Source organism: Chaetodon trifascialis, chromosome 19, assembly GCF_039877785.1.
Source record: "Chaetodon trifascialis isolate fChaTrf1 chromosome 19, fChaTrf1.hap1, whole genome shotgun sequence".
Lineage (NCBI taxonomy): Eukaryota > Metazoa > Chordata > Actinopteri > Chaetodontiformes > Chaetodontidae > Chaetodon > Chaetodon trifascialis.
This window is the reverse complement of record NC_092074.1, coordinates 11,549,005-11,687,695: the sequence shown is the minus strand read 5'-3', so window position 1 is coordinate 11,687,695 and position 138,691 is coordinate 11,549,005. Positions and strand designations below refer to the sequence as shown.

The 138,691-nt window shown below is 42.7% G+C and overlaps 9 protein-coding genes, 1 long non-coding RNA gene and 3 other non-coding genes across 15 annotated transcripts in view; 3 read left to right on the top strand and 10 right to left on the bottom strand.

The window, feature by feature from the left end:
• The window catches only part of eya4 (EYA transcriptional coactivator and phosphatase 4), a 38,099-nt gene extending 19,393 nt beyond the window's left edge, over positions 1–18,706 (top strand). Inside the window, exons 3-18 of the mRNA XM_070987429.1 lie at positions 538–659; positions 4,087–4,164; positions 4,845–4,911; positions 5,096–5,238; positions 5,940–6,083; positions 6,233–6,315; positions 7,497–7,671; positions 8,892–9,028; positions 9,264–9,347; positions 12,314–12,403; positions 12,934–12,992; positions 13,328–13,488; positions 14,051–14,165; positions 14,289–14,410; positions 16,530–16,630; positions 18,156–18,706. Coding sequence (XP_070843530.1) covers positions 538–659; positions 4,087–4,164; positions 4,845–4,911; positions 5,096–5,238; positions 5,940–6,083; positions 6,233–6,315; positions 7,497–7,671; positions 8,892–9,028; positions 9,264–9,347; positions 12,314–12,403; positions 12,934–12,992; positions 13,328–13,488; positions 14,051–14,165; positions 14,289–14,410; positions 16,530–16,630; positions 18,156–18,236 — 1,762 coding nt within the window. The 3' untranslated portion in view covers positions 18,237–18,706. The remainder of the gene's footprint in view (positions 1–537; positions 660–4,086; positions 4,165–4,844; positions 4,912–5,095; positions 5,239–5,939; positions 6,084–6,232; positions 6,316–7,496; positions 7,672–8,891; positions 9,029–9,263; positions 9,348–12,313; positions 12,404–12,933; positions 12,993–13,327; positions 13,489–14,050; positions 14,166–14,288; positions 14,411–16,529; positions 16,631–18,155) is intronic.
• A 690-nt stretch (positions 18,707–19,396) lies between these two features.
• On the bottom strand, positions 19,397–22,710 carry rps12 (ribosomal protein S12). The gene is made up of 6 exons (XM_070987430.1): positions 22,677–22,710; positions 22,508–22,554; positions 21,506–21,622; positions 21,204–21,306; positions 20,630–20,731; positions 19,397–19,484 (listed from the first exon to the last, which is right to left on the bottom strand). Exons 2-6 carry the CDS (start codon positions 22,519–22,521, stop codon positions 19,422–19,424), a joined length of 399 nt encoding a protein of 132 aa, XP_070843531.1. The 5' UTR covers positions 22,522–22,554; positions 22,677–22,710; the 3' UTR covers positions 19,397–19,421.
• LOC139348239 (small nucleolar RNA SNORD100) lies at positions 20,964–21,046 on the bottom strand. The gene has a single exon (XR_011603389.1). It is a non-coding gene; the product is annotated as a small nucleolar RNA SNORD100 (small nucleolar RNA).
• Positions 21,377–21,461, bottom strand: LOC139348240 (small nucleolar RNA SNORD100). Its single transcript, XR_011603390.1, has one exon. It is a non-coding gene; the product is annotated as a small nucleolar RNA SNORD100 (small nucleolar RNA).
• LOC139348236 (small nucleolar RNA SNORD101) lies at positions 21,719–21,795 on the bottom strand. The gene has a single exon (XR_011603386.1). It is a non-coding gene; the product is annotated as a small nucleolar RNA SNORD101 (small nucleolar RNA).
• A 1,313-nt stretch (positions 22,711–24,023) lies between the features above and the next one.
• On the bottom strand, positions 24,024–25,584 carry LOC139347903 (SH3 domain-binding glutamic acid-rich-like protein 3). Its single transcript, XM_070987753.1, has 3 exons — positions 25,403–25,584; positions 25,011–25,178; positions 24,024–24,246 (listed from the first exon to the last, which is right to left on the bottom strand). Exons 1-3 carry the CDS (start codon positions 25,445–25,447, stop codon positions 24,184–24,186), a joined length of 276 nt encoding a protein of 91 aa, XP_070843854.1. The 5' UTR covers positions 25,448–25,584; the 3' UTR covers positions 24,024–24,183.
• Positions 25,585–26,404: 820 nt separating this feature from the next.
• On the bottom strand, positions 26,405–37,507 carry LOC139348194 (scavenger receptor cysteine-rich type 1 protein M130-like). Its single transcript, XM_070988164.1, has 16 exons — positions 37,246–37,507; positions 36,917–36,943; positions 36,456–36,767; positions 34,765–35,058; positions 34,322–34,636; positions 33,753–34,043; positions 32,237–32,551; positions 31,818–32,111; positions 31,083–31,391; positions 30,369–30,683; positions 29,576–29,884; positions 29,172–29,465; positions 28,658–28,993; positions 28,451–28,558; positions 27,233–27,317; positions 26,405–27,113 (listed from the first exon to the last, which is right to left on the bottom strand). Exons 1-16 carry the CDS (start codon positions 37,292–37,294, stop codon positions 26,963–26,965), a joined length of 3,804 nt encoding a protein of 1,267 aa, XP_070844265.1. The 5' UTR covers positions 37,295–37,507; the 3' UTR covers positions 26,405–26,962.
• A 3,864-nt stretch (positions 37,508–41,371) lies between these two features.
• On the bottom strand, positions 41,372–49,089 carry sh3bgrl2 (SH3 domain binding glutamate-rich protein like 2). The gene is made up of 4 exons (XM_070988158.1): positions 48,835–49,089; positions 45,111–45,296; positions 44,560–44,640; positions 41,372–43,766 (listed from the first exon to the last, which is right to left on the bottom strand). Exons 1-4 carry the CDS (start codon positions 48,877–48,879, stop codon positions 43,752–43,754), a joined length of 327 nt encoding a protein of 108 aa, XP_070844259.1. The 5' UTR covers positions 48,880–49,089; the 3' UTR covers positions 41,372–43,751.
• A 1,277-nt stretch (positions 49,090–50,366) lies between these two features.
• lca5 (lebercilin LCA5) lies at positions 50,367–57,566 on the top strand. Of its 2 annotated transcripts, XM_070987995.1 has the most exons (10): positions 50,367–50,565; positions 51,167–51,273; positions 52,595–53,026; positions 53,397–53,638; positions 53,745–54,050; positions 54,340–54,477; positions 54,576–54,666; positions 54,807–54,943; positions 55,045–55,225; positions 55,298–57,566. In XM_070987995.1, the coding sequence occupies exons 3-10, from the start codon at positions 52,627–52,629 to the stop codon at positions 56,215–56,217; spliced, it is 2,415 nt and encodes an 804-aa protein (XP_070844096.1). In that variant the 5' UTR covers positions 50,367–50,565; positions 51,167–51,273; positions 52,595–52,626; the 3' UTR covers positions 56,218–57,566. The 2 variants fall into 2 exon arrangements, with proteins under 2 accessions (XP_070844096.1, XP_070844097.1); XM_070987996.1 differs by lacking the exons at positions 50,367–50,565; positions 51,167–51,273 and adding an exon at positions 52,417–52,455.
• Positions 57,567–57,712: 146 nt separating this feature from the next.
• fam167ab (family with sequence similarity 167 member Ab) lies at positions 57,713–65,711 on the top strand. Its single transcript, XM_070987401.1, has 3 exons — positions 57,713–57,919; positions 60,942–61,512; positions 62,502–65,711. Exons 2-3 carry the CDS (start codon positions 61,144–61,146, stop codon positions 62,763–62,765), a joined length of 633 nt encoding a protein of 210 aa, XP_070843502.1. The 5' UTR covers positions 57,713–57,919; positions 60,942–61,143; the 3' UTR covers positions 62,766–65,711.
• A 2,456-nt stretch (positions 65,712–68,167) lies between these two features.
• ccm2 (CCM2 scaffold protein) lies at positions 68,168–76,378 on the bottom strand. Of its 2 annotated transcripts, none has more exons than XM_070988186.1 (10): positions 75,963–76,378; positions 72,057–72,233; positions 71,835–71,918; positions 71,552–71,735; positions 71,154–71,290; positions 70,787–70,922; positions 70,493–70,550; positions 70,236–70,371; positions 69,988–70,126; positions 68,168–69,463 (listed from the first exon to the last, which is right to left on the bottom strand). In XM_070988186.1, the coding sequence occupies exons 1-10, from the start codon at positions 75,990–75,992 to the stop codon at positions 69,168–69,170; spliced, it is 1,377 nt and encodes a 458-aa protein (XP_070844287.1). In that variant the 5' UTR covers positions 75,993–76,378; the 3' UTR covers positions 68,168–69,167. The 2 variants fall into 2 exon arrangements, with proteins under 2 accessions (XP_070844287.1, XP_070844288.1); XM_070988187.1 differs by lacking the exon at positions 75,963–76,378 and adding an exon at positions 73,060–73,154.
• A 1,359-nt stretch (positions 76,379–77,737) lies between these two features.
• LOC139348040 (uncharacterized) lies at positions 77,738–80,708 on the bottom strand. The gene is made up of 2 exons (XR_011603365.1): positions 80,540–80,708; positions 77,738–80,482 (listed from the first exon to the last, which is right to left on the bottom strand). It is a non-coding gene; the product is annotated as an uncharacterized lncRNA (long non-coding RNA).
• Positions 80,709–80,717: 9 nt separating this feature from the next.
• xkr6b (XK, Kell blood group complex subunit-related family, member 6b) lies at positions 80,718–131,107 on the bottom strand. The gene is made up of 3 exons (XM_070987988.1): positions 130,149–131,107; positions 85,435–85,631; positions 80,718–84,712 (listed from the first exon to the last, which is right to left on the bottom strand). The coding sequence occupies exons 1-3, from the start codon at positions 130,715–130,717 to the stop codon at positions 83,742–83,744; spliced, it is 1,737 nt and encodes a 578-aa protein (XP_070844089.1). The 5' UTR covers positions 130,718–131,107; the 3' UTR covers positions 80,718–83,741.
• Between the last annotated feature and the right edge of the window lie 7,584 nt (positions 131,108–138,691).

Sequence of the window (138,691 nt, the reverse complement as noted above, 5' to 3'; positions counted from 1 at the left end):
TAAAGCATGCTGGCAGGCTGTGGGTTTGTATTGGAGCCCAGAAGTACACACACACACACACACATATATGCACACACACTCTATAAAAGGGCCAGCAGGCCCGCAGACAATGTCTAACGCCTCTGAACACATGCTCATGTAAGCTAACTGGTACGAAGGAGCATGAAGTTTATGGCTGCGCGCGCGTGTGTGTGTGCGTGTGTGTGTGTGTGTGTGTGTGTGTGTGTGTGTGTGTGTGTGTGTGTGTGTGTGTGTGTGTGTGTGTGTGTGTGTGTGTGTGTGTGTGTGTGTGTGTGTGTGTGTGTGTGTGTGTGTGTGTGTGTGTGTGGTTCCTGTGTGGACATACAGGCTGTCGTTGAACGTGTTCAGTGAGATCTTAACATAATATATAGAGGTGGGAGATTCCCAGCTGTGAGAGCATATTGCCGTGGATCTGTTATTCATTCAGAAATCGCAGTTCATCTCATTTTCTCCCCCTCCTCCTCCCTCCTCCCTCCTCCCTCCTCCCTCCTCCCTCCGCCCTCCGCCCTCCTGCAGGTCTATGGAAATGCAGGACCTAGCCAGTCCTCATAACCGTGTGGGAGGTGGAGATTCGACAGGCTCCAAGCTGGACAAGAACAACCTTGGCAGCCCCTCCATCACCACTAATGGAACAGGAGGTGAGAAGGCAGAACATGTTTGGGGCTGCAGTAGTGAATGGCCAGTTGTGTCTATGGTGGAAAGGTTAGATTTAGTGTTCAAAATATAGTCTTTGCCTTCATTATATTCAGTCATCAGTGAGACAAAATGTTCTGTACAACCACTCATAAGAAATGTCTGCATTCCACTTGAGAAGATTATTTTTGCCAAGAGTTAGACCAGAAGATCAATACCACTTTCATGTCTGTGTAATAAATGTGAAGCTCCAGAAAGCTGCCAATTAGGTTAGCTTAGCTCAAAGGGTGTCGCTTTTTCTATTGCACAGATTAAACAAACGAGATGCAACATGTTGAGCAGTGAGCCTTAAAGGGTGCTGGTGGCTGGATTTTGTTATGTTTGGGGGGAGCCAGGCTTGCTGTGTCCAAACTGTATGCTAAGCTAAGCTAACCGTCGGCTGGCTGCAGCTTCATATTTACCCCACAGACCTGAGAGTGGCATACATCTTCTCATCTAACTCTCAGCCAAAAACGCACATCAGCATATTTCCAAAAATGTCAAATTATTCTTTCAGGGGCTGCATCGATCAGTCAAAGAGTGGGTGGCCTCTTTGACGACAGGACACCAGAGTTACAGTGAAAACCTGCTGTTTCAGATCATGCCAGCACTTGCTGATGTCTCATTTCTGAATAAATGAATCACTAAATAAGAAAATGCATAAAGTCTAAGAGCCTCTCCTGCACACACCGTTCGATGTTTGCTTGGGAGAGATGCTCTTAACAGTTTTTTATGACGTCTCGCTCTCGCTCCAGCAGAGGTTGAACGAGCACACTGTAAATCGCTTCGAAACGTAATGAAATCTACAGCAAAATCATCAGTCATATAGATTTCCAACATGCAGAGATAAGTACTTTTTGAGGCATTTATAGAGACGGAAGGGGACGCGCGCATGCAAACGCACGCATACACACAACCCGCGCTGGCACGAGGGCTTGAGTAAACCACTGGAGAATGTGTGTAAACACACGGTGAAGCACTTCTACTCTCCGCTGCTAACCGCTCGGAAAAGTGTGTGTGTGTTTGTGTGTGTGCGTGCTTGAGTGTATATGTGCGAGTGCGAGCCGAAAAATCCCACTGGAAACTATTTCCTCTACAAGAGCATTAAAGCATCACTGCTCTCTGGGATGTCAACACCAGTGAGCCCTCTCCTCTCCTTTGTCCTCCTTTCTTCTTCTTCTTCCTTTTTTTGTCCTCTGTCTGTCTGTGTTTCTCTTCCCTCCTCCTCATCTTTTTCTTCTTTCACCCTTGATCTCTCCTCTCTCATTGTCTGTCCTCTGCAATAACATTTGACGGAGCGGGTTGATGTAATAGCACTGGATGTAAGTGCTTTTGTTGAGGGCCATCCTTTGATCTATTGCTGATTTAACAGGCAGTGGAAACCGCTTTTAATACGAATGTAATGGAAAAAGTGAGATAACTGCATTTCAGTCAACTTGATGTGTCAACACTGTCGCAGAAATAGCCGAGCTCAGAGTCAACTTAACGGTGAATTTAGACCATATTAGAGCACACTAAATCATTTTTGATGAGCTCACAGTTAATGGTTTGAGCAGACAGAGCCGGGACTACACGCTCACGGCCAAAACAAACTACATACCCAGCATTCCCCTCACCTGACATCAACCGGAGCTCGGGCCCACGGGCCATCTCCATAGCGACTCATTTGTCTTCATTAGGGCTCGTCCGATGGGTTATATTGCTACCCGAGGGGACTAATGAAGTTGTTCTGAATTAAATGGAGTTCTCAGATGGTCAGCGATGATGAGTTTTAATGGTGTTCAGACAGAAACTGACAACCTTCATGTAGGATTTAAACAGGTGTCCTCCCTTTTAAAATTTTGTAAATATGCTTTTGTACTATGTTGAGAATAAGATGAGAAAATTGATACCACTCACATATTCAAGTTAAAGCAGCTATAATCAATATTTTATGTATTTACAGTGACATCATCCGACTCTGCAGGTCCCCTGAGCTGTATGGAGCTTCTTTCGGCTCACTGTTTTGGTTTTATGGCCCACAAATTTCCTGTTTTGCTTCACCCCCGTCATCGTAGCTTCCAGCCTCAGCAGGCAGCTGTTTTCAGGATGAAAAGCTCTAAAAACCCACTGAATGCTGCCTGCTCAGCACCGAATGGCAGAGAGACGAAGTTGGCGACTGCCTGGTGAACATAGTCGAGCATTTTGCAGTTTAAGAGTCAGAAGAAAATAAAGCTAAAAGAAGAGTGAATATTGGACTTTATAGGTGATGAATGCTAATGTTCCTCACACCCGCTGGATGTGTCAATACCAAAATCAGTTATTGCATGTTTAAATATGAAGCTGCAGCTGAGAGACAGTTTGCTGTAGCTTAGTATAAAGACTGAAAACAAAACACAGGGCACCAGTCAGCCTGGCTCAGTCTGAAGGTAACAAAATCTACCAAAACTCACTAACAAGATGTGATTTTATGAGCTCTTCCTGTAGTCATTGTCTGTGGTGATGAGGTACTGGCAGGCACATGTTTTGCGTTTGGATAGAACCCTGCAGCATAGCAGTTTCCCTCTCTCCGGTTTTGATGCTAAGCTAAGCTAAACATCTCCTAGCCTCATATTTACCATACAGACATGAGAGTGGTATTGACCTTCTCATATGACTCTCAGTAAGAAAACCAATAAGCATATTTTCCAAAATGTTAAACTGTTTCTTTTAAAATACCTCTTAAAAATGCATCGTATCCTCACCACCTTCCCACCTTGCACCCTTTCAGGTGAAAACATGACAGTTCTAAACACGGCTGATTGGCTGTTGGGCTGCAGCAGCCCGCCCCCTGCCCCGAGCTCCAAGGACTATGGTACAGAGGTGCATGTGTGTGAATCCAAGGCCAAGAACTCATACAGTATTACCTTAAATGCATAAGGAATGGGTTTCCATAGCCTGGGCTGGTCCTAGATCTGATGTTTTTTGTGCCAGGATTGCAGTGAATTTCGTTTGCCGTGCAGTTTTCTCTGCTGTTTGGATCTCACTGTGAATTTATCACAGCGTGTCTGGAGTTGTTTTATAGTTGCAGGGTTCCTACCAGTCAGCAAATTTATGAAAAGCTGAGGGATTTGGTGAATTTGCTGCAAAAGTAAGCAAATATTAGGGGAATTTGCCAAATGGTCACCTCGCATGTTTATATTTTGGAAATTTAATAATTAGGAATGAGACCTTTAGATTAACCTTTGGTTATTGAAAGTCATTCAAAGCTTACAGTGGGAACCCTGCACACAGCATTTCCTCCCATACTGGAACTGCATGGTGGTTTCCCTCTCTTTTCTCAGTATGGTTTTCCTCCTTCCATGTGTGTGTGTGTGTGTGATGGCACTTCCCTCCTGGCCTCCCCTAACACTGATCTTTTCCATCTTCCTCAAGTGAAAACAGAGCCTATGAACAACAGCGATACAGTCACTACCACAGGCGACACAGTATTGGACACATACGCAGGCTCAGGTAACACACACGCACACACACGCACGCACACACACACACGCACACACACACACGCACACACATCAGCCCACAGACATGCATTCATGTACAGTTTTCTCATCTCGAGGAAAGAACAATGTCTCCGCACTCGACAGCTCAGACACACACAAACACCAACACCCATCTGAGCTCAGTGGTAGGCCTGCTGAAAGCTTTAATCCTGTGAAGTATTGCCTGTCCTCAGATTGCGTCATCAAAGGCTGGCAGAGGGATGAGAAAGACTTACACTTGCCCCTTTTTTTTTAAAGACTCACACACGACCCTGTGTTCCTTCACGTTGCAGAACACACACGCACACAGATGCACAAAACCATTAAGCAACTCACAGTGAGGGTTAAGAAGCAGCGGGGTGTTTGTCAGTATTGAGCTCTTGACATCTCAATGACCACAAACAGACATTGTGTTTTACTATGAGGCCCGCTATAAGGGCTCCACTGGCTGCAGCGCTCTCTAAAGGGGGAGAACTTGGCTCCTTTCCATTCAAAATGCTTCAAATTATGTTTACTCAAACAAGCCAGAGGCCTTGAATCGTGCTGTCCAGGAGTGGTTTTGTAAAATGTGAGAGGAAACAGATGATTTGAGTTGACACCATTCGTAACCCAGTGTTGCCTTGTTGTTTTTGATTATTGTGCTGTTTTTAGTAATCACCAGCAGCGGGTACAGCCCTCGTTCAGCCCACCAGTACTCCCCTCCCCTCTACCCATCAAAGTAAGTCTGAGTTTGCACACAGCAGAGTCTGCTTTCTAAGAATCCTTATCGGCACACCTTCTCCTACGCTTCTGCAACACAGCAAATTATACCACCCATCTACCTGCCAAGCCATCCTCATGTCATCCTTATTCTTCTAATCTGTCTTATATGTACCTCACCTGTCATTCCTCTCCTTTCCCAGGCCCTACCCTCACATTCTCTCCACACCAGCAGCCCCTCCCATGCCCACGTACGCCGGTCAACCCCAGTTCAGCAGCATGCAGCAGTCCACCGTCTACACTGCTTACTCCCAGACAGGACAGCCGTACGGACTGTCCACCTATGGTATCAATAAACATGCTTACGAAGACACACAGAGACACACAGCAGCTGCACTAACTCACACTTTTAAGAAGCTTATTTTGTAATCCACACTGAAAGAAATATCCAGCTGAAGTAGAGGAAGTGTTACTGGAAAGAGATTTGCTGAACTGGAACAATAGGTTCTGTGTCAAAGAATAAAAAACACATTTAAAATGTACTTGGATTGAACCTCAGTGGGATACTTTTAAGGGGGAGGACACCGCTGGATATTTTCTGTGTTATCATGAATGGACAAACTGTCATTGGGTAAAGACAAGAAGTGCACAAACACAATTTAAAATGATTTTTCTCTTGTTATTTGATTGGCTACATAATTAGCAAGCGAACAAAGCTTGTACTCAGAGGGCCTAAAATATGCCATTTAAAGTATAGTCAGATAAAATATGTAAGTAAAACCTAACTTTGAAAAATTGAGAAATACTTAGATAATACTTAGATAAATGGAAATTCAATATTTCCATATTTACAAGCTTGACATGGTCTTTAGAAGCCAAACTAAGACGGAACGCAATGCAAGTAAAGCCAGAACAACTCTATTACCGACGTTATTTAAACAGTGATGACTGCCTAAAATACGTTTTTTCAAGCAAACAAACTGTGTCAATGTTCTAGCCCGCAACATATACAAAATATTCTGTTGTTTTATTTCTTTCTCGTCGCAGACCTCGGTGTGATGCTTCCGGGCATTAAGACAGAAAGCGGCCTGGCTCAGAGTCAGTCTCCGCTGCAGACAGGCCTCAGCTACAGCCCCAGCTTCACCACACCTCAGCCCGGACAGACTGCATACTCGCCCTATCAGATGCCAGGTCGGTTCCAGACTTCCCTCAGTATTTTATATTCTTGATAAATAAAAAAGATCTTACCGTCCAATGTGCTACGACAACACGCGCAGTTTAAGAATATAAAATGTTTTCCGTCTACATGGTGTAAGTCGTCTTTGTTTTTGTGTCCCAAGGTTCCAGTTTCACTCCTTCTTCAGGCCTCTACGCCACCAACAACTCAGTGTCCAACCCCGCCAACTACACTGCCACACAGCAGGTACCTCAGTGTCTATATACTGCGTGCGTGTGTGTGTGTGAAGGCTTGTTCTGAAGTTTAAAGCTGGACCGCTTGTACAATCCAGCTAACTGAGAGTTGGCTTAAGAAAGCCCTTCTCCTAAGGGAGCTGATCAACCGTGCCACATGTTTGCTCTGAGTGGTCGAGTAAATGTCGTTTGCCTCATTACGCCGGCTCAAACCAAAGACGAGGACTTTGTACGGCGCAGTCACAATGATATTTGAGACCAAAACTGGTTTTACAGTCACGCTCCCACACAACTTTTCTCATTCAGAGCCGCTTCAAGAAATAAAGTCTAATTAGGGCTTGACCTTGCAACAGGGACAAACCTGGGAGAGAGACAGACAATTAGTCTTTGTGAAAGACTGTTTTGTTCTGAATATTTCTCTATGTCCATATGATGAATTGTACTGTGGTAGTGAAATGCTTAAAGGGGGATTTTAATGTCCCACTATGATAGATGTGGCTGTTTACAGGAAGAAAGTCAAGTTTTGGCTTGTGTGGGTGGATTAAGGGGAATATAGTGTGTGTGTGTGTGTGTGTGTGTGTGTGTGTGTGTGTGTGTGTGTGTGTGTGTGTGTGTGTGTGTCTGTGTGTGTGTGTGTGTGTGTGTGTGTGTGTGTGTGTATGAGTTTAGCAGAAAAAGCGAAAGCAGGCAAGAGATGGAAAGGGAGAAAAAGGCTGATAGAATTTGAATTTGAGTGCATATAGTATATGTCAATATGTATGCTTGCATACACACTTTGCTGACTACACACCAGAAGTGTGTGTGTGTGTGTGTGTGTGTGTGTGTGTGTGTGTGTGTGTGTGTGCGTGTGTGTGTGTGTGTGTGTGCGCATTCATGCGGTGGTGCTCCACTTTATAAGGACTTGCAGAGATGGATGTAGTGACAGGTTTAGAGAGCTGACTCATAAAAGCGTCCATCTCTGCTGGGTCAGTAAAAAGCAGCAACACAAGGCTTTAATTGTTTTGGACGTATGAAATGCAGATTTTGGGGAATAAAAGATGAGAGAAACGAGAGGGCGCACTTGTAAAAGCTCTCTTCAAAAGTCACTTTGAATCTTTCTAGAAAAGTGAAACATCTCAATTTTCCTGTTGTTTTTTTCTTCTTGTTTTCGCTCTTTTTGCCTCACTGTGTGCTCATGATTTCTGTTCTCTGCAGGATTATCCCTCATACACGACGTTTGGCCAAAACCAGTATGCCCAGTATTATTCCGCCTCCACTTACGGGACTTACATGACCTCCAACAGCGTGGACGGCACAGGCTCCACGGCAGCCTATCAGCTGCAAGATCCCACCCCTGCCATGACCGGACAGGCTGCTGAGCTTCACCCAGGTTCGTATGAAGACGAAACACACCCGGCAGAGTGAACCAGTCAGTCAGACGTTCATAAACGTCATAAATATGCAACCGAAATCCCAGCCTCTTCACCGTTCCTTCATACTGGCTCCGTAATCTTGTTTCCAGCCGAAAAAATACCACAGTTTGGGTAACTGAGTTCACAACTCTCTTTCAGCCATGATAAAGCACAGGAAGTAACTTCAGACTGTAGCCATGGTTACCTGGCATCGCACTCGCTAATTGGAGAATCGGCATTTGTTTACATTAGCCTCGGAGGCTTTGATTAGAGTGACGTGGTGTTAAGTATTGCACTTTTGTAGACAAGTGAGAGAAAAGAGAAAATAAAGCAAGTGCGTCGGCATGTATAGAAATAAAGCTTGGGATTGAGTTTTGTCTTGGGTTTATCTTGGCTGTAATTCAGGGAGCCTGATTAAAGGAGCTTATCATTCTTCCTGTCACTGGCACTTTCCCTCTCACTGTATTTCTCTTTTTGGTTACAGCTGGTATCTGTTCTTTGTGTGTGTGTGTGTGTGTGTGTGTGTGTGTGTGTGTGTGTGTGTGTGTGTGTGTGTCGCTCACATGCTCTTTGTGTCTCCCTGTGTCTTTATCCGCCCCTTCTCTCCCTCTCTCCCTGATTGAGACATAACAATATGAGAGCCGAAGCTTAGAGTCTGGTTTTAGTTACCACACAGCAGTGGGAGCATATGGCAATGAGAGGTTGTCTGTGCATGTGTGTGTGTATGTGTGTGTGTGCGTTCAAGAATGTGTGTGTGCTCGTGTGGGCTCCTGCAGAATTTTGCATCTTTGCGAGAAGCATCAGATTACCTAACTTTTGTAATTTATTGCACAGTTCCATCTTTCCCCCCTCCTCTGTTAAATCTTTACATCGCATGTTATCATGAATCAGTCAGGATATCAATGGTGCTTTTGTTTAGGCTTCTTGGTCGTCTTTAAGTTGATCTGTCGTGCCAATTACCTTGAATTATTAAACCTGACAAGATGGCTTATTACTGTACAGAGTCTAAGTTATTGCTTTCCCTGAAGCGGGTACAACTCCGCTACAGAACACCTGTGGGATCAGCTCAGACCACAGCATTGCTGTTACTTCAGCGCGTGAATATGGTTTGTGATTGCTTTGAGACAGACATTTGATCATCTGTACATTTTAAATGTTTCAAATTTTGAGCCCCGTCTGTGTTTGCATACACCCTCAGGGGATTTTGATACGGTGCAGAGCCCCTCCACGCCCATCAAAGAGCTGGATGACCGAGCCTGCCGGAGTGGGGGGTCCAAGTCCCGGGGCAGGGGCCGCAAGAACAACCCGTCCCCTCCCCCTGATAGTGACCTGGAGGTAAGAGGACCAAAAAACACCCACTGACAGAGCACTCAGGACTGAATATCCCGTCCAAATCTCAGTGGATATGTGGTATTCCCTTTGATCTTCATCCTCGCTGTTCGCTGAAGTCTCAGACTACAGCAGAGGAGAAGCTGACAGAGAGCGGGACCACCCATGTCATGCACATATGAAAAGAAGGACATGCCATTTTCTAAAAGAGTGTCTCCCATTGTCTCACTCTGCTCTCCAGAGGGTGTTTGTGTGGGATCTGGACGAGACTATCATCGTCTTCCACTCTCTGCTCACGGGCTCCTACGCACAGAAATATGGCAAGGTAAGATCATCACGCTGGCTGTCTGTTATTATTGTTTCATTGTTGTTGTCTGCCAAAGTGGAATCCCAGATTACAAGTCTCATTCTTATTAAATGAGGGGTGGTGAAATTCACACAAAAAAATGACCACAAATGGCCAAATAGTGGTAATAAGCTTACAAGTATTCCTCCATCTTTTTGTTTTATGCCCTGGGCTTTGACTCTCAGGCTATGCACAGGCTCCCATGCCCTGTGATTGGTGGAAGTTGCAGGCCTGAAAGAGAATGCAGAGCAGCAGACACTATTCAGCACTTGACCTTATGTTTGTTTGAGTAGAATGGATGAGTTAATATTCTTTTAAATGTTAATAATTTCCTAATAAGATGCCACAAATGAGAATCAGTCAAAGACGAGAAAGGAAAGGAAAAGGTTCTGTGTAGTACAGATGCGATTTAAGTGATTTTAAGCAGGGATGGTGAAATGGATACAGCAATTTACTTAGAATAGAATTTGTATTTGTTTGTTATTATGAAAGCACACATAATCATTGCGTCATCCCTCCTCTAAACCAAACTCATGCCATGACTTCGAGAGGGATTTGTCTCTAAATTTAACTTGAACGCAATCTTTTGTGAAATTAAATAATAAAACATGAAACTCGCAATGAGCACACCGTTCCAATGAGCTTCATTTGTCTTTGTATAAACATTACATCGAGTTCTTCAGGAATGCTTTGGTCAATTTATGATGATGACCACACACATAAAAATATGAATGAGTCTTTTAATGTACTGCATACTGAATGCATTTAAAACCCATTGATAATTGTAGTTTAATCATAATTTAGCATGCTAATTTCTCACTTGGACTGATGTTTATTCCGCTCTTCATTGCGAACTTATTTGGTGGTCTCGCCTTCTCATGTAACAGCTACACTGTTTATAGTTCCCTTTATTTTAATAGTTCTTGGCTCTGATCTGGGATCATCATATGTGGCCAAGGCTACAGATTTTTATTGGGTGATGTCGTTTCCTGTGGGTACCGGATTAGCCACCAGCCTGCTTGTACGGGCTTTGCATCCCTCTCTGCAGTCCACTCGGATACTTGTGTTTGGCAGTCAAACAAAAGCTGGCATAGCGCGCACACACATACACACACAGCATTTGGAGCCAGCCATAGGAGCCCAGGCGTTTTACAGATAGGGTTTGTGGGCACTGATGTACTTCCTAGTTGCTCTGCAGTTGTAGAATTTAATGTTTGGCAATTGGGACTTAATGGGTATAAGAAAGGCCCTGGTGAGTTGTAAATTGTGGTGCGTGTGTGTGCGTGTGAGAAAGAGAACACATGCAGCCTTGTGGTTAATTCAGCTTGGTTTGCATTGTTTTTATAGTAGAGGAGTACCAAAGGATAATATCACAATTTAAGCACTGGCTTGAGTAGAGAAAAGTTGTGCAAGCCTCCTGGCCTGCAGTCAAATCATGAATGAGATGTTGTGAATGGCTCAAATTAGTTCTCATGTGCTCCAATGATAATGTGTCTTGTGATAAAGCACAAAGAAAAAAAGGCACTGGTCTGCGTAAACTTACCGCAGCTAGCATTAGCGTGAAAAAAGAAAAGAATATTCGCCTTAAAATAATTGCGAGAGTATTTTTTTCACCTCATTTGCTGCCCTCAAGAAATATAGTGGCAGCTGTGTCTGTTCACACCTCGCCCAAAATAGTGTTTACACTGTTGACATAGCAACCGCAAGACCCCCGTACCCTCCTCACAGGGGCTTTGAGGATATATCTGCTCTAAATGAGGTTTCACTTTTTAATGACCGCACGCATCTCTTTCACGCAGATGCACACCCGCCACGTTTCTCAGCGCAGGAGTTATTATAACCAGGGATAATGTTCATGAAGTGTTGAGTTTCCAGTGCTCGGATGATAACAGCGGAGGTGGAGGCTGGAATTGTTTCAGGCTACTCCTGTCAGGCCAAAATAATATTTGCAGTTCTCTCTGATTGATTGAACTTGTCTGGCAAAATATATGTATGTGAAAAAAAAAAAAAAAAAAAAAGGGGGCCACCTAAGCCTTTCTGGAGCCCGGAGCGTGGCCAAATTTAACTGCTCATAGGGAATTTACACATTTCAGCTGCGGGTGTTTCAACACACACTGATGTCCGTGACTCTCCTTTGGAAGGCAACCAACATAATCATTATCTGGGAGACAAACTCAAGTGTCTCTTGTCCCTGTGATTGACAGGGAAGCAGGAAAAGCAATGCAGTATCACTATTAGCAGCTGTTCATTTTTGTGGGGCTCTACACACTTCACATCTTTCCAATTTATGGAGCACTCACTCTTTTTTTGCACATGGGAATGCCACACATCTCTCTCTCTCTCTCTCTTTCTATGTGTGTGCCTGTTTGCCTCGCTCGCTCACTTTCACTCTCCTTCCTGTTAGTTTTTTATTTCTATTCTGGTCGTCTGACGGCGTCAGCGAATCGCGCGGCAAGCTGTCGTCCCTTGCTGACCTATCACAGATGATGGTTTTTGCAGCTGAGCCCCAGGGCTGGCAGGGCAGGCTGCGTCCTCCCAAACGCTCTCACACACACACACACAAACCATTCACATACCACACACACACACACACACACACACACACACACACACACACAGCTTTGAGGGCAGCTACTCTCTGCAATACACACATGAAGACACACACTCTTCCTCTCACCCTCTCACCCTCTCACCCCCCCCCCAAGGATGAGGAATGTTGATGGGATGGAACAAGTGCAACCTGTCTGTCAGCATCTGCTGTGATGAGTGGCGCGTACCAGCTCTACAAGTGGGGGTGGGTTGGGGGGGAGTGTGAATTTGGGAAGAAGCAGGAGGTTGTAACATCTGAAATAGTTTTGGAGTTGGGGGGGTTTAACTCAGATTAAGGTAGTTGTTTTTTATGAAGATGACGTCATCATGATGATCTTACCTTGAACTTCCATTAGGACCCTCCTATGGCTGTGACGCTGGGTCTGAGGATGGAGGAGATGATCTTCAACTTGGCAGACACGCACTTATTCTTTAACGACCTGGAGGTGAGACACAGGTGTCAGACTGACACACACACACACACACACACACACACACACACACACACACACACACACACACACACACACACACACACACATCTTCAAAGGCATGTTAAAAGACTTTTTCTTGCACAGGATTCAAATTGTGCACAAAGCTGAACATAAAGCACAAGGCAGTCAATTAAGTACTGCTACTGCCCTCTAGTGGCGTACAGTGATATGAAACAACAAGTGCTGCACCATCATTGTCTTCCAATTTTAGTACATGTTGCTTTGTTGTAATTAATATTTGTTTTGTTATAAGTGTTTATGGTATATTGATTAATACATTCATGCATTGCCAACAAGAATGTCTCTGTGTTACTTTATTTAGACATTTCGGCTAAATACAGTTTATAGTATTATTAGACTACTGATGTTGCTGTATATATTAGAAAGTACCACAAAAAATGATGACTTATTTCCATGCTTGATTTGTGTGTAGTTAATCCTCATTGTAGTTAAACATAAATCTTATTTGTGTGTGTGTACAGGAGTGTGATCAGGTACATATTGATGATGTGTCATCAGACGATAATGGCCAGGACTTAAGGTGAGGCATTTCTGGAACAATGACAACGATGTAGACATTGTTGTTTTGAAGTTATTGTTTGTTTGTCATAGCTTAATAATTCACAGATTACAGTATTTGTTTTCTGTTGTTTGGCTTGTGAAGTATTTTTTTTAGGATGTAATATATGAATTTATAGAAAAATATTAAAGTGAATGCATGTTTGTTTGTTTGCACTTTAAAGGTGGTAATGAATTCTTAAAAATTACATACTGACAATTATGTTTCTAGTACCGAATAATAATAATAATAATAACCATTTGATTTGTTTTACCAGAGCAGATTTTTCAAATAAAACATATCATTATTATTGACAGTACTTACAGTTTTGCAACTGATGGCTTCCATGCAGCTGCAACCAGCGCCAACCTGTGCCTGGCTACGGGTGTCCGCGGCGGGGTCGACTGGATGAGGAAACTGGCCTTCCGCTACCGACGGGTCAAAGAGTTGTATAGCACGTACAAAAACAATGTGGGGGGTAAGCCAATCTGATGGGAGTGTGCTGGTCACCGGGGACGGTTAAGAGGGAGACAGTGAGAGGGACTTTTTTTGATTAGAATGACATGTTTTTGCTGCCTAAATGTACTAAAGGAACTATTAAATTATTATATTATTAGAATTATCAGGTTTCGTGTTTTTCCATATATTTACATAAGATTCCAGTCACTCTTTAGGCCTTTTTTGGATCAATATGGGTTTATTAAAGCCGAGATCAATAACAAAGCTGCTGTTGGCCAATATTTTTCCAATTCCTAATATAGTTTAATTTTAGTTTGAGCAATTTCATGCTGAAATTAAAAATATATTTAGCTCCCTCCTGATATTTAGTCACGGTCGAGTGGATTCCATTGAAGCTCCTGTGAATGAGGTTTAACAGTTCTGTACAATAATCAGCTGTTCATTAAAGGCCTCAAATGAAGGACTACATATTCGTCCAACCCTTGTGGACTTGGTCCATGGCTTCCATTTCTTTCTGCTTTTTTCCTGTGTGTGTGATTCCTGAGGCTTTGAGGGTCTCCTAAAGTCATTCTGTGTTGCAGGTCTGCTGGGTCCTGCTAAAAGAGACGCGTGGCTGCAGCTCAGAGCAGAGGTGGAGGCTCTGACTGACTCCTGGCTCACCCACGCACTCAAGTCCCTGTCCATCATCAGCTCCAGGTGCCACTATAGCCTGGGAACTAATCCATAATCAGCATCAAAGGACATTCATTCATGATCCACTCATTCGTCCTCTCCTCCGGCTTTACATAATAAGACCTGCCCTCTGTTTGTGTCCCACAGGAGTAACTGTGTAAATGTGTTGGTGACCACAACGCAGCTCATACCAGCGCTGGCTAAAGTTCTCTTGTACAGTCTGGGCTCCGTTTTCCCCATCGAGAACATTTACAGTGCAACAAAAATAGGTAAGACACAAACACTGGTGCACACACACACAGACACACACACTCCATAAATTCTAAATAATAATCTAATATTGATGGAAATAATATGCTGTAGAATGGTTTTAAATAGCAGTTGAATATATACTTGACACACAGCATTTTAACAGCTCATTATTTGGTGTTTTTTCATCTATTCTATATGCTGCTGATATCCCATTATGACATTAAACTTGTTGCTGTAGTTGGGCCCAGATTCACCGAGTGGTCGGCTGGAAATGTTTTATTTTATACTGTGTGTGTGTGTGTGTGTGTGTGTGTGTGTGTGTGTGTGTGTGTGTGTGTGTGTGTGTGTGTGTGTGTGTGTGTGTTTGAGAGAAGGCAAAAACAAAACTGAATCCAATTCACATTAAACCTCTATTAAAGGAAACTAAGTCACGCTGGTTTGGCCAAGTAACTGTTAGTATTAATTGCTTTGATTCAGGGTTACGTGATATTTTTTAGTGTCATTTTATACAACTTTGCCAGTATTTTTGTATTTTCATGTTAATTTCAACCTAAATTGATTCTACATTCATGATTTGAAACACTTGATGAATGGGAGCAATGCAAACTTGTACAGACAGCCTCTTTGCCACATTGCCTCATTGAAATGATTTACTACATTGGGTGTATTTATTACACTATTTCTTTATTTCAATCCAATAAGATGACCAGTCAGTTCTAGCACTTTTACTGTGTTATGTCTGAAGACTCTCCGTCATCCAGGTCATCCAGGAGGGTTGACTCGGGAAACTAGAAAATGTTTCCTCTCATCCAAGAGACTAACTCAGGTATCCTGACCCAGGTATTTAAGATCTGTGTGGTCGTTATCAAGGTCACTGATACCACTCGGGTCGTTTGTGCTGCTGGCTGCTGTAACAGCAGTCGTTAGAGACACTGGAGTCACCTGAGGCCAAGTGTAAATGACACGCATTGGCATTGTCGCAAGGCCAACTGTGAATGGCTGTAAAATCTCCAGCGGAGGGATGAAAGGGCAGCATTGTAGGTGGGAGATATGTGGCGTTGTAGACCTCCATGACTCCAATGACTCCAACGGTTCAAACAACTACCGTTATACAGCCTCCAATAACCTTGATAATGACCCCCTTGGAGGTTAAATACCTGGAACTCCCCAACAGTCACTTATAACTGAAGACGCCCCTTGGATGAGAGGTGTTCCCAAGTACCTACGACCAAGTCCTGACGCCCTTGATTCAACCCTCCTTTGATATCCCGATCCTGTTCAGCACGGAAGAAAAATAAGGGCTCATGTTATCGGAGCTCATGTTACACCCAGTTTAACCCCGCGGTGCCTTGATTCAAATGACAAGCGCCTGAGTTTCAGGACACAAGCTGACTGGGAAGGTGTTTCAGGTCAGACGCCACATCCCATAGACTCCTGGGTACATTACTTTACATGTGGAGTTCCTCTATATTGCAATTAGCATAAGGAGGAGGGCAAAGGTTAAAAGGTTAATATAAGGGGGTGTGGCGCCTGACATCACTCACAAGCACATCTGCTCTTTGGGTTTTCACGGCGATCAGATTGATTATGTTTCCCCTTGCGACGGGAATTTCCCCTTGTGGGACTAATAAAGGAATATTGAATTGAATTGAATTGAATTGAATTGAATTGAATTGAATTGAATTGAATTGAATTGAATTGAATTGAATTGAATTGAATGTGTATCTGAGGTGACGTACGTCTCAGGACGGCCACATGCAAGTCAGGATTAATCAGAGCGATCTGTTACGGAATAATGATATGTGTGTTTGTGTGTGTGTGTGTGTGTGTGTGTGTGGGCATGAATTACTGTTGTTGTGGGAACATAAATCTGTTTACATTATGGGGATTGTAGGCTCTCCTTATGGAGACTAAACACAAGTCTCTGTACGGTAAATCATTCAATTTTAGGGTGAAGATTTGGGTTAAGTTAGGTTAAAGGTCAGGTTTAGGTCCTGAAAAGTGATGACTGTGTGTGCGGGTGTGTGTGTGAGTGAAAGAGGAAGCCTCCTCTCCTTCACCTCACCCTCCTCATGTGTTTTATTTGTATCTAAGAACAAATGAAAAACCTGTGAAAGCCCATTTGTTTGTCTCCAGGCAAAGAGAGCTGTTTTGAGCGTATAGTCTCCCGCTTTGGCACTAACATTACATATGTTGTGATTGGCGATGGGAAGGATGAAGAGCATGCAGCCAGCCAGGTAAACAAACGACGTCTGAACTCTGACCCCTCTGACCTTGTGACCCTCCTTCCTCCCCCTTGTTTATTTGTTTTTTGCAGGAAAAGAGAGTTGCTTTGAGCGCATAATGCAAAGGTTTGGCAGGAAAGTAGTGTATGTTGTAATTGGGGACGGTGTGGAAGAGGAGCAGGCGGCCAAAAAGGTAATGGACCCGCAACCTCACCGTGACCCCGCCTTCTCCTCACAGTGTGAGCTCTGATTGGACCAAGCCTGCCTTTCTTTGCTGTAGAGGTTTTGTGTTGGTCGTCTACTTTTTCTGTTCCACTTGCTGTTGCTTTTTGTTTGTTTGTTTTTTAATGGAGGGACAGGGAGCTTTTGATTGCAGCTGTCAGCGTGGAAATTTGAGATTGAAGCTTGGCTAATGTACATTTTGCACCTACTTTTGAAAGTCAAAACAAATTTGTGTGCGCCCTGCAGCTGAATTATCAAAATGAAATGCATTGCTTTGGATCACATACTTGTAAACGCGACGTGATTTGTGTCACATTTGACAATGAAAATAAATGGCTGCCCAAAATGTACAGTGATTGAGCTTTAAGCAATCTCATTTGTTTAAATATATGCTGGGTTTTATCCAGGAGCGTGTGGAGTCTCGTTTTATATTGATGCTGTACTTTATGGGAGAGAAAAGTAGAGCTATATCACAACATTAAAAAAAAAGAAAAAAAAAAAGTGATATACTCTTATCCATAGAAGTAGGACATGTTTCCTTCAGTGTGAACCTAAATCCCATCTCTTCTCCAGTTTTGGGTTTCACTCTTAATGCTGGGTGCTGGGATTGCGAAAGGAATACTTTGACATTATGGGAAATGTGCGTATTCCCTCTCTTTCTGAGTTAGGTGAGAAGATTGATACCACTGTCTTATCGGTCTTAAACAAACGGCCTCAGCTGCAGTTAGCCTAGCTTCGCATAAAGACTGGAAGCAGAGGGAGACAGCTCGCCTGGTGCTCACCACCGTCTCTAAAGTTCACTTTAACTAGATGTTTTATGGGCTAGTGAAGATGTTCTGGTTGCCTGGGAACCACATGGTGAAAACAGGAGCTGCTTAACATTGCATAAAGTCTCACCATCCCCTTGTAAAAGCACATATCATTGTTTATACATTTTTGGACAGAATAAATTCAAATAAACCATGTTAGGTTATGAGCTTTTGAGGTGGATTTTTACAGAGCCAGACTGGCTTTTTTCCCCATTTCCACTCTTTATGTAAAGTTAAGCTAATTATTGATAGCTATAGCCTAATTGAGCTGGCAGTTTGATATTGATCTTCTCATCTAAATTAGCATAATCATATTATCTTAAGCACATTTCCCAAAATGCCGAGCTCTTCCTTTAAGCCTTAGGATTGCATGGACTTTGTTTGCAGTGCTTTTGCAAAGCAAGCAGCTACAAGCTACTGTAGAGTAGCTTGCATGTCTTTAGGTGGTGGTACACAGCTGTGAAACAGTTCTGCTGGATTTAATGATGTGTGTGTTCTCCCCGCAGCACAACATGCCTTTCTGGAGGATATCCAGTCACTCTGACCTGCTGGCACTACACCAAGCACTGGAGTTTGAGTACCTGTAACTATTTTAGCAATATGGACTCATGCAATGTTACCATGGACATGGTCAGCCAGGCAGCCCCCTTCTTTTGTATAACTATTTAAGAACAAACAATACACTGCAACTGTTTTTGTGATTTTATTTTTTTTGTCTTGTTTTTTGAACGTCTGGATTTACAAACTCTGAACGGTCTTAAGAAGCAAAAGGAGAAGTGAAAGGAGGTGAAAGAACAGTGGGGTTAAGACATGACTGAACTACCCAGCTAAGACGCCCCTGGCCTCAACGCTGGGAACCGACCGCTGTGAAAACCCTGTCTACTGTCCTTGCAGCTGTAGCAGACTGAAGGCCTGGAAAGGCTAAAACCCTCCCTTGGTCTGGAGGGGGTGTTTTTTTTGGGCAACTCCGTGATGTTTGGTTTGTTCTGGAGCACCTAGGCTCGCACCGGGCCAGTTGTGGGTCACCTGGGATGAACCATCTTCAAAAAAAAAAAAAATAAAATAAAGAGTGCTTCTCTGTACAGGCAGCGTTATGTGTGCGGGGAAAACAGCTGCTTTTTTTTTTTTTTTTTTTTTTTTAAATAATGTGTTTTTTTTGTCCCCCCCTGGTGGTATAATAATCACAACAATGCAGTCTGTGGCAGAAACTTGTGTAAATTATTTACAATAAACTTAAAAAAGGGCAATGGTGGATGTTTTTGTCAAGGAAATTAAGATTTGGGGGTTTCTTTTTTTCGCCTCTGGATTTTTGTAATTTTGGGGGGGAGGGAGGGTAGGGGGGGTTGGTTGAGGATGTGCGTCATGATGTGTTGTGCCTTAATGTGTTTGAATGTCTTTATTCAGAAATGTCTATGTATGTAGATATAAAGGAGAAAACCTATCCAAATGACCCATGCATCTTGTCTTCCCTGAACAGATTTATGACTTCAGATAACCAAATATAAAGAGTGCTGCATGTCACTGAAAGTACTTTCTCCTGTTAGTCATTGGCAATGCACAGATGTGTTTAAGTCAATAATACTCAATACTAGAATTATCATTGTAAGTTTTGCACACATGAAAAACTGTTTCATATCAGAATACACCATGATTTTAGAGTCATTGTCAATTTTTTTTTTAAATTCATAAATCACTGGTGGTCAGTTAAATATCCAAATGAGTAAAGGAAACACTTGAAGACTAGAGCTTAATTTCTCTTTTTTATTGACACCTTATTTCTTGCTTTTGAAGTATTCCTCAATCACATCCTTGGCTTGAGACTCCTTGCCATAATCCTGTAGACAGAAAAATACAGTTTGATATTAGCAGGTATCGATACTACAGGCTGATTCAGCTCATCACACATCTGTACGGCAGCCAAAAAGCAACAAGACACGTCAGTACAAATGTGTCTGAGGTCACTCAGAAACAGTAATTATAAAGTAGCCCTGTGCAGTTTTCTTGTCACACGAGTTTACATTCAGTGTTATTCAAGAAAACTGACAGTTTGTATCCTTGAGGTCTAATAAATGTAGAGAGCATTTACACATTTAACACAATTTTAAATGGCTGGCTTATGCCAACAGTCTACATCAGACTACTCACTAGTTTGGTGCATGAGATCAACTAAATGGATAAAAACAGGTCAATTGCTACTTCAGGTCAAAATCTCCTCAAGGAACCTTTAAGAAATACTGAAACAACTGGCACCAGTTTGCCGACCACAGGACTAACAAGTGTAATTTAACAGTACATATGACACAACTATACCACATCAGCTTGTTCCCACAATTTGCAGCGACTGTAAATGTATGCTGCTTTGAGTAAGTGAAATATTCTGACTAAAAACACATTTGTTGTCCCTGTCTCATTAAAATCCAGTGAATCCAGTGGAAAATTCAGCTCGACCACTTAATAGTTTAATAAACTACAGATGATTATCTGAACAAAGACTGCTCACTAGGGCTGTCATAATATTCTAATGCAAATATATAATCTAATTGAAAAAAAAAAAAAAATCCAAATATTCTATTGTGCAAATTATATTTGAACAAGGTTCCAACCTATACTTTTGTTTTAGAAGGAATAATCAAATGTCATTGTTGGCCAGTTTTGACAGCTCTATTGCACACTCAGAGTTTAAAAGATTAAGTACAGTGATGACCTGTCAATACTGTGTTTCTATATGTAGCCATTCTTAGGGACCCCAGACACCACAGATAGATGACGGGGCTCGTACCCTGGCGGTCATTTAGCCAAGATTTATCAACAACAGCTGCATGGCACGAGGCACACGCACCTGCACTTGCTTGGCAGATCTAGTTATAAGTCTTAAAGCCTAATGCAATTTGTTCCATCAACTTCCCATTGTAGTCTGACTAAACGAGTCAAGCAAAAACACTAAGGCACATGGATACCCCTGCAAAAGAGCATCATTTACCTTGACAACGACACAACTGCAGCCCACCACCTTGCGGGGTTTGCCCTCGCGGTCGATCTTGCACAGACCAACCCACTCCCCGAGCTTCTTGTTGTCATCAACCTGCAAAAAAACAGCATCTTTTAAACTTGTGCCTCACCTATCTCAAACACTTTTCCAAGATGCAGAGTGAACGTGACAACTTTGGAAAATAAACTTTTGAACATAACTACGATATTGCAAATTACTTGTGATAAACTACTAACTAATGTGCATTAAAGTGCAGAGACTGATGCCTACGCAGTTTTTGAACAATACTTGTGCAGTGAACTAAGCGGTAGCAAAGTGGGTACTCTGTATCTCAGACAGAAATTGGGTAACAATGGCGATCTCCTCACAGTATTCAGTAGAGGGAGCCAAATTATCATCAGTGATACAGCAGTACATGACACAACAAGCTACCTTTAACACATCTGTCAGTACACAAATCTGAAACAGATTTTACATGTGAATTTGGCAATAAAGCATTTCTTCTCCCCATATCCCCCACAGCTGAATCGATCCTAAATTGACTGGTCTTGAGCAGGGTCATTACCTTTATCAGGTTGATCTGATGCTCAGCGCAGAGAGCCTCCACCAGCTTGACGTACATGGGCTCGTCGCAGTTGGCGGCAAGGGCACAGAGATGGGCCTGACGCCTGAAAAAGAACAATAAATTAACTTTCAGCAAGGGGTTACGCACCATTTACACATTTCAAAGTCTGACAGCATATCTCAGACAGAAATTGGGTAACAATGGCAGGTCTCCACATAGAAGTTCAGTAGAGGGAGCCAAGATATCATCAACGATACACGTACTAAAGACAAACAAAATATTGAAGAAAAGTTTTTACGCACTTGTCCAGGGCCTTGGCAGCCTCACGGATACCACGGGCAAGGCCATCGTGGATCAGTGCGGTCTTGAGCACTTCAGGGAGAGCGGTGTTGACATCCATGACACCTCCAGCAGCAACGCTATCAAAAATGGGTGGACAAGAAAAAAAAAAAAAAAAGATTACGATTTGACCAAAATTAGTGATAACAAATCAGTGACTTCCAGTGGAGCTTCCAGCATGTCAGAATTGGGATCTCACTCATTGTTGAGTGAAGGGGTATCCGACAAAAGAATGTAAAGTCATCATTGAAGCACCAGAGAGCTCACTTAATGAGGAATGGCACATTTAAAAGTTGTATTACTTCACAACAGCTGACCCTTCAATACCAGTGACAAATGCAGCATTGCTCCAGACACGTTTTTCACATTTACCAAGAGATTTGCATGGAGGCTTTTAGTGATGAATGCCTTTTATGTTCAGTTCAGTTAAAAACAGTATTACTAACAATACTTGCTACACCTACTAATAAAAGTTTTTTTTTTTTACATCTGATGCTTGCTTCAATACATTTTGCATGCGCTATTAAACTGCAGCGTTTTAGGCTTTATGGTCTTTAAATTCATACAGAGATCGTTCAAAAATGCTACATTTCATCTTACACTAACGTTAATGCAGCCAAAGACCCCTCTAAGTTCTTGACTGGGTTTATCGAAAGCAGAGCAAGCTCACCATTCATTGATTTAACCATCGCTCCACTTGGTTGCTGTGCTCTTTATGCAGATATCAAATGTCCCCTAGACTGCCAACATGCAATTCGGCTAAGCTAGCCAGTTAGCTCACGTAAAGTAACAGCTTCCCAAAATCACCGCACCAGTCACTGTGGTCAACCGGTACCCAGAACAATTCAAAATTTCACCATCAACACAACTCTTCACAGAAAGTCGGTTCCTGTCAGCGACGTTTCGTTTGAATTATCCCTGCTAACACTGTGTGGGCTAACAGCACATATAAGCGTAATGCTCACCCTTCCTCGGCCATTGTTGACTTATGATGGATGCTTTACTTAAAGTTCTGCAATAAAGAACAGATATGAAAAGAAAGTTATCATCCATTGTAAAGAGATCATTGTGGTGAATTTATAAATTGCGATGTTTGATTAATCCAATAGATTGTGCCAGTTGCTGAAAACGCACCAAAGCCTCCTCTCGGACAGCGGGTAAAGAGGACGTCATAGGCCCGCGACATTGGTTTAATACCACCAGGCCCCATCCGCTCCATACAGTGGTGTCCAATGAGCTGCCTGTTTTAGTTACAGTTGTCAGCGTATATTATGTCTATGGTTGTCAGAGCTTTTTGTGTCAAGTCAAGTCAAAATTTTACTTTCATTGCTCCAAATTACAATTTACCGTTGTTCAATATTGCAGAAATGAAGAGAGCATTACGAAATAATCACATGAATAAAATAATGCCGAAAACGGGCAAAACATGTAATGTAACTGAAAGTGTAAAATAGTCCAACATTTAGATTTACTAGATTTACTGTCTTAAAACTCAACTCAGTTTTAGGAAATTATTGTTATTATTATTGTTTTCTTGTTTCTTTTTCACAACAGAAGAAACTGTAGGGTATAAATGCTAAAATCACTCCTTTTAAATATTCCACAGTCCTTGAATAGACCAGCTCAGTGTGACCTTTTTCATCAATGTAAAGTTTTCATTCTAACTGATAAAAGGTTGCCCCCCATTCTATATACAATTTCTTTATGGTTATTTCAGTCAGAAAAGAGACAAATGTGGTTAGACCATTTGAAAGTGTGGTTGTGTGTAGATTTGGTGACACTTTCAGATGTAAGTGTGAATATGTATTGCTGTGCTGGTTTCTCAGATCTGACAAGTTAATCAAATCAGCTGAAGTGGACACTTCGATTGGACACATTTTTCTCACTGAGCTCTTCTAACAGCAATACACTGGCTGCCCACAATGTTCGGTGTTACACACTAACAGTCTAACAGTTTCTTCACCTCACTGATGAATTTGCAGGTACATTTTTTTTGTACTAGCCATTCACAAAAACAAGAACTGACCAAATTCATGTCAATGAGTGCAACAGACAGAGCCCCAGCTTTATTTTACTTTCGCCTCACTGCCAAATTTAGATTTCTTATAGCTTTGCACATCATTCATCAAACAAAATAAGACATTTGTCATGAACAAATGAAAGGAAACAGAAATATTAATACAGTTTTTATTATTGATATTTTGTTTGCTTGCTAAACTAGATGTGAAGATGTCCGTGGAGTTTCATTTTCAATGACATCCAGCCTATAAACTGTTAACAAGATTTATCAAAACCACAGGATTATTAAAAAGAAACAATCAACAGTGTTGATCCAAACCATCATCAGTTGTAAAAAGTGACAGGAAGTAACTCTGGCAAGAAATACACACAAAGATCAGCATGTGACCAGAGATGTAAAAGTCGCATGACTACAGACGTGTGCTTGCCAGACATGGTTACATCTAAGGTCATGTGCTGATCATGTGACTTCTTTGTGTATATTTCTTACCAGGGTCACTTTCATGTCTTGGTTCTTTTTGATAGTCCAGAATTTTTCTTCAAACTTTTCATAGATGTGTAGATATTGCCGTGAACATGTGGCGATGCGGTTGAGTCATCCCACAGCTGGTCTCCTTTCCTTTCAGAGTTTGAGAAACAGCTCTAATTCCTCTGCCTCGACTGCCATTTCAAATGCTGCATAGTCCTGAAAGAAAGAAAATGCGTTGGAGGTCAGAGTCAGAAGTGCTTGGTGGATTTTCAAACAGTGTCTGAAACCCTCTCCTCCCTCTTCTTTCCAACATCGGGGGTCTTTGTCCAATAGTTTCTTCCCAAAACCGACCATCTGACGGCATCTGACGTAAAACATAACTCTGCTTTCACCTCTTCACAGGAAATCTGTGCAACATTTCTGTCACAGCAATGAATGAATGAATGCTGAAATGACTGTCAGTACCTCCAGAGGCAACCTGCTGTGTGTGTGTGTGTGTGTGTGTGTGTGTGTGTGTGTGTGTGTGTGTGTGTGTGTGTGTGTGTGTGTGTGTGTGTGTGTGTGTGTGTGTGTGTGTGTGTGTACATGTGTGTGTGTGTACATGTGTATGTGGGTGTGTTGGGGGAGTGATTAGGGTGTGTGCATACCTGTGTGTGCAACATACCTGTGCATGTAAAAAGAGTCAAACTGTGTGCACTTCTGCATGCATTTCTGATGTTTGTGTAAGTGTGTGTGTGTACATGTGTGTGTGTGTGTGTGTGCGCGTGCAAACCTGTGTGTGGTGGGTGGTTTAGCATAATGTAAATATTTATTTAATTCCTGCGTTTACGCCCCTTGACAACCAAGTGTACTTTTTTTCCTGGGAGAAATGCAGCAAGTGCGTAAATGATTAACATTCAGTCATAACTCCATTAGTTTTGAGGTGTTTCATCGTCATTGTGTCTTATTTTTACTTTTGCAGGTTGTTGTGTGAGACTTACCCCACAGTAGACGTCCTCATTGCATATCTGAGGGGGCAGGGCAGTCGGGTTCCCTGCTATCTTCCTCATTAAGTCCTTGTCATCAGAATTCTGAGAAATATCCACAAGTGTGTGGGGAATTTTCTTTGATTCCAGGATATCTATTATTTTTTGCTGGTGTTTCTTCACCTGGAGAGGACAGGACAATTCATATGTAGCCCTATGATTATATTTATTATTCCAAGTTCTATTTCACACCAAACTTCAAATTCACTGTCTACAAAGAACAGCTACTGTTTGTACAGAAATGAAATGTATATACTGCATATACAGACATGTATACAATATGTCAGTGTACTAACAATATGCCTATACAGGTAAAAGAATTTAGAAAGTAAGGCTGTATACTGTACCTCGATGTTGCCGCTCACGCTGGTATAAAAGACTATGACGGGCATATCTGCTATTTAAAAATTCAAACCTTGTTCTAGACGCACCTGCACGGAGACAGGCTGAGAGAGGTGCAGAGAGAAGTAGACAGAATGAGAGTGATCCCGTATCCTCAGTGCAGGTATGTGGAGCTGCTGCAACAGCAGACAAGGTGAGCAGGTTTGGACAGGACTTACCTTCCTGCATGGGCACACCCACGTCTACAGCCAGCAGTTCCAGTTGTAGCTTGCCTGCATCAATTGTGAAAGCACAGACACAAACACACACGCATGCGCACACACATATACACACACATTCATACCTCTGTTCTTGTGAGGACACTCAATGACATAATGCACTCCCAAGCCCCTTTACTCTAACTTTATCCATCAAAACGAAGTGTCTAACCTGAACCTGAACTTAATTCTAATCTCATCCTTAAAACCAGCTCTTAACCTGTGTGTAGATTATGATGAGGTTACTATTAATCATTACTATTGGTCATTACTTAAAGGATTTACACAAATGAAGAATTCATTGCTGTATTTGATGCATATCTCAGTTGATGTTTTGGTCGAGTAAAGGTCCCATATTGCAGAAAGTGAGATTCCCATTTCCAAAGTAGGTCTAGGTGTTACATAAATACTGTGAAGATATCAGAACACTCGGTTGACTGAGAAATGCATGCAGTCACCACCCTCAGTCACGCCCCCACCCAGCACAGCCCTGACTACAAAAACACCAACAGTGCCTGCTCAGGCCTGTGAGAGCTGACCAATCAGAGCAGACTGGACTTGTCAGGAGTGGGGCACTAAAACAAAGTGCTTCAGACAGAGGGTGAACACAGGTGCTGCAGCATAGCCAGTATGAGAACATTAAAGCACGTAAACTAGCAGACAACCACTGCGAAAGTATGAGCCTGAAAATGAGCATGATATGGACCCTTTTGGCATGTTTGCTCCCCAATCAGGAGGACAAAGAAATTTGGCAATACAATTTTATTGATGAGGACTCACATGCACCAAAAAAAAGAGCAAATTATCAAGCAATACAAAGACAATGTAATCAGTATCCTCCTACAGGTCAGTGGACTTCTCTAATGAAAATGAAAGGAATAAGTATGAAAATAAACGTTCCAAGCAATCTTTGGCCTGTTTATACAGGCATTACACAGTATGTCTTTCAAAATCACATTTTCAATTTCTGCAAAGTTTATTTTCTAAATCACACGGCATCTACTTGCAAATGCAAAATCGGTAGAATTCTGAGTAATCTGTTGACTTACAAAGAGGTGTAAAAACATACTTAAAACAGGTCCCTAATGTTCCTATGGTCTACCTTAAAGAGCAACTGGGCACCAGCTGAAAGTCGTGTTTTCTCCATGGTGCGTTACACTGTAACATCACTGTCGAGTGCAGCTACAGGTGTGACAGACTTCAAATGTTCATCGAGAGACAGCAGTAAAAGCCTGCTCTACAGCCCGGTGTTATGTTACTTTGTAACTTCAGTGAAATGGCATAGTTAATCCTTGAGTCATTTTGATTTCACGACACAACAAGTGGTTCAAGCTCATAACACACTCTCCCAGCCAGGTCTTCAGGCACCCTCTCAACGTTGTTGTCAGAATCAGCATCAGCCTTCTTGTCTTCTGGGCTGCGACTATACCCATGCTCATTGGTTTGGGCATTGTGGTCTCTGAGGGGGACAGGGAGTGACAGCTGCAATCACTGGGATGTTTTTCAAGTTATCTGATCTAAAATATAATGTGTCTATCTTGGCAAATAACATCAGCTTTGCTCGCTTTCTTTTACTACCTTCCATCAAATGTTCTATTGCTTCTGTCTTCAGTATCGTGTGTCACTGCTCCTCCAAACCTGTTGTTAAACTGAACCAAGGTACCTGAAAAGTGAGCATAAATTCACCATGAAAACAACTGTCATTCTTTTTTTTCTTTTTTTTTTTTAAAAAAAGGTTGTCAGCTGAATCAAATGGAGGCCAATATCAGTCAGAGCACTACGTGTGTGTAATTTTTGGCCACTTGGGGGCAGCATGAGAAGCTGTACACAGACACTGACACGGTATGCTGCAAATGTGTACCTTTGACTTTGGCACTGTTCACTGGGCTGAAAGATGCTACAACACTCCGTAGAGCTGAGGAGCGTTGGGTGATAATTACACGTGGGTTACTTTTTTTTCACATTGTAGTGTCCCTGAAAAGACTTCATTTGCACAAGTCATTAAAGCACATTGCGTGCTCTAAACCTGAGGTTACAATGAGAGAAATTACAAGTTCCCACTGTGCTTAAAAACCTGCATGTGTGTACTGAACAGTTAAATGCAGCAGGATAAAGGCTTAAAAATGATAGAACATGTAGATCATGATGTTCACGTGATAACAACATGGAGAGTCAGAGGACGTATTCAGAGGAGGGGCTCCAGAGGAAACGTTCTGCTGCATGAGAGATTGTGTTTGTTATGCAATATGGCCACAATTTGGCATCCCTGTCCTGTCCTCTAGTGACCCTAGTGAGAACCTTGATAACGAGCATATTATTGGTACATCCCACCAGAGCTCCTCCTTTGTTTCTCAGTAACATTTCGCTCTATGTAACTGAGCAAAGTGATCCTGAGGCCACATCAGGCCACTTGGAGTCAGCATAAATGAGCAGTAAACAAAACACAAGTTATCGTTATTGTTGCTAAATGCTCCACTATGTTCCCCAGCTATTCAGCTTAATCTGTAAGTGATGGACATGTAGTGTACAGTGGCTTTTTCCCCGAAGACAGTCAAAAATGATGTTATTAGAGCAATGAATGAATCAAAGTAAAGTTGTGGACCTTAAAATCAAAACAATGCCCTCAATGTTGCAAAATGCTTGTATCACGACAAGCTTCACCTTTCACTTCACAAATCATTTTCCTATTGTTAATATTAATGCGGCTTTAAACAACCTATACACATTATATGGCATTAAAATAAAGGGGCATTACTGTAGTTTTGTAATATGAAAAATGTGGATGTCATCACTTACCAGCACCCCAGCCTCTCCTTCTCCAGACAAAGTAAGCTATAACCAGTATGAGCAGCAACACGGCGAGCCCTCCCAGAACTCCTGGGACAGTTGAAGAGGATGAGGCGGCTGCAGGGATGAAACAATCACGTGGTAGAGTTAGCGAAGGAGAAAATGACCTATAATCACTGCAGAAAGACAAACTGTCAAGTGCGCTTTGGGTCTCACCAACTACATTGACTTGGAGTGACTTGGAGGGAATGGAGGAGAAGGACAAAGAGGAGATGTTGATGCCGTAGACACAGGTATAGTCTCCTTGGTGTTTAAATTCTATAGCAGGGAATTCAAAGACTGCCGTGTAGTAGGGAATGTGGGCAAACGGCGTCATTGGTTCAGTGACGGTCTTGTTTGACTTTGTGAGGTAGAAGAAACCTCCAGGATATCTAGAATAAATAGAGCAAGTGACGGAGAAGCTGCTGCCCTGGTTGACGGATATTTTGTCTGGGTTGTAGACCACCATGGCAAAAGGCGATGACAGGGAGATGCTGGGCTTCTCCAGTTTCACTGCAGAATACAGACAGACTTTTATAAACTCATATAGATTAAGATGAGACTTTATCTTGACTTGATCCCGCACCGGGGAAATTTAGTAATAAGTAATAAGAATAATGGTTGCAACCTAGTACAGTCACATTTCCAACAATTGTGTTCAAGTGGACAAACACAGCAAAAAGTTACTGACCTATGACTGACAGGTCTGCAGTGTTTCCTTGAGGATAATAGATGACTTGATTGGGCAGTTTCTTTTGATATTCACAGAAGTATGAGCCCTTATGGCTGAAGTCCACTGTAGGGAAGGTAAAGGTGGCAGCCTCATTTTCAGAGTACTTTTCCATTTTAAACGATCCTTGGGTCTTTCTCAGAACAAACGTCCCGCCCAGCTGTTCTGTTACTACAGCACAGGTGATTTCAACTTTTTCGCCCCAGTTTACCTCTGGACCAGGACTCAAAGTGAGTTGGGGCTTCTCAAGAGAACCTGAAAAAGATAAAAAGTTTGTTTTTCACAGCAGCCAATGCAGGCTCTTCTTAATGCCCCCTTGCAGGTAATGACTTCATTCACAGATTCAAATGAGCCAGTCTTCTTACCTAAACAGATAACACCAGCATCTTCACCATGCCCACAGTTATTTTCTCCAAAACCGGGGTGTGTGCAGTGTGTGAGAGCAGTTTCTTGGCCTGTACACTCCACATTATCCAGCCATATTGGACCGCTGCCTCTACCAAAGTGGGCACTCGTAGGAGCAGAAACTGCATGTCCACAGCCAAGCTGTCTGCATACCACATCGGCATTGGCCATTTCCCACTCATCATCACACACAGTTCCCCACTGGCCTTTATAGAGGAGCTCCACCCTTCCAGAGCACTGACCTGAGCCGCTGACCAACCGAAGTTGTGCTGCATATAAAGACAGAAATGAAGTTAGCGCACTTTTCTGTATGCCTGTAGGCCAGCAGCTGGATAACTTAAATTAGCATGGAAAGCCTCTAGCCTGGCTCGGCCTAAAGGGACAAAATCTGCCTACCAGCACCCCTAAAGCTGACTATCACATTATATCTGATTTATGATTCAGTTATGGTTGCTGTTTCACCATTATTCCAGTCTTTATGCTAAGCTAAGGAACCAGCTGCTGGCCCCAGCCACTTATTAACCTTACAGAAATGAGAGTGGCATCAATCTTCTCATCTAACTCTTGATAGCAAAGTAAATTAGCGTTTTTCCTCAGATGTGGAACAATTCCTTCAAGCGTGATTTTGACTTGATTGAGTAAATACAACCATTTCCCACTCCAATTCACAACCATGAAACAAAAGCTGATGCTATCATTATATTTGTCCAGCTGCATGTGAGAATTTTGAAAACACAATGCAAAAGGCTTTACCTGCACATAGGACACCAGCATCGTGGTCATGCCCACAACTCGAGCTCTGGAAACCTTTGAGGGAGCATTGCTGTAGAGTAGTCACATTGTCAAAGCATGAATCACTAGCCTCCACTACTGATCCACTGCCTTGGCCGAAATGGGCACCGCCAGGAACACTTAATGCATGTCCGCATTCCAGCTGCTCACACACCACCTCAGCTTTACTCAGGGTCCAGTCTGTGTCACACACCGTTTGCCACACATCGCCATGACGGACCTCTACTCTTCCAGAGCACTCATCCTTGCTACCAGCCAACCGGACTTCCAAACTTCCTGCGAAGTCAAGTGAACTAAAATGAATATATGGTATCAGACATTTCAAATTCATTTTAATGTAGTCAAAAATATGGCAGATAAATGATAATGAAAAAAAAGACTGGTGAGGAACTGCTCCCAACACACATTTCAGATGATAGATACCGGAATTATTCATAAAGTAGCTAAATTAATAATCAATTCATGCAAAAACTATATGTGTTGAGCTTGAGAGGTCAGGTTACATCCCTCCAACATATAACACAACAGAAAATCCATACTTAAGTCATGTGATAAGCAAATATCTGCGGAGAATGACCAGAAAACATGGTTGAAAGATTCAGGAATGTCGAGTAAGTGGACTTTGTCTGTGAAGCACGTGGAAACCTGTGTGTCATTCTTTTGTACGTTTCTTACCTGTGCAGGCCACGCCAGCAACCGAGGTGACATTGCAAGTTTTGTCAATAAATGGTCTTTGTGGGCACTGAGCCAGCGTTGACTCCCCTCCATGGCATTCAATTTGATCAATCCAGTTCTGTCCTATACCCATGCCATATTCAGACATGCTGGTGATCTTATGAGCTCTCCCGCAGTCCAGCTGTCTACACACCACCGATGCATCATTCATATCCCAGGTTTCACCACACACAGTCCTCCACTGGCCTTTGTCATAGTACTCCACTCTTCCAACACAGCGATTGGGCCCACCAGCCAACTTCACATTGCCTGGAAATGAAAGTTCTTCTGTGAATGTTCAGTGCATGCAGTCCAAATTTTGAGTTTTTGGTGCAGAATGTGTGTGCTGTAATTTGATTGCTGCGATAGCAGGTGTAGAATTTACTTTGTAATATTGCATAAAATTCCAAATGAAACATGGGCAGCGACATTGTTAGTCCCATCTGTGATTTGAGCATTCATTACATGATTCCGTGATTACATTAATTACTTTATGTCATGATTTGAATCCTGAGGTAAAGTTCAGAGTCATTATAGAACTAGACTACTCATTGCTTTGAGTCTGGTGATTCGTCCTATCATCACCATATCTTGACCCATAAAAGAGACGCTAACAGTGCTAACAGGTAGTGTTCAGATCGTTTACTGAAGTAAAAGAACTGATATTCAAATTTCCTTTCCGGCTTCACATCTTACCTGAACATTCCACAGCTGCCTCTTCAATACGTTCTTGGCTTGTATGTAGTCTCAGTGTGCACTGGCTGAGAGAGCTCTCTGTACCTCTGCAACTGATCTTATATCCTCTCAGGTCTCCGCCTTGACCAAATGATCCTGAGAACTTGACAGGATCTCCACAGTTCATCTCTCTGCAAACCACTGCAGCTTCATTCATTCCCCAGTTAACATTATATGCAGCTGCCCAGTGGTTGTCATGGTGGAACTCCACCCTGCCAGAGCACTGGTCAGTCCCATTAATGAGTCTAATGGTAGCTGGAAAGCAAAGGACAGAGAATCAGTATAAAATAGTTGGTGATCGGTCACGTTGGAAAGATCTCAGGTTTGTAAAGTTGAGTAAATAACATGCATGCAAAGAGTCAACATGACAGAGATGATACCTGAGCACACCACACCGGCATCTTCACCATGGCCACAGTTATTTTCTCCAAGGCTGGGATGTTGGCAGTGCAAAAGAGATGTCTCATTACCGACACAGCCGACATCATCCAGCCAAATGTCTCCTTGACCTTGACCAAAGAAGGCACTAGATTTGGCGGTCTGAGCTGTTCCACAGTCCATGGCTCTGCACACCACCTGAGCATCTCTGATGTCCCACTCATCATCACACACTGATCCCCACTGGCCATCATGCAGAATCTCCACTCTACCAGAACATCGGTCAGTGCCATTGACGAGCCTTAGCGGTGGAACACCTGAGGACAGGTCCACTCATGTTAAAAGTACTCACCAGTTTAAGGGTTAGCAGATATGCTAGCCATGAAGCTAGTATGGAAGCTGGCTAGCATTCCATACAGATGTTGACTTGGCTTCACTCAGTTTGACTTGGCGCACCGGCCCAGCATGGCAGGGATTTACATCTAAATTACAACAGGGCTTCCTGCTTGAAGGTCCATCTTTAGCTAATGGTGTGCTTGTCTTAAGTAAACAATGCTTTAAAGCAAGCCCTATTTAGTGCTGTTTGCTAGTGCTGCTAGTGCACAATACTCTCGGATTATCACCACTTGAGGTACAAAGTGTTTGTATGAGACCACACAGGCCACAGCTAGCTCGTTAGCATGCTAACTTCAGTAGATATCTCTGCTACACAATACATAGACGTCCTTGACATAAGGTCCGAACTGTTGCTGCTTCACATTCTGTTCAGAACATTAGTAGCTAACTTTTTAACGTTTTAAACAAACATTCTGGACACATCTTACACATTTTACCTTTAACTGTACAGCTGAATTGAAAATTGGACAGTTTAAATAAAGCCATGCAGTATCTAGCAACTAATGCTATATATTTTCCATTTATACTTGCTATACTTGCTTGCTATTTATACTTTGCTGCAGGTATTACACCTTTGCAGCAAAATAAAGAAATTCAGAAATATTTTTTTTCCAAAATGTAGGCTTACTCATGGTTCCTAAAGTCTCCAAAAAAAGGACTGGAGCCAGAGCATTATTATCAAGCTCATCTCTTGTGGAACCATCTTTCAGTCTTTGCCCGAGAAGCAGAAACAAAGACTAAATTTAAGAGTCAGCATAAAGTGTGTGATATAAATAAAACTGAATTGACTTGAAATCGATTTGAATTGTTGTTTATTTTGAGTTGATCCCACTTACATTATCCTGCTGCTATAAATAGCTTACCCAGAAATATCCCCAAGTCTTCAGTAGAAAACCACAAACAGGATACAGGTGGAAGACATACTTGTGACCCCACAGAGGAGCCATGGTTTTTATAACCCTTTGACCTTTAATTACACCATCTGGCCCAAATGTTCACAAGTCAATAATAATGACAAGATTTAATAAGCCAGGCATAAGCCAGTCTTGTTTTAATGACCACATGCCCTTTGTTATTATAGGTGAGGGGTGCAACAGTATATCCCCACCTTTTGTGTCTTACCTGCACATGAAAGAGAAACACCTTCACATCTCCCTATGTTTTCTTCAAGGGTGCACTGGGAGATGGAGCTCACATTGCCAGAGCATCTACTTATATATCCTTTCAGTTTACTGTCACCAAAATTGAAGCTTTCTTGAAATTTTCTTGGAGCTCCACAACCGAGTTCCTTACACACCAGTGAGGCCTGTGCATTGTCCCAGTGATTAGTACAAACTTTCCCCCATTGGCCACTTTGGAAGACCTCCACTATGCCAGAGCAGCGGTCAGTCCCGTTGTACAATCTGACTGAGTCTGGAAAGAAGGGAGTCAAAAAGAAGTCAAATGTTATTTCAGCAATGGCATGCAGTATTTTCCAATTCTTTTCAGGATGATAAAGTTTGTGAAAAGCAGAACAATTGTACAGCTTCTATATATGGGATATTGTACCGAAGAACACATCATACAAAACCTGCCAGGGGTGTGTAAAATTTATGAGCGCATCTGTAGATAAGGATTTTGTCCAACCTGACTCCCTTCAAGTACTTCAGCAAATGTGACGTTTTAGAGCAACAAACAGTAAAACGTGTTACCTGAGCATACAAGACCGGCATCTTCATTGTGGTCACAGTCATGCTCTCCAAAACCTCTGTGTGGACAGTCAGCGAGGGATTTCTCATGACCAGTACACTCAACGTCGTCCAACCAAACCTGATCCCGACCTCTACCGAAGAAGGCCTTGTACCTGACCGCAAGAGCAGTCCCACAGTTCATCTCTCGGCATGCAACAGTTGCTTCCTGCATGCCCCATCTGTCATCACAAATTGTCCCCCATTGTCCATCATGGTAGACTTCCACTCGGCCGGAGCACCGATTCGTCCCATTCACCAGCCGAATTGGTTTAGTGTCTGCCAGGTGGAAAAGAAAAAAGCAAAGGGCATATTCATTCAGAGGTCGTAAAACAACAGATAGTCTAACCATGTAGAGTTCACCTCAAAATCCTGATGTAGTTTTTCTGAAGGCACGGAGGACTTACTTGAACACACAATAGTAGCATCAATACAGCTTTCCTTGATATCTTGAAGTATGCAGTGCGCAATGGAGCTCTCGTTTCCAGAACAGTTGGTTTTGACTCCAGCCAGGTCACGAGCCTCTCCAAAATGTAGCACTTCGGTCTGAGTGACAGGGGTTCCACAGTTAATCTCTCGACACACCACATTAGCTTCTTCCTTGCCCCAGTCGCTGCTGCATATTCGTTTCCACTGGCCTGCATGGTAGACTTCAACTCTGCCATTACAACGATTGCTTCCGTTGACTACCCTCACATTTTCTGAAAACGATGGAGGTAGAAATTCAAATAAAGTCAACAAACATGCAATAAGTGAATCTATGTAAGAACATACAGTAAAAATAATTAATGTCTACAAGCTTTTCGTAAACTGTAAGTCCATGAAGAGTAATACTGTGAAATTTGGTGAAAACCTGCATAGCCAAAAATTGTTCAAACTCACAGAACTTTATTTTCATTTCTAGCAGAGACACCACATTATCGAGCCACACCAAATCTGTAAAACTCCTAATTGTACAGGGCATTATCACTTGTACTCTTTCTTGGGTTTGAGCAGTTGCCAGGCAACCAGCAGAAATTTTAGGGGGTTACTGTTCCCAACCAAGAATATAGATAGTCTGTACGATAATTTAGTTTAGTTAACATTAAGACTTAAAACAACTTGCTTGGCTCTGTCAGATAGTAACAAAGATCTCCATGTTATCCTGTTTGTTCAATCTGTTCTTAAATACAGTGCTACGATAAGCTAACAGTATACTGATGGAGTGTACGTGTTTATCAATCAGACTTCATGGTTGATAAGAAGAATACACTGACAGTTTTATTTATTAAGAGTCTAACAGTTTTAACTCTTCTCTGTTCATCTGCTTCAGCAGGACCACCTCACCTCAGCTACTTTGATTTTGACCACTGTTTTATTTTGTTTGTTTTTTAATCTGTCCTCCCAATTTATGGAAGTGCAAATCTAAATTTAGATTTTTTAATACCAGTCTATACTCAACACTCACTCTCGAAGCATTCATATTGCTTTGTTGTTGACATGAGGTCCATGTCCAGTGCATGATGGCTTTTTACCAAATATATCAAAATTTGGTCAGCTGGGGACTGTTTATTTGCCCTTTGCACTTGACATTTGCTGCAGCCGGTCATGTGTTGACCATGCTGTTGTGCTTCTGCCACAACAGGTAGCAATCATTTTGTTGTACACAACTGACAAGACAATCTCAAGGTTTTAGAACATAAGATGCAATAACATGATCAAGATAAATGCTGTGTTAGCTGCTTTTCTCTGCAGCTGTATTGCCCAATTTCTCTTGACAGTTCCACATTTCTGGTCTTGATATAAATTGAGGAAGGTACTTGCAATGCGGTGCTTGATTCAATGAGCTAAATCTGTGATTTTATGTGAATGCATGATTAATGTTTAAAGCAATAGCATGACATATTGGGAAATATGCTTGCTTACTGGTGAAAAATTAAATGAGGAGATCGATACCATTATCAGATAAAAATGAGGCTGCAGCCAAATAGCTTTGTTAAGCACAAAGAATAGAGACAGCAGGAAACAACAAGCTCGCCTTTAGAAAGAAGCCAAAATCTGTCTACCAACACCTCAAAAGTAAAGCAATCATCATTGAGATAAGTGAAATCAGTCTTACCTGAACAAATGACGCCAGCATCTTCACTATGGCCACAGTTATTTTCTCCAAGCGGTCTGTGTGCACACTTGAGGAGGGATGACTCATGACCAGTACACTGCACATCATCCAACCAGATCTCGTCCTTTCCCTCTCCAAAAAATGCTCCTTTTTTGGCCTCAAGAACTGTCCCGCACTTTAACTCTCGACACACCACGTCAGCGTTGGTAATGCTCCAATGATCATCACACACCGTTCCCCAGCTGTCCCTGTGGTAGAGCTCCACTCTACCGGAGCACCGCGAAGGCCCAACCACCCTAAATATGTCACATTCTGGAAATGTGAAAATGAAAGCACAATAGCTCCAGGTTAAGTTACCATGAAATATAAAAAAGACATTTTTCATTAGATCAGGGTGTAGAAAACTAAATAGATAATCTGCATGGGTTTTCAGGCATAAAACATAAATAGAACTTACTGACCTGTAAGCAGCGATAGACTCAGTAGACCTATAACAGAAACATATCGTAAACTGTCCTAATTAGGCCTGACAGATTTGTATGTCTTAACAAAATTGTCAATTGTCACCTTGAAATGTACAATTTAATTTCCATAAAGGTCACAAAATACATAACCCATAAATGTCCAACATCAGAACATTAAAAAAAAAAACTTCAATAATAAAGACATAGATTTTTGAACATTTCTGTTCACAGTATATTTCTTATAATTTTGAGCTATTTGCATGCATGTGTTTTGATCTAAAAAGTAGAAAGTTTGAAAAAATCAAATTCAAAAAACAAAAACTTACCTATTGACAAATACACAAACTGCTGTTTTTCAGCTGAAATGAAGATCATATTGTGTCTTCAGAGTGGGCCAAATGCTGTCAAGGTAGAGTAAAAAGAAGTATTGGTACTGTCTTCATGGCGGCGTCTGCCGTTAGCAGAGCAATTACACAAGTTTGATTCCTGCAAACAGTCGCCCTCTTACCTTCTAAATCCAACAATTATTAAAATAACTTCACAATTCAAAATAAAAAGTTGATCGCATCTGAAACATCCAGTGGATAGAAGCCCTATGTACAGATCCAGTAATTGCTACAAATAAAAGGGGCTGCCTGGACTTGGACTGCAACCTGGATGCATGTTGACACTTTGATCAATCATTAAAAGCAGAGGATGAGAGCAGATTTCATTTTGTTTTGCACAATATTTACATTACTATTTGAAAAGGGCCTCATATTCAACAGGAAACGCACCCACATGTAACATCATGCTGGGCAGCAGCTGTATGTGATGGCAACACCGACATGTGGGGCACGACAAATGATCATCTGCAGAAAATTTAAAGGGCAATGTAGATCAAAAAGAGAGTTGTTATGGCCAAATGTCAAGAGGTGAACTTGACAACTGACTCCCAAAGCTAAACCCAACCATCTGTCCCCTCCCACCTTTGGTTATCATTCACAGAAGTCCTTTTATGTTGAATTTGTACATAGCAAAGCTGCTGCTCTCCCTTTCTTTAATTTCAATGAGGTAGCGAGTGAACTATAGCCTACATAAGCCCAAGTGAAAGTGCTGTTTATGTGCTGCATTTTTAAGATAAGATCTTTAAGAAAGCCCCCACAGAGAATATGACTTGGCATGAGTGCCAATGTATGTCACTTGATGAAATTAGCTAAATAAAAGTGACATTGCATTGTAATTAGTTTGAGCTATTAACAAAATTATTGTCTTATACAGATGCAGGAACCTTTGCAGAATTTCATGTTTGTGTCTCGACTTCAGCAATGGCATCTTTAAAAATTTTCAAAAAAATTCAAATATGAATTGTATTTCTCAAAATTTTAATTAAAATTTTGATGTGTATCATGTATTTAAACTTAATAAGTCCAGGTTAACATTGTGGCATCTGTTTTACTCATAGTGTGATCATTTGGCTTCAGAAGATCTGGATTATCATGCAAAATATCCCTTTGTTGTCAGTTTTGTAATCCATGCCCATTATAGTTCAGAAGCATCCTCCTGTTATATGGACCAATCTTTAACAGGATATTTTTTTTATTTTATTTATTTATTTATTTATTTATTTATTTTTACTTCAAACCATCGAAATATATATTGCAAATGCATTTCTTACCTTACAGAAAGGGTTGATCCAGTTTTTTGTACATCAGAATAACCAGAATAATTAGGAACAGAAGATTTCACTGCACTGAATTATGCTCTTTCACAAACCCTTGACTTGCAGTCAGTTCTTGTCCCACAGCTTATTATTAACATGACTCATTAGGACTGGACATGTCAAACACTTCCCCTTGTGAAACTCTGAGCCTGTCATTTTCACATTTATTCAGTTCCTGTTATGCACCTCAAAATATTGCCCCTCTAGAGTGTCTTCCTATTAATTGTCACAGGAGCAACCACAAATTGTTAATAACACTAGTTCACCTTTGCAGCGACAGATCCTCAGCTGGATGCAAAATGAGCAATATCAGGGGATGTGTTCATATTTTAATAGAATTTATTGGCATTATTTGCCATAATTACACCCATTAACTAATGTTTGCCTGTTTTTTTCCACATTGGTTTGTTTAGGATTTTAGCTAATTACCATGTGTTATACTGCTGAATGTATTTTTTTTTTCTGGGGGTGGCATTTCTGAAATCATCACATTCTTAAAATAATTTTTTGTGGAAAAAAAAAAGAAAAAAAAAAAATCCCCCCCCCCCCTTAAATCAGCTCATGATGCTGCCCACCTCTGGTAGAAGTTTTCTGGAAAACTTGACAAAATGACTTTTAAGGAGGCAATGAAATGCTTTTCATTCGTCTGCTTCTGTAATGTTGTGCATTCACTTCTAATTTGTTTTCTGGAATGTGATTTTCACATTAAATTTTCCTGACATGTTGTTCCTTTAGCTCATAAAACATGCTGTTGGATTGCACAGAGGCTGGACGTGGCATTGCCTAACTGACTTGTCCATTCAGCGTTTTGAGTTACATGGTTCAGCCATCTGTTCTTCTGCCTCCGGTTACAGTTGAACGTTTCGCCATTGCACAGACAAATCCACACCTTCAACTTCCCCTTTATGCTGTCGCTGCGTGACGTATTGCATGAACATCCTCACATCAATCATTTCATCATTATTTTTCCTCATGGATTCATTCATGATTCCTTTTTGATTTGTACTAGTAGAAACAGCTCAGGCGCTACTAATGACATTAACAATGGCTCAGTTCAGTTAAATGTGCCACTGATGTCATGCCAGTGAGCCAGCATGAACAGTCGCAGGACCCTGAAACTGAAGCAGCTAAATGGAGCCATCATTCATGTTATTATATACACCACATTCTTTTTCATTCCAGTCTGAATTTTGTGCTCTGTCTTGTTTATATACTGATGTATATCTATGTGCAAGTATTTTCTACAGAAATAAAAGACACCATTATCACATACACCACCAGGGACATCTGCTCTAAATCCGTAACACTGAGGACGCAGTGCTCCAGTGTGAACGGGTAGCTATGTAGCTTGTACTGCACAGCCTGTCGTCTCTATTTCAACAAATTTACAGTCATGGTCCCAGTGTACCGGGAAATTCATTATTTTTCTTGCTGTACTTTTCTTGTATATTTTCCACTAGATGGAAGCAGACCATGCTTGGAAATTCATTGATATGACAGTGACAGGAATAAGGCCTCTACATTCAGAGTCGTTACCAACCCTAAATCCTGAAAAGTTTTCCCTCTTCAAGCCTCTAAAACTAATAAATGAAACAATCTTAGAAGTTTTGGCCAGTGTTTGGCTGGAGTGCTACCAGCACAGCCTGCACTGAGGGGTTGTGAGGAGGCTTTTTTTGAACTATAAAAGATCACAAGCCACAAACTGTAGGACCCAGTGTTCCAGACAATGAGTAGAGGTACAACTATTGGCTCTAAAAGTAGTGAAAAGACTAATAGACCCAGCAACCTCAGTCAGTATTCTCTAATGACAGAACTGAGGATACTGAGGTTTGGACAGCAGGTTAAGCACATATTGATGTCTGGGTAAATCATTACAGACGCAAAGATATGACACATTCTCTGATGGGAAGTGACACTACAACTCATTCACGGGAAGGGCCTTGAAAAGCACTTGTTCTGTTCACGTTTCACACAGAGGATCTACTTTTGGATTACACTGGAAACAGCCATACAGCTAGATCACGAACAGCTTCGACATGGAGTTCTGTGTGTGTGTGTGTGTGTGTGTGTGTGTGTGTGTGTGTGTGTGTGTGTGTGTGTGTGTGTGTGTGTGCAACCTTTATAAACAATTGCACAAACAATAAAGCAATCTAGCAATCTCTTAACATTCAAAATATCTTATCTTGCAGAGTAGCTAACACGGTTGCTTTAACACGGTTGCTCCTTTTAGGATAGAGCATGCATGTACTCAGTGTTTGTAATAATCAATAAAACTGTCAGGCCAATACATTCATCATTACATTCGTCTGTAATGCTGTTCCTCTTCAAACCATTCCTAGATTTTGTATTAGGGTACACTTTGAGTGTCGCAGTTGATCAACTTAAATAAAAGAATTGAATTTCGAGACTCAGCAGATGTCTGACTGCATCAGATTTGTTTGCTGTTCCCCCTCTTCTGTCCCTTCTCACCACGTTTAGCCTGTTTACATCTCTAACATCCCTTCGCCTTCCAGAGCTGTCATTCCTCATCTGTCCACAAGCTGCCACTGCAGAGCCCCTCACTCCTGAGCACCAACTAGCTCCACCACCTGGCTGATCAGCTGCTGACCATCACTGAGCCCCTGCATGTGCAGAGACCTCCTCATACTTCTTCTCTGCTTGACTGGCTTTGCTGTACCTTATGTTTCCACTCTTGTCTCTTGTCTGATGATGCCTGATTTGTAACCACTGAGCAAAGGTGGGGCCTAGAGGTGGTGACATTCGTCCACTGAGTTTATTCGAACTCTGTAGATATGATATGACTACAGGAAACCATGCTTTCAGTTGGCAACTTGGGTTTTCCACATCACAATAAACAAAATGATCACCGCTACAGAACAACTTCAGATTGATCCTCTCAAGACATCTTTTTTTTTCAGATCTCAGACTGTTATTTAGACTGATTTCAAATATATGCAAAGAAAAAAACAGTGTGTACCACTTTCAACGCTTTCTGAAGTTAACGTTCTTTGTACAACCCAGATTCCCAAAAAAAGCCGGAAGGCTGTGTAAAATGCAAATAAAAACAAAATGTAATCATTCGCAATAAAACTGTGTTCAACATACACAATAAAATTCTGACTTCAAATACTGTCATTTACTTTGTTGTGTGAAATACAAATACAGTTAAGTGTCGTTGTGTCTAATTGTCATGAGCCTGTTACAAACAGAAAAAAAACACTGCAACAGATTCACACAGGTGCAACAGAAAGTACATTTAGACAGTTTGTGGTCCAAACAGGCTCGTAAGCATCCATTCACAACAAAGTCAGCACATGATTTGACAATAAATGAGGACATGACTCTGCAAAAGAGGAATGTGGTTAGTGTTGACAATGACAGAAATGCATTGAGGGTGATGTTCCCACACGTGATTTGGAATAAGTGGAAATGACATGCCCCTTCCCGCGATGGCACTACGTTTAGGGAGCGATGGCTAACGAGGGCACTGGTGATCTGTTTGTGCGCGTCCTTCATGTGTAATCATAAAGGACTTAGTCAACCACCCACCCATGATAATTTAATAAGGAGGCTTAGTGTTGGTGTTTGGGAGGGAGAGTGTAGAATACACATTGGAGGACAGAACCAAGAGTTGGCCATGATGTCAATCTATGCTCATTTCATAATACGTACAACACACAGAGGGCAGTCTGCTCACGTTTCAGCATCTGTTCACTCAGTCATGTGGAAATATATAGAGAGAAGGGGCGGCAGAGCAGAGTCAGTGCACAGCTTTGCCTCTCCATTATCTCTGAGCACTAAACTATCATTCTTATCTCCCCTTATCAGCCAGATAAGACCTGGAGTAATAATCTTTGAAGTGCGCTCTTTTAACTCATGTGACCCTGGCTGTAGCCATGCTTTGTCTACAGCGGCCTTGATTAAAGGATAAAGCCGCTGATGATCTATATTTTCCATGCTGTCAACAAGCCCCATGAAAAGACCAAAACCAACAATGAATGTATATCTTATTCTGCTGTGCCACAGCTTCACTGTGGTCCAAAGAAAACACGAATGAGCCACACTGTCACCCAGTGCGTGACTCATTCATTATACTGAATCTGGGCACTATAGTTTATTTGAGGTCAGCCACATACACACTATCCTGCTGCTGTAAATACTCATTAGTGGTTAAAGTTAAATACACTGAAAACCTGTTTTTTAAGTGTTCAGTAGGATTGAATGGGCTCAGGTGAGCTGAAAACCACTCGCAGGGCAGGGAAGTCAGAAGGTTCTGAGAGACAGACTAAAACATTGTTAGTTCGAGTCGTTTTATTGGATTTGTGGACAGTAATAACATATATCAAATAAAGCTAACCTTGTTCCCCAATCAAATTAGTCTGGCAGTGGAAAGATAGAAGAACAAGGTTTGTTTTATTTGCTGGCAGGCACAGCAAACTTAACATGAATGCTGGCAATGATATTATATGTTGTTTTTATCCCTCATATGTTTCAGGATTCTTCGCATTTGCTTTCATTCGCACTGTGGTAAACTGCAGTGTCACCAATCGTCACTCTCTCTCACACAAACACACGCATTCACACAGCCAGAGGCGACGGCTAGGCCTTGTGTTGTTTCAGGTTGCAGTGAGGGCTGTCTCTCAGGTCCCCTCGCTTCACGCAGCCTTCATTAACAGCTGCTGATTGAGACAGATACACACTCACTAAGGCATGCACACACACAGTACAGGTGTGTATTCAGGTGACTTGTGCCTGATCCACTGCATTGTAGATTAAAGCGAATGGTCCACTGATGCAAAAGCTGCTACATAGTGTTCTAGTTTGCACCGAATTTATGCTACGGACAGTGTTTCTCACAGTGTGTTAAACATAAAAAGGAAACTCATCATGAAGTTAATCCCCTTGGTCTCTGATTACTTCTTTGTGGCCTCTTGAGACTCTTGGACATGATGTTGGAATGTTGTTTGAAGAGTTTTTACAGTCAGGAGAGGTCGTTCAGGGTGAGATCCCTGGGATATGATGTTCGGCAACATGCTGGCATCGTGGCAGAAGGAACACAGGAAGTGATGCAGTTTTTGTCCTTATATTTTAAGGCTCCCTGGACGTCACATATCAGCAGTCTGATCTAGGCTACGACTCAGAATCCTAGAGATCGGGGAGAAAGGGTTAGGGTTAGATTTAGCTTTACTGGACCACACATTAAACAGTATGTGACTATATAGCCAGACATCTCCGCTAAACGTGAGCATTTTCAAACTGAATGCATCTGCAATATCCTGCTGGCCAACATGTAATCAAATCACTTTTAACTTAGTTATCCAATCAGTGTCAAGAGGAGAGACAGAAAAAGAATGCGACCAGGAGGAAAATCAAATAAATACTCTTTAGAGATGAGTGGAAATAAGCTCATTTGATGATCAACAATTAGATCATTGGGTGTTCCCTGTACTTGTTGTATCCTTTCAAGAGTCTAGATCCAATATAGACATGAGAGATACTCTACTGGGTATTGTATTTGTTTTTCTGAACAAATTTGTTTGACATGGGGAATGCGGGATCTTATATATACATTCGAAGAGGATCTTTGGGAAACGCAGCACATAAATGTTGATATTTGCAAAATAGATTGAGGGAAAAAGGCAAGAATCTAGCTATATGGGATTTAAACTGATTTCTCTTTTTCTCTGCCAAAAAATAAAAGCTGATGTGCATGAAATACCAATACGTTATAAATCCAAAGTTTCACAGGCAGCCTGCAGACACCGGCGGTGCTGATCCAGCACTGTGGAGAGATGGTGCAGTGTGTACTGTTTGAGGAAGTAGGAGGTGACAGCAAACCTTGTTGGCTGTGTGATTTATACCACAGAGACAGCAGTTTGTTTCTGTGTCTTCAGCTGTGCATGCATCAGTTAGTGTCTGAAAAGGTCTTCTCCCTTACTTTCACTGAGGGTTGGGAGCTGAGCCCAAGGAATGCAAACACAGTGTTGTTCTCCTTTGACTGGAAGAAGTCTTCATAGTCCTGAGGGGAAAGACAAAAAATAAGGATGTAGAGTGTTGCATAATCTCTGCGCATTTGAAAGATGGCTGTAAACATCCCTGCCAAACAGTCCTTCCACTGCTGCTTTTAATATAATGCAATGACCGTGGCATGGCAGAGTAATGTTGGATTACCTTGGCCAGTGAGAGTGACGGCAGGCAGAGCACATAATCTGCCCCCTCCATGACACTGGATTACGACAGGATTACAGAGTAGCGTGCAAAGCGAAGGACGTAAACTGGCAAGCACTGACTGATCGAACTCATTCTCCAGCATAGTTAGTTCTCCACCCTGTACAGCCTTACATAGATGTGAACTATTGTCTGTCTTCAACATACTGTTCATCCATGAGAAGACATGCGATGCATTTGAGAATCAGTGAAAGCTACCTGCAGAGCTACCTAAAGTATGGTTGTTCAGTAGAAACATTAGAAACAAATATCCATCTTTACCCCACAGTAGCGATCCTCGTTGAAGATCTGCGGAGGCAGCGGGTTGCCTTTCTCCGGCTGCTTGTCTCTGGGGATGTTACGGTACATCCAGAGCCTCTGCTCCTCCAGCATGGTGATGTCTACTTCCTGGAAGCTGATTCGATTGGCCTCCAGGAAACCCACCACTGCCTGCTGATGCTTCTTTACCTGGAGAGGTTGAAAATGAATAAAAGAAAGAAAGAAGGGTGAAGGAGAGTTGTTTTGGTTAAAAAAAAAAGTACATATTCTACAAAGCCATTGTCTCACATTGCCTTCATATACGTCCATGTGTACGTGACGTGCAGCTGGACACTGTGCTGTATGTGTGACATTTGCCCTGTATCCAAACACTCCTCCTCTAATAACAAACAGTAAGATGACACCAATCGAACCAGAGCCCTGGTTCTTTCTCACATTCACACACATGTCCAGTGTACTGTATGCATTCACTGAATCATGGCTCTATTGGTAATGGGGACCATTAAGAAGGATTATTGATTAGTGGAAGAGCTTATGTTCGATCTTGGAAAGCTGACATACTTATTCTATACAGTATGCAATGTCATGATCAGGACAGTTCAAATAATAACGAACAATTATCATCTATTGATGAATTTATCATTTGCTATTGTCATTATTACATGCCACAAAGCAAAGAATTAGGACGCTTCATGTTTTCTTTCCCATCTGTGGTCTATGGGATGGATGGACAGCTCCCTGTGGTAATGTGCCGTATGCTCTGGGACGCTTTGTGTGTTAGTGAAACTGTGTGACAGTGTTTGTGAATACTGAGAGGAAAAAAAAACCTCAAGGATAATTTTAGAAGACAGAAAACTCCCACGGACGGGAAGGTCATAAACACACATTAGACACGGCCCATATAAGAGAAGCAGCTATCTCATCTAATTTTGGCAATCAACTCGGATGCAAAAACACGCTTACTTTCACAAATTTCAGTTTTGTTCTGTGCCATTTTTCACTTTCTTTTTCACTCACATCTATGTATGTACTAAGCATTCATTAACATAAGAAAAGGGCTGATTATACAAAACAAGTTGAGGGTAAGAATGTGAACTGATACAAACAGAGGCTTTTATTTTACAGATGAATGCTATCATTTATTATCCAGTACCCTGAAAACATTTTTCTGCATTTGATAGAGAAGACAAAAAGAAAAAAAATGTAATTAAATGATGAAAATTTAACGGCATCTGCCCTGTGTGCTTGCGTGAGTAAACACGCCATGTGTGCCCATTATATTAATGATGCTAAGGGCCACAATGGAGCTATTGTTTTACCTTAAAGACAAGTAAGGGATTGTTCTGGACAGTCTGCTTTAGACATACACCCAAACAAGATGGCAAATAATCTGTTGAGTCTTTTTTAAAGTCATTATCTGTGTGTGGCCATAAAACAGCTTTATCTGGACTCTCACTAGAAAGTAAATGAGCCGCCAGGATACTGATAGTCTTAAAATGGTAATGCGCCCGTTTGCTCTGGTCAAAGGTTAAAACTCCATGAAGGGTCACGGTTAGTTCCTGCTCTGAGTTTATACAACATGTCACATTGCTGGTCTCCAGCATAGTATAAATGATACGACCTTCCTCTGAGCAGAAAGCCAGGCAGCATGAGTCTAAATAATGAAAGAGGTGCCCCCAGTGAGGGTGAGTGAGAGTGTGTGTCAGGGGATGGGTGAGATTGTGTGTGTGCATAGAATTAAAGATACAAATAGTCCTTACAGTATATGAGCATGCATGCATTGGTGAAAGCATTTTTTTCTGAAATGTAGGGATTAACTGGTGGTTCAAACTAATCCTTTAGGACAGAGAGAGACAAAGGGAAAGACGGCAGCAACACGATTCAAACAAATTAGGACAGCAGCAGCAAAAGACTGGGAAAGAGTGCTCCAAAAACACCTGTTTGGATCATTCCACAGGTAAACAGGTTCATTGGTAACAGGTGATAGCATCATGATTGGGCATGAAAGGAGCATCCTGGAAAGGCTCAGTCATTCATAAGCAAGGATGGACTAAGGTTCACCACTTTGTGGACACATGACTGTAGAAAGGATATCACTACCTGGGCTCTGGAAATCAGGAAATGTAAAATCTGATGAGACTGAGGCTGATACATGTCCTCTGAGGAGTGGGACACAACCTAATTTGCTCTTCATTCATTCTGTGGTGATGATTTCCGCCCCACTAAGCTGCTGTTGTTAAGCTGTGAACTGTTCATTTTTAAGGGGCATGGCAGGGTTTTGATTATTACTTTCCCCTTGAGTCTGTCATTTACTGCTCACATACAGTATTCCTGACTCCTTTCCAGATTTCACCCTCTGACCATCACTGTGTTTCTCAGTATGTTTTCCTCCATCTCTGCCTCACACTCGTACAGTCTCTCTCTTTTTCTTTGACTTGAACACATCCATTTCACTTTAAACCAGCTGAGGGGTTCCAGCCTCACATTACCTCTTTATTCAATCACTTATAACTCAGTTCAAAAGCATTCAGAGCGAATTACATTCACATGAGCTCCACACTCGCACAACTGACCCGAATTGGTGAACCTATTCAAGCGTGCATGACTGTGCTTTGTGTATGTGTGAGAGAGAGCGATAGAGTCTGTGTGTTTTGAATGTATGTGTCATAGGATTAAAAATAACTCCTTTGTAAACGCTCAGAGATTGCACTGCCCTCTTCTGCAGACAGGGCATGATAAAATAAATATATTACTCATTTGTCCCATTACCTAAGACTTGAAGCATTCGTGGAGGAGTGTTGTTTGATGATTTTCTGCTCATTCTCAATTTCAGCTGGACCTTCTCAATAACATGCGCCAGTTGTTTCCCAAGAGGCACAACAGGACTGGGCTGACACTAACCAATAAATCCATTGTGGGTTAATCTGTTATGCTTTCGATGAATCCCTTAATTGTTAAGTCTGTCAAATTTCAGAAAACAGCAACAATTTTGCAAATGCTCTTTTTCTTGTCTATCAAACAGTCCAATTCAATACACAGTAAAAAAAAAAAAAAAAAAGGAAAAAATCCTCACGTGAGCTGAAAGTTTCTGTTCATCAACAAGTCAATTCATCATTTGAGCGCTAAACAAGACCCACAGTTAATGGCCTTCTAATGAAGCATGCTGACATAAATCTGTCTTGTGTATTTGGAGTAAGTCTTTCTGCATAACACAGCTGCTTAGTGGTAGGAACCCCTCCCTAGAATGAACATCTCACAACACAAATAAAGCTAAGAGCCCTTCAAAACAAGGGCCAGGAGCGTCATAAGTGGCCTCAAAGTAAAACTGAAAGCCACAATCACCCTGGGGGTCAAACTAGACCTTAATCTACCTAAAGGAAGGAGAATTTGTTATTGATTAAGCTTCTACACAGTGAAGGCAGGTCAGCTGCTGTGCAATGCAACAAACAGACTAAATGAACATTTAAGAAATCTACGTTGCCAATTAAAAATGTGCATCTCAGTCAGTGAGTGGCCGTCTGTTTGTCTGAATGACGCTCATTACTTTCCCTGCTTGTCACCAATAGACGGGCGCAAACAGGCGCACTCACAGTTCTCTTACATAATGCCAATAAACACTACTCGGTGAATTTGCGAGCATCAATATTTCCTCACGCCTTTAAAATATGACTGCGTTTCTTACATGCAACTATCGGCAAAGGTCGAAAACACATTTGCAAACACTCACCGCGATGGAGCCGGTTGAAGAGGCGATGTAAACCTTGATGACCATTTTAATCTGGAATAAATATCAGGCAGTCGACAAACTGTTTGGTGGCAGCGACTGTCGTTTATTCCCAAACTAACGAGCAGAGAGTTTAAAGCTCAGGTTGTGTTTCAGATGACAGAAGACACGCGTCTCCAGTATTTAAACTGAGGCATGATAATAAAACAGCGTGCGTCTCTGCTGACTGTGGCGCTCAGCGGTCCTCACTGCACTGACATCATGTAAACACTGAACTTCCGGATATAATTTTCAAAATAAAAAAAAAAGCAAAGACGTTAAACAACGGGATGGGTCCACGAGCAGATTATGGGCCATCAATATGCTTCAAATTAGAATAGATGAAAGTTATCCGCATGCACTTTTCAGTCACTTTTCCGTTGTCCACATATTTAGTAAGAGCAATTATATATCATTTAATCAAATGTAGGGATATTTTACTAATGGTCTGGTTCCAGTGAGTTTCTATAGCCAAAGATTTCCTTTCATGTTGATCACAAACACATAATTTTCGGTTTATTTTGAAAGAAAAACTTCTATTGCTACTTCGGCTTGACTTAAGTCCGACAACTTGACGCAGGTAACCTCCCCAGCCAGTTTCACTTAATTGGCCTCAGTGGCTGTTGTGAAGAGGGAAATATAGTTGTGCAGATTCTGGCAGCACCTCTACGGAGCAAGATTGTCCAGTTACTATGTTTGTCACTCAGCAGCATATCTCAGAATAAAATCGCATTTGGTGTATTTAAGCTTGGCTAAATCAGCCTGTGATGTGGATTCAGATTCAGGGAGATTTAGGCGTACGCTAATACAATCTGTCAATATCCATTGACCGTTTATCACTATGTGTACGTTCATGTAGATGTATATCCAAATGAAGCTGTGAATCCAGAATTTTCTAAGATTATGCAAAATAAGATTACATGCAGTTTTGTGGAAATATGTATTCCCATGTGCTTTTGTTTTGCAGTATTCACTGCTGCCAATTTAAGAACTGATAGACTTTGTATATGCACACATCAGCTGCCTTAAAAACATCTGCACAACTCCGATGTACATTGCACAGCCCTGGGAAGAAACCATATCAGCAGCTGTAAATACTGCAAGTTTTGTGACTCGATGCTACAGATAGCATGCTTTCTATGTGCACATATGTTTCATGACATTAATCTCAAACACCAAGCAAATTGTGGTTTAAGACATCCATGTGCTGCTGCTGAAGTGCCGCCAAAGACTTCGGCACAACTAAAACACGCATTGATCAGCATGAGTGAGAACTGAAATCATATCAGCAGCTGTGAATGACACAAGTATAATATCTATAAAGCTTATTTACAGCATAAGCACTGAGCTGATATGGGGTTGATACCACGGTATTCCATATATTCTCCTTTATTTACATAAGGCTACTGTAAATCTACTGCTATTGTCTATCACAACACGTACTACAGCGCCACGCTGGTGGGAGAGTGGTATTGCATGGAGATCTGCGGTTGCCATGGTACGGCGTCATCGTTTGTGCTGGAGCCATACTCTGCACTAAAAACATTGTACCTGAACGCCGCTGACTGCCAAGATTAACGCTACACTGTCTTGCAGTTTTGTCGTGGACGATAATTGCAGTGCGTCGGATTTTAAACCGATAGTCAAGATTTGTTATTTCCAGAAAGGGCGGACGACACCTTCTTATAGCTAACGGTAGCTAAAGTTCTCTCTAGCTTGCTAGCACTTGAAGCTATGTAGCTTGCTAACATTAGCCGATTGAGTGTAAACCAGAGGCTCTTAACTGCGATAAAAGGTCAAACGTAAAACAGACAAAGCAGCAAGATTTAAACGAGTAAACGCGGAAAACGGCGAGGCTGGCGCTAGCAGACACTGAGTGGTGACGTTAAAACACATACCACCTGTTGATGGTAGTTTTTTGTTGATGTGCTAGCATAACAAGCTATCGTCAGTAAGGCAGTTAGCCTTAGTCTCAGTTAGCTTTCGACAACCCTTTACAGGCTAACGTGTGCTCATCTCGGCGATCTGAAATGCTGTTTGGAACATCACTCATTTTTCTCTCTGTTGATCACCTCTATTTGACAATGTCGCATGGGAGTAAAGTTAAAGGGCCTTCTGACGTGTGGTTGGCACTACTATTTTGTTGCTTTTACTTGCCAAGCAATGCACAATGCACCTGTCAACAACAGACGGTCCGTTTTAATCCAATCTGTTCATGTCACGGAGGGCCGGGAAAGCTAGTACCACCTCTATAGTAAGGTCTTGTTAACACGCATCTGATCTTTGCTTTCACTAGGGATCCTGTGAGCTGACTGCATTTGTTTTCTTCCTCCGGAGTATGATGGAGCAGGAGATCTGAATGATGATGACAAGATATGATGGCTCTATAATGTAATATATGTGGTAAGTGTGGAGACTGAAACTTAATCCTAACACCAACTAATCTGTTTCTGAGACGTTTAACCTGACCCCGACCTTCCCCTAACCAGTTAACTCTGGTATGCCATATCATAACTTAAGCCATATCTCTAACCACAACACTGTGTGGAACACATAGATGGGTAACAGACATTAGATTTGGTATGATGATCATTACTTTAATTATGTATTTAATGTGTGTAACGATCACATAATGATCATTTCTATAGTTAAATTATCAGGCTCGAAAAGCATTTGACAATAATGACACTGAAATTGTGAAGTAAATCACTTTAAATGAACTGCCCTTATTACATTTTATTCTTGCCGATGTTTAGAGAGGAGAAACACATAACATGAGAGCCAATTTTACTGTTAAAGACTAAAGTCTGCATGCAATGAATTGGGTCTCATTCAGCACAGCTATTTAACACCTGAAACACTGTCTTCCAAAACAGGTTTGTGTTCAGGTGAAAAACCTTTCTGTCCTGCTTGACCCACAATTATGCAGTTTTCTGTTTATGGTGACGCTGCTGTGTGCGCTGGTGTTGCCATAGATACATACCCATCAAGTGATTCTGTTATTGTCAGGGCTAATGAAAGGGCCAGATGACTGCACGACCTCTCCATGCCATTAACACAAATATTGCAGAGCGTACACGCTCCTCAGTATTAGTGTTGAACTCTTTGTTTAATCTACATGCTACTCAAGGTTGTTAGGCTTGCAACATAGAAGACCAACGTTATAAGAGATACAAATACAGTTTCTTGCAAAATAATGTCAGAAGAATTCTACATTTCCTACAGTATGTGATAAAACTGTATCTACAAGCAGCGGAATAAAAATATCGGGTGAGAACATAAACATTTTAATGTGTGTGCACATGTGCACCTTAGTGCTTTTAGAAAGGATACTGTGGCTGTTTAATAAGTCACCAGGGCAGACGGGGGCAGTGTAGTATTTTCTATGTAGCAGCAGTGGTGTGGAATAGTGATATCATTCATCATTCAGCCTCATGGAAAATCCTACCTCATGCGTGTTGTCGCTTGGTGACCAACACACACAATACGGAAAACCACAGAGAAACCAGCTGCCCTTGCTTTCTTATTACAGTTTTGGATGAATTTTGAGAATTTTCGTTTGGCTTGCACAGTAGAAATGTTGAGGTCAGTGTATTGGGACTTTTAATGTAGGTCTGTTAAATCAGGTCATTTACATCCTGTTCAAGTAAGCCATTATTATTGTTAAACTGTAACTCCTTATGTAATTCAGAATCTGATATGTTTCCCACCTTTTGTGTTTAAGGTCAACGCAGCGTTTGTTCTCCAAGTGACAGCATGGAATCTGAAAACATAACTGACCCATACGAAGACAACCGGGATGCCGATCAGAGTCGCCAGTCACGCCGGAGTACAAAGAAAGAATCCTGCGGATCGTCTTTCCAAAAACACAAAAAGAACTTCCGTGACAAGATGCAGGATGAGGATGAGGATGAAAAAGACAGCTGCATTGAGAGTAGATCGAAAACCCGAACCTGGCATTCAGACCCAGATCGGGACCAGGTATCAGACGGAGAGGATCGGAGAAGCTGTCGGTCGTTTTACTCAGAGGACTATGAGAATGAGTCTCGTTCAGAGGGCTCCATCTCGCCATACTCCCGCTCCCGGACTCCATCCCCTACTCCTCAGAGAGGGGTGCGGGCTAAGAGGATTTCTAGCAGCCCCCTCTACAAGACAGGTACGGACAGAAAGGATGTATGTACGGACAGAAGAAGAAATGAAACCCTTAAATTTGCTGTACTGTCCAGATGATGGCAGTGTAGGGCAGATTTTAACATTGTGATTTCTGCAGAAGAACAAAAATGGATTAAGATTTTAAGAGCATTTCTCACCCTGAACTTTGACTCACAGCTCGTTTGTTATGCACAGCAACTTTTTCCTACTTAAGTTCTAATTGAATAATATAAAAGTTCTTAACAACATGCTAATTATGTTGTTAAAGTTTGAGCCTTTAGCTTCACTTGTTCATGTGTTTCAGCAATGTAGAAGTGTTAACTGTCAGTACCTTTAGGTTAGCTCTATCTAATGTGCGTTTCTGTGCCTTGCAGGTGGTGTGGGGCGTCGGGGCGTGTCTCGTCCACAGCGTCCAGGCGGCCAACCCCTGATCCAGCAACATCGAAGGGGAGTGCGTTCACAAAGCAAGGAGCCCACATCCCCTAAAGACCTGGACCTGGTCACCAAGAGGATGCTTTCAGCCCGCCTGCTAAAGATCAATGAATTGCGTAATGCACTAGCTGAGCTGCAACAGCGCACTGATGAGCTGCAGAAGGAGAATCGGATTCTCAGACAGGTAGACCAAACCCTCTAGATAAGTTTAAAGTCAATCACAACCTTCAAATTCTTTTTCTTCCATGTCATCTATCCCAAAATTGAATTTCCTCTTTTCCACGCTGCAGCTTCAGGTGCGTCAAGAGAAAGCCCTGCAGCGCTACGATGACACAGAAAGCGAGATTTCCCAGCTGCTGTCGCGCCACACCAACGAGACCCAGGTGCTGCGCGAGCGGCTCAGGCGTACCCAAGAACGGGAACGGGTGGCCGAGCGGCGGTTGAAGGACAGCGAGGATCAGCTGCAGCGGAGCCAAGTGACCATCAACCGGCTGAAGAAGCTGGTCGACCAGCGCGACTTAGGAGCCAGAGACGAGCTAAGCCGCAGGTTAGAGGAAGAGAAGGCTCGGGCCCAGGAGGCAGAACGAAAGATTAAGGTAAATTTATTTTATATATCATGTATTATCATGCATATGATCTTACCCATGTCTTTTTGAAATGTAGCTTTTAGATTTGACTCCATGTTAACAAATGATTGGTGTCCGGGTTACAAGACTATGCTATAGCTAGATAGACAACCAAATGCAGCAAATAAGTAATTTGAACGCTCATTTGCACCAAATTTGTATGTATGGACATCTGTAAAACAGATTGTATCATCAGACTTGAGTTTCTTTTTGTGACACCGCAGTTCCAGAGTGTATTTTTTTCTGTGTGTATTTGAAGGAGCTGGAGCGCAGCATGGAGCTGAGCAGCAGCAGTTACCAGAGGCAGCTGGCTGCAGAGAAGAAGAAGACCATCAGTGCCCAGGAGGAGATCAGGACCCTGCAGGAGGAGCTGGAGCGACTGACCAACAAACTCAAGGTCTGTACTATATACACAATAATATGCTTAAAGGTAGCAACTGTAAGAAGCTGTGCTGTTCTGTGCATTCAGTGTATGAAATTTTAATTTCTCGTCAGGAGAAGGAGAGAGAACTAGATGCCAAGAACATCTATGCCAACCGCATGATGAAACCCTCAGTAAGAAAAGAAACTGACGCGAAGAGGAAAGGTAAGGCCAAACCACTGCTTTCTGCGCATTATTGTTGTGCTTTTGTCAACTTGAAACTAGCGCTCTGCATCAAGGCACGGTTTGGAATAGGATTAGCAAAATGAACTCAAATGTATAATCTGCTTTTGTTTCACGCATAGTCCCCAGCAGGAGCAGCAGCAAGGCAGTGCAGACTAAAGACAGGATGTCCAGTCTGGATTTCCCGACACCTCCCCCTGCCATCAGCGATACCAACGAGTACAGCGAACAGGCACCTGATGAATACTTATCTCTCAAGGTACAAAGAAGTGACTCCTCTTCACTTTACCCCAACGTCCACTCTTCCTCCTCTGTCACTGTCACTCATGCCTCTGTCTCTCCATCACTTTATACCAACAGGAGCTTGACACAGTGGACAGACAGGCAGAGACCGAAGACAGGCATCAAACTTGGGAGCAGCAGAAGATGAGAGACAGAGAGAAAGGAAGAGACAAGGAGAAGGAGTTGGTGAAGGAGAAAGAGGAGGAGCTCAACCGGGAGCTAAATGTGCTTGAGGAGAAGGCAAAGAGACAACGAGATGGTAAGATAAGCAGAGAGCAGACATATGCATTGAGAGTGCAGTAAAGCAACAGTCTTTGTCTTATGTCCACAGGCTGGGAGAAAGAAAAGGAGGAAGACGACAGAAAGATGACAAGTTTCCTGTCAAACCAGGAGGAAGGGAACAACGCAAAGCGCGGCCACGTCCAGGAAGAGGTGAAGAAGTGGAACCAGGATGCTTTGGCCAACCAGCACGCAGTAGAGGAAGTGCGTCGTAAAAAAGAACTGCTGCTGGCTAAGATGCGTGAAATAGACCGTCACAACCAGGGAGCCCAGGACGCCATGTTCGCTGAGTCTAGTCCTTCTGAGTCCAGTAAGGGTGCCAGTAACCATTCCTCTCCACGTCTTCCTGAGCAGAGGAACCACAGCACTTCAATTTTCAACCTCACAGAATCAGAGGAGTCGGCCAGTTTGCGCGCTGGTGCTGGAAGCAGGGAAGGTGGAAGGAGAAGATCAGGCGCAGAGGGTGGAGCTGTTACAGCGGGAATCGGGAGGAGAGCGCTACGGTCCCAAATCTCCGGTGACGACTTGGCATTCGGAAGCTACGCGCCTTCTTTTGGAAATTCAGCTTCCCGAGGTTCCTTGGGCTTCCCGCCACCTCCACCCACAGAGGACAGGGACTCTGCGTTAGAAGCGATAGGTGTTTTCAGTCTCAGAGGGGTGGAGACAGAGAAAGAAAAGGAGATGGAAAGAGGAGTGGGGAAGGACAGGAAGTCTGGCCTTATGCAGCAGCTGTTTGGTTCCCCGGCAGCAGCTGCTGGTGACAGCGTGAGCACCTCCAATAAAATGGAGGTCCTCAACAGTCCCCCATCGACCAATGGACTACGCTCAAGACGGGAAGGACTGCTCAGCTTCAGCTTAGTGTCGTCCACTCCTCCGGCATCCTCCCTGAACACCCTACAGGTCGCAGATAGCAGACCTGCCATCCGTGCCATCGCCTCATTCGACGATGACATAGAGGAACTTACTTTATGAAATTAGATCCGAAGCCGGTCGTCTATCAGTTCAGTCTGAACACTATTGATTTCCCAGTAAAAAGCAACTTTAATCAACAGAAGCAAACATAGAAAAGAGGTTTCTAGAATATCACATGACTGTAAATTGTGTTACTGTCTTTTTAATGTTTCAGCATATAGAAAATGAATTGAATGTGACCTTTGAGCATTCCGGTGCGTGCGTGCGTGCGTGCGTGCGTGCGTGCGTGCGTGTGTGGACACATGGATGGCAGAGATAGATGTCACAGTGTTGCTGAAACCAGTAATGTAGGATTTCTGACCCTGTGATCTGTTTTAAGGCTAGTTGGACTCTGTGTGTAGGCTGTGGCGTTAACTGGTTGCACTTGTTAGATCTGAAACGGCTCCCCAGGTTGAGTTCTTGTTTTTCTAGTAGTTTATCAGATCAAAAGAAGGACAGTACATCTAAGACTTTGAATATTAATCCAGTAAACAAATGCGAACCAAAGTGGGAGCAATACAGTCACTTATTGCATTTAACATTTTAGCGCTTTGCCATATTTTTTTTAGAAATTATAGTTTGGGATTGCTGTTATTATTGGTTGATTTGGATTCTTACCTGTCTTTGTATTTGGACACATTTCATTCCACAGTTTGAGCACAGTGAGTTGTTTTAGAGTCCATGCCATAAGGGTGTGCCACTTAGCAATATGACAATCAAAGAATATTTAAACGACTTGCTGAATGTCTGACAATTATATAAACGGGTTTATTTTTAATACATTTATTCTAAAGATTCATAACATTTTCTGCAGGTTTATAACAGCCAATATCATATTGATACTGATCAAATACTCCATTACAAGGAAAATGTTGTAGAAACATGTAGTCAAATGATACTAAATTATCCTATAAGCTCAGTGAAACACTAAGTTGTATGTGTGTTATATTCCTTGTCACCTGCACTGATATGACTCATAGCAGACAATCGGCACTAAAACACCACCAGTGGCTGTCGGAGAAGCTACAGCTGCATGGAAGTGAACAGACAAAACGCCCTGTCTTTATTTATTATTATTTACAGTTCTTACAGACTGACTCCATGATGGAGACTCACCACAGATTCTCACAGCATCAGTAAAACTGATGCCTTCATCTTTTCTTTGAGCTCTTGTATTTATTCTGGCAGAATTTATTATTGTAACTTTGGGAAGGGATTAAATGTGTAGCCAGTGAAAACTTTGTGGTCAATCAGTCTGTGTTGGTGTTTTAAAATTTTCACATTTTGTACTTATTGTATTAATAATAATAAAAAAAAAGTTTAATGTGCCGTTTTTATGCTGATTGGAAATAAATGCTAATGAATGTGAAGCTGTTGCCTTGTTATCAGTCTGTGGCGCGCCCTCATTAATATTCATGCGGCGGGAAGTCTGATAGGGATTCCTGGGACGTCTCCAAGCAACCAGAACCTGACGCAGCCGTCCCGCCCCTCCTCCGGTAGCTCCCTGCTCAAAAACAAGTGGCCCGCGGAGCTGCTGGGGGATACTGGGAAAGACAGACCGGACTGGTGGAGGTGTTCACTGATGCGGCTGCTCGGGCTCGCTGTGTCCGCCACAAAGTTGGACCGCAGCGGCTGAATTCTCACCAAACGAGCCACGCGCGGGTTGAATGGGGTTGATGGTGGTGTCTCACCTTGCAGCCCGGCGTCAGGAAAGCAAGAGGAGGTGAGGATGGACGCCTGCTCACATGGACGCGCTCTCTGCGGATTTATACGTGCGTGGCGCTGAGTGGCATTTCAGCCTTGACGTGGTTCATTTTTGTGCAGAGATCACGTCAGGCTGTTTCCTGAAGACGCGAACGACGTGTTGCGTCCATGCTCAGAAACCTGCATGGCAACGTGAACAAAATGAGAAAGGGTGTTAAATCAGTAAACTTGAGCACAACTTTATATTGCGCCATCAATCCTATTATGGGTCAGGCTCAGGTTGAAGAAAGGTCAGGTGGAGAGGGAAATAGTTATGTTCTTATTGTGGTATTGCCTTGTGTTGGTGTTTTTTCACCCATAAAAAGGGATTAAAGAGACAATAATGCTTTGAATTCTTGTTAATTTAATGTTGACTTGGCAGTTTACCAGTGGTGGAGAGTACAACCACATTAACTCAAGTACTGTGCTTTAGTATGACTTTGAGGTACTTCACCTGAGTGTCTTCATTTTACTTGCAGTACTTTTTCGCTCAATTCTATTAATTTGATACCTTTAGTAACTATGGCTACTTAGCAGATTCATATTAATAATACAAAACCCAATCAGCAAATGAATTGTGATGCATTGTTATGGAGCCTGTGCTGAAATTCATAAGCTACCCTGTTGTATGTACCAGCTGTTTACCAGCTGCAACAGTGAAGTGATGAGCACATTAATGCATAAATAATTATGACTCAGTAATATAATAAACAGCATTCTGAAATGGGCCGTTCTGTATAATGAGGACTTTTGCTCTTGGTACTCTAAGTTTAACGCTAACTTTTACTTAAGCAGCTTTTATTAATGCAGGACTTTTTAAAGTAATTTACGCTTAAGTAAGTATTTCCACACTGTGGTATTGCTACTCAAGGAAAACATCTAAGTACTTGTTCCACCACTGTACTGTGTGTATTTATTTTATTATTATTATTTGTTTAAAGTGTCATAGCCTCTGCAAGAGCTCTTAAATTTAACCCTCTTCCTGAACATAAACAACCACAAAAGAACACCTGTTGGTACTGATAGCCATTATGGGATTTTCTCTTTATTTGTCATAGGCTTAGGCCTTATGGCAGATTTTGAAGCACAGACTGTTATATTAAGTTTCTGTTGCCATCGCAAAGGAATCCAATACACCACAGTAATTGGGTGTTCACCCTCTGAATACCTTTTGTGTTAGGCTGCTCCTTGTGATCCTGCTGATGGATAATCACGCTCATATTCTGTGATGCTGCAGATTGGCGAGATACACGCTAAAGCCTGATTAGTTGCTGTGCAGTCATGTTTGTTATGTAGACATGCCTGCAAGTTCCAGAGAGCCAGACTTCATAAGCCAGACCAGGTTTTGGCATCTTAGAGTCCAGCACTGCAAAATAAATTTTACTGGTGTGGCAACGATGCAACTGGATGTTGCTGAGCAATCAAATTCTGCTGCGTTGAAGCCAGAGGCGTGTATGGGGTGATGCTCGGCAATTTGGATGATGCAGATGAATGGTCTTTTCCCCCCCCCTCAGCGTTTGTGCATTTGATATTCAGAATGTAAATTTTGGCTTCCTTAAGAGAGAAATTTCCATGCTGGTCTATTCAAAAGTGGCTGGCTCCACCAAAAGTACTCCTTATATAATCAAGCAGCCAACAAGGAGCTGGTTTGTGGTTTTTCTGTTGTAATGATTTTAAACCCTTTATTTCTTCATAACTGTGATCACAGCTCATTTAATTTAATTTAATATAACGTTTGCACAGACACACGCACACTTTCTCCCATCTTGTAAACCTCTTGGCTCCGCAGTACCTATTCACAATTAAAATCACCACTCCACCCACGGGGACTTTATAGACAAAAATGCATGTGCTATGGATTTTCATCCTCCTTCATTGGTCTCCTGTAACAATGTGGTCCCCAGACACACGCTGAGTCCTTCAGAGAATTAGGAGAGGATCGATTCTCAGGCATTCACAAGTCAGCTCCTCTGCACAGTGAGAGGTCTATTTTACCTTGCAAAACAGCCAAGCCTATCATTACACACAGTGACTTCACTGCTGGTCTGCTGTGCCCATTATGGAATAACTGAGCACTAACCACTTACTGAGTGCTTGAAGACTTTGTAAGAGGACACTGGGCAGAGAGTCTGCCGCTATTATGAGTGTGTGTTTGTTATATCATTTAAGAGGCTGCATTGAAGATTTAGTTTGTGACTTTACTGCGTTTCTTTTGGGCCTCCGGACTCCCACTGACAGCCCACTGTTTCTAAACTGGGTGGATTGAAAGGTGCTGATGTTTTGGATGGTGTCGCTGTGACATTTTTTACAGACATTCATCATCAGGTCAAAATTTTAGAAAAATGCTAAAAAGAAAAAAAAAAAAAGCCTAATGACATTCCCATCAGCCTCAGCTGCACTTTGTTTCGTGCTAATTATCAGATGTTAGCATGCTAAAACACGAAAATAGGATGCAGCATGTTAGCGTTGTCATTGCAAGCCTGTTAGAATTCAGCTCAAAATGCTCATTGTTGAATAGTGTTTAAAAAAAAAGGTGTAAATAAGGTGTTTTATTGTATTAGCTGTAAATAGAAGGGCTGCTGTAAAAGAGCGAGGCTCTCAGCCCCTCTCGCTGCCACTCGTCTGTCTGTCACCTCAGGTTAGTTAAAGCAACACACCCCGAGGACCGGCGCTGGAAAATTGCTGACTCATTTACAGTCCCTGTGTCGTTGCTATGGAAACAATTTGTTCCTGTTAAATTAAACTCCTGCACATGTGTTCCCTCGGCGTGCTGATCATTTATTATTTGATATGCGAGGAGCCAAATGCTCAATCTAAATCGGATTGCAGGATGACGGAGAGAAAAGTTTAATTACACTCAGCGTTCAGCCTGCTTGAGATATGATCCATCCCATTAGACAGCTGAAGCGTAACCTTTTTGTCAGATGCCACGTTAGTTTGGTCTCTTGTCATTTGGTTGAGTCAGCGAATGTTTCGTAACTTGCTTCTTCTCTTCTCTACAGTTTTAAAGATCATCTGCCTCTAAAACGACAATGGATCCATTAGAAATCCTTTGAGGATCCACTTCCCTAAAGAGCAGAGAACGTGGAGCGTAAACCCACGACTATGGTCATTTATAACAAAGGAAGAGCACATCAATGAAGAACACATATCATTTTTTACTTTGACTCACTTTCTAGGGAGCTTTTTGTATTTACCAGACTGATGACGGACACACCCTCAGCTCCTCACATAATGGTGGACCGGGCTTGTGTCCTGGAGGAAGCAGACTGTGGGGAAGACGTGGATTTGCCGACGGATGACCATCTCATGAACTTGAAAGCCTTGACGGAGAAGCTAAGACTGGAGACCAGGAGGCCGTCTTACTTGGAGTGGAAGGCCCGACTCGAGGCGGAAAGCTTCAGAGAGCCCGGAAATGGAAAAGTCCAAGTGAAATTTGAGCCTGAAGAGAAAGTTGTCGCGCCCAAAGAGGCTGCGGGGAAATCTGATGTGTTTCAGTCCAAGCTGCCGTCAGGTGTTCTGAAGGGGTTTGGGAACATCGACGAAGCTCTCAGTTGGCTGAGGAGAGAACTGGTGAGACAATTATTTACAGCACACATGTTTATCAGCTGTCTTTGGATTATGGAGCATTTTGCGTCTCTAAAATATTTAATTTTGTTTCAGCTGGATCCTTGAGGTTCAAGTACACGCTTTCACTCAGATTTTTAATTTGAAGAGCTGTGTAATTTTGTAGTTAACGGCCTGAATAGAAAATAACTTCTTGCTACTTAACTAATTAGAATTTAACAATGGACACAATGTCCAATTACCGGCCAGAAGAATCCCATTCACAGTGCTGAGTGAGATTGATTGGGACTCAGGCATCAGATGTTTGCAACAGGCAGTTTCTGCAAGTGTAATCGTTTTTACTCTGCTCAATTACTCTGCACATCCACCCACGGCTCATCAGCCTGGGCTGAGCACGCAAAGGGACGCCGTCAGAGGCAGCATCGTCCTCACAAAGACAGTGGACAAGAGGGATGATTATGATGTTTGCACGGACTTTTGCACACGGGCGGTGGACACAAAGAGATCAAAATTGAGAGAGCTTATGATGAGAAACTTGTTTGCGGATGTCCCACTGTGAGTTTGCTTTTTAGATTTTGCTACCTATTAAAGACTGAATGCTCAGACCTCCCATCAGTCCGTATCATGGGAGCCGTGTGTAAACTGTTGATGCAATCACACTTTGAAGTGAAACGCGGGCTAGATGAGAAGATTGACATCACACTCGTGTCTGTACGGTAAACATGGAGCCACAGCCAGGAAGCAATTAGCTTAGCTTAGCATAAAGAATGGAAACAGAGGGTAACAGCTAGCCTTATAGGTGGTGGGGGTTTTTTTTACCTTTGAACAGAGCTAGGCTAGTTGTTTCCCCCTGTTTGCAGTCTTTGTGCTAAGCTAAGCTAACAGGCTGATGGGTGTAGATTCATATTTATCGTGAAGGCATGAGAGTGGTATTGATCTTCTCAGCTTCATCATCAGCAGGTTGTTTGAGCGCCACTGTTTTCTCTCTCCATCAGACAGACATGCGCTTGCAGGACCAGCAGCTGGCGAGGCAGCTCATGCGGCTCCGCAGCGACATCAACAAGCTGAAGATCGAGCAGACGTGCCACCTGCATCGCCGGATGCTCAACGACGCCACCTTTGGCCTCGAGGAGCGGGACGAGCTGGCGGACCTGCTGTGCGAGTGCCCGGTGACCCCCGGGCTCGGCCTCTCGGCCCCGCTGAGGCTCATCGGCGTCACCAAGATGAACATTAACTCTCGCCGTTTCTCGCTCTGCTAGCGGCAGCGCTTCAGGCAGGAAATCCCCAAAACAAAACAGCTTGTCTAATACTGCCTTTGCTCCAGTGCAACATGCCAGCCATGGCCACGTGTTAGATAGTGATCAAATCCTTTATGCATTTAGGGTTTGACCACAAAGTTGTGAGGACGAACCTCGATGCAGACTCTGTTTTACGGCCCCTGTAATCAAAGACAGAGGTTTAGGTAATGTATATCATTTAAGAAGAAGAATTTGAGTCGAGTAGGTACATAGAAGTATCTTTGCCACTAAACTATACATGGCAGCTATATACAGAAAGCTCTCTGTCTCACAAACCGCAGCAGATTTTAGACCTGTTGACCATCATGACGTGCTGTTTTTAAAGTGAAGCTGTTTGCTGCAACTTTCATGCTTTCTATCAACAAGCAGAGATGAAACATTTAAATACATTTTTACTGCATACAGACTTCTGTATGATGCTTTCAGTGACAGTCGGGATTTTTTTGTCCTTTGTTCCACGTTCTGGATCTTAACCTAAATGTTTTGTGCTTTTAAAAAAAATGCCTTAATATTGATATAAATTGTACTTTAGCCAATGCATATTTGAGTTAGCGAGTAGTGCTGTATCAATTTAGCAAGAATTGTTTTTTTTGTAGAATATGACGAAAATGATTTATTCTTTCTGATGATCGTCAAGGAGCACTACTGAACTTTGCTTCGTATAAGTAAGGATGTGTTTAACTCTTGGTTGGAGCATTTTATGCTCTAGTTGTTCAGTTCCAGCCATTTAAGATGGCATTGTCTGTTTGAAACAAAGACATGGTTCAGTTTCTTGGATAAACATTGAATTATAACTCATCTAGATCTCTGCGTTTACCAAATGACATGATTATGTGGGTCTTATTATGCGCCCCCTGTTATGTCAGCAGTTATGATGGGATGTATCATTAGAGGTAACCTTTCCTTTCTCATTTTCTTTTGAGTTTTGGGGGTTTTTCATTTGAAAGTATAGTCTGAATGCACAGACCGTGCAACAGGAAAAAGGAGTTTCAGCGTTTAAGGTGCCCCTCCTTGTGGCCCAGATATACTATCACACAATCTGAACATAATCACAACTTAAAAGGTCTCACACACACCATCTAATTTGTTGGCCACAACAGAGCAGATTACGTCCCCCTGAAAGACAAGGTTAACATCTGTGTCTGCCACTGCTCAGGCAGTTCCAACATTATGATTAGCCTGTTGTACAAACACAATACTTGGCCGTTGCGTCCCCAAACACTGAGGCTCAGTGCCACCTGGCAAGAAAACAGCTGCTATGTCGACGTGATCTTGTGTTACTAAGCCGATAATCCCTGGAACGTACAGTACTTTCAAACCGGTTCGCTAAATTTTCATACCTTAAATGCCGCCTTGTTAATGCTAGCATGTTTTCACAAATGTGCTGGAAATAAATAACCCATCAAGAAGTTGGAAGCGTTACTTTCCCAGCCTTTAATTTGCTGTCGTCATGTCAAACTATCACCAGTGGCCTCTCATGTTTTCTTGCGGTGAGACTTGTCATTCGAACGCAGCATGAGCAGGGAGTCTTTCGTCAGCACACTGTTTATTAAAGCGCTCAGTGAACCGTGGAGGGATCTGGGAGATGAAGCATATGCAATAAAGATACACTGAACCAGCAATCTTTTTGCACGTGGATGCAGTGTACGTCACTGTGGGCCACTTAAACACAGAAGTTACTCATAACTAAGTTTTCAGGAATGGGATATCCTGCCATGTCCCCAAAATTGTACCTGTGCTTATTTTTTCTAACTACTGTCATGCACTGGGTAGGAGTTAGATGAGAAGATTAATACTGCTCTTGTTTCTGTCTATTAATTGCAGAGCCAGCAGTGGATTCGTTTATTTTAGCGTAAGGACTGCAGTTGGGAGTAAAGTAGTTTGGCTTGAAAGAAAGCAAAATCCACCTCTAAGCTTACTAATGAACTCTTTATACAGTATTTGTTTTGTTTAATCTGTACCAAAAGTGTAAAAGTCTCCATTTTTACAGCCTGGCACATAATCCCCCATAAAACGGCAAACAGTTTTTGTATGCTGTATTTGTTTCCAATCTTCCTGCTAAGCTAGGCTAACGGGCTGCTGGCTGCAATAATAATAGTAATAAACTTTACTTGTATAGCACCTTTCATGCAAAAGAAACCACATGCACCAGACAATGAATGTAAAATTAGAAAGGAGAACAAAACCCACTTGATAATAATAAGATAAAAGCAAGGATGAAAATAGAAGCTCTCCAAACTCTCTTATTCCTTTAAAACAGTGGCAGACCGCCAGATTTTGCCTTGTGTGCACGCTCTACCAATCAGCACCTCTGAGGCAAACAAACCAGCTTCATATTTAACAGATATGAGAGTGGCAGCGATGTTCTCATCAAACTCTCAACCCGAACATGAACGTTTCCCAAAAATTATTCCTTTAAGCTTTTAGAAAACGAATCTGGCCTCCTCTCTTCGAACGAGCCTCTGTCATTTCTACTGCTTTTGTTCTGCTAATAGCTGTAATCTGTGCACGCTGCACCAGAACTTGTGTAAACAGTTGGGAACCGCCCGGGCTCCCACAGTTCTGGGTATGTGTGAAGACGGCGGGGGTCATGAGGTTTTGCATGTGAGAGTCAGTGGAGCCCACTCACTGATCCCTGTGTCCCTCTCCATCTGGAGGGCCTGAGGTGGCACGTCATGAATGACTTTGCTGAGCCTGAGATTTTCATGCATGAGCTCCAGCTTTATGTGAGTTTATCGCTGCTGAAAGCCACCAGCTCCTTTTGACCGAGAGGCTGCCAAAGGGGCCATCACATGCTTTTTCTAACACGCTGCAGGCGATCAAGGTGGTTTCTTTTTTTTCTGCATCAACAGAATACTTTTTATTATTTTTGCGCTATTATAATGAAATAAATACAGTTGTTCCAAATGCTGCTGCCCAACAGCTTTCCCTGGAGTTTGTCATTAATTTCATGCCTAAACCATCTCATTTGCATGACAAAATGACTTGACAGGCATAAAATCTGGCGCTATCTCTGCCGCTAAAGCATGAAGACAGACACTTTATAAAAAGATGAAAAAATTCGGCGTCATGTCGAGAGCTGAAATAAGCAGTTGATCTAGATTTGGACAAACAGTATGATGTGAAACTGAATTGTGAGAACTTTCTCCAGTTAGATCTTAAAGAGGGACGCAGTCAGCTATTTGCTATCTTTACCTTTTGTCAGTTTTTTTTTTTTTTTTGGATGTTCACGGCTGAGAACGAAGCTGCCTTCCTGTTCCAGGAACTTAACAGATGTGACACCAGAGAGGTGGCGTGCTCACCATGACTGAGCTGCAAACTCAGGCATGAATGGCTGAGAGAAACCTCACCAAGGTGAACCACAGGGTGAGGCTGGCGAGAATCCCAGACTGCATCTCACGCCGAGCCTCTGTGTGCGAGTGTGTCAGCACATCTTTTCTCAGATTTACTGTAAGGACGAGACATTTAAGAGCAGCACATCCCAGACAAACTGCAGCACTCTAATGATGGGTTATTCCCCATTTTGGCTGTTTCGTGGATGCTGTCATGGAGGATGTGATGATAAATTTTCCTATTTTCTCATTTGTACACATTGCAAAGCTTTCACCGCTCTGTCTTTTAACCAGCAGTAACACTCTTAATTCTAATGGTGTGGAAATAAGAGCTGGGTCAGACTGTTTTTGTTGGAGCAACAAGGCACGTTGTGGACTCGTGAGGCTTTAAGCTTGACCAATTGAACCCCTGGAGTGTCGAGACACCGATTCTGACCATGTTGGATGTTGGAAAATAGATTTATGAGGTCAGAGGAACACTTGGACCAGGTCCTGGACACATATTAAAACATGTCCAGAAGCCAAAAATAGCTTTTAAAGCATAGCTTGCTATGTGGGATATTAATTTAGGAGAAAGTTTTGCTTGCAGGGTCCTTTTCATTCGATATGTCTTCTCTGTCTTTAGAGGCTAGTGGGCAACAGGGTCTTGAATGTGATTCATAGACGAGTGGGTGTTATAGATTTAAAGATATACAGTATTATTTGAATACCCAAATGTTTTCCAAGCCACTTGGGGGCACCAGAAACAAGCTGTAAACACACCATTTTTGACATATTGTGACCTTTAATGTTGATATGGTGAACTTGTTGGCAAACAGTTGCCCATTAGCACATCCAGCACCAACAACTCCACCAAATATCTGACTCCTTAGCTGCCAAATGCTCCAAAATGCTCAGCAAGTCACAGCTTATCCAGCCGGTTGCAGACTTCATCTGCTGTTTGGTGCTGGGCGGGTAGTACGGCGGGTGTATCAGTGAAAATCAAACCGATTAGTTGAAAGATGCTAAGATGCCCCGCAGAACTGAGGAAAGCTGCAGTTAGGTGGCAAATCTACAAGCAACCATTTTCACATAAAAGTAGTTGTTATCTTGCTTTCATTCCTGATAATGAAGCTTTCAGTGCAAGTAAACCCATCTGATTCTTATTAAGGTGATGAAGTCACTACAGAAGCTGCAGTAAAGATGCTAAACTCTTTCACTGTTTATAAAACAGCATGGGATCCTTTAATGACTTAATTAAACCAACTGATCTATTTAATAATTACTTTACTTTGAATGAGGCACTTCAATGAGTCATTCTGCTCGGTCTAAAATTGGATTAAGAGGAGAATTTACAGGAGGCCAATTAGGCTTCTGCCAAGTACTGTGAGAAAGCAGACGCGTCAAAAACAATCATTTACTCTCCCTCTGTACCCAAACAATGAAGCAGCATTGTTGCAAATGGGTACATCTGACCAAGAATAGCTCGTCTGTGTGATGAGAAAGAATCTGTTTGCTCGGTGAGATCAGAGGCTTCTTGGTTAGCTCATCCCTTTGTTGGAGGCAGACAGCGTCTCAAGCCAAAGCGGCGATCTGAACCCAGGTGTCGTGTTCCAGTCTGGACATGCACTCCTACACCTCTGCTCCACAACAGACATCCAGACGGCAGACAAACACCTGCTGATTCCTGCTTGTTTTGTACTCTTAAAACTTCGAGAGGAAAATCATATCAAAGGAGATCTGTAGAGGACAGAGAGGAATGCGCTCGACTCAGACTGTCCTGCCAATTTCTCGTCCCTCACACTCACAAAGCTAATCCCTCACTGTGAGGGCGACGTCCAGCATGACTGCTTTGATGAAACTCAGGCAAGTTCCACAGCAGCTTAGGTGCATCCAAGCAGATGATCGGTCAGGGAGGATCATAATCACATTACAAAACCTTCACCTCACCTGTCAGTTTTGGTGCATGAAAGTCAAATTAAACGAGGAGGTTAGTCTCACTTTAACCACGTGTTTTAAAAGACATCACAATGTTTGGAGCTTCACACCAATCCATTTAAAGTAGCTGTTATTTAATAACCATGATTTGCTCAACAACTGTAGTTACAGTTCATAATTAGCTGTCTGTGTGTGACAGACAGTTGGCAGCAGTACTGCAGTGTAAAGGCACAATGACAGATACATGTAATGTGTCAAGACATAACAAGATGACCTGCAGGAGAAGAACAAAACTCTTAAATCATAAATTTACATCGGCCATAACTGGCTTTGTCAAATACAGTCCCCACTCAGTCGCTTGAACTGGATGAGAATTTTTGTTTTTACAGCATTTCCTTGGTCAGTTTGAATAAGACAAATTTATATAAATGAGTAAACACTGGTAAGAAATGATAGTGTAAAAACAAAGTGGTACACAAATCTTACTGGAAAACAAAATTATATATAGCAAAATGTTACACTCTCACAGCAACATGCACATGTGACATAAATGAGGAAAACCAAAGTTCTCCTTGTGGATGAAGCTGATTGACCTATAATAATACAAAAAAGCACAAACCAGCACATCCTGTCTTCACCTTCTAAAAACATGTAGACAGCCCTCTGATGGACCCTCCAGAGTCTTTGAGGCGATTCAAACGGACTGGAGAATTCTCAAAGACTCTGGAGATTAGCGCTACAATGCTGACAGCAGTGGCAGATACTGCCAATAAATGAGTACAAAAATCTAAAGGAACTTCAAAAATATATCAGAGGCCATGAATCCAAAAATAGGGAACTGACTGCGTGTCACCTACAGGGTCTGCATAAGTGCATCTGCTGACTTCATGTTTTTGTGGTAACAGGTTGAGGTTTTTCGCAAGTGCGCGGGGACTACGGAACGTCCTCTTGACAATTAGAGGAAAAAACAATTAACCGGTTCTCAGGTCAGTGCTAAGGACCACCTTCATCTGATCCGTTCAGCTCATGCCCACTGTTCGTTTGAGGATTGGCTGCCATTCTGTGTCAGCTCTTGCAAAAAAAAACAACAAAAAACCTCCCGTTGCTCGCCTTGTCAGGGCGTCACTCCCTCCTGGTCCATGCTGCAGCCGAGAGCTTCGATGTCATTGCTGATGTCAGTGATCATGCGGTCCCACTCGTCTCCCTCAGAGGCGTCCTGGCCCTCGTCCGAGGCAGCGCTCCCTCCGGCTGCCCCGTTACCATTGGTGGTAGAATCGGAGGCGGAGCTGGCCGTGCGTCGGTAACGGCCAAAGCTGTCTGTAATGATGCCTCGGCCGTCCTTCACACCAATGGTCTCGAGGAAATTCTCAAAGTGCTGGCTGTCCTTCTCTGGTATGAAGGGACGCAGGCCTGCAGGGACACATAATGCACATGGTCACGGACTGTGTTTGACGTGACATCTGTCCTTTTAGCAAAGGTGTACAACAAATGCGTTTGTGCTACATTTCTATTCAAAAGCAGGTGGATTTATATTATTGAGGAGACGCCAATGCAGATGGAACATCTTGGTTTGAATAATGTCTGACATTTTCATGTAGACATGAAAGTGGGTCTGAAACTGCTGAAACTGGCAAGAAAACCGGAAGCGACCGTGAGGCGTGGCTCTACCGGTATAACAATAATGTGACACAAATGTCTTTTTTGCATGTTTGTTGTGCTCTTCTATGAACAGTTTTAATTAGATTGCTGATAGAACAGCTTCCAGTTGATTCCAACATATTTTCCAGTTGTAACTGTGTAACAGCCAAATGTTAGTCTGCTTTTCAAACCAACTTCGTGCTTGAACTTCTCCAGACTGCACTGAGCTTGATGATGGAGGTCTAGTTACAGAAATCTGCTGCATCTTAACTAATGGGGAAACAGTGTGGTCGTACCAAGTAGAAGGAACTTCCTGCTGTCCCCATAGAGCTGTCGCAGGTTAATGCAGAACTCATGGATGGAGGCACCGTTACGGTATTCATGGAGCAGGGTAGCAAACTGCTGGATCTCCTGTGATGACAGTTTGGTCCGCAGCTAGTAGGGGGAGAGATTGAAAAGTCAGAATAAGAATTAGTACAGCTTGAAAAAAATGTCTTACTACTCTGGAAAACAGACAAAGGAAGAGAAGGTGAAATCGTCGTACTGTGGTCATGTAGTCCTGCAGCAGCTCTGCAGCTGTGGTGCTGAGCTCCCCTTCACTTGCCGTCTTCGTCTGAGGGGATGCTGGGGTGGAAGCAGATGGAGAGTTCTCTTCTGCCTCCATAGAGCCCTGGAAAGGACTGAGAGAAGACGGCACCCCTCGTAAGTGACAAGCAAGAGTGAACCACTTTACGCTTCTTGAGCACTGTGACTAAAATGGAGGCCTGTCATTAAGGCAGAACTCTTCACCTGTGTACTTACAATGTGTTGGCTTCCTCTTCATAGGCCTCTTTAACATCCACTTTACTTGAAGAGTCATCTTCAAAATAAAAGTACATATTTACATCGACTTACTAGCTTGAGAGGGAGGTAAAACCAAAGACACCCAAAGAAGAAAACAGCATTACACTGACGCATGTTACATCAAATCACATTTACAAAGCAAACATAATTGTGAAGCTTGTTTAGAGAAATAAAATCAATATCTGTGAAATTGGTCTCATTCAGTTAGGGTTAGGGTTTTTCTCGAGCGAGCAAGTCTGTTTTTCCCCTCACCACTGTATAGAGAAAGGTGCCTGGTAGGTGTAGTTGCTCCATCAAAAATGGCTCTGTCCAAGAAGTCGATGGTTGATTCAGTGTAAACGATCTGAAAGACCTGGCTGAGCAGAAGACACAGCTCCTCTGCTGCTGCCTAAAAGACAAAAAAAAGGGGACACCATTAACAATGCACTCTTCTGCAGAGATTAATTGATGACAGTACGTAATACGTTTTTGTCATGTCAGCATTATCTTGACATCCTGTAACTTCATTTGAAATTATCCCTGTGTGAGACTGATGTCAAGTGCATCATCGCTTAGCTGCAATCTACCATTTGTGGTCTTTATACCACTAGGAAACATCGCTGCAGATGCAAAAGAATACCTTATTATCAACGGCCAGCACAAGCAGGCAGCAGACTTCTACAAGCACGGCCCCACTCTCTGATAAGGAGCTCAGGGTCTGGGACTTGTTGAGATCAGGACACGAGCTGGGACAAGGAGAGCCTCCTGACTCCTGGGCTGAAACGCATCCAAAATACATTATATACACATAGAAATACAAACAATTTGATAACTCAAATGTTGAATTTTTGTCAACAGACACTATTTTGGCCATTTTTGAAATATGTGAATCCAAATTTTTTTTCATTATTGGGACACATTATTTGAGTTACCAATTAATTTAATTTCATTTTTCATTGCTGGTTCCTCTCCCAGAAAGATGCTGATTAAGCACTTGTTTCAAATCTGATTTCACAGGACTTTTTTTTTTTCTTTTACCTGTTTTGATCACCACGAGGTGCAAAGAGTCGTCCCTGATGTAAGAGACAGCAGCAATATCATGGATGGGCACTCTAAGGATGATGTCTTCTCCATCGCGCCACACAAGCTTTATGTTGTATGCCGACAGGCTCACCACTGCGTCCTGTTCTGATGTCAGCTGGCCAGCCAACTGATGAGACTTCTGAGGATCACAGAGGCACACAATGTGGGTAATTACACCAGATATGATAGATATTAGACAGCACATCATCACGTTAAATGCTCTCACTCAGATACTCACCCTTGCAGTGTCAATGAGCTGCAGCACTTCTGTGCGACTTGATGGGTTCAAGTATCCTGGAACTGATGTCAGCTGCCCCAAATACTGGACAGAACACAAACTATTCACTGAGAGTAGTACGAAAATCCAAAAAACGTAGTGTAACTAATAGCCTATAAATCATTATTTCCTCTGAACTGAACAACATTACAACATTTTAAATATAGTAGTAGTCACACTCACTTTGACTTCCTTCTCAATGTAGTCATTGAGCAGGATGTCCGGGTCGATGCGGTGGTCGGGCTGAGAGAGTGAGAAGGTGTGGAGGGCCCTGCGCTCAGTGGCTTTCTCCTGAGCCTTCTTGTCTCTGCCCTTCTCTCCTTTCAGGAAGACTCGCTTGAACGGAGACACGATGCCAGGCTGGCGAATAAAGACAAAGAGAGTACGTTTACTAGTTTACAGTAGAGTAGATAAGATAAGATAAGATAGACTTTATTTATCCCAAAATGGGGGAAAATCATGCGTTACAGCAGCAATAAGACGGAGTGCAATATGTGTGGATATGTAGCATTTCAAACTCTTTCAGTTATAAACCGGTGGCATTGTATGTTTCAATGCAACAATACATTACTAATAGTACAGGACCATTCATATTCACCATGTACATAAAGTTGAAATGAGTAAAGCAATTGCAAATGCAGTGCAAGTTCAATGCCCCACCCCCAAAAACACAAGCAGAAACTATATGAAACTTCTGTTGACTGTGGTACACAGTCGTTGTCGTTTCTGCTGACGCTGCCTGTCCTCGCTGTGCTGGTAGCTGCAGATGGACTCTTTGAGAGTCCTCTGTGTTACCCAATATGTGTTGCTCAAATGTCAACAGTAGCATGTGCAAAGGAAACTCTGCGTTTTGTAATACTGGAGTGGTTTGCAATTGGAGTCAGTGTAAAAATGATGGAGAATCACATTTTAACATATAAATCATGAAAAATGGAACTCAAATCATCAACGAACTGCTGCCACGTGGAAAAAAATTAATTCTCTTTCTTTTCTCAAAAGAGTTTCTGTATTTACTTTTGAGCCTCTTCACTGCTTTGCTCTCAAATGACCCATAAAAAAACATGCAATTATATCATTCTGTAGCTCTTGAATCAACAGGTAAAATGTCAACACCGTAGCCTTGACAGGTGTAAGCCTATGCATAATGCATAATACAAATAATTTCAAAAACTTTTAAAAAGCCTACCTCGTTCTCCATGAACCCACTCACTACAAGAGTCTCCTATTCAACAGCAAGCACACAGCCTGGCAGCTACGCTCGCACTGTCTGCACAAGTCACCTGCTACCTCCACTCACACACAGTGACAGCTGCCGAGTGGTGACATACAGGATCAAACGCAGCGTGACTGTGTACGTGAGGGGTGTGACCCCCCCCCCCCCCACAGAGGAAGGGAAGTGCATCTGTCGCTGTACTCAGGCACAAGTACAGGAAGGGGACTAACCACAACTTCCTGTGATGACACGCGCACTGATGCTTTGAATTTTGACGCTGCAGAAGGCCGTTTCTTAAACGTTCTGGGTAGTTTTGAAAACCGCTTCACAGATGTTGAAGAGTGTGTGGTGATAATCACTTTTACTCCAGATCTTCAAATTTTATTGTGATGTGACGACTGCTGCCTTTAATCAGTCGCTCTCAGGACACAACTCTGCAGATCAAAATCCATACATATCACTCTTAAACCACATGTTGCATCTGCATCACTGTTCATGCTGCAGATTCAACAGGGCAAAAAGTGCAGATAATGACGTAGCTCTATAGGACTTATTTCCCTTTTTCAATCACTTCTCAAAAGGTCACTGAAACAAACTTCATAATTAAAGTTGAGCATCCCATATAAAACTGCTGAAATCAAATGATGAATTCAGCTACCATAATTTGGTTGCTTGATGTGTTGACATTTGATGACAGACTTTAGTCTTCATAGAACAGCACAACCTGTGACCAGTGCATTATTTAACAGTTTGGAGCTTGTGAAGACAAGTGCATTAACATTTTATGGTTTCTCCTTGTGAAATGTGAGACTAGAGCTACCATTGTTGACCCCCCTTTTTTTGGGTGAAAGTCAGTTTACAAAGAAATATAAGTGAGGACAGAGAATGGTGTCTTTATGCTGTGATGGCCAGGAGGCCAACAAGTGCAGGTGGACTTTCAAACTGTCTCACACATGAGAACAATGCAGGAAAACTTACAGCAGATCAAGAAAAACACCGCTGCTTTTCTCTAACCTGCAGCACTTTCATTCAATAAACATGCTCTTCATTCTTGATTTGATCAGAGTTTGTAAGACATTCCCATCTGGCCTTGAAGCAAGCAAATACATTGGTTGTGTAAGGGAAGACAGCATTCCCTCTGCAGTGTTCCTGTAAGGTAATTGAATTGTGCAATTCTCTAACTTTTCCAGACACCTCTGACAGACAAATCCCAGTCGAAGTTACATGCTGTCCCAGAGATTCCTTGACATGGAGGATGCTTTTGTAAATGAGTTTATACAAATCGGTAAGCAAAGTGAAAAGTAACATATGAAGGGGTCTGAGCTTTCACTTGAACCTGTGTAATGATGTCTGTAAGATGAATATAAAATACATCTAGAGCAAATGCTGTTCACTATCACCGCCAAGTGGCACAAACAAGAACTGTACATATTGGTAACACTGATCCCTATTACAGATCATCGACTCTGAACAGTAGGTGCTAAGCCTTGTTGGAAGAAGTACACATTTTCAGTTTGTTTCTGGCAATAAAATGACAAAAATCATAATCACTTTCATGAAGCTGAAACATTAATTGGTGCTGAGATTAAAAAGAATATTTCCACCTGAGGATATCAAGAGATTCCAAAAAGCTAAAAGACTACAAGGCAAGTGTAAATAATTTACTATCTTTTTGTGGTCACAATAATAAGGCAACTTATGATCAGCAATAGGTTTTTTGAGATCAGGCATTGGGTTTGTTAACACTGCTGACAAAAACATTTCCTTGCCCCAACAAACCGTCTTAACACTAGGATATCACTTCATTTCCGTGCAAATTCCCCTTCATATCAGGAGGAGGTGGAATTTGATGGGAAGTAACTGCAGTGTTATTGTCACGGAAAAATGATGGAAGGCGGAGCAAAACCATTGCTAAGATGTTCACCTCAGACATATCACTGCTCATTAGGCTGCCCAGGCTGTGGGAGCTGGTCAGTGTCCTGCCCTGTGCCAGCCAGAGGAACAGAGGGGAAAATGTCCCTTGTGTCTGCTCTAACACGCAGATCCGTGTCCATTTCAAACGGGATCATAAGGTAATATGTATGTCCCGTACGTGTCAGACGAGGTAGGGTGGCTGGCACAAGCAGGGAGTGCTGCTTCCCTCAGGCATGACACTGATAGCCGCTGCCTGTGACAGCCTGTGTTGACCACACAGATCATCCATGACCCACGCCAACACGGCACAACGAGGGTGATGACTCTGGGAAACCTGGCTGTGTGTACATAAGCTTCGTCACGATACTGACACTGCGGTTTATGACCGTTTGTATCACCCTCACGGTTTATAACACCACAACTGTTAATACATTAGCCAAACGGTCATTAATACAGCAACGGCCGCTAATATCCTTTTAAGTTAGCGTTACCACATTTACCACAACGACCGCACACTACACCTGAACACATTTTAATGCAGTACAAAGCGAACAAGGCAAACGAAGTTGAAGTTGATATTTTTTGAAATATGAGAAATAAAAACTTCGTGAAGCTCATGGTAATCTTGAACTGAGACGGTGACGTTTTAACCTTAACTTCTAACACTTCACTCTCCTCTAGACTCAATCTGTTGCGCCTTAACTTACCTTTATTTAATGTCTATTCGATGAATTAAGTTACACATTTCTCCTCTTTAAAGCAACGCTGGTTGATAGAAAAAACAACATATATTTCAGCGTGTATCGTGAGTTCTTTCCCCCTGTCTGTTCATATTTACTTGATAGTTAGCTGAACTTTAGCCATTTAACAGCTGAACTCCCCCGGTCTCACTAGCTAGTAAGTTAGCATGCTAGCTAATCAACTTGCAGTACAAAGTAGCCTATGTCAACTGCCCGACTTACCTTTTTCACTTTTTTCACATCATCCTCCATGTCTATGTAAAGGTCCTCTTCTTCATATTCAGCTCAGCGTGGAGATCCAGGTGAGACAAGACATAACCACTGAAGCTTTTAACCAGCACTCATCTGACAGTAGTTAGATTACTAGCCTATCTTAGCTTAGCCTAGCCTAGCCTAGCGTTGATAAAGCGATGCCCGGATTTGAGCCGATAGCGAAATGCCATCCTCAGTTTTGCCTTATCCGTCAACCATTAGTTGAAACGCCGGCGTTCCAGCAGCTTGAAAATGATATGCTTAAGTGGTGCTAAAACAGCTAAAGAAATAGTCTGTAAACAAGACAAACTCGGATAAAACAGGCAAAACTTTTCAATCGTGCCGCCATTTTGGGCGTTGAACTGTGGTCCAGCATGCTTTGCATTGCACAAACCAAAACAGCTGCTCCTGAGTGGCACAGTGATAATACCGCGTTCGACCGCGCGGAACTGCGGAGTCACTTCACCTTTGTTACCTTAACTTAAGAAGATTATTAATGAATTCATTGACAGAGACTCACATCAGACCAAAGAATTACGGCCATACAGACTGCTTTAGTTATTTTTTGTTTGCTTGCTACAGCCCCCTTTGCTAACTACTTTATGTCTCCTTAGAAGAGGTTGAAGTTTTGACACTTCTGTCCAGTCTTCTTCAGGAATGGCCCCAAATCACAATTACTGTCAATCACTTAATTATGCACAAGATCTGTAAATAACAGCTGATATATGTGACCTAAACCCTTTCTGTTCAAATGTCCCTCTGAGCCCCAACCGTTCACCTGGCACACTTAAATGTACTGCAGCTGTGATTGATGTTACACCTGCATTCCTGCAAATGTTTCTAAATTTCTTTCCCTGAGAAGAGTTCTATCAATAATCTATAAACAACAGTGGCACCTTGAGGCTGATAAATTGCAAATGTTTCACCTGTGACATTTTTGAGGGCAGTAAGAGACAATGTCTTAGTTTTTCTCGGACAGGAATGACAGCGAGAGCAGACGAGACGGGTAGAGAGAGACAGAAACATGAGGCAAGACGATGTGGAAGTGAAAAAGGATCTCTCTCAAGGTTTGCTGCAGCAGTGCCGACAAAAGACGGGTAAGATCTGCACATGTCCAGTCAGCATTCACTTGGTAATCATATATTAATCCGTCCTGGTTTTCTTAAAGCTGAGGGGGCCTTTGTTTGAAGTATATGAGATTGTTAGAAAATGTGACTTTGATGGCCTCTTTCTGGATTGTGAGATGTCTTCATGTAAACTGTAAGAATTAAAGGCACCAGTTCTGATTTTGTTGTGCTAAAATGTGAAAATACATGTGGGCATCAATGTGGGAATACAGCAGAGTAAGATCTGCCAAAGTATTAAATTCAGTAACCTTGTGTTCAGGTCTGCCGGGGCCTGATTTGGCTTCTGGTTTATGTGCGGTATAAAAATAGAGTTCTCAGCAGATGGAAACTCTCAGTATACTATATATTTTCAAGTGAATCATATTGCATTTGCAAAATTTGCCCATCGAAGGATGACTTCAGACTCATCCTCCAGATATCCACTCACCATGGAAATGCAAATGCAAGCTTTGCCCACGTCTCCACATCTATATCTCCACTACTGTTGCAAAAGAAATTCCTCCATGTTCATTAAACTTCCCCCAGTTGGTCACATCTTACCCCTTTGCAGGCCATATACTGCAGCTGCTTTCCTCTGTTGAAATGTGTCACATGCATGTGAATACAGTACTGATATAGTGCACTTTCAAATACTATATTTATTTTTCTCTTCTGGGATGAACAGTCTGATATATGAATCTACAGTAAGGCTTAACATTACATTTTCAGCATAATATTTCTCTTTTCATCTAAAAACCAAAACATACAAAAAGAACTTTAGCACCATATGTTATTAATAATATTCATATTGTTCCCAAAAATAGGACATCAGTTTTGCTTTTTTAAAGAACGGGGATTCCATGAAACAATTTACTTACATTTTATATTTAACAACAACAAAGAAATCATTCCTTATATGTTCTCAGTCACAACATAGGTTGTATGAGTACACTTTCATGAAGATGCTACACATTGTAGCGAATTTGCTTACTGACATTGTGCCAACTTTTGGAATACCCCGGATAAATCGTGTAGTCTAGGGAGCATCCTGATAGATTTGTGAAATACACCAACAAGCTAACACAATCTAGAAATTGATTGAATATAAACAAAGCAATATTTCCCAACACCTTTGATAACAATTTCCAAAAATCAGCAGCAATTAATATGACAACCATAGTTGCTTCATTGGAATATCAAATCCATTTTAAACAAAATATTACAGCCAATTCTACAATAACAACAAAAATAGATACACACAGATTAAGGACATATAGATGACAGGAATTTACAACACAGCAATCACGTTCTATATATATATTTTTTTTACCCAGATCCCAGTAGCAGAAGTACATTTGTGCTCCTGTGCATTTGCCAGAAAGACGCAGTTTGTCATCTGCCGGTTTCATTCTCTCAGAGAAAAGAAAGAAAAAAAGTCCTAGTGCAGATTGAATCATTGTAAAATAAAAAAAACATACTGTATGCTGAAACCAGTATAATAAACAGTATATGAAAAGTAGAGTAACTGTTGTTTTTTTGTGCAGTTTGGAAAATCAAAATGGCACCATTGAGAGTTGAGTTCTGCTGTAAACTGTGTGGTTTTGAGGTGCTAGTTCTGGAGCATTTTCAGACTGCAAGTATGTTAGGCACAGGCCCGTCAGTCACCCGGAAGGCTATGCTCACAGAAAGCCAAAATGTGGACTGCAGTCCACAGTGGTAGCACCTTTTTAAATGCATTTATTCAGCACCAGGTTCTAAACAAAAAATCAGAGAAGGAAAGTAAAGTAAGAAAATGCACCGTTTTATCATCTGAACATACTGTGCCATTGGTCAAACAGATGGTCCTGACACAAAGGTACAGACTTAAACCAAGTCAAACACTACAGTGACCTGCTGCTACACATTAATGCAGAAATCAGAGGGTTTGATGTGCAGTCGAGAGCACTTACATGCTAAATGTTGAGGGTCACCTCACAATGAGTTCTAAAGGCATGCTGGGAGGTGGTGGGAAAACCAGGAAATGAGGTTATTCAAAAGTGAATCCGTGACCGGGCCTGTTTCTTCATTCCATTGTAAGAAAATGCAACGTAAGTGATTTTTTTTGCGCATTTCGTCATCGTTGACTTCTTCCTGCGTTATATTCTAACTGCAGGCATTATTGTTTTGGCTAGAAGATGTATTGTTCACACGAGACATACGACACAGAAAGTTTACGTCTTGGCACCACAAATCATTCATCATTGCAAGACAGAAGAAGATGTAAAGGCATAGACAAAAGTACAAAACAATCATTGACCAAATCGTTCGGTATCGTGGCTGGCATCTGTTAAGACTATCCATCAAACAGCCCAAAAACTAACGCTTGTGAGCTCAGTCCAGACTGCTAATTGTAACTTACCGAATCAACTTGGGGATGCTGCGATTCAGCTTACTCAAATGTAATAAACATGTGGAACCCTACGTTCAAGTACGGAAGATGTTCAGTATTGCCTTACTTTTTCTCCTATGTCTTTGACAGAACCAGTAACTGGGTTTCACACGGCACCCAGCGCTTGGTTCTGTCACAGTGTGAAGTTCAGCTGTAACACTCTAACGAGGAAACAGTACGGTCCTGTAGATGACAGCTTGGATGGAACTGTAAGACTGAGAGGCGTTGTGGACTGAGGTGCGAGCTGACAGGATTGAGAACAGGGAGAATACTGTTTGGTGTCGTCATCGCATTGGTGAGTGTGCTGGCACATGAAACAGGAAAAGAAAGACATTGGCATTGTTGTTTTGCGGACCTGGCTGCCACGGCTGGATTGAAGCACCCAAAGTAACAAGGCACAACAAGGACTGAGGAGAACAAGCTTGCTGTTCAAACGCTCTTGCTGTGTGTTGTGGCTGTCGAGGGATGTTGAGCTGGGCAGGTAACCTGACAAAAACAATTCTCTGCAGGGGATTTCTCTGCGACCTTGTATATGGTTTAGTGTGGCAGCCTGAATACTACACTGTACGGTATAGAAACAGCTTCCACTTGCACTCTTGTGTAGCTTAGCTCTTGAAACCCGTGTACAACTTAAACAACAGAATTATATATAACTACAAAAAACCCACTCATTAACCAGCTTCAAGCTAATCCTTTTCACTAAATACAGAATGTGGCAAAATGGTGATTGTTCTGTAGAAATACGGAAAATATACTGTATGTTTCATAAAAATCCAGACTTGTACATATAGACTCTTAGTAGACTTGATTAAAATCAATTAGTTTAATTAACTGCCATAACTATAATTTTAATGACACAATTAAGCAAGCATAAATACTTTTACGACATGAAGCACCGCTAGATGAAATGTAGCCCAGTTGTACATAATCTTGTCCGAGATGCAATATAATACTTCCTCACACACGCACACACACACACACACACACACACACACACACACACACACACACACACACACACACACACACACACACACACACACACACCTACAAATGAATGAATCACAGTGTATTTGCACCTGATTTGGACATGTGTCCATGTCTGGAAAAGGTCAGCAGTGTTTGGAAAGGATGCACCATGCGCCAGGCAGCCAACTACCACAAAAAACTGCCCCCCCCCCCCAAAAAAGGAATGAGTAATCACCCCCCCCCCCCCAAAAAAAAATGAATAAAATAAATAAATAAAAAAAAATGAGCAAACTATAATTTAGTGGTACTATCCCAGCCGTGGAGTGGTCCAGGATGCAGTATGTTAAGGAAAAAATGGAGACCCTTGAGGACATGCCTGGTGATGAGAACTGCATTGAGACACCCCTGAGTCAGCTGGTTCAGTGGTCTTGTTTGTTGGTCCTGAGGAACCCCTGTATTGGCTGTTTTGCTTAGGTTTTTTTTTTTTTTTTTTCAGTTTTATATTTATTTTTTTATCTTAACAATACTTATTGTTCATTATTTATTCACTGACTAACTATTAACATGGCTGTTCATTCACTACAACAGAGAGGAACTACTCTGGCTATATGGTAAACAATGAACAAGTTGGTTGTTTGCATACTCATGTATTATCTATACATATGGTGACTTGGATGTTTGCTCCACCCTAGCTGACCCAACAGTTCTCAATTACTCAGGGCTGAACATCACTTTTAAGCTGACGGGTGGCAGACCCTGGATGTTGAAGCTCTTGGTTATGGCAGTGTACCTCATTGCATGTTCTCATGTCAGGATCTCCAGTTGTTCAGCCTCAACCCCGTCGTTCAGTTACCAGAGAGTGTGAGAGTGTTTCACAGGAGGGTACCAAGGCCCAACACGGCAGAGATGGAGAAGAGGGCGCAGCAGCAACCAAGGATGGAGCCGAACAATCGGCGAGAGAACAGAACGGTGGGAAAGGGCTGAGGACACACACTGACAAGCATGCGCACGCACCACCATGCAAGCACACTTCCATCCCCGAATACACACTGTAGGTTGTACAGCATGTGAGGGAGAGGTAGACACTCACCTTTCTCACACAGGCACACAAGGAATTATCCACCATACTCCAGTCAAGCCCTTTATCACGATCTGTCCTCATGTTCTTTTCCAACCCCGGCAAAAAACCCCTCTCGCCTTTGGCCGGGACTCACATGGCATCTGCCTTTTACAGTACGATGTTAGCAGGCACCCGTGGCCACAGCTAAGCAGAAAGCCAGTGAGCCAGGACAAAGGAATCTCTGCTTGGTGTCGGGCTCTTGGGCATCCCTTGTTGGGTGCATTCATACTAATGCCTGATACTAAACTCATGCCAAACACTGCAATGTAAAAAACGCACATTATATATTCAGATGAATCACTGACTAAATAGATTAAACTGGAGTATGAAATGCATTCAGTTTTCGTATGGATTGTTCAGTAGCCCTCGCTGGAAATTTTAGTCAAGTTCTTTTGACTTAGAAGGCATTTTTTTTAATTTTCTTGTATTTTTGTCATGTGGTCATCCTGTGGCTGTCTGTGGTGATGAACTCCCGCAGGTTCAGCTGGCAGATGTAGATCAGTGTATAATTGCTTCATGGCAGGCCTATAGATGGCACACATTTTGACTCATTCTACTGGTTCAAGGGGCAGATAAATTGGAAAGACAGTACTTTAAGATGCGATTTGGCTTTGTTTCAACTGCGCTAGCAGGTGCCAGAACAGTTGCCCTGTACACCCATATAAGAGCACAGCCTCTTTGAGGGCACACTGATGTTGAGGAATATTCCTTTTTTAACACTGCACCGCACAACATTTTTTGTTATGTAAAAAAGTGTGTGTTCTGGCAAAATATAGTTATGTTAATGACTATAAATGTGGACACAAATACGCACTGAAGTATAATAGCATAGAAATATCTTCTCAGATTTGTCATCTTTTTTTTTTTAAAGAACTTATTACAAGTCTTTGCACCCAATAAGCGTATATTAATCAACCTAAAACAATTGTTGATAAGAAAACAAAACAGGGAGGTTGGATAAGGGAGTACTTTCTAGGAATCCGAAGGGAATGGTGGAGGATTCCTTGAAGGCTGTCTTTGCACTTTAAAAAAAAGTGCGTTTTAACACACATTTGTACCCTTCTACCCTTTACCTACAATCTTTTTAAAAAAAGTCTTTGGAATGTTTTTTACTTTACTCTTCTACCCACCAATTTAGACAACGTTGTGCTCATTTCAACTACATTCTACATTCCTTCCATTGTGTTTTTTCAACTCTTAACATTTTGTGCTGTCACAACTACAGGCAGAAATTACCAAGTAAGGCGTGCTGTTACAGCTTGCCTCCACTGGAGGGCAGTCTGCACCGTAACGATTGAGTGTGTGGGTGGAACTGATTGAAGGTCAGTGTGCTTCTTTTTTCTTCCATACATGATGCGATTACGATTTAGGATTTTGAACAAAAATAGGACAGCCAGGATACACTTGCGCCACGTGAGCTCACAGAGAAAAAAAAAATCCATTTTGAATTAGAGTAATTGCAGAAACGACACATCTTTGACTGTGTCCTCTCTGTAAGGGTATCATAGTAGAAATTTCAGTGCCTTTTGATTCATGGGCTAAGGACTTGGTAAACATTATCATACATTTCAATAATTTACATAAAGAATGGCAGTAAATGTTGGGATGTGCAAAGACCTGCCTCTTCTGAGACTCTCCTCCATCATTCCCATCAGGCTTTGCGCCAGTCCCATGTCACAGGGACATACAATATGCCCTTCACAAGTATTCACAGGTTGAATCACCAATACAGTATAATGCATTAAACATATTTCATAATGAAACATTCATATGTTATCTACACACTCATACAGAACCCCCCTCTATCAATGTAGAGGGATTTATATGAGACTTCTGTATATATCACATAAGATACTGTAGGTTCATAATTTTCTCTCTGTGCTGTATGTTTTTTTTTTTTCCAAAAATAAACCATGACTGTGTGTGTTAAGACTGTCTTGACAGATTTTCAGTTGAGAAAACACACATCTCCTGCAGAAAAATTGAATGATCAGAGAGAAGGAGAGAGCCGAGTGTCAAATGGAAAAAAATAATATCTGGAGAGGAAGAAGAGCAGAATGAAAGAAAGGAAGGCATGTGCATTGTTGTGTGTAAGAGGAGGTGACAGAGCCGTGGAGAAGATGCCTTCAGAGGGAGGATTCGTACTGCAGGAGTTCATAAAGAAGCGGACCGTCCCTATACCTGATGCCCACCGCATTAGGGCTAATGTACTGCAGTACATTTATGGTCCTGCGCAGGCGCCGATCCACAAAGTGGGCATCCCAGGCTGGGTAGCGTTTTCTGGGCATGTCTATCTTGATGAGAGGACCCTCAGGCCGGATGGGCCTGCCAGCTGCATCAACAGGCTCTGTGGACCTCACCTGGAAAACCGGAAGGCAGGTGTCCGTGGCTGTTTCATCTGACTCCAAATATTCCCCTGCCAGACCCCGTGTGGGGGTGGCCTGAGAGCCACGGGGGCCTGGAGTGGGAGCCATGGGCTCGGCCTCAGGGGGTAACGGAAGGCCCCACAGCAGCTCAGCACAGCAGGAGCTGGCCAGCACCCTAAGCCGGGGGCCCATGGGGTGTAGAACCCCATAATAGAGAACCATACAGGCCACACCTGAGGCAAAGCACAGGAAGACGCCACAGAGGGCAAAAGAGGCATAGGCGTCAGTGGTGGCTGGGTCGCGGTACGCATACCAAAGGGAGCTGAGAATGGCATTCTCTAGCAGTACTACTGTATAATAGGCCACCATCCTGTACCGCGTCCGACCCTCACGTACATTGAACCAACAGAAGACATAGACCACGCCCACCACCATGTTGAACAGTACCTCCTCCCACTTGGACATGCAGAAGTCGGTGCCGCCATGGATGACCCAGAAAGCCATGGCACACCAGTGGAGCACCACAAAAATGCCAAAATAGATGTGGAAAACAGAGGCAAATAGGGCAAGGGAGAGCACCCGTGAGGAGATGGTAAAAAGGCGCCAGAACAGATGCACCAGAGCACCTCGGTAACTCATGCTCTTCTTGTCATCACGTGAATCACGCAGCAGTTTGTGGTAAGAGGCTAGCACCCAGGCCAGGGACAAGAGGGAGGACATGGCAGAAACACCTGTGAATGTGGACAGAGAGAGAGAAAGAGTGAAAAAAAACAAAACAAAACATTTTTAAGTATGAAGCACAACCCAAAGAATTATAGTTTTATCTTGACTTGGTTGTGCGTCCACTCACTGTACACAGTATGTTTTATTTCAACCAAAGCCATACATCACATTTTGGAAAGCAATATTATTGCCATGATCATCATGGGTCGGTCAGTCAACACTGTCTCCATTTAGTGCGCCAATTCAATTTCCTTAAGACTTGTATAATAGTAGAGACAGCAGATATGTCAGAGCAGTAACCTGCTGCATAAATGATAGAGGGAGAGAGAGAGAGATTTTCTGCAGAGTACCACCAGCAGCATGGTGCCTCTCAGCAAATGTAGTGATGGCATTTCTATAGACACGCAGACAGGGAAGGGTATCACTTGCCATGATTGAATTGCCTTCCTTGGGGAGCTGTATCGCATGAGCAAACTGTAAATGTAAAAGAGCTTTCAATAACAAATGTGATGAATGCAGGAGATTGGATACAGTGGTGGAGCATACTGCACACTGTAAATAAAGCGATGTGTGAACTTTACAGAAAATGTATTTGTCAGGTGTAAAATATGGAAGCATCTCAGCATCATGTGATAACCACAGTATGACATCCAGTGTGATGCAAGAAAGACACAAAAGGCAGATGTCTTGGAAATTTGACTCTAGTATAGAGCCTTAGGGAGCCCCTTACACTGCAGCCACTCAGCCTTGTTGCTCTGGATCATGATGCAGAGCTGCAGCACCAGCTGAGGGGCGCTTTCTAAGAAGGTCTCCAGCAGTCGCAGCATGTTGACATCGGCATACTCGTACATCATAGCCCAGTAAAAACGCCGCTGGTTCTCCTTCTGCCGGTGACTTTGTATCCCGAGGTACATTGTGCGGATATACCTGCAGGGAGAGAGAGGATGGACAGTTTGACAATGTCAGCGTTCAGGTGTGCATCTAATTCTACTTATTTCACCGTACTGGGAGAAAAGGAACAAGAACACTCGTTGACACCAGTCTTTGCTGCTCAGAGAAATGCATAAATTCACTGTTCAGCACACCTGCACACGGTTGAGTTTTGACAACACTAGAGGGCATACTTAGCTACTTTTTTAAACAGTAAAATGTATCAATCTGCATTTATGAGGAGTTTATCATTGGGTTCTGAGTTAGTTAAAGGGACTTTTCAGATGTTTACCAATGAATAAAGTTGATATCAGTGGTACAAACACTTAAAGGAGATTTTAAAAGCTTTACTGTCTGATGTTATTTATGATTCTTGTGACTGTTTTTATTAATTCCATGTTTATTGTGCGGTTGTGTTCTTGTGAATGTTTCTTGCTCTCAGGTCTCTCTCGGAGAAGAGATTTTAATCTCAATGAAGCTGGCTGATTGAATTAAGATTACATAAAACACATAAATCAAGGATTTGCCCATAATGTGTGGATTTTGATTGCCACATAAACTGTGAGCACAACACCTTGCTCTAAAAGCAAGCAGGTGTAGTGATAAAACAGACAAGAACATCAGTGTAAGTGTGACTGAGAAAAAGACGGAAACATCACTGGTACATACATGTTACAATCCTCTCTTTGGCCTCTGAAGGTGTGCTTATTGAACTTGTTATAGGAGGCATATAATAAGCAAGGCAATAATCATTCTCATAAGTGCACCACATGATCCGTGTTGCCAGCAGCTGGACTGGCTGTTTTCATGACTGATGGGGTTTCATAATGGTGAAGTGACTCTGGTGAAGCCGGGGAGATGGTCGGTAATGCAGCTGAGAAGTGGCAGCTAATTGAATCAAGCTCCTATTGCAATCAAAGCTGTAGCACTGCTTTTTTGAAAGGGCGAGACACCGGGAGTCATTGTGTGCTGCTGAGCAAAAATGTAATATGCTCAGGGCTGTGATATAGCTAATTAAGATCGTAATCGTCTTTGGGTATGGATTTTGAAATGGAGCGGAGCATTTGGAGCCGCCAATTAACGTGCGCAGAGGAAGACGAGCAAACAACGATGAGGGAAAACGTTTAGCAGATCGAAGCTTTGGACAGGAACGTCACAGCGTGTGATAGAAAATGCACGGTGAAACACATCAATCCATCCAACAAAGGAAGGAAAACAGAACATGTTAACCCACACCTGGCTGTAGAGAAAACAATCACTGAAACCAGTTATAGTGGTTTATAGTTATCTTAACAGTGGCTTCAGCCATTGCATATTGGGTGGTAGCTGCAGGGCCTATCTGCCTGAGCTGGCAGAGTGGCCAAATAAATCCAGCACTTGATATGAAGGCAGTCAACCGAGGACAATAGTGTAGCAAGGACAGAAATAGACTAGACAGTAGCACTCCTCAAAACAAATTGAGAGGCCATGGATCTAAATTCCGTTCCTAAAAGTGAGACACTGAAATTCACTGCAGAATAACAAACAAAAGAGGAAAATGCTTATGAGTGGTTTTTCAACGTAATTAGCTTCTGCATTAGCTATTGGAGACGAGATAACTGTTTAATTTGAAATGAGGTTGACAGCAGTGCGGTGTAAAGAATGCATCGTCTAGTGGGGTCTAATTGCTCTTGGTTATTGTTTTGGCGAAGACTTAAGCATTAACCACTTCCTGCTCTCCATACATACAATACAACTCTGAACGGCTCACTAGACCTTCAGTAAATGTGACAATGGGAACATGGAGTGTCTGGCACATGGGGAAGGCCTGAGAGGGAACCGTGTCTCACTTTTTCTTCACTTGTGCTCACAAAATAATTAATGATCTCGACATATGCTTTGTTTTCCTCCGCTCATAAAATGTGATCTTGAAAAAATTGATACAAGGTTGCTGTTTTTGCAGAATTACTGTTCCTGTGATCACTAAATCATTATTTAATGATAAACAAATTAAGCATGCGCTGGTGAGAGATCACAAAAAGACCTAGAAATGTGGCACCCGTAAGGAAATAAGTCACATCTAAGCACAAACTAGGAAACTAAATTCGATTGGTCTTGTTTTTCAGCCTTCAACAAAGCTCCCTCTGCTTCCCTCCTCTTTTTCTAACGAAGTTGGCAAACCTCTCTGGTCCAGTCTGTCAGTCTGAGAGTCAATTAGCTAACCTGAGAAGACAGCCAGAGTTTCCCAAAAGCTGGAAAAGAAACTGAAAAAGTGAAACAATGAAGCAAAATGCCCGCACACAACCACCGTAGCTACAGTATGAGGGTGGAGCCTTGAGAGACGAGCTACGGGATTAGATAGAGTTTAGCAGCTGTGTTACAGTAGCTATCATGGAAAAAGAAAGCTCATATACAAACATGCAGTGAATCATTATAACCAACATTTATGTGTTTTTCCACACAATGTAGATTACACATTATTACACACAGCCAAGGCTGCTACTGCATGGAGGAATCAAAAGAAGAGAAAAGTCTGGCTGGGCAAGGAAATTCAGGGATGGCGGTCTTTCTCGGGACAGCGGACAGGGGGAACCACAGAGGTTCAACATGGACAAAAGTTTTTTGGGATCAATAGCTCTGGGCTGTAAGAGGCACCATTATATCCAGAGGTAAAGGCTGGCATTCCGTGACATTTTCAGTTGGACTGGTAAATGTCAGATGGAACAAGTCAACCCCTCTCCCTCACTAATGACATGCCACAGAGACCTACACAGGCCCTTTGTCTCCATCTCCCAATTTCCATTAGTCTGTGTGTTCCACTGATACGTCTCACTGGTCTGTAGAGCCTCCGTCAGAAGCAGTAATCTTCATGGCCTCCATAGCCGTCGTGCCTTGGAAAAGCAGGACTCTGCAGCCATGCTAGCAGCTCTGTGAGGCTGTACTTATGCAGCAGTGCTTTTGGTAGCATGCTGCAATGCTCGCAATGTCCAAGGTAGCATGCTAAAGTTTAGCAGGTGTGATGCTCACCATGCACAGCTTCTTGTTTTAGCATTTGCTAATTAGCACCAAACACAAAGTTCAGATCTGTTCTGAATTTCATGGCAATCTATGCAATAGTTGTTGAGATTTTAGTAGTAGATGTTGAATAGTTGTTGATTTCACTAAAACCAAAAATGCGGTAATGGTTTATTTTACTCAGTTGGATACTTGTTTTTCCCAAAATGTTTTTTTGTCACTAATTATTGAGGAAAAGAGACAATGTTCAAAGGGTACATTTGCAATTAATTCATTTGAATTAATTGTTAGTGTAAGTCCTTTAGTCAACTGAACATGCAAGAAAGTGCAATTTATTGACAGGCAATATACAATAAACATTTTCAATAATAAATGAGAAATGAATTTATATTTACTTATATTGAGCCTTTTTTTATTCATTTCAATATCCCTGTATATTATTTCCCAATTAAAATGAGATAATCCTTTATTAATCCCACAGCAGGGACATCTGCTGTGTTAACTACAACATCAAAGGGGATTGTGTAATAGTAAGAAGCATCAGTGAAAAAAGCAAGATATGATAAATAAGTAAACAATATAATAAGTGAAACAGACGATGGTTGAATTCACATATGAAATATTGATAACGCACAGTTCAGTATACACTGATGTTGTACATGAGTGAATTTGTCAGTCTGGGTGTGTGTGGTCTACTGGCACACGAACAGCAGCAGGAAGGAAGGAGCTGCAGTATCTCTCCTTCACACACCGTGGATGAAGCAGTCACTGAAGGATCTGCCCACTGCTGTCAGGGTGTCCTGCATGGGGTGGGAGATGTTCTTCATCAGGGAGGATAGCTTAGCCTTCACCCTCCTTTCTCCCACCACCTCCACTGGGTCGAAGGGGCATCCGAGGACAGAATCACGAAGGACAATATAACAGGGTGTCTCTCTCACCACTGGCTTAGTATCGGCAGCTGTGCTCGCTTGTATTTTCTTTCGCTTCAGCTCTATCGCCCATAATCTATTTTAAACTGACAGCCTACTGTATGTGCAGTAATTCAAACTTCAGCTCTGATATTCAAGCACAAAAAGCCAAATGAGAGCTCTCGCTGTGCACATTCACTTCCAGCCCTTTTCCCGTCTGAAAACACACTTTGTTAGTTCATATTCCCTCGATTTCAGCAAAAAAAAAAAAAAAAAACTTGTACAGTAGAACACTTTGGGTTTCGCGGCTGTCAGAAAAATCTGAACTCACTCCATCACGTCTCCAACACACACATAGTGCATGCCTTCGCAAGACTCACACACATCCCGCGATTGTGATGCACACTGTTAACACTCCCACTGTGCCTTTTTCAGATGTAGTAACACAAATGGCTCTCTAAAAATAAGCACACACAAATGCACACACGTGCGTGCGCAGGCTTGCTTGTCAGTGCTGTAGGTAATAGGGGATTTCCTTTCTATTCCAGACACATTTGTCAGATCTCTCTGTCTTCCTCCCCTCGCCTCCCGCCCTCACTCACTCCACTTAGGCTGTGGTCCACTCCTTGATGCTTTCCTCTCCCCCTTCCCTTTCAGCTCCATAGCTCCTCTACAGGGCTCCTCATGAATTATTTGTGGCAAGATCATAGCGATCGCTCATGGCTCGTTAGGCAGCGTACGCATGGCCTAACAGCTCGACGCTGTGCCGGGGTCATGTTCCAAGCTCAGCCGTCTGCCATTGCTGTCGAGACACAGGCAACCATTAAACCCCCCCGACACACACACACACACACACACACACACACACACTACACTACTCATATGCACAATCACAAACACTCCATCAGAAATCTGACTAACCAAAGGGAGACGTCTGCTTTAAAGCCCAGATACAGATATGAAACTTTAATTACAAGGTTTGCATGAGTAGAGATTTTGAGATCTGAGCATGGGCTGCAGTGAGGGACAGGTGGAACGGCAAACACACACACACACACACACACACACACACACACACACACACACACACACACACACCATGTGGACAACTTGGCCATGTTGTTCCTCCCTCTCCTCCAAAGTCATTGACCGATGAGTCATCCAACCACCCTTACACTAATCCCTCGAGTGGGTGGTTAGAAGGATCACACACAGACACACACACACACACACCTAGCCAAGTTTCACAGCATCTGTCTCTGAAGTCATGCTCGTGGGAAGGCTCAGCAGCTCAGACTGTATTCATATCTTGTCATAAGCTGATTCACAAGAAGATCACAAGGACTATTACCGCAGCATGAAGCAGAGCTTATGCATCAGCTGCAAACAGGTGGAAAGCGGCAGAACGCTAAGCATGGGGGACACATAACATACGAAAGGCCTGAGGGTTTTTGAGGACGTGAGTGTGTGTAAGGTGGAGGCAATGCTAGCTGCAATGAGTCACACCCTGAGTCACTCCGAGGGGCCGCACATCGACTCTCAATGAGGTTTAAACCTCCTTTATCAGGGAGATTGAAATTCTCCTCCTTTATTTGGGTATCTTCACTTCCCTATGTCTTTTTCTCTGTTTCGCAGCCCGAACACGACACCTCGCTTCCAAAACAGAATTCAATTTCTGTGTGGAAATTTTTCTTCTTTTTCCAATGCAGATTTGTTTTGGGGGGGGGGTTACAGCAAGTACTGCTGGTCTGTTTCCTCCCTTTCTGTACTGTTTGTCTCCGTCTGCGCCTTTGTGGTGCTTTTTCTTCTCCATCTTCATTGGCTAGTGACATCTTATCCACCATTCCTCATGACATCCTCTTTATGTTGTTTAAGAATATTATTTCAAAATGACAGCCCTTGACTGGACGGTGACATGAAAGTGCACATCCGCTAAAAGGAGTACCAATTGCTGTGAGAACTACAACCTTGAAAAGAGTTGCAAGGAATTATAAATCTTTTGACGAAACAATTCAATATCACTACAAACTCAGTTACCCTTTTAATCTGAAATTCCTCAGTTTGATCTTTCCTTATCGACTGGTTTCTGCCCCTACAACCTTCTAGGATGCTCATGTATAACTAACAAAGTGTAAAAACATGATTAAGATGTGTTCATTTCTCAGTTCCTCCCTCCAGGTCTGCACAGCCCCCTGCCTACCTGAAGGAGTCAGCATGCTTCACACAAAGTGTTTTTCGGATGGCCAAACAGCATCTAAAACCTTCGCCCTGACAGCTTTCCGACGGTGAACCTGGGGAGGCTGCATTCAGCAATTTTTGTCTTTCCCACACTGACAATCTGTCAAGCTCGCCCACTTCATGCAGCGATTGGTCATCTGCACAAAGGTGAGAACGTTTGCGGGATTCAAACTTCTCTCAAGTTCTTTTATTGTTTCATTCGTCTCACAGAACTCAGTCTCTGTGGCTTTGAAGAGAGACTGCCTGAATGCGTGCACCATAGTTCCCATTAGAATGATTATTGCATGGAAACATGTTGTATGAACTTCTTCATTTCACGTATACCCAGCCCTTAACTCATGATCATATCGTCTTCCTTTGATTTAAATACTGTGTCTTAGCCGCTCTAATTTTAAGGTCTCCTTCTTTTAGTCTAAATTACCAGAGTTATGACGTATCAATCACAATAATATCCTCTTTCATGGTCCTGCAGCCTTGATAAACTGCATGCGTGTGAAGCAAACATTCCTGTTGTGGCTTTCCATCAAAGCATATAAGGGACAGATTTTCCTCTCTCCTGGTTTTACCTCACTGGAATGGAGACAGCTCTCTATGTATGAATGGCTAATAGCATTTCTAGTGGTACTGATTTTCAAAGGAGAAAGTCATCTTTTCACTCAGGCCTAGTAAGGTCAACAGCACAGGTCAGCGATAGAAAAACTGGCAGGGATTCAGTCTCGTGCTCAAGGACACCTCAGATGGCCTTCTCACAAATCTGCCATCCCTTTGCCCTTTACAGAGAATGAAAGTATCACAGCTCCGACGGGAGCTTAACAGTGATGTCAGTGTTGTGTTATTCATCATTTGCCAATTTGTAAAGTGCCAAAGGAAACTGCTACAGCACACATCTCTTCAACTCAGCATCTTATCCTCTATGGGAAAGGAATAGGAAATGAAAATATAACATTATCAAAAAATGTTTATGTATGTCAAGACAAGGGATTCTTGCACTCAGTGTGGCTCAATGGGCAACCCTTCCAAGAGCGTACGATAATGTCTTTATCCTCCTTATGGCGGTGAACAGCCAGCGATGAAAGGCTGGCTGAGCTGAGATCTGAGTCCCACAGGCGAGTCAGATACACTCACATACAAACACACAACGATCTGTGACCAGTGCCTTTGGGCGATTCCTACACCGAGCTGCTGGAATGTTGAATGGAGACCGGGCTGACGTGATGCCAGCTGAAAGTGATGGGGAGTGGCAAGCTGAGATGAGAGATGCTGTGTCAACTCTGCTCCACCCTGTCAGTTCTTGGAGTGTGCACTAGTTAAGCACCTCTGACGTCTTGACTAAATATTATCACTGTAATTATAACACTTCATACATATGCATCATTCATGTGGTCTGTTCGGAGACAAGATTTATGATTTGGTTTTTCAAAGGTTGCTAAAGCCAGTAAGAATCTCACCAGTTAACGCCTAATTTGGCCTACTGTAGTTTGGCGTGTCACTGGAAATAAAGGGCATTTTTCAAAGGAAACATTTGAGCATGTCACAATAGGCATAGCACAGGTGAAACAATACAATTAATGATGACTGAATTCAATTTTTAGCTGCTTATAAAAGGAACACACTTTTGCAAGCAGTTACTGAATGAAAACAATTTTACGACTAATACGATTGCTTCAGCTCATTTACGGCTAGCAATAGCCAACACTGTCTTGTTTCTAATTTCACTTATTAATTCCAAAATATACGACAAAAGTGGCTACTTTAGGCTATTTTACATTTGACTACATGACCAGCCCTCTGGGTAACCATCTTGGAAAAATATGTTATCACTCCCAAATCAAAATAACAGACGATTTTGGTTTTTCCCATTTTGCCTATATTATGTGTGATAAAGCACTTAACCTGTTGCGTGTAGTGTGTGAGAAAACAAATATTGGACAGGTAATCGGAAACATGTTCCCACTATTACCTTTTACTGCAAAGAATGTGTTTGAGTGCCAAAAACTTAGCTTAGCTTGCTGACAACTAGCTAACGTTACTAGCTCAGGTAACCTAATGTTACTCGTAGAGCTGACATTTTTGCAACCATTGTGGTAGCTAATAACGTTATCTTTTTTATCGTGAAAGCAGAACAGGTACTGTTATTGAAATTAGTCTGCCTGTTGTCCAGTTAATTGCTGTAACAGCAGAGCAAAATAGTTGGCTAACTACAAGCACTTGCATTGCCACTTAGCCCTGCAGCAGGCATATGCTTATTTGCTTTCTTCACAAAAGAACAATGCCACTTATGATGTGTATATTGTTAAATATGAAGCTACAGTTAGCAACAGTTAGCTTACCTTAGCGGTAAGAATCTACCTGCACCTCTAAAGTGAAAAGTTCGATACACATTGTGGTTTTGCTTGGGTCTTCATGCTAAGATAAGCTAACGGTCCCCCCGGATGTAGATCTTTTCACGAACACAATGAACACTAAGCATATTTCCTGAAATGCCAAAGTACCCCCTTAACTGTCCCCTTAACACAGATTCAGATGTGGAAGAAAATGGATATTGTTTCACATTTCATGTGTTCTTTATCTGTCTCACAGAGCACAAACACTGACCCCCAGCATGAATAGCAGCTCTCCTCTGCTGTTCTCTTTCTTCTTTTCCTCTCTGCACAGCCAGTCATTTGTCACCATTAGCAACGGTCCTCAGGTACCCCAACTCATTGCACTGTGATCACGTGACATTGTGCAACCACTAAGACGAGTGGAAAGCAGAGAGAGGAGAGAAAACAAGAAATGGGAGGGAAGGATGTAAGATGTGGACGAGGGAGAAGAGAGGAAAGGAATAGAAATGATAAGAGAAAGTGAAGAGGAGTAGATGTCACAGATCACATGATCACGGCCTCTCTGGCTTTACATGGCCAGCAGCCAGAGATTCAGGCTGATCTAAGATAATGTGCGGTCATTCTCCAATAATGGACCAAAGCACGATGTGGATAAGGAGGAGCAGATTCTGTATCAGTGCTAAAGAGCGGGAATGTTGCCTTGCCTTTCAGATACAAAATACTATCGATCACCTCAGCTGGACATCAGCAGCTATCAACAGCAATGGGGATGCACTATCCAATATCCAGATGGGTAATCAAATAAAGGCCAGGCTTAATTAGATGATTGATTTCATTTAACTGTTAAAATTAAAGCTACATAATGCAGCTCTGACCAGGGTTATCAAATGGAGATTACATAGAGACTGAAAGTACACACCAAACCTGCAGTCACCTCAGCCTGAACTCTAAAGCTAAGACGTAGATCTTTTCCCCAGAACATTCTTCCATTCAAAACATCCTTTTCCCCCAAAAGCAATGTTTACAGCAATGTTTTCTCCTTTATTGAATGCGAAATCCCATCCAACGGCAGTATTTGCTTGTTTTTGCCTTTTGTTTTTTCTCAAGCAGCCATGGTGTAGAAACTGGTTTTGCTTATCAACCTGATGTCTCTGTTATTCACCTGGTTTTGAACGTCTAAATCTATTATTTTCAATGAGAGACAAACAGAAAGTCCAGGTCTGAAAGGTATTATATTTGGTCTAAAAAGTGGCGGAAAGATAGTGAAAAATACCCATCACAGTTTCCTCTTCAAATGTCTGATTTTGTCTCAGAATCAGCCCCAAACCAAAAGGAATTCGGTTTAATATCAAGTCAAAGTCATGCAGTAAATCCTCACAACTGAGAAGCTGAAGAGAAAGAATCTTTAGCATTTTGCTTATTAATTTACTGATTGCTTATCAAAGTAGCTGCAGATTAATTGACTCACTGTTTCAGTGTCAAAACGCAAAAAAAGGTTAATGTTGGTTGATGTAAAATGAACAATTTAAGAAGTGCAGCACCCTGCAGGCCCTGCTCTCCATATTCGTTCTTCTTGATCTGAGTTTTTTGAGGACGTGGCAGGCAAAAGCTTTTGGATTTGTTGTTTGTTTTTTAAAGGTGAAAGTGTCAGTTGCAGCCATATTTCTGAATTACCTTCTCAAACACACGGCACGTTACAGCTGGTTTCACAGCTCTTTATTTCAAATGTTCTGTAGAATTTTCACCCGAGGCACGCACACACACACACACACACACACACACACACACACACACACACACGCACACACACACCTTCCTCTGCCACCACTGAGACAAATTTGACAGCAAGAGCTTAAATATTAGGATAGACGGTTATTACAGTAACAGCAATTTGTTACTCTGTGGCCTTCTGCTACCTCAAAATGCTTTCTTTGGAGAGAAATAACACGCCAGCCCAGAGTGAAATCCTCTTTCTCTTTCACTTTCCCGCCGTCTGTCTATCACTGTCCGTCTCCCCACCCCTCCTGCGCTGTTTTTGTGGCTGCTCTTCAACCAGAGGAAGGGCCAGATTATGTACGGATTAAGACGAAAAGGCTTGACCCACTTGCTTTTCAAAGAGCACCAAACCAAAAAGGGCCGTGTGGAGGCTGGCATCCATTCAATGTCAGCACTTCTGTTGTACTGCGCAAGACACTTGAAGCTCATGTTTATTGCTCTTAAGACTATAATTAGCAGGGCTGGCTTATGGTGTTAAAATGCTTCCCTGAGTTACCAACTGATTGAAAGTTCTCTGTGTAAATCTCCCTTTGTGCCCGTGAGTTTTTACCGCTGCAATCACATAACCAAAAATCTATAATAATAATATGCTTTGTTTTTTATTTGTTTATTCCTCAAGGTTTGATGGGCTTGCTTGCAGGTTAGGTGGCATTATGCATTCTTCAAGCCCTGAGGATAACACAAGAATGAAGGCGAGAGCCAAGTCAGCACACAAGGAGGAAGAGAGGAGGAGGGGGGGGAGAGATAGAGAGGAGAGGCAGTGGAGATAACCGCCAAGAAAGTGGAGGATAGCCGGCAAGAGGAGGAGAGAATAGAGAGAAGTGACAGTGTGATGTAGTGACAGAGGAAGTGGAAGGAGGTGAGAGGCGGCGAAAGTGGCGAGACAAAGACACAAGGAAAAGCTACAAGAGGTAGAAGAGAACCTGGGGAGTGAGAGGAGAGTGAGAGGAGGGGAGTGAGAGAGAATGAGACCCAGGAGGTAAACTAATCACTGAGCACGCAATGCAATTTTCTGGCTCTGTGCCTCCACTCCACCATACTCCTCCCTCCTTCGCTCTCGCTCCCTTCCTCCCACCACGCACACACACACCCCCTCCCCTCCTCGTCTCGGGGGCTCTTTTTACTATTCCACTCACACACGCTGTCTCTTGCTCCTCTATCTATCAGGCTGTACCATTCCAGTGTTCCCCTCCTCTCTTTAGTACTGCCCGGTAAATCCCCTCTGGCGCCCAAAAATGGATTGAGCCACTCTGGCCATCAGCTTTCAAAAAATATGCTGCATGGAGGGAAAGAGCTTTTTTTTTTATGAGGAGGATGTTGTGTCTTTTAAATAACTATTATTTAGAGCTGGAGGATATTTCCTTGGGTGTGCTTATACCTCATCATAAAGATGGGGTTTGTGAGTGATAAGGTGAATGATGGGAAAATACATCTGCAGTCTGCAAGAGCAAAGAAAAAAAAATGATATAAAACAGAATCTGTCTGTTTGCATCTGTGCATGTGTGTGCGCCGTGCGCCTTTGCCCCGAGGTGAAGGCATTTAGGAAACGTTTGATATCGCTGCGGTAAAGGTTTGAAAGTGTGTTCAGTCTCTCTCCCGAGAGCGTCGGCGGCGCCTGCCTGCCTCACTGTTTTGCAGCGCCTTGATGATGATGATAGATGTTCGCTCCAGACATGCAAATAAAGGAGGCGGCTCCCCAGAAGTGCACACATTCTCACACTCACAAGTGCACGCGCCGCACACACCCAAGCACATGTGTATGTTTGACTATGATCAAGTCATCCATTGATATATTAATCCTCCTCTTTAGGGAATATACCCCAGGGAAAATGCAAAAAGCTCCCACACACAGCAGTCTCCAAACTGCCCTATTTTTGCAGGCGCGTCGACTAGAGAGGAAGATTAGTCACATAACCTCCTAATTTGAAAGATAGGAGCCCTTCTCTAAGAGGAAGGTGTGAATGTGTGAGAGGAAAGCAAGCTAGCTCATTATTGACATGCAGTATATGTCACCTCATCCATCATAAGCGACACTGCTGTGACTGAAGTTTATAGGAAGACACACACACCCACACACCCACACACCCACACACACACACACACTTAGTTAATGCACAGACTACAGGATCAATTTCAACAAGCTTATCAAATCTTACACAACAGTATCAGTGTCACACACACATAAAGCCTACTGCATATAAAACATGTGTACAGGTGCAACTACATCAGGCTTCAGCACTGACTGATACATCAGTTCCTGAAGCACGTCATGAGTATGACCGATGCATTACACTTAAGACACCCACACTAAAGCACTTACACATGTATGTCTCCGCTGTTCAGGTGCCGATTGTGACAGAAACACACACAAACACACACATTTTTACACCAGGCTTCACTATGGGAAAGCCCCGAGCCCCATGCTAACCTGAGGGGATCCAATGACAAAAAGCATATGTGTGAGCCCCCAACTGTTAGTCTGACAGGCCCGCTGAGCAAAACCTGTTGTGACAGATCAAAATATCAGCCTCCCAGGCACAGGCAAGGAGGAGGAGAGAGGCAGCCAGAGGGAGAGAAAGCACATAAAGTGGCCACCATAACAACTAATCCAGAGACTCTTTAGCTATGCAGGGGTACTTTAAGGTCACAGACAGCCACTAATGCAGAAGGGCTGCACAGCAGACAGAGAGAGATAGAATTACTGACAATGAGGAAAAAAAATTAAGAGTCATCATAGTTTCCTTGAGGAACACACACACACAAACACATGCGCACACACACAAAGCTGTGTGGCGGAAAAGAAATATCTCTCCTGCCCATTCCCGCATTTTCAGCCCTATAAACAGCTTCCTCCCATCACCCAAACACGGGCTAACACAATGTGATATAAATCCTCCGAGACAGCTGCCTGGATTCATGGTGTCAGCTTTTCCAGCTCTTAAAAAAATGCACACACACAAACATACAAACACAGAGAGAGAGAGTAGCAGTCACAACACACATGTATAGACAGACATGTACCTCTCTGGGCTGGGGGAGGGTGAGATGGAAGATAGTGGGGGGAAAGGGACGTGGGGGATGGGACCAGGTCGATTGAGGTATCCTGGAAAGCCTTCCTGTCTTCAATGAATCTATGCAGGGAAGATCAGATGCTGACAGGGCAAAACCCCTCTCCGGACATCGGCTCTAGCCCCCTCCAAGGGGACTTCATCAGTGTGAGGAGTGCATGATTGGCTGTTTGAGCGTACACAACCCCCTCCTCATGCTGTAATACTTGTCTTATCAATAAAAGGAATGTGTGTATGATAGCGGCTGTATCTCCTCGTCTGTGCCTCAGGGTGAAAAAGGAAAGGGCTGTGATGTGCGATAAGACACATGCCGTGTGAAAAACAGTGAGAATAGTGTAGTGTGTATTATGTATTGACAACATGACAAAAGGGATGAGTGTGTTTTTATAGAATACTTTAAAAGAAGTGCTGTATGGGATGTCAGAAAATACACTGTGACAGGAACAAATGTTGTATGCATTTCTAAGTATACACCAGGATGGACTGTGAGCTCTGGCTGGATTTGAAGCTCAGGTATTTGAGAGGAAACTAAAAGTCCAACAAACTGTCAGTCACTTTGATGTTTTGCTCAAAGGCTTTCATTGGCAACATTCAGTCGTCAAAAGCTCTAAATTTAAAAGGTTTTGATCATTTTTTGATTCACATTAATCATCTTTAAAATGCCAATCGTCAAAAATGCCCATCATAGTTTCCTAAAAGGAACACTGTTAGTGTTTAACCTTTGAAAATGGCAAACAGTCAATCATAAGTGGGGATTAATGGATGACAGAGACCACCCCTCGCCACCTTCTAGACACACCTCTGTATGACTCATCTTGTTTTCTAAGTGCAGCCGGTTAGGTGAAAAGCTTTAAATAGATTTGAATATTTTATTCAGCTATTACAATAACACTAGTTGACAAAACACTAGTTTCACTCACGGCAATCATGCATACCTTCCACATGAAAGAACTACTATGCTGGTAAACCTGAATGGAGCCACGTTTCTCTCCATTAAGGCTTGTTCCACATGTCATGAGACATGGTGAAACGCGGGTTGGCCATTACCACTACAGAGCACTTTAAGTTCAGTGGGTGGGCGGAAAGAGACAGCAGAGGGTCTGTGGTTGTTTGGATAAGAGTTTAAATGAGGTTGTGTTTGACTGTTGTTGCCTGTAAATGTGGGCTGAGTAAGTGAATGAGAAGAAGCAGTAAGTAATGGTCAGAGTGGAGAGGATACAGGATTACAAGGTGGAATTGAATCTATACACACACACACACACACACACACACACACACACACACACACACACACACACACACACACACATACATATATGTGTGTGTATGGAAACTAATATATAGATCCTTTCCACAGTCTTAGTACACCTTTAGTTTTATAGTATAAAACGCACAAGTACATATGACTCAACAGAGCGTACAGTATATGGCTTCAGTGATGCTATTTTAATAATAATCTGAATCTTACTTCAACTGAGACATACATACAGTGGGAGAGAGAGAGTGAGAGAGAGCGAGAGAGCATCAGAGAGAGCTGATGACTCCTGGGAGTTGCTAAGTGATGGTAACTGGACTCCAACATGTTTCAGTCTGGGAAGTCTCCTGATGAATAGGAGGGAGAGAGGGCAGTGGAGGAGGGCTGGGAAGGAAGACACGAGAAAACTTAGCTGTGTAATGTACAGGCACGGAGCCAAGGCATCCATTTCATTCACAAAACCCCTGAGCAAGTCCAACCTGAGGCTGAACAACCTGCTCCTACCCAGCCCAGGGGAACATGGACAGGAAGCTGCTCTCCCCCCTCCTTTTCCTTGCTCACTTGTATCCCCTTCTCTCCCTCCTTTGTTCTTTTGTTCCTCTTTTTGCTTTCCTCATTAGGTTTTTCCCTGCCCTTAATTTTCTCCAAAGTCCTACAATGCTACCTTTCTATGCAGCATCAATTTGAATGTGTTGACAAGACCAACTAGCCAAAGCAACGTTGTTTTGGGACTCCCTGACTGAGTTTATTAAAATGTTTTCCAAGTGTGAAATGAGTCATTTGGCATTGAACAGATAGCGTTCTTTTCTTTCATTTTCAAATGAAATGAAATAAAACGTTAATTATACCTAAAGAGTGGCCATCAGCTGAACACTTTGACTTGCTCGTGCTGTCTGGGCTGTGCAACGACTGTAATTATCTGAACCAAATTACTGAGGTCTGTGTTTCAATGTTGCACCCTACTAAAATTACAATAGACTCTCCAAAATGGAAGAATATGGTTTTAAATTTTTCATAAAAAGCTTCCCTTTCCACATTCAGCAGCTCAACTCACCCTGACCCTGGGGTAATTTGAGTCAGAGGAGCTGCTTCAGCTCGTCTGGTCATCAATTTGACAAGAAAACAGCACACACAGAAACATGTGCCTGTAAAAGATGATCTGAAACAATAACTTACATCGCTTTGGTTGAGATACTGAAGACTTTCTTCTCCTCCCAAACTCAGTGCAGCCCTCTCTCCACCTTACAAAGCACACACAGAGCCTGAGACATACCTGAACCAGCAAAATGGTGGAAGAAACATTGTGAGACAATGAAGGGAGTCAAAATCCTGAAGCCATGGGAAAGCGTGAAAAGCTGGACTTGATTGCTTGTAGTTTGCTTTGCACTAAATGTCAAGAACACAGCAGAAATTCTCATCACGCGCCTGTACAGTCACAAAAACATCCCACCACAGTAAAAATGCCCAGCTTGCAACTGCCCCGGTGACATGTTGAAGGTCCGTAGTCACAGCACGTTAGAGTAAACTCTTTCAAATTGGTCTTTTAAACGAGGAGAACCTCGGCCCGGTGATGCTCTGAAGCCATAAAAGGTACAACACACAGCTGAGCTTTAATAAAGACTGGTTGTTTTGCAGAGTAGGGATCTTCTAATTCAAAGATGCCTCGCCAGGGTTCTGGCATTTGCTATGACTCATAACTGACTGTTGTGTGTTTATATACATGTCTGTGGTGGGTGTATATGTAGGTGTATAGTTTGAGAAAACAAATCTAGACAAATTTCTGTCCTAAGATTATGTGGGCTTGTGCACATGCGTGTAAGGATGCATATGTGGATTTTTCATACAAGCTAAAAATGCTGCAGATCTTCTCATAGGATCAGAAGTTATGGATGGGTGGACAACCAACAGGGGTTATGAAGAAAAAAAAAAAAAACAGGCACAAGGATCCACAAAAAAAAAAAAAAGTCTCATGCAGCGTGACTTTGTGATTCTTAAGCAGCAGCTCTGAGCATGACTTCAGAAGCGGGTGGGGAGCTATGGGGAGAGGAAGATCAGGAGGAGGAGGAGGAGGAGAAAGTAGGACAGAGATGTGTGGGCCTGGCTCTGTTAGGACAGTGGCTCTAATCAGGACTGAGCAGCTGCTATTACTCCAGCGCTCTCTCAGGGAGGGCAGGCAAAACCATACTCATGCGTTAACATCAAGAGGGGAAATCTGAATCACACAGGCTCTTGTTAGATGCAGCATACAGCTTTTGACAAAGAATGATTTGGTAGAATTGATGTGCAGGTGAAAATGATCAGGGTGGAACTGATGAGAAACCGTCTATGACATCCGCTTGTTTGGACTCCATCTAATTGTAAAACGCCGATTGATCGGACTAAACTCTTCACAATGTGCCCGTCAAGCTTTTTTCTTAGCATAAAGCCACAGAGCGATACTTGGGTTTTGGGGCTTTTTATGCTTTTCAAAACCAAAAACACAAGTGAAAAAAACATCAGGAGCAGATTACAGTGTGGTTATCTCCTCCAATAAGCTGCCATTGTTAGCATGTCTAGCTAACTAGCTTACTACCTACACTAGTAACGAGTGTTACTTCCATGCCTACGAGCACATCATGAGTGAAAAGAGACTGACGAGGGTGCTGACTTTTGATTGAGCATTGTAGCTTGTACACAAGTGTGAACGCCACCTGCTGACTGGCTAGAATAGTGTTTTGTGACTCGGTCCGAGCTTCTGTGTTTGTTTCCCACTTACAGAGCCAGGGCTGTGTGCAGAAACCAGCTGGCGAACCGAGAGGAAATATTCGCTCAATTTCAAATTGAATAGAAATTTACCTTCTTTCTCAAGAGTGACTCATCCCACCTTTAAATAGGAATCTAATTTTAAAATAAGTTAGCAAGCATTAAAAAAACATTAAAAAGTCAGCTGGAGAGAGTGTTTTCTACCAACCTATGGAGTTATTATTAGCTTAATTCGCTAGTTACTTGGACAGCCACAGTTTCAGCTGACAAACTCAACGGTCACCAGCTAAAAATGAAAAAACTACAAATCTTCAATTGTCCTATAGGCTTGACGGGCATAACAACAGTAACTGTGTGGGATGGGTCAAACAGTCAAACCTAGGGCTGCTACATAAATTACATTTCCCATTATAGCTTAAATAAAGATAGAATGTCTTGATAAAATGATCATCAATCCCAACACTCATCAAAAACTTATTTTTCATTCAAACTTTTTTTTTACATCAGCCTCTACACAGCACACAAATTGTTTTTCACCAAAGCTCCAATCCCTGTAGCAGACCCTGTGAAACAACACCTAGAAACACCTCACACTGAAATATTAAATAGCAAATGGAAAGCGACAGTCTCTCGAAAACTCAGCACTTTGTGGGGAAAAACAAGCTGTCAATATCAGCAGCACGGAAGCACATGAAACTTGAAAGAGACAGAGACAGTGACAGAGATGGAGAAACAGAAAGAGATAGAGAGGACATGTTGACATCTTCGTCTCCCTCACTGTGGGTTAAGGTGCTCGTCTCTGACAAGGAATGTCGATCTATATCTGATGTGGACAGCTGAACCGAAAGAGCTACAGTGTTTTGGTGCCTGTGTTCGCCCAGGAGGCCACACGGGATGAAAATCCGACTAAACTCCCACCAAAATATTCAAAGGGTGAAACTGGTTGACCGTGAAGTTTTGAAGTCTTTAACATGACAGCATTGTGAGATTTTCTTCCTACCAAGAGGAAAATACAACCACGGGACATGCAGACTAAGTCAGCATCCACTTTCCACACATTGTTGTTTGATATACCCAAGTGTGATCTACATACAATTGTGTGTCATCATTCGATGTTACAACACAGCCATCTGTTATGTCCTCAGACAACTGTTTGTATGTGTCAGACGTTCTGAGTTATATGCTCTGATTTATTCATAAGGTTTTTGTCTTCCAAAAATGATCACAAGACAGTTCAGTGCTTAACAAATGATAACGCTTACAAAGGGTTCTGCACCCGAAATGCCAGTTAAAGCCAGTTAATGCCAGGAGTCAATAGGACTGATGTTACACAAGACTTCTACAACTGCCTTGCAGGTGGTGGGCCTACATACCAAGAGGGAGCATTTTACTTTGATTAGACCAAAACAACCAATACCATGATTTTCCTGGTGAGGTCTGTAAGGCCTCGGTCACACGTGGGCCACTTCATTAGCTCATCAGCTGCTTCATTCATGCTTCACAATGGGTGGCTCATTCATCAGCTGCTCGAATACCAGCTGACGAGTAATGTCTAATCATTATGTATGCGGACAGTCTGGCCATTACAACTTGACACTCACCATTCATGCCAACGCCGTGTGCTCTCTTCATATGCTAAGCTTTTGCTGAGATTTAATGTTGCTGTGTGTTTACAGGGGAGGCGATTAGTTATGTCAGCAGAAGCATCGTTGCAAGCTCCCTCAAAGGGGAGAGCCTCTTTGTCAAATCTAACTTTTTAATCGTTTGGTATATTCTTGACATGGGTATCTCTGACTGAGCAGCATTTGAAACAACAAATATTCAAAACAAAATCAGTTCACTTCGGTGGAACTGCCCCGATCAGCTCTTAAACTTAAGTTTGAAAGTTTAATTTTAGATGCCTGTTATGATGTAAAACTGAAGTAGCCTCCCAGTAAACCTGCAATGCTAACATTGCACTTTGCAGTTGTGTCATGCTGTGCCATTCACACTCAAAATGCCCAAAGTTTCCCCAAGTAAGTTCACATAAGAACATTGAAACAATGCTTCGAAACCGTGGCAGTGGCTGATCTTCCTTCCAAAAAAGAAAAATGTCCATGCTCTGCTCAAGGTGTGAGTCAATGTCACAGCTGCACACCAAAACAATATCCAACAGTGTCACAGTTCAAATGAAATCATGCCAGAACTGAAAAGGAAGAGTTCCTACTTCGAAAATAATTCCAAAGTTCCCTCTTTCCATCTTTTCATCTTTTCTATGTGCCAGTAAAAAATTAGGATTCTGATCGTATGTGTGTGTGTTTGTTTGTGGGTGTGTGCATGTGTGTGTGTACATACACTGAGCCAGATGCCACACCTCGGCTGGATTCGGCCCAAATGGGATCACTATCTGGGAAAATGTGATATTCCTACATTGTCTTTAATCAAGTTATCACTCAGCAAACATGAGGCCAGCCAGTGCTGTAAACTGTACAGGAGCAGCTAATGAACAAGCTGATTCTCATAACCTTCTTTCACTGTTGTGCCCAGATATATGAATTCCCCCTGTGCCAGTGTTGCCATGCATCCCAAACTAAAACATCTGGGAGTGGATAATTACCAGAGTGTGTGTGCTGGGGTGTGTTTGTACCGAGGTCACCTCCCCAATTCACATTAGACCACATCAAACAGCTGCATTTCAAGTCTGTGACACACTTCCATCAAAGGCAGCACACAAGAGAGGGAACTGTCCTCAGAAAGGCTCAATATGTTACGGTTGGGTGGCGTTCCTAAAGCAGGCCAGGATATAAGCATCACTCTAAAGCACACACACACAGACACAAGCGTGCTGCTGTAAATGGAACCAAGTCTGAAAGAAAAGAAGCTGTATTCAGTAAACATACACAAAAACAAGACTGTGCACAAAGTAAGCAACACATACAGTGCAGTCTGAGGCGAAATACATATACATATACGCAGCTCAAAATATTTGTCAAGGAGAAACCTCCATACACATCAGCTATATGACTGAACATTCAGCCAAAAGATCTATGAGGCTTGTGTTTTCTTGGCTTTTACTATTTTTACTGTATCCTGCACAGTGTCTGTCTCTGTCAGAGTGCGAGACAAGGCAGAGTTGACTTCAAACAGTCTTGTCCCATCGAACAACACATCACAGTCCTACCAGCTCCATCTTTGAAGCCCCCTGGACGGAGCATGCTCAGTGGCACCCAGTCAATAAGTCGTTAGTGGAGGCTTTAATGGCGAATGCTCACCTTGTGAGGCTGTGCACTGACCCAGAGTCAGATCAGGGGCCACCAGCGTACCACCCTGCACACCCTTCATCTTATAGATCCAAAGGACAAACAGGACAGGGAAATGTCTTGGAAGTTACGTTTGAAGAGTTCAGTATAGTGTGTGTCCACTGTCATGCCTGTCTGTTAAAGATGAAGCAAGAGCTAGCAGGTCATTATCTTAAATTAGCATAAACGCACTGCACACAGTAAAACCACAAATCGATGTTTTTATACTCTCGTTTTTGTACCAACTAAACCACTACACTAAGCTAACTGTCTGCTGGCTGTAGCTTCATATTTACTGTACAGACTAGTAATTCCCCCACAACGACCTGAAGCTACTGAGCTTTTGCAAAGATCACCATCATACCCACAGAAGCATTCATGTAAAAAGACAAATCCTAAAGCAGCATGGTTACATGATCTAACCTTGCATTGCCACATTTGCCCCTGTGATGTCCTCACTATCTCACAAGTGCAACCCAAGGCCAGAACTGGAACAAATAAATAAATCAACACCACGTACTACAACCCAGATAGGAATAACTTGAACCGGGTCAAGTCATGCTGTGTAGACATTGTAAAAAGATGTGACGGCAAGATTTAAAAGTAAAAACTCACAGCAAGATCAGTAGGCATTCATGAGGCCTGGAGACTGAGATCAAAACCTCTTTGCATAGTGCATGGGAAGAGATGCTTTAGAAAGTCTCTTTCATGGCTCTTCTCGTTGTGACCCACTCTGAACCCGTCTGTGTTTTTGCCTTCGCTTCCTTATTTCTTTGCTTTCCAGTCTCAGTCTTTTTACCCAATTTGCTTTGTTTTTTACCTTTTGTGTTTCCCCCTTTTTCCCTTATTTCTCATCTCTCCACTCTCAGTCTTCTTACCCAATTTTGTCAAGGCTCTTTTCATGAAAGACACTGAAAAAAAAAACCCTGTCAGTGCGATGACAAAGTACTTTGTGGCTCTTCTTTTCTTGATGTTCTTTTAATGTGGGGAAAGTGATGTAACAGCCTGCAAATCAAAGGAATAAACATAAACAGCACATTTAATTATATATTAAGAAGTGGTAACATTGATTTTAAAGAGCAAAAAGTTTTTCCACCAATGCTCAGATGTTTTAAAAAATATATGCATAAGCACACATTGTCTTGCATAGAATGTACTTTTTCCATCTTGTGTAAATATAATTTAGTGCAACTGTATCCTGTCTTACAGTATATGCAGTCATGGTGAGAGTGGAGGAGAATGCATATCTATCATGTGGACAATAGGAACTGTCTCCCACAGTTGAGTCACCATTAATTAGGCCTTCAAACATAAGAGGATCTGGTAAAGGCAGATCCAGCCTTTAATAAATTCATGTTGAATGGAGCAACAATGGCACACATCTTTTTTTTCTTACATTAATGAGATGCATTGGCTTGTATCCCTCATTACTTTGGCAGTCAGATAAGATGTTTCTGTGCTAACGGCCAACGTGTTTGTAGGCAACCCAAGTGTAGTCTAGCCAGGGAGCAGATGCTTTATTTATGTTTATTAGCAAAATTGTATCAATAAAATTCTGATAGGAGTTAAATGCTTATTTGTATTTCAAATGAACACATTCATTAAAAGCTCAAATGCTGCACAAGTGTTGCACTGAAGTGACAAACGACTGCGGTGGAGATCTGAGGTCAGCACCATAGCAAAGTCTTGCTCGGGTGACTAGCGCAAATTCATGTTTTCCCCTGATGCGTGTCTCAGCTTCTCTGGTTTTCCTCTTTGAAAATGCTAACAATGACCCTTTTTTGCCTGTTTAATTTGCACACGTGCTGCGCTGTCTGGTTACTTCTAATGTTTACCGTGTGCACAATTTTAGTTTAGCTTGTTAGCATGTTAACATTAGCTAATTAGCGCTAAATGCAAACTACAGCTGAGACTAATGAGAATGTCATTAATGTTGTAGGTATTAAGTGATAAACCGGTCACATCCGTCAACTCCTTACCTGCTGCCACTCTTCCTCATCTGCTCACCTGCTCTGCCAGCACTCTTCACCTGTTTGCCACACCCATCTGCTCAATCACCTGACACACACCTGGGACTCATCATTAATCAGCACAGTACTTAAGCGGCTCTCATTCACTCATTGCCAGATTGCTCTTGACCCTGATGCAAGACTGATGCAAGACTCAATTAACAGCAATTATTCTTGGTATCAACCAAGCCTGCCTTCAACCTCGCCAGCTCTCCAACCCTCTGGTAAAGAAGTCTATTTTGTGACTCTGACCACGTCTTTTGTCTTCCCCTCTCTGAACCTGATCACCGGCAAAACAGTTTGCACTGAATTTTACAGCAATTCATCCAAAAGTTGTCCAGACAATGACTTAAAACCACAAATGTCCTCATGGTGACGCTAAAAGAAAAAGTCTGAAAAGCCAAGGGATGACATGCTGATCCATTCAATTGTGGTTGTTTTCAGCCTGCTAGTATCAGCATCACACTGCCTGTTTTTCCATTGTACAATATTAGTATTTCGCTAAAGCAATGTTAGATGGTTTTACTCTCAAATATAACATGCACTAGTTCCAGAGCTTGTGCCTTAAGTCCACCATTGTCCATAACTCCAGTTGCATCAATTTCCTCTGTCTCCACCAGGCTGTGTGCGAGTGAGTGACTGTGAGAGAAACTGTAATTTCCAGGGAGAAGAGGAGTACTGGCTCAGTAACGGCACAGCCTCAGGCCTCAGCTACACACAGCTCCTTTTACCCAGTCCTCAGAGGAGCTGCCTGTAAGCAGAACGATACCTGACAGGCGAAAAAGAAAAAGAGAGGCCATGTAATGGTGGGTGGAGCCAAAAAGTAAGTGCCCAGTCACAAGATATCCACATGTCCCCTTCACCCTTGAGTTCTGGTTGCAGTGCACTCTAGGAAATAAAACTAAAATAAGACTGAACTGCTGGGATGCGTTATATAGGTCATTAATGCAGCCCGACATCCTCTGTGCATTGATCCGGAGGAGGCACATCATTAAGAGGCCATCGTCTCCACTTAAAATGTCAAAAATTACGGCAAACCCAGCTTGCATTATGGCTTTATGAATTTTGCTCTCCCTGCCATACTTCTCGCACTTTCACAATTCAGTGGAGCTGCAGTGGGAATAACTTCAACTTTCAAGAATTTACATATAGACCTAAGTATTTGATGGTTTTAGTAAGTCTACAGCTACAGAGGCCAGATGTGGATTAAAATAGAGATGTTTTAATGATAAGTTTCCATTACTCATTAATCCACATTACACATTAATCCATTGAATGTCTTCCCAAATCAGTTGCAGTTGTGTTCTCGGTCATCCAGTGGTTCCAAACATTTTTGGTCTCCCTTGAAAAGACACGTGAGCCTTCCTTAGAGGTTGTTGATGTTTATGAGCTGCGAGCAGTTCAACATGAGCGAATTTTACGAAGAGGCAGAAGTACAGTAGGTAGTATAACACGAGAATAAAGCAAATATCATGAAGGAAAGTCTGACAAAAGTTGACAAGTTTCTGTATTGCTCAGATATTTTTTTCCTCTTTTCTACACTGTCATTTGTCTCATATTTATGCTGCAACAGGACAAAACATTGATCCATTCAGTTTAAATTTATTCCCAAGCAACATTTCAGTTGTATCTTCAACACATACAGTGTGTCACTGCAAATGAGATGGAGTCCAGCAAGACTGTATGACATTACTGTCCAGAGCAGATATGCCCCCTCAAGCAGAGGACAGAGCAGATCTGTGGGAGGCTCTTGCCTCTCATCACCCTGCAGAATAAGCAGACTCAGACAAAACATCTTGTGCAAAGCGCCAACCCAAGAATCCGCCCACTCTGCCTCACCAATAAGTTGAGTTGACCCCTGCTGGGTGGCGTGTTGGAATGGCACCATCTGCAGAGGGCTTGAAATGCCCCCGCACTTGGACCTCAGCAGGAGGTTGTGTGGCTACAAATGGATGCTATGGTAACTATGATTCTTCTGTGAGTTTTTAATAACCCGATGGTACTCGCAGATGAAATGGAAGTGGAGTGAGATAATGTGTGTGAGAGAGATGCTGGTCAGCACACAGCAGATGTGGAAGACAAACAGCACTTTACAGTTCAGATTCTCAGGGATTCCCCGTCCTCCCACCCGCCTGCCTCTCTCTCTTCTTCCGGATTCCATGCACAGACATTAGAGTGACTGCTCATATCGCTGTTTGCTCAACAGCTCACACCGATTCCACACTTTATGCAAAGCTTGCAAGGAGACAAGTGTCTGAGAGTGTGGAGAGAGAAACAGAGAGACAGTGACGAGGGAGGGAGGGAGGCAGAGGCTCAGGCATCGGGAGGCAGTGGGATGAGTCAACACTGTACACAGCCAGGATCACAATACAGGAGACAAACACCATCTGGAAGCCGCAGAGGGTCGCCGTCATCGTGTTGCTCCTCTGAACCTGAGATCTACCACAGATCATTGTAATCAACACAATGGCGCTGGATGCAGACATCCAGCTGAGAGGGGAAATCACAGCCATGGCCGTTAGCACCAAAAACGCTGCAACAGCAAGGGTGCCCAGAATTACTTGCTACTTGCTTGAACTGCTGCATTTAAATAGCGGGTCAGCAGCTGGTTGGGGGGTGAGGAGATAGCGGTGGGGTTGAACATCTGCATAGGGACTAAGGGGTTCGCTTTGTAGTGCAGACTCCTACGAAAAACAGCTGTGTAAAATGACGGCGGTAAGGCTCCATGAGAAAGTCCTCCGTCTCCCTCTTTCTTGCAACATGGCGACTAAAAGGTCTCAGGGGAGCAGCCACTCTTAGCCCACTCGTTGCCATGGTGATTAAATGTCAATCAAGGGATGGCGGGGTTCTCTACATTAGATTTTACACCCACACTCAGCCTCACACTTCCCTTATTCAAGCTGAAAGGACTATAGCAAATAAACATAAACATGCGTGGGTGGAGTTCACTGATCATGTCATGAAAATGATCCAACCCGAAAGGATTAGATTTTTTCTTTTTCTTTTTTTCTTCATTTCAGGCAGCAGAAAATAAAACATTCAGTGCACTTGAAAATTATGTATTCACCTCGTTTTGCTTCAGATACATTACTCAGATTTCATTTCGCTCCTAAATTCCTTCTTCTCTATCCCGCTCTATCTATCTACAGGCCTATTCCTGTCTCCCGTCTCGCTGTTTTTCAATATTTTCTATTTACTATGCCCTCATCCTCCTCTGTCTTTGTTTCTGTGGCTCAGACAGCGCTGTGGAGTCTCAGTGGGGCTGAGCGAAAGTGACCTCGCAATCGACTGCTAATGCAACTGTCATCGCCTGCTGCCCACCAAGGCCCACCAGGGTAGGTCTGGGAAAAGACGCAGAGGAATGAGAGACAGAGAGGGAAAGAAGAGATGACTGTATGTGCAGAAATGTGAGAGAAGATGGCAAAAAAAATAAAAAATAGAGGCCCTGGTAGAGAGAGAGCAGTAAAAAGTGTGAAGCATAAGACTGAGAGTGGGGAGCAAACAGAGGGATGGCAGACGAGCTCAGTGAGTCTAAGCTTATGTCAGTGGGTGAGCGGGAGCAGAGTGGGTTGCACAGGCAGACTGCTCAGACTACCGTGAGTCACCGAGGTCATCTTGTGACAAGGCTGCACACTGTAGCATCACGGTCAGCGGGTCAGACAGGTGGATGTCTGTGAGCAAACCATGTTTTCTACCTCACTGGAATCGTCAGGGTGCATGTGGGCGCCCCTGCCACAGAGCACTGTAGAAAGAATACCAACATAATCATGTAGATTCATGTGTCATTTGAGCTTGTCTTAGTTTTCATCAACAGTACATCACCTGCCAAATTCTGTACAATTTTCTGCTGATAAAGTTTATGGTTCTGTGGGTGGCGCTACATTTTTTAGTGTTTTGAAGAGCTCTGTTTGCACGAATTAGGCGGCTCTAACTTCGGAGAAGAGCAGTCGTCCACGTATAAGAAGGTCAGCGGTTCGATCCCTGACCTCTGCAGTCTACATGTTGAAGTATTGCAGACAATGCTGTGTCACTGGTGTGTGAGTGTGTGTGAATGGATAACACAGAGCATAACACAGCAGACTTTGAGTGTCATCAGACTAGAAAAGCGCTATATAAGTACGGCCCATCAGCAGATCTTTTCTCTCACATTTTGCCTTTATTTCTCTTTAACTTGCTGTTTCTTCCCACTCTAATCTCCTCCATCACTTCCACTTTCCCACGCTGTCAAAGTCCATTACATTCACAAGTTTCGACCATGTCTGAACAATCTTCCTGCCCGCGGTCCTCGAGCCTGTCGGACCAGCTCTTTGAATATCATTGCGATCGTGTCATTCCATCTTTCAGATACTGTTGAGCAAGCCACCACCTTCACATCACCACCTCCAGGATGTCCAGTGGGACTCCACCACCACCACTACTAGCATCTAGATTTTGTGGGCTCCTGCCTCACATGCGCCTACTTTTAATGAACATGCCTCTCATCAAGTCTAATCTCCAAAGCCTTCCCCTGTTGCTAACCTCACTAAATACTGCTACACACGTCCACCGACTTCTTCCTATTGAAATATATTTTAATTTCTAGAGTGGGATTTGTGCTTTTTGGTCTTCATTTTTCTACGCATGGCTGGAGCTGAGTGTGTTTCACATGAAAGCAGAGCACTTGTACTGTGCAGTAGCATTGGTGTGACTGGTCAGTGCCGGACTCCACTATAAATCTAGGTCACAGTTTGCAGCAGGGCAGTACCTCATTAACGGCTCCCTGACTACAGGCCATAGACAGTAAAATACTATGTATGTCAAACCAAAAATGGAGAGACGGAAACTTCACGCTGGTTAATTTGTCTGAACTTTTCCATCTTCAGTTGTTGGAATTTACGGGAGCTGGAGGAAATGAAGCTTAGTGACGGTTGACTCAGGAAGACTATCTTGCTTGCTTTCTTCATTTTTACCTTCTTCCACTCCCAATTCGACAAGTTTACTGAGGGTGTTTACAATTTTTAGACCTCTTTGAGCTAATCATCTCGCTGCTGTCAAAAGGTTTTATCTCTAGCCCTCCACCTTCCAGTTTTCATCAGTGTCAGTGGTGCAATGGGTCCTTCCAGTTCAAGATTGCACCCACTCAGATTATCAGATGGGCTTGTTATTCACTCTTTCACACCACCAGTGTCTAGACTTTCCCACATAAATGGTGATGTCTGCCACCTCAGCATCATTCACAATTTGAAGACACTCACAAGAAGGTACATAACATACACCCAGCTGTACAGTGTCAAAAGAAGGCTGGAGTGAAGTCAGTGGCAATTTACCTCCAGCCTCCAACTGCTTGTGTCTGTAAAGATCGAGCACAGCCCGCTTTGATGATTTATTACTGGATGTGTCAGGTAGTTTTTGACTCAATTTAAAAAAAATATATATATCAGGATACAAACTATGATTCAAAGATGATATATAGATTTTACAAAAGCTGTAAAAATTCCCAAAGCCACTGCAGTTTTCATATAAATCCCCCAATATGTCTAAAAATCCAGACACCTTATCTCAGCAGCTTTATTTACTGATCACCCGCTCTCCACCACCACTGCTGTGATCAATTCCCCAGCAGTTCTGACATGTGGAAAATGAAATGTCAGATTTTTTTTGTTGTAATTCTGATGGGCAGATGCTGTGCAAAGAGCTAATTAAAACTGTGCTGGGAGTTCAGCGGCGAATAATTAATTGCATTATTACTGAACTGTCAGATGATCTATTTAATAATTCTCGCTATAGAACAAATGAATTCAGAGAGTCTCTCTCAAAAAGCATCAGACGGAGCATTTTCACAACCATGTAATCAACTTCCACTGCAGCACTTTCCTATGATCCCTCCGTCCTCTCTGTCTTTGTCTTTCTCTCCTTCAATCACATACACACAGATATTTTTGCCCTGCTGTGGTTTTTCCTCCCAATTGCACACGGATGTTAAAAAAAACAACAAAAAAAAAAACCCCACAAGCCTTGATGTGAGGCATGTTAATGCCTGGTTGGACATTTTGAGAAACCTTAAGCAAATTAATGTTTTGGCTCAATTAATTTCACAGTGTCTCCTGCAAGGACAGGTGTAAACGAAACCTGACACATCAAATCATCATCAACAGTCCAAATCCAGGAGGGGAACGCACAAACACACGAGCGAGCATGTGCACACAGACACACACCAGCGGCTGAAGTGTGAAAATGACTGTACAGCTTTAGCAGCATTTGGCCTGGTATATGCAAATAACAGGTATGTGCAACTATCAGGTGGTGGAGTCATGATGGGGAAAAAAAAAGAAAAATAATCTTCACACTCACAAGGCTCATTATTATTCATGGCATTATAAGGCGTTATGTAATGTGCACTTTAATGATATAATTGCACGTTGTCTTAAAAGGTTTAAATAACACCCGGTTAAAGTGTGATTTTGGACTTTGTAAGTGAGCCTCTTGAAATGGCCAGAATGTCCATTTGAGCTGATTTATTTGATGTGTGCTTTATTAGGTCAAACTGCAACAAAAAACAAAAAACAAATAAGATATAGACTGTTCCCCATAGGCTCAAGCTAACGCCAAAGAACAGAATTGAGAAAACGCTGTACATTTCTATACAGATAACAGAGAAGGGCTTATATGAAAGGCCATCGTAACCACTGTGGTCAGTGAGGTCGTGTTGTCTGTATTTATACATCAGATCCTATATAAATAAATAAATAATTTTAAAGAAAACTGTCAATAAAGCCACCATTTTTGTCGTTTTTGTGTCATTGGCAAAAAAAAAACATCATGTGATATGATGACAAGCTCCGTAGCAGCTACTGAATGGAAATTGTGTCTGAGGCAAGAATGAACTCTCAATTGCAAAATCAATCTTCACATACACACACACACACACACACACACACACACACACACACACACACACACACACACACACACACACACACACACACACACATTATATGTCACACACAGTATACCCCAGCTGTCTTTGTTTGTATGATTACACTTTTTGTTAAACATTTGCATTGAAAGTAACACAGTCCCTTTTTTAAACTGGTGAACTTAATGTATTTTGCGATACACTGTGAATTGGTACGGCCATCTCATTGGTCTAGCTCTAATGGAAGCTAAGATTCAAGGCGTCCTTGAAGAGGATTTCAGAAATGCTATAGCATTTGTCCTGTTTACCCAAAACTCTGAGGAAATTGTTTAAGGTCACCTTCGACTGCTATCCTGACAAATTAGTGCAAATGCGTTTGTGCTGAGGTGGAGAGAGGTTCAAATAAAAACAGCCAATGCTCCCTCTACATCTGTTCTCAAAGGTGGTAGATGTCTTAATGAGAAGCTACGTAAATTTGTCATGTGGACTGAAAATACTCCAGGTGCAGACTGTGCATACTGTAGGAGCATAAACTCATCACAGAGCACATTTTATGACTGCTGTCAGCCTGTGGTGCATGACAGTGCTGCATATTGCTCCATGTTTTGTTACATTCACTTGTCTTCAAAGAGCAGAGATTTGTGCCCAGTGGGGAGGTGAGAGAGAGGAGAGCTCGACCATGCCAAAAAAGACAAAGACCAGTCTGGAATCTCTTGTGGCAGTGAGGGAAAAATGCCAGACAGGACAAAGTAATATATAAATAAAAATGAACAACCTTCTTTCTCTTGGACCTAAATGGTTTGGGAAACAACTCAAAGTCCTGCACAGAAAATACACTATCAAAAAAGTCCCAAATAAATCAATAAACAGACACTCAAACATTTGACAGTGCTGCTTGATTTCATATTCCCAAGGGTCTTTCTCCTCAGTACAGACGAAAAGAATTCCTGTGCTTTTTCTTTCCGCCTAGCACTCAGATAAATGTTAAGCTTATTTCAAAAGGCTCCATGATTGAACCTCCCGTTAATCTTGGCACGTTCTACATAAAACTCCGCAGAGCATAATTCCATTTGCTGCAAAATGTGAGGGGAGGCAAACACAGAGAGAGTGGGGTTGCCGTCAATTTTCAGGTCGAAAATGGCAACTTTCTAAAGTTACAGCGAGTTACAGCTAGTCAGTGAGGTTGAAATGCTGGTGGGAATGCTGCATGCTTGGCTGAGAGACAGTGGTGGTGGTGGTGGGGGGGGGGACTGCATGTAAGCGACTTTGTTTGGTTTGTGTGTCGTGGAGTCTAAGAAATACATTATAGCAAACAGTCTTCACTTAATTAAGATTAGATGCACTGGCTCCATTTGTGCTCTTTACGTGATTTATAATATGTGTAAAGTAAATTGAATCAACCACTCCTGCCTTGAAAGAGATATTTATGGTCTACTTTGTGTTGTTTCTTCCAAACCTGTAATCCATATGAAGCCAAGGGAGTCGCAGTGGCAGTTTTTAAACTGTTATGTCCCTTAAAGGAATACTGGACTAATCCACTCAGACACGGTGGCTGAAAATATCTCACTGACTCCATTTCATGCTGAAACCACTGCAGACGAAGTATAAAGTGGAACAATGTTCAGCTGCATCTTGGACACAAATTGACAACTCATATGGTTCTGCCTTACTAGAAATTCATGTGGTTGTTATGCTATGTTAAGTGTATTTTTAGTATATCATTGTATATTGAGAAAATTGCAATAAATTGGGATATACATGCATGTATGTATATGTATACAAATATAGTATTAAGAACTCTTTTGTTGTGTGTTCAAACTATATTGAATTTCACTGTTTTACACAGTCACATATCTGGAACCACGAGTTAAACATTCTCCGTCTCCAGAAACAATCATGTTTCATCACCTACCTCTTTCATAAATGGTGTGCCACAAGGGTCAGTTGCTGGCCCAGTCCTATTCTCTGTGTAAACACCTCTCCTCGGCCACATAGGAGAGAAAACATTCACAGTAAATGAATGTTTTCATATCTCTTATCTTTTTTATGCTGATGATGCAGAGCTGTATTTTCTATTTTCTGTTACGCACAATTGCTCAAATCTGATTGGTCTGCCTGCGCAGAATGTCAAATCCATTGAAATGTCTGGTTCACTCCTGATTTTTCCATCCACATACTGTAACACTCCAAAAAGTCTGATCCATCCGTTAGACTAAAGATTTGGATCATCATCCATACATGACACCTTGGTCACCTGTCTTAGCAAACTGTCTCTATCTCAACTCCAGCTGGTCGAGAAGTACCAAGAAAAAACGAGATGTAGATCACACATTATTCCAGTTTTACCGTCTCTCCGCTGGCTTCGCCCTGCTATACTTACAGGAGTTAAAAAAGTGTTAATGAAACAAAATCATCCATCCATCCATCCATCCATCCATCCATCCATTGTCTATACCCGACTATCCCTTTCTGGGGTTTCAGGGGGGCTGGAGCCTATCCCAGCTGTCAACGGGCGAAAGGTGGAGTACACCCAGAACCGGTCGCCAGCCGATCGCAGGGCAACATATACCGACAAACAACCATTCACGCTCACACTCACACCTAAGGACAATTTAAAGTCACCAATTAACCTAATGAGCATGTTTTTGGTCTGTGGGAGGAAGCCGGAGTACCCGGAGAGAACCCACGCATGCACGGGAAGAACATGCAAACTTCACACAGAAAGGTCCTGCCCAAACCGGGGATCGAACCAGCGAACCGCACACTACCTGCTGCTCCACCATGCCGCGAAGCACACCATTTAAAAAAACATCTTCAAATGGATTGCCTTTTTTGTCTTATTCTTGATTTTACACCTTTTATTTAGTTTTACACTTAATTCTGTGAGCATTTTCATATATTTTCTTCAACCTCCCTCTTTCCTCTTTTTCAAAGTTCTACATCAATACAGTTTGCTTTATTGAGGATTTGAATCTCTAATAATCAAATTAACAATATTTCTCTGTGTCTTTCTGCATAGCCGAACTTGACAACAAAACATCAGATATTTTACACTGTACCATATGAGATGCGTCAAGTGCTTCTCAACACTCATCTTAGCATAAGGCAAAAGAACATTCGCACCTCCTTTGCACTAACACACACACATTCGCATGCATACACATTTACATATATATCGCATGGGTGAGAAGCAGGTGGCTGAAGTTATAAGTGACAACGTATTTTTCTTGTAGATGTATGTACAGTACAGAAGGGGTAGTGATATAAGGGTGACATCAGTGCGCTCTTCTTGCTTTGGTCTGAACACACAAGCACACTGACCACAGTGTACATAAAAACCCTGCAGGGCCTGTAGCATGCAGGCTGTTGTTGATATGAATTCACTCTGAGGGCAAACAGACAGGGAGTGAGGATGCAGTGGAAACAAAACAAGAGATAAGAGAAGAAAAAAGAATGATGAAGGCAAAGAGGGAGGAGAAGTGGGAAATAAAAGGAAGGGAAAGAGCAAATACAAATAGAAACAGAGACAGACAGGGGGACATGAAGAGGCACAAGAGTCAGAGAAGAGAAAGAAAAATACCTATAAGGCAAAGAGATAGGTCAGAGTTTCAACATCTGAAGCACACTTATTATGGACCCATTCCCTGTCAGGCCTGAAGAGGAGGTGATATGTGACATCTAACAGATCACTGTTGGACTCCTGAGCTCATGACCTCTCTGCTGTGATGCTCTTGGGTCCCCCTTCAAGAACCCAATTTAGCTCTCCTGGCTCGCCACGGACACCTGAAGAGAGGAACAAGCCACTCCAGCCACAAACATAAGGAAGAGAGGAAGGACGCACGAAGGACAGTGATGGACTGCTGAGAAGGAGGCCTGAATCTGGGCTGTCCTAAATATGACGAGGCCCCAAACATTATGTGGGCCAGATCAGATCTTAGAGGAGACGTCACATGTGAGCACCAACATGAACTCAAAGCACCAGGATGCAAGCTGGTTTTCATACAGTAATCTCTTTAAAGCAATCGCTCAACATATGCTTGTTCGCATTTCTTGCCAGTTGGAGTTCCCCCCTACTTCAGCCTTCCTCCACCTTCAAAGCCATTGTAGCGATCCATGTATAAGCTTGACACCAACCTCACTCTCAAGGGTCACCCTACCAGGAGCTAAACTCCAGATCGTATCACCATATTAGGTACTCGCCAGCTTCTCTATCACAGCAGGATGGCTTGTTCTTCAGAGGAGGAGGCTCACCAGTGTGTGTCATACACATGATGCAACGAGTATGACACACACATACTTTCACAAAATTGCGTTGTGTGTTCATATCTGACAATGTGTTGACACTGCTCCTTTTGATAGAAGGTGCTCTTTTCTATGGGATTCATATTACTCAATTTGAGTGGCAGCTGTAACAGCTTGGTGTGTGTTTATGTGAACATGTAGGCAAATTTCTGAAAAAAAAAAGCTGCAGCTCACTGTCACAGTGTTGGAAGATTTTGTCATCATTTCTTCTCATTCTCATATTAGCGTGGTGACACCCTGCTTAGTGATCTGAGACAGCACACACACTCTGCACAACAGCACTGATTTTGTGAAAGCAGTGTGCTCTTTTGACTTTGCGAGCAGCACATCTTCATATAACTCATTTCTCAGTGAGTGTAACAGCTCACTAAGCAGGGTATCACCATGCAAATATGAGACCAAGAAGAGAGACGACTGCGAAACGCTGCAAGTGTGACACTGTGAGAGCGAGAGAACTAACGGGGCTCTTCAATTATTTATAAGCAGGGATTGTCTGTTTATCAAACTGACGCCTGGAGCGCCGACCATGATTAGACTCAAACAATGGTGGTCTTCTCTGAGCAGTGCTGATGCAGCTTCCAAGACACAGCTCAGATATGAATAAAACACAGACAGCATCAAAAAGGGCTGGGAAATGTGTGGGTACGTGCGCGCGCATGTGTTTGTGTGTGTCTTGACATCAGATCGGGATTTCATATATAATTTTTTAAATTAGGTTTTGGGTAACGCTTTAAATGTATTCTCTTTCATTGTATATGATTGCAATTATGTAATACTATGTTGTAAAGGATTCATTGTTTATGCACCTGTTATGGATACATTATACAGCTATATTATACTTCTTACAAATGCTGGATAGGTCGGGGGTAGTGAGATGTTACCATGTTTTGGATCTTGGGTATATTGTCATGCTTTATCGTGTATTGCTGCATCATGATTGATCGTCTTGAACGACAATGAAATGTGCATTGGACTGACATTATTTTTGTATCAGTATGGCAGTGCAGACATACAGTAGTGCTCCTACATCATAAACTCCAAATTTTTCATGGGTGCTCCTGAATATACATCATTAGTTAAACATAACCTCCACCAAGTCCAATAGTGCTCTCTTCTACAGTGTGCAAGGCTGCAGGGGCAAACCTCACAGTCAGTACTGTTGCTTGTTCTTCAGAAGCGTAAAGTTCAAATATTTATCCTTAATATCTCTGGTGGAGGTTCCTACAGACAGCTCACACTTTTTCATTTATTATTTATTTATTATCATTTTACAATTGGATATGTTTTGTCACTATTGAGCTCAACTACCATCTACTGGATTTTTTATGCTGTTCATTCCGCCAATTATTTGTGTAGCCACTTTAAAATTTTATGAGTTCTTCCTTGGCCAAGCTCCACCTTTCCACCGAGTTTCATGAAAGTCGATCCAGGCAAACAAACCAACAAACTGTATCGAAAAACACAACAGTGTGAGCGTTTATGCTTCCAAAACTGCTGGTGTGAGAAGGGTGTAGACAGTCATGTGACTCATCCAGCATACCTGGAGGAGCCAGCCTCTTCTTTTCACCTGACCGCATGGAGCAAAGCTCATGCGAAGCTTTCCAAGACACCACACCCCTCTGCCCCAACACCACAGCAAGAGATAACACTCAGATCCCTCATATCCCTGAGCAGCAAACACTGCTGGCCAGGATTTATCCAAATCTCTGTGCTTGCAAACAAGTACTTTATACCCTGTTATCCGCTGCCCCACTCAGGCATTATGTCCCGTCGTGCAGCTTCATTTGCATACGCCTTTCATTTTATTGCTTGTTTTCTTTTCCCTGTAAAGCATTTTTTTCAAAGGAAATGCCATGAAAAATTAAGTTTAATATCACCATCATTATTAAACATAAGTCCAGTATTTATTCTGTTTTCATCCTTGGTTTGAGCGTCCAACTGCTGAGAAAAATATCTGGGTCTGTTTGACTTTCTTCACCTGCCACTTGTGTTTTTCCACCTGGATGGATTGTGTACGATCTCCTGGGCTCACTGCAGCTTCCCACAGTTGAATGTGAACATTGTTTTCACTTGAGCTGAAAAGTGGCTGAAAGCAGCACAGCGTTGCTTTGCGGGGTGTCAATTCTCGGTGGAAACTGCAACAATAGCAACTCTTTCACAATAAAGGAGTGATTTGGTTCAGCGGCAATTTAAAAATATTATTCAATGCACCTTTAAAGACCCTTCAAATCTTGGTTATAGCCTCTCCCTTCTTGCAGCATTTTTGTATTGATGCACTCTATTGTGTACAGCCTTTTCAACAGAGCTTAAATAAGTGCCTGTGAGGAGCTACGAATCCAAGGAAATGGCATGTAGTGTGAGAGGAGGGCCATTAAACCACCGGTTGACTCATGAGCAAAGGTGTAACACTTACCTGCAGAAATGAGACATTTTGTCAGAAAGAGGGAGCAGAAGTGAAGGGACGGCGGAATGTGGGAGATCTGAAAATGGGCTCTATAGGGAGTAAAAGATGGGTGGTATGGAAGGATATGGGAGGGAGGAGGTGTTGAGTTGTAACGGGGCAGGAGCCAGATGCTCCAGTTTCCTTGACAGAAATGGAGGTCAAGTGCAGCTTTATGCGAAGGCAACACAGGGAGAGAGGCATAGACATAAAGAGAAAGATGGAGGGGAGGGAGGTAGCATGATGACTTTAACTAGCGGTAAGGGACACAGCATTTGAGCTCACAGTGCAGAAAGCCCGATCTTTCTAGCGATAGCAACTAAGGAGAGGATAAGACAGCACAGAGGAACACACAGTGTGGTGTCTCCTTCCAGGATGGATGGAGGGGGATAAAAGGCTCTATGAGGAGCCTAAGAACATTAATAGGAGTAAGTGATAGGGAGGGATAAAAATAAAAACATATGTTAACTTCGCAGGGAGGACAGATGGTAATGTGGTGGCTTCAGCATACGAGGAGCACTAATGGATAGAGAGAGTGCACAGGGAAAACACATGATGATCTCAAATAGTACATCTGGGAGTGTGTGCCTCACCTATTTCAGGGAAAAAGGGAAGCATAAATATATATTAGGAATACAACTATTAGGCTGGGGACTCCAGATGAAAAATAGCCTTTGTGTGTGAGCATTTCAACTCACAGTGGATATCCTCTGGGCCCAGGTAATGATTTTCTCCGAGCAGAATATGCAGCAGACTAATGTGAAAAAATATACATCACACAACGCGCGCAATGTGTTTGTTGTGAGCGTTTCTGGACGAACTCAAAGGGAAAGTTGCAGATTTGGATTGTTGTTCAGAGGAGAATGGAAATAATAGACAGCTGTAGGGAGGATTGGGAATTGAACTGGTGCAGCCGATATAATTGCCAAACAGAACTAGGCACACACCACATTGTACAAACAACAGACTTCAAAGTCAATAAATCCTTCACCGTCATGAGCCAAGTTCCACAAGCATGCTAGCTACAACTGTAGCGAACAGAAAAGAAGCGTGTAAACATGTTAACATGCACGGGGACAGATTGGAAAGATACTCTGAGTCTGGAGAGTATGTGTCATATTTAGCGAATAAGGCTGCCTTTGAATGAAATTAAAGGAACCAACAGATTGAGAGTCCATCTCTCAATATTTTCTGACCTCTCTGCCCTCTAATGTGCACTCTAATGCCTTTAAAACCTTTAAAAAAAATAGACATTTTTTACAAAAGGTTCAGTAATTTCCTAACAAGCATTCCTCAAACAGGAGTCAATACTGCATTTACACGGGACTATTTTCAGCGATGGATTAATACACATTTAGCCCTCTTGTGTTTGTGGGATTGAATCAAACTAAACTCCGGCGTCCATGTTTATTATAATTAACAAACATCTTACCACGTGCGCTGGTGTGGCTCACTGATGTGTTTGTAATAGTTTAATCTCTGCGCTCTGACGGAAAGTGCAAAGCAGATGACTTCTCGTGAATAGGAGAGCGCCAGGGGAGGGTGGGAGGAGTTCATTGTCCACTGTCTGCACCACCTCTCTCTGATCTAAGTGCCTGAAGAAACAGGACATGGAAATGTGTAATTCTGCCATGGTGTGTGTGTGTGTGTGTCCGTGAGCAAGAGAGAGGCTGCGATGTGAGACTGCATATAAGGAGGTATATAAAAAAAGAGCTACTCTCAACTCCCCTGAGGCTCGCTTCTTGTGTGTGCGCGTACACATACGTATGTGATCTGCATACAAATCTCCGATCTGGTAACCCATCTGCCCGTGTGCTTAATATTCCTTCATGAGTGCCCGACTCTGTCTGTTGACCAGCGTTTGGAGGCAAGGATGTAACATCAGGGCCTTCAGGCTTCTAATACAAAATATTGTTTTGCTCAGGAGGTAGGCCTAAGGCGGTTAAATCAAGCATCATCATTGGCTCTTTATCTCCATTCATTCACCTTGCACTGAACTTAAGAGCTTTCTGCAGTGTCAACGGTTCTTAACGCCTGTGGAAATTGGGACTGCAATGAGCTAACATGTTAGCTACTCTGACATACACAGACATACACAGATAAGTAGTCTGGAAAGTGTTTGGAAAAGGGTGACTGCTTCATTTCAACCAATCAGATCAATGAACCTTGTGATGAGAAAAGCCCGTTTTTGCTCTCAGCAGTCACTGTGGTCGCACCAAACCACGCCCACAGCTGCCATGTTTTTTATGTTATGGGACTACGGATGGAAATTAGCATTTTTGCTACAATCCGGCATGTTTACATATTTGTATGTTTATTAATGTGCACTGTCCCATCCAAATAAACAAATTTAAAAAAAAAAAAAAAAAAAAAAGGTGTTCCACCAAGATGGATTCTCGGCTCACGTTATCTTGTGCGATCTCGTGATCTCGCAAATCCAGCTGCCTCGCAAGCGACATAGATAAAGTCACCACCAACGTTCTGTTAAAACTTGCTGGTTTTCAAAGTATAATGGTGCACGTGCCTGTTTATTAAGGGGTGAAACATTTGGATTGAACCACATCCCACACGCTGAATCTAACATTTTCCAGCAATGCTCACTAATTCAGTAACCCAGCCTGAACCAAAACAGCAATTCAATCCCTTTTTCAGATCCCTCTCTCTTCCTCTGCTCCTTGAAAATCTGAAGCACACGTTTCTGTATCGTTTCTGGCTTTCTGTCTCTTTACCCCCCAGCTGTGATAGGCTCCCAAGAAAGCCGGCTTTTCTCACATTTTGATAGGCTCCTCTGTCACATAATTGGGGGTTTTCTTGGAGTGCTGGCTTTAAAGGTTTGTCCCCTGTTATCAGTGCTAATGAGAAAATGAGTAGTGTTACACTGATATGTTCCAGAGGAGCAGCGGAAGTTTAATGTGCCGTCTGTAAATAACAGAGTCAGATGTGTACGTTAATAAAGACAAGCCTTCTCTGTCTGTGCCTGCGTGCTCTTTTCATCTTCTGTTCTCTGCGGCTTCTTATAAAATGGGACTCAGTATTTTTTTTTCGCATGCCTTTGCAACGATGGAAAACAATTGGATTTTTAAGGAGATTCCCAGACTTATTTATTCTGCCAACAAACTGAATAAATAGCCTAGTAAGACCCAGTTGTCTATCAGTCATTTCCTTCACTCCAAAAATACTCCAGTGCCTCCACTGCGGAGGGAACACGCTGGTCCCATCTTTTTCCATTTTAAACTCTCAATACATAATTATATGGATTGTAACCGATTTCTCCAAGCCTTCATCTTTTCCCTCTTTCACCCCCTCAGCTGTTTTTTTTTCTTCCTTGACAGGGCAGCTGGTTGCATTGTATCATCTCAATGTCTCGCTTCACCGCATGTACAAACCTTTTTTGGCAACTACAAGCAGCCCAGCCAGCCAAGAGAGGCTTTTGTCGACTCCTTCCCAGTCTGTATTAATATTTACCAGGCAAGGAAACACAGGCAGATGTCAACCATGAGGCGATTTCGTCGTGTTGCTCGCTGGTGAGCCCACTCTTGTTCTGGATTACAGTCTAATCCAAGCATCAGATTTGTGGTGTTAAAACATTTTGTACAATTGCAAGGGAGGGGGGGTCCCCACTTCTCTGGCCGCTGTAGAATTCCTCGATAGCCGAGATGAATGCACAGTTTCAGTGATATTTATTAATTAAGATATTTACCAGCAGATTTATCTTTCTCATTGTGGTCTCTTTCGACCCGTACACATATGGAAGATTTGTATTTTAGTAGTCTGAAATGTACTTCATTTTGGAGCTGAACTGAAATATATTATGTTTTTATACACTGTCAAACCAGCAATAACACAACCCACACACTAAACATAACATTGTAAAAAATAACAGGAATTAACATACATCTCCCCTCGTAACCCGACTGCCTACTCCTTTCATTTTAATTTACATTACTCAAATGATACAAACTCTAACAGGGAAACATTTCAGCACTTTCTAATATAAATGCAAGAACTGATTACAGGTGTAAGTCTAAAGTCTGTTCCAGCAAGAGTCCAAATATATACTGAACATAATACTAAACTGAATATGATTCAGTATTTCAAAACATGAAAGAGATATCGTCTTCACTGTGGTTAGGACGCTGTGTGACACCCAGTGAGACAGTATGAATCACATTCTCATATACACATGCGCTGCAGTGTGTTTAATTTATCACAAATCTGCATGAAGATGCCAAGAAAATGCATTGAAACGTATCGCTGAATAAAGTCAGGATTTCAGCACTGGACAGCTCCCACAAAGAAGACATGAGCAGAGGAGTCTTTTCAGGAGGGACAGCTCCCGAGTCTTGTTCAGTATGTTGTGTCTGGACAACTGATCACCATACTCTGTTAAGTATTTTAAATCCTGATGACATCATTAGGATTTGTTTTATTTTTTCAAAAGCCCCCTTTGGAGGCCACTGAGGACATTACACAGCTGTTTTCCACATGTGGTATTCCCTGTGATGAGTAAACTGAACTCATATCAGTGGACTGTCCCTTTAACTATGCAATAATTTAACAACATTGAAATATTTAGTTCCTGATCATATTTAGAGGTTGGTTTTAAACTGCAGTGAACAGCTCTAACTTTTTAACTCTGAGAAATTTACATCCCAATCACCAGAGCAAATGTTGGTATTGTACGCTTCTGCAAATCGCGATTATGTTGAATCTTTCTTTACGGGCAAACTTAATGTCTTTGCATTGCAGTTTCATGTCATGCTAACGCTGTCGTTAAGGTCTGCTTAGGCTTAGGCATAAAAAACACTTGGTTAAGGTTAGGAAAAGTTTTGGCTCAAAATACCTGGTTTCGTTGCCACAAACACGGCTTAAACAGTCATCCACCTAGCCATCCGTACCACCATCCCCTCTTCCTCCTAATGAGAAACTCATGTACAAGTAATCTGAACTATGTCACTTTGATCCCCACTGCAGAAACACTGAAATGTTATGATGAAATGTATAGATTTAAATATCCATGGTTTGCAGAAAAGTACAATGCCAACCTTTTATTCTGGCAACTGGACTGGACATGCAATGGCTACAGGAGACGTTGAAATGCATCCACTGGATTTTTTAAAGTTTGTTCATTGTTTGAGAAGCTCCAGAAAATTGCCTATAACACAATGTTTTTTTCATGCCAAACTATGAGAAATTAAAAGGGAAGAAGAGGATGATGCCTCACCCAATTCTGCTGGGATTTCCCAACAACAAAGCGCTTCCAAAACTTTCCACGTGGGTTTCCTCAGGGAGGGCAGAGATGGATGCAGTTCTTTTTCACTCAGACGCTAATTTGGGCTTACACTGATTAAGCTGTCCATCTCACTGCCAGGAGACCTCCGTGTATGTGTGATCCACTGTGTGCCTGAGCGTATGTGAGCAGAATCTCTAAAGCTTAAGGGGACGCCATCGGCAGCGCTGGTGATTCACAGGGAGGACGACATGAAAGAGCTGTGGAGAGCCAGTGACATAGTGGGATTACAGATGGGAGAGGAATCCTCCCCGTTCAGCCAACAATTAACAAGGGGATAACTACAAAACAAGCCCGGCGATTCTGTCATCAGCTCAGTCCTCAGGTGCACAGGGGGAAAGCAGCTAATTGAATGTAGAATTGGAAACAGGATGGAGTAACGAGACATGATGAGGCAGTGTTTTTGACTCCTGTCAGCACCTCATCTTGTTTTTCACGTTGATAAAAGTGAAGCACTTCACAAACTGAAGCTGTAGTATCTTGTTGAGGATGTCTGATAATTGCGGTGAAATCCAGCCATGGAAACATATGATGGCAAAATACTAGATATGATACGCTCTGACAAATCCAGTGAATTGCACCCTATATGAGACTATAAGATAAAAAAGCAAACAGCACTATTTAATATATATTCACGTCCCAAAATACATGATAACACCTGCTTGCTATTGGCAGTTTGGCCTCTCACAATGGCTAATAATCTCCATATCATGTGTTAGCCCTGTGGGTCTTAGGTTGTGAACTATCACTAAGCTGACAAGAGCAGCTTTTGACCCTCAACCCCCGAACCAGCAGCCAGGCGGATCATGTCCGAAGGGAGACTATGGCCTGACAATGATCCCTCGCTCCGGGTTTTGTGCTGTCACAACATACACAGCAACACATTATGTTTACTTGGGTTCCTTATAAGCAAGTTTCAATGCACTCCTCAGCTTTTATAACTGTACCTATAATCTGAAGTTGAAAACTCAAGCTGCTCCATGTGCTACACTGTGCTTCCACGGTCCTAATGTCCCTGAAAACATGTATCATCCTGCTACACTACAAATGGCTTCAAAGGTGCGTATCAAATCAAATAAAGCTGTTGTTTCAAGCCACAAAAAAACAGGCGATGACCGCTTTACATGCTCACACCTGTGGAATAACATGTGACCACAGGTATGCATGTGCATAAAAGTATATGAATAGCTAATTGATAAAGTATACTGTATAAACAAGAATACCAGTAATTGGTCTTAAAGGAACAGTTTGATTTTGGGACTTTTGCTATGTGACTTAAGTGCAATGTTTCTGGTACATCCTGTCCAGTGACACCACAGAAAAGCACTTTGAGATGCTCCTGCTCAAAACTTTCCTCCATAACCACCAACACAAGCAACGGCTTTGACTGTGCTCGACAGTACACAGCGCTCTCCATACCGCTTTCCCACCACAGATATGACCAAAATAATCAATTGAACCACAGCAGAATAAATAAACTCGAGCCAATGCAACTGCAGCTAATCAATATAATCGCCTTCAGGTGCAGCTGAAAATGAGGCTGATGAGGGATGCAGAGTGGATTGTGGGAAAACCCATCTTGACAGGCGACGGGGCTGGTATGCACTAACTTGAACATAAGAGTGAAGATGCTCCTCTCAGCCACATAGAAAGAAAAAAATGGCTCATTTTCAGACTAAATGTGAGGGTGGGAATAGGTGAAACTGGAGGAGAAGGTATCTCACTAAAGCTTTTTTTTTTTTTTTTTTTTTTCCCAAAAAGGTCAGTGAGTTTCACTTCAGATTTTACTCTTGTAAGTCTCAGCATGTGAGTAATATAGCCTGTGGCACAAATGTTCTCATGCGTTAGACTACAACACAGTCAAGGCTTAGAAAAATCCATTCGTCTGACGAGGAGCAAAGGCGGCTGTCAAACACGAGTACTGTAACCGAATCCGAATCGGTGGTCAAGCTCGGCTTCTGATGCTCAAAAACGCTACAAACGTCGACTGAAAGCCTGACAGTGAAGATGACATGTTTCGACCTCTTCCTCTGAGTCTCACGGTGGGCTGTTTCACATTTTGTCAGCTGCTGGCGGAGCATTCGTCGTGCGTTACTTTTTTCCCATTAAATGCCAAGCACTGCGTCTGTCTGCACCAAAAAACAACTCGCTGCTCAGAAGCTTCGACTGAACAGCCTGAACGGAGCAGAGGAGCTGCGCGCACCAGTGTCACATTTTACTACTACTGTAGCCTCTACATGTCACAGATTACGCGCAGAGACGTGCACCTTGAGCATCCCCGCGGTCCCCCGACGCATCAATTTGGACGGCCAAAAAGAGGATTTGGGGACCAGAGATGTCGAGCGTCGCAGAGGAATCGATGACATCATGTCTGTGGGGGGGAAGCTGTAGTTTTGCGAGCCGTGGAAACAGATGCTCGTCTGGCCTCTAGTTGCAGAGTTGGAGTATTTGATGCGGGGAGGGAGAGCGGGTGAATCGAGGCGACCGTGTGCGGGGTGAAGCGCTGTGATGTGAGCGGCGCGCCTGACACACACACGCACACTCAGACACGCACGCACACAAACATACACACATGAGCTTTCAGCTACTACCTGTCCGTCTTTGAACAAATAGCCCTCTTCCCTCCCCACACAAGCGCAATGGCGCACTGTGATGAAATAATCACAGCGGTGCAATTTCTGTGCAGCTGTCTGTTCTGGGCACATTTGGCTGAGAGCATGGGAATTATGCAAAACGTCTAAAATGCAATTAGATATATTAGAAATGCAAAAACAGGCATGCGTGGCAGCAAAGAGTGGAGACTGTGAGGCGAGCGTAATGGCATCACCACGGTGCTGATTTTCACCCCAGTCATGTACACAACAACGGGTTATACCAGGTGACAGTCAAGAGGAGGCTGGAAGAAGTGAATGGATAGAGTGAGAGGAGCTGGACGCACCGTGCTCTGAGGGTTTTAACTGATTCCTTTAAAGGCAAAACTTTATGTTTGTCTTACCTCCACACTTGTCCCAACTGAAAGATGTGTATGATAGTCTGCCAGACCCAGACAGAAAGACGGCAGCACCTGTCTCTTTGCAGACCGGCTGTAGCTCTTCGGCTACTCAGCCCCTCCACGGAGCCCAGTCCGCCCCCTGTGTAATCCTGCACAAACCACCTGAAGCTCAGGATCTGGACCAGAACCGAGGGCACCAGCACGAAGAACAGGGTCAGGCCCGACCACAGGAAGTCCTGCTTGTGGTAATAATCGATGGCCAGCCACAAATCGGTCCCCACGTCCCAGAAAAAGACCAGCAGTGCCAGGATGATCCACAGGCAGTCCAGCCAGAGGCGCTCCTCCTGCGGTGGCCGCGCCGCATCTCTCTCCTTCCCCTTCCCCTTCCCCCGGAGGTAATGCAGGCAGGCGCTCCGGCAGCCCCAGTAGCACGACGAGGTGTTGCAGCAATGGCAGATGTGGAATGAGCTGCCGTTCCGAGTGTCGTCCTCTCCCGTCCCCACCACCTCGTCCAGGTTGTGCAGCTGGGCGAAACCGGTGACGACCCCGCGACCATCGGATTTCGCTGCCATCTTTCCCTCTGATGTTCCCACCTCCTCCGGCTTCCGGGGTTCGTGACGACACTTCCCTGACACCTGTTTTGCACCCCAAATGTTGGAGCCATCTAAAAGCGGGGTGTCTGCGCGTCGCCGTCGCTCACTCTGTCCCCAGATAGCGCACCGGTGGCGCCACGGACGCAGCACATCTTGTCTCGCTTTCCCTCCACTGCAGATCTATTCCCACCTGGTAACAATAATCTAATCTACAAATTCCAACTATTCAATTCGTAACTCATGCATCTAACTGCGGTCGGCCAGTTTTTACCTGTGCTTTCATCTCATTCCCTCCGTTCAGTTGTTTACCCTCTCTGCAGCTCTCCTCCAGCTGCAAGCTGAGTGCCATGAGCAGACCGTCCCTCCACTGTCCCACGCCGACGTAATTCATCCCCCCACCTCTCCCCTCCTCCCTCTCTCACCCCCTCCTCTCTCTCTCTCTCTCTCTCTCTCTCTCTCTCTCTCTCTCTCTCTCTCTCTCTCTCTCTCTCTCTCACACACACACACACACACACACACACACACACACACACACACACACACACACACACACACACACCGTCCCTCCATCTCAACGTGGTTGCCATCTAGTGTCTCGTTTGAAGCCCCCAAATACGCAGGAGTGGTCTGCATGATGTAATGCAACATGCCTCATCGCCGCCAAAGGAAGTCTTTCCTGTTGTTGGAACATTTGAATCAGTCTCGGTGACACAGTGTGGGGTCACTTTTTTGGAGGAGGAAGACGAAGACGAAGACGAAAAAAAAAAGCATCCCGCAACCGACGCTTACTGCTGATAAAGACTTTCTAACGCTGAGTGATGAGCGCAGTGTTCCTCTCTGATGTGATGGGTGTGCTCAGTAGGCTGTGCTTGTGAAATTCAGATCTATTTGTAAGAGAATAGTCATTTCTACATACCGGCATCGACAAACAATTGGAAGTTATATCTGAAAGTTACAGGATGACAAAAGAGGAAGCTCGAGGCAGCTTCTCCACCACGTCCTCCGAGGAAAGACGTCATTTATCTATAGGTGAATCTATAGGCCTCTGGAATGGTTGCTAAGAGACATGTTGGGTTTTCTCTCCTTTCTGCAGCATTTTTTTTCCTCCCCAGCAGCAGTCAAGGGGTTAAGCAATTGCTGAAACGTGACGCCCCCCCCCCCCCCCCCCGCCCCCCGGTATAGCATGTGCGAGCAAAAGAGCTGGTGAGTCCGCCGCAGGCTCAACATCACTGTGATTAGACTGTGCCCACAGAGCTGCCATGCAGGGTCACATCCAGTGTGAGATTGATTGGATCATGTCCGCTTCACCCCCGCTGCCTGCTCTGCTCGCCTGTTTGGACGCCGGATTTCATGGGAGCTGTCCAGTGCTGAAGTAGCGCTGAACACACACTCCGCGTATCTCTCCGAGGACCCTCCTTGACAAATGCGTTCCTGAAGCCAAAACATAGTTCTGTTCTCGAGCCCGAAACGCAGCCTCAAGCCTTGAAGGAGTGCGGTCATTTGGCTCAGATGTCCTCACTTTAAAATCAAAGTCCTCGAGGTCTAAAACTCACTTTAGCTCGAATAGAAAATCCTTCATTTGAACCCCAAGGGGAAATTTGAGGCAATCTGCTTTGCAAACACTCAGACGCCTCATTACAAGAGGTTACAGGTTACAAGAGAGTAGAGAATCAACAGTTAAATGAAGAAAGGCGGGAGAACTTTATCAGTCTGTAAACTGTCTCTTTTTCATGGTTGTTCACAGGTTTTATGGTTCTGGATTAAACCAAACATGATTTCTGCTTCCTTCAAACTTGAATTTGCCCTCACTATGAAAGACACACACAAACACAAACACACACACTCTACCAAATCATTCCAGCGTTACAAGGCTACAGCACAAATAAATATCCACAACCATTTCGCTTGGTTGTGATCATGGCCACCACTTTATTGTGATAATATTGTGGACTTGAGTGGAGCTTCAGCAGATCAGACAGTCACATCCCAACGCAAACACTGCTGAAGACTGTGGCTACAATATGCGTGACTCTCATGATACCACAGTGAATTAGTATCGTGTGCAGACAACCATGAACCATCACAAAGCAGCTTGGATCAAGAATTTGATATTTCGGCATTTCGACCTCAGCTGGCTTTCGAACTAGTTGTAATGTCACATAATCGTGCTCTCAAGTCTTGTGTGTGAAAACTGCCTTCGAGCGTCAAACTCTGCACAGACTTCTGTGAGGCTCCGACATCAAAGTGACTTACCAAAAAAGCAGAAAACATTTTACTTTTTGAGTCAGGGAAGACTTTATTGGAGCAAAATGTTAACACATTACAGAGGAAAAGCATGACTAACGTGCAGGCTTTTCTCTCTTTGTACAGCCGGGGTAAGAGATGCCATTGGACCAGTGAGATGGAGCCCAGAGCTACATACTTAGTTATTTTTGATTGGGTTCACTGGACCAGGTATTGTCTGGTTTCATACCAAAACATGTTTTCTCCCAGTCATTATAATATACTGTACAATACACTGAAAAGCACTTTATATGATCATAATTAAAATAAATCTAGTACAACTAATCATACTGTCTGATATAAATACATCATGTAAGATTAGATAGTTCGCCCGTGTCATGGTGAATTGTCACTTCTTTATCTATCAAAATAAACCTTCATTATTATTGACTAATTAATGTCCGTTCACATTTTCTTGTCATTGTAGCATGTAACCTTCACATGTCAACCTTAAATGAACATTTTTGAAAACCCTGACCTGGAGCATCTAGAACGTTAAAACAACACTGTGACTGCAGACAGTGGGGGGCTTGTGCGCATTCTGTGGGCAAACCCACTGAAAACCCACCTGGTGGCCCCAAGGGGCAAACCTGCTGTGGGCCCCGCATGGCTCAGCCAACAGGGAGGCTTTGTGTGGCCTACTGCACTGCAGATTCTCTTATGTGATTTTATATGCAAAAAAAACTTCATGCATGTTTGTGTTACGTGTTTGTTGTTTATCTCATAGAGAAATTGCATCCCTTACAATCAGCAGACACAGACAGACATCGCGACCAAGAGATGAGCGGCTGCATCCTCACTGTACAGCTCCACTTCCTCACTGAGTGCGCCAAGTATTCTGAAATAAGGAGAGAAGTCCCCTTTACATCTTCATCCAAGCAACAGCACAGTGACAGCTGCTTATACAGTATAAGTTATCTGAACTTTTCTCAAACATTCAATTTATGTCAAGGTTGATTTTATGAACAGCTGCCATGTACCGGAGCTCTTTTATATTACGGGGATAGCGGATGGAGTGGTTGAATGAGCTTTGTGCGGTTTGTGGGTATACTTGGATTGAGACGTATCACGTCTCGACAGCCTACCTATGCATTCAGGGTAGTATATTATCCTGTATTAAAGGATCAATAAAGAAGCAGTCAGTCTAAAGTGTGCACGAATTAACCAACGTTTGGGACCCAACTGTATGTCATGCGAGCGCAATAGCAAACCCTCCTCCCGACAAGGTGTGGACAGACGGTCTTCATCAGCAGCAGCAGGGTGGTCCCAATGGGCAGCGATCCAGCCGTGGGAGCCAAGCTGGCCCTCAGCAGTGCTGGCAATAGATAGATAGATAGATAGATAGATAGATAGATAGATAGATAGATAGATAGATAGATAGATAGATAGATAGATAGATAGATAGATAGATAGATAGATAGATAGATAGATAGATAGATAGATAGATAGATAGATAGATAGATAGAGGGAGCAGGAAATGTAAAGTCATGGGAATAAAGTACAAAAACAGAATTATTGTGGTTTAAAATTTCAACTTAATTTCAGGAAATAATAAGTTGTTGAGCTGTTGAATCTTGACACTTTGAATAGAGGGTTGTGTTCAAGGTACCGAGGTACATCATGAAACCTGTTTGAAGTAGCCTTCTTATTGTCTTCTTCCTCAGAGCTGTTAAGAATGCCTTCCGAGCAGCACGCTGGATGCACACTCAGCTCTAATGTTCACTGGAGATGGCAGGCGGTTTAATGCAGCCAAGGACTCACAGCCATGAAAACAATCACAAGACATCAATTCAAATTATAAAGCACTTTTTTTAACCAGTTTGTCACAAACTGCTTTATAGGGCAACAAACCGGCATTAGCCATTCGAAACAAAACAAAAACAAACCACAGGCCTAACAGTGGGTGAATATTAAAGAATACAAGGCAGGACTGCAAGAAAGACTCAGAGGCCTCTCGAGGAAGAGATCAGGATGAAGGCTGGTTAGGAGTGCGTAGGCTAAATAAATCAGACAGTGTGTGTGTGTGTGTGTGTGTGTGTGTGTGTGTGTGTGTGTGTGTGTGTGTGTGTGTGTGTGTGTGTGTGTGTGTGTGTGTGTGTGTGTGTTGGATTTCTACCCAGGGAGAAGGAACCTGCAGAGGAAGGGAGCACTGATTTCTTTAGAGTCAGCTGTACTTCAAATGTAAATCCTGCATCCTGTGAGCGACACGTTGAGGTGGAGCAAAACCCTGATGCATTGTGGGCAAGGCTTTGCCTTTGCAATTAATACAAGGGGCAATAAGAAGACAATAATAGCAAGTCTGTGGGTGGTGTTTTCAGTTTGCGTGAGTATTCCTGCTCCTGAGGTTTACCAAGGTGTTTGGGCCACACAAAGACTGACCACAACATGAAAAATGGAACGTGACAGGGGTGAAAAAAAGCCATGTGACCAGTTCATGTGTGCTCACTGTCAAGTTGGTGGATTTTACAGCAACTTCAGGTTTGAAAAGTGGGAGATCTCAGCATACCTAAACTGTATAGGCGTTACCAAGGCTCTACATCTTCCAGTGAGGCCAAATAGGCCACAAAATTGCCAAAACTTGAGATTTAATGAATGATAAGTTATATATATTACATCCTGTAAGCGACTAACAACTTTTTTACTACAACTACCAACAGCTGAGAAAGACCTCTATGAGGCTGTTTCCAGTGTAGTACAATACATTCTAAAGATATTCATCCAGTAAGAACTGACAAATTAATACTAACATTCAGCAACATTTTAAGGCTGTTAGCTATCCTGAGCAACATAAGTGCTAACTTATTCAATCTCAGTTCTTTTATTGTGAATGTGCAAATCTGAGGTATCGACTGTATCTGCAAATCTAAGACAACAGCGTACCCCGCTTTGTTCTTTGCGACTACGTTTCATCAGATAAACTCAGTTTGGGTTCTACTGTAAAAACGAAATGCTCTATAGCAGGAGTGCTTCTCAGAATTAAAGACAGAAAGGAAGAAAAGAAACCAGCTTTCAGAGCCTATGAAAATTTGATGAAAGCAAATAGGGAAGCATATTGCTCAGACTTAAACGTTTACAGCAGCACACACACGGCATGTGCTACATGCACTAAATAATGCAGAGAATGTAATTAGTGATGAATCCTTCAGGAGCTTTTTCCCACTTTTTTCCCCCTTCAAGGTGATGACTGGAGCTGAAGTAGATGTGAATGTCTCAGTGCAAAACTCCTTTGTGTTGTACACACATGAATAGGCAAACCTGTCTAAGCAATAATTCAAATTAAGACAAAGAAGAAGAAGACAAAGAAGAATTACGGGTACAGCAGCCAATATCGTATTGTTCTATCAGTCAAATCAGAAGCTTGAAACGATATGAAATGCCTCTTTCTCACAGAGCTTACACAACATATTTTGGTATTAGACTCTTCACCCACGTTTCAGTCATCGTTATCTGTCGTGACAGACTGCTCTGATTCACTGGACTTGCCTAAAATAACAAAACAACATCAGAACAAACACCAAAGAAACCGTGCAGAACAGGGGGTTGGATGAGACATTGTCTTTACCGGGAACTGAATAAAAAGCTTGAGTGAGTAATGGTGTAGGTGTGGGTACAAGCTGCCAGTCCCTAAAATTTTGGTGGAAGATGTTCCAAAATGTTCAGAACTCGTCAATGAATGTCAAAATCTGATCTGTGTGACGCAGGCTAGCGTTCAACGGTTCACTCAAGACGGATTTAGAAACTCGCTGATTAGCACTTGATCACAGTTTGACATTTACTGGTTGTAGTTACTCATCCAGGTCTAACGCTGTTCTTGTTCTTTTTGGACAAGTTGATTCATATTTTTCCCCAGACTCCTCCAAGGTGCAGTGAGCAAAGTGTGTTTCACCAAGTGTTATCTCTTTAAACATTCAGCTGCTGCTGTAAAAGTTAACATTTTATTACTGAACCTTTTATAACAGATGCTAAAGTAAATCATCTTCTCCCGCACTGACACATTTGTCTAAGCATCCTGTTAAATAAAACATAGAGGCTGGGTTACTCTATTGTACCCTGCATCGGGCTGGGAAGTGAATATTTGCTTTGAAAGCTATTTTTTATCAGCCCGTCCTCTGTTTTTTAAAAAAAAGTCACAGCAAAGCATCTTTTCCTCAGAGGCAGGGCAGTTATTTGGTTTGTAAAGCAACACTCTGTTTCACATTCAATTGAGCCCCGGCGTCAATACATGCGTTCTCTATGATGTGGGCTGGAAAGGCCCAGAGCAAAGTATCTATTGTGAAACCCAGACAGGCTGCAACTGAAGCAAATAATGCACTGATTTGCAATACATCAAACACACACACACACACATTGCCCTGACAAAGATGTGTTTAAAACAAATGAGCCTGCTATTACCTTCACCAAGCCATCTGCTCTTCTTCTTTTTCTTCACTCTCCAAAAGTGTTCACCTGTTCAGGGAGTCTCCAGTTCAAGGTTGGGCTGCGTTCCCTCCTGTGCAGGCAGACGTCGTCGCCACCCAAAGAACTGAAGACAAAATCCTCAGGCAACAGCTTTTCCAGACCGCGCTCCCTGCTGCTATTAGGGAATCTAGGATCTTCACATCAAACTCAAATTGCACTTATCATCTCTACTCTATGTGTCAAAATAAGTCACAGGAAAAGAAGCAAATCTTCACGCTTGTGAAGTTGGACCCATGATATGTTTTTTCAAATAAAACCTACCTCGAAATGATTTAGAAATCAATAAGCTGACTAATCGTTTCAGCCGAGCTTGTACATTTTCATGTGTTTTGTATGCTACAATCTTAAACTGCAACGTAATTAGCAACTAAGGCAGTCAAATAATCGCAGTGGAATAAAAACTACAGTGGAGTAGAAGTATTAAGTGGGATGAGAAGTAAATACTCAAGTAAAGTACATGTACCTCGAAACTGTATTGAGTAAATGTACTTTGTTACACAACACCGCTGACTATATTCAATCTTAAACTTCGCCCCTCCTTCCCAGGATTCTGTGCTGCTTCTTCCTCTGAAGCTCTTTGGAAGTGCTGAGCCTCCATCTTTCAAGTTACACCACCCTCTGCTTCACCAGGCTGCCCACACTGTCATACTATACATCCTCCAAGGCAGACCTCCCCTCTAACCCCTGCTGCACCAGCCTGGCGCTGTCTGCTCAGACCTGGAACCATTCCTGGACTGTTAAAACCTTTTGTTCACTGTAGAATAATTGCCATGTTCTTCATATGGCTGATATTCCATCATCAGCCATCTAAGGAGGGATGGGTTTCTCATTTAATTCCCTCTCCTGAGCTTTTTCCCTCCTTTCTGCCTTATGTTGCTCTGCCATTGCTCGTTAGTCTGGAAAGACTGTATATACACTATAGACACCAATTTACTTTTTTCTTTTGTTAGATCGTCCAAGTCGCCTTCACACTCCTGTTTTCTAGTCTCCAGCCTGTCAATGTACTTGAGTTGCCTGCCTGCTGTTTTGATTGAAGCTAGTCCCCCTGGTTTTGCTGCCTGTTAATAGCGTCTATGTTTGAGTCTATTGCCTACTCCCCTTACAATTTATTATCAAAACAACACACACATATTCCTTTACCTGGCCAGCACAATAATGTATTTCTCATGATCCTGCAGAATGTACCTTCCAGGCGTAGTTACTGAATTATGG

Bases quoted from the DNA above. Each gene is read 5' to 3' on its own strand.
- rps12 (XM_070987430.1), bottom strand. The intron at 21,307-21,505 runs GTGCGTAAAAAC...GTTCTTTTTCAG, and splicing joins GCTGCCAAGGCCCTGGACAA to GCGTCAGGCCCATCTCTGTG. The intron at 20,732-21,203 runs GTAATGACCCTG...GTTTTTTTGCAG, and splicing joins ATCAGATCAACCTGATAAAG to GTTGATGACAACAAGAAGCT.
- LOC139347903 (XM_070987753.1), bottom strand. From the start codon at position 25,447: ATGCCCGTCATAGTCTTTTATACCAGCGTGAGCGGCAACATCGAG. The intron at 25,179-25,402 runs GTACAGTATACA...TGTCCTCTCCAG, and splicing joins GCGTGAGCGGCAACATCGAG to GTGAAGAAACACCAGCAAAA. The intron at 24,247-25,010 runs GTAAGTCTCACA...TCTTTCTTTCAG, and splicing joins ATGAGGACGTCTACTGTGGG to GACTATGCAGCATTTGAAAT.
- LOC139348194 (XM_070988164.1), bottom strand. From the start codon at position 37,294: ATGATCTTCATTTCAGCTGAAAAACAGCAGTTTGTGTATTTGTCAATA. The intron at 34,637-34,764 runs GTAAGTCCTCCG...TCCACCTGGCAG, and splicing joins TGCTACTATTGTGTGTTCAA to ACACTAAACCAATTCGGCTG. The intron at 27,114-27,232 runs GTAGTAAAAGAA...TGTCCCCCTCAG, and splicing joins AATAGAACATTTGATGGAAG to AGACCACAATGCCCAAACCA.
- sh3bgrl2 (XM_070988158.1), bottom strand. From the start codon at position 48,879: ATGGTCATCAAGGTTTACATCGCCTCTTCAACCGGCTCCATCGCG. The intron at 45,297-48,834 runs GTGAGTGTTTGC...CAACCTCTCCAG, and splicing joins CTTCAACCGGCTCCATCGCG to GTAAAGAAGCATCAGCAGGC. The intron at 44,641-45,110 runs GTAAAGATGGAT...CTTTCCCCTCAG, and splicing joins ACGAGGATCGCTACTGTGGG to GACTATGAAGACTTCTTCCA.
- lca5 (XM_070987995.1), top strand. From the start codon at position 52,627: ATGGAATCTGAAAACATAACTGACCCATACGAAGACAACCGGGATGCC. The intron at 54,051-54,339 runs GTAAATTTATTT...GTGTATTTGAAG, and splicing joins AGGCAGAACGAAAGATTAAG to GAGCTGGAGCGCAGCATGGA. The intron at 54,667-54,806 runs GTAAGGCCAAAC...TTTCACGCATAG, and splicing joins AACTGACGCGAAGAGGAAAG to TCCCCAGCAGGAGCAGCAGC.
- fam167ab (XM_070987401.1), top strand. From the start codon at position 61,144: ATGACGGACACACCCTCAGCTCCTCACATAATGGTGGACCGGGCTTGT. The intron at 61,513-62,501 runs GTGAGACAATTA...TCTCTCCATCAG, and splicing joins GTTGGCTGAGGAGAGAACTG to ACAGACATGCGCTTGCAGGA.
- ccm2 (XM_070988186.1), bottom strand. From the start codon at position 75,992: ATGGAGGATGATGTGAAAAAAGTGAAAAAG. The intron at 71,291-71,551 runs GTAAAAGAAAAA...GATGCGTTTCAG, and splicing joins CCTCGTGGTGATCAAAACAG to CCCAGGAGTCAGGAGGCTCT. The intron at 70,127-70,235 runs GTACGACGATTT...TCCCCCTACTAG, and splicing joins TGCAGGACTACATGACCACA to CTGCGGACCAAACTGTCATC.
- xkr6b (XM_070987988.1), bottom strand. From the start codon at position 130,717: ATGGCAGCGAAATCCGATGGTCGCGGGGTCGTCACCGGTTTCGCCCAG. The intron at 85,632-130,148 runs GTAAGACAAACA...CTCTCCCTGCAG, and splicing joins CAGTTGGGACAAGTGTGGAG to GTATATCCGCACAATGTACC. The intron at 84,713-85,434 runs GTAAGGGGCTCC...CCACATTCACAG, and splicing joins CAAGGCTGAGTGGCTGCAGT to GTGTTTCTGCCATGTCCTCC.